Below are 144,179 nucleotides of genomic sequence, written 5' to 3'. Positions count from 1 at the left end.
GAAGTTAGAGAGAGAGAGAGAGAAGGAATTTGCATGCCATTTTCTCCTTTCAAATCCAGGTTTAGCATATTTATAAAGTGCAGACTTGTCGACGAGGGCAAAAAGGAGGTTTGTCGATGAGCACTTACTCCTTGTCGACGAATTTCAAGCCCTGAAACACCTCTCTTGGTAATCTCTCATCGACGAGACATATGTACCTATCGACGTGCCCCAAAAAACTCCTTGTCGACGAGGCCTACTGAACACCTTTAGAAAACTTATTTTCTCCCCTCTCTTTTAATACTTAATTTGGTAAAATTCTTCAGATCTCTACATTCTCCCCTCCTTATAAAAATTTCGTCCTCGAAATTTACTATCTGTATTGTCACATCCTTTTAAAGAAAATGGGCTACTTATTTTTTTACTTACCCTCACTTGTGGCGGAGGAATACCATGGTTACATTCAGGAACCTGGTAGATTACAATACATAAACAAAAATTCTACCAAAACTAAAATACTACTAATTCTATAACCTACAATACTACCCACATATATATCATCTTGCTTTTCATAAAATTAAACCATACTACATTTACTTTACTCGCATACCTAGTGCTGATTTCCACTGAATAAGTGCGGGTATTTCTGTCGTATCTGCTCCTCAAGCTCCCATGAGGCTTCCTCTACCACATGATTTCTCCACAGGACTTTCACTAAAGGAATCTTCTTATTGCGCACTTCCTGTTCCTTCATGTTCAGAATCTGCACTAGAGTTTCTTCATAAGCTAAAGTATCACTGAGTTCTAACTCGGCATAACTGATGACATGGAAGGGATCTGGGATGTATTTCCTTAACATGGAAACACGAAATACGTCGTGAATTCTAAATAGAGCTGGTGGTATAGCCATCCAGTAGGCAACTGACCCTACTCTTTCAAGAATCTCAAAAGGGCCAATGAACCTAGGGCTAAACTTACCCTTCATCCCAAACCTCATAATTCCCTTCAATGGTGTTATCTTCAAAAACACATGTTTCCAACTTCAAATTCCAACTGCCGGTGGCGCGTATCGACATAAATTTTCTGCCGACTCTGAGCTGCACTAATTCTTTCTTTAATAAGCTGGACTTTGTCGTAGGCTTGCTGCGCTATTTTTGGTCCCAACACTCGTCTCTCACCCATCTCATCCTAGTATAAAGGTGAACGACACCTCCTACCATAGAGCGCCTCATAAGGTACCACGCCAATTCTGGCCTACTAGCTGTTATTATATGCAAACTCTACCAGCGGCATATACTGGGTCCAACTACCCCCAAAATCCAACACGCAAGCCCGCAGCATATCTTTTAATATCTGAATCACCCTCTCAGTCTGGTTGCCCGTCTAAGGATGCAATGTTGTGCTGAAAGATAACTGATACACCAAAGCCTCCTACAAGCTCCTCCAAAATCGTGACGTGAAACGTGGGTCTCGGTTTGATACTATAGACACTCACACACTATGTGATCGTACTATCTCCTGAATATATAATTCTTCCAGTCTGTCCATGGAGTAGTTGACTTTAATAGGGATGAAGTGAGCGGTCTTCGTCAATTTATCAACAACCACCCAAATAGCATTCTGACCACACGGTGTAGGTGGTAAACTAGTCACGAAATCCATAGATACATAATCCCACTTCCACTCTGGGATGTAAAGAGGCTGCAACTGGCCTACTGGCCTCTAGTGCTTAGCCTTTACCTACTGGCACGTTAGACACTGCTGCACAAACTCGGCAATTTCCCTTTTCATGCCGCTCCACCAATAAGACTCCTGTAAATCCCTATACATTTTAGTACTACTTGAATTAACCGTGTACAGGGAACTGTGAGCCTCTTCTAAAATCCTCCTTCTGATATCAGCATCTGCAGGTACGCATAATCTGGTATGGAACGCTGAACTTCATCATCTAAAATACTGAACTCCTCCCACTGTCCATCCTGCACCTTAGTTATTAGCTCCACTAATTCTGTGTCATCCCTCTGAGTGGTCTTAATCCTTTCTTGTAGAGTAGGCTGCACTACTAGGTTGGCAATAAATGTCTGAGGATCACTCTCTACCAACTCTACTCCAAGTCTCTCTAAATCCATTTGGATCGGATGCTGAACCACCTTAGCTGCCAATGTTGGTCCCACTGATTTCCTACTCAAAGCATCAGCTACCACGTTTGCTTTCCCTAAGTGGTAACTGATAGTGCAGTCATAGTCTTTAATAAGTTCCAACCACCTCCTCTGCCTCATGTTTAGCTCCTTTTGAGTGAAAAAGTATTTCAAACTTTTGTGATCGAAGAATATCTTGCATCTCTCACCGTACAAATAATGCCTCCAAATCTTTAGCGCGTGTACCACTGCAGCCAATTCTAGATTGTAGGTAAGGTAGTTCTTTTTATACTCTTTTAACTATCGGGAGGCATAAGTTACAACCCTACCATGCTGCATCAAGACATAGCTAAGCCCTTTCAAAGATGCGTCACTATAAATTACATAACCATCACCCCCTTACGGGATGATCAACACTAGTGCAGTGACAAGCCTCTGTTTCAATTCCTAAAAGCTCTGCTCACAACTGTCATCCCATTGAAACTTGACATTTTTCCTAATCAAATGCGTTATAGGCCTTGACAATGCTGAGAATCCCTTAACAAACCGACGGTAATAACCTACCAACCCTAAGAAACTCCTGATTTCCTAAACATTCTACGACCTGGCCCAATTCATTATTGCTTCAATCTTGCTAGGATCCATAGAAATTCCATCCTCTGATATAACATGCCCCTGAAATGCCACTTTCTCCAACAAAAATTCACATTTACTGAACTTGGCATACAATCTCTTTTCCCTAAGCATCTGAAGTACCAGCCGTAAGTGTGCCTCATGCTCCTCAAAACTCCTCAAATAGACCAGTATATCATCAATGAAAACCACAACAAACCAGTCTAAATATTGATGAAAGATTCTATTCATCAAATCCATGAATACAGTAGGAGCATTCGTCAGACCAAAAGGCATAACGAGGAATTCATAATGCCCATATCTGGTTTTGAAGGCTATCTTTGAGACTTCTTATGCTTTTACTTTCACTTGGTGGTAACCTGATCTGAGGTTAATCTTGGAATAGACCCATTTACCCTGAAGCTGGTCAAATAGATCGTCTATACGGGGTAGAGGATACTTGTTCTTGATTGTCACCTTATTAATTTCCCTACAATCTATACACATCCTCATAGACTCGTACTTCTTCTTTACAAATAACACTGGAGCTCCCCATAGTGATACACTGGGTTGAATAAATCCTTTATTCAATAGATCTTGCAGTTGGTCTTTTAATTCCCCTAATTCTGCTGAAGCCAGCCGGTAAGGAGCTTTAGAGATCGGTAGTGTCTTGAGAAATAAATCGATAGTGAAATCTACCTCGCGGTCTGGAGGCAATCCTGGCAATTCTTCTGGTGTATTGTCAAGCTTCAATTCATTTCCTGACACCTCATTTACAAAAGTCATAAACCCCTAACAACCATCCAGGATTAGCCTTCTCACTTGCATAGCCGACACTAACTGAGGTGGAGAACACACCTGCGACCCCACAAATCTGAATTCTTACTTGCTTGGTGGTTTGAAGATCACCTCTTTCAAATGATAGTCAATATTAGCATAGTTAGTTGCCAGCCAGTCCATACCCAATATTACATCGAATCCATGCATGTCAAGTACAATTAGATCAGCAAGTAGTACTCTCCACTAAATTTTTACGGGATAACCTCTGAGCACCCTACGACACTTTATGTAAAAACCCCCAAAAAGAGATATAAAAGATTAGTGGAATGATTTCTAAAAAAAAAAAAATTAATTAACTAATTAATTAAATGGATTTATAAAAAAAGAAAGAAAAAAATTAATTCAAATAAAATTTTATTTTATTAGTAAAATATAATATTATTAATATTAATTATTATTATTATTATTATTATTATTATTATTACTATTATTATTATTATTATTATATTTATCCTCCTGAAGCTTGCTGAAGCTTCAGGAGATTCAAAAGTTAAATTTATTATTATTCTTCTTCTTCTTCTTCTTCTTTACTTTTTCTTTTCTTTATTTTTATTCTCTGCAACTCTCTGAACTCTCTCTCTCTCTCTCTCCTCATGTTCTCTCTCCTCGATTTCATGACGGATTTTTTCCTGATCAAAAATCTAAAGATATCACTGGACTCCATTCACCGCTACCGTCATTTCTACCGGAGCGGATCGGTGGTAGGAGCGGCGTAAGCGTATTCCCTAGGGTAAGCCATTTTTCCTTTTTTCTTTAATTTCTTACAAAATATAAGTCCAATTGACCAATGGACACCACCACGAGAATCTAGGGATGATTCTCTACAAGTCTAGTGGGACGGAATTCTCGTAGGGGTGTCGAGCCAAAACCCCAAATTTGCGTGTAGGTGTTATTAAGGGGCTTATTTTTAATTAATTAGAATTAATTTAGAAATGTTAAAATATTAAGCATCTAGGACTGAAGTAGGATTTCTGGAATTTAGGGCCTAGGTGAGTGCCGCGGGTGTAATTTTGGGACCCGCAGGCAAAATTTGGAAAATTAAGTAGAGATGTTAAATAATAGTTTAAATATTAATTTGAGGTATATGGAGCCTAAGGAAGGTTAGATGAGTATTATTTTAGAGAAATAGATTAATTAATCTGGGGAAAATGTAAATTGCAGGAGTTAAATTTCGGGCGCCAAGGGCGTGAAATTTTGGGTCCTAACGAATTTCTCAGTAGCCAGGTAAGGGAATAAACTAAAGCAGTTATTTTTCATGCAAATTATTATTAATTATGAGTAAATTTATTGAAAAGCATTTGCTATATTGTTTATTATGAATGAAAGGTGCGATTGGGAAAATATTGTTATGATGATTAAAATATATATGTATGTATGAGATGCCGGAAAATCACGATTTTAAAATATGAAGTATGACTTTTAACAGCATATGCGTGGCATGAATTTTATTTTATGTGAAATGTATTATGATGTGAAAGATTTTACGAACAAAGCATGATTTCAGGTATTATGAAAAGATGAGTTATGTTGTGATGAATTTGACGAATATATGATAAATGATTTATTTTCAGTATATATATATATATATATATATATATATATATACCTGATACGATTTTGGCGCGAGGCCATGTATTTATGTTATCGGCACGAGGCCGTATCTATGTTATCGGCACGAAGCCGTATTTATGTTATCGGCACGAGGCCGTATTTATGTTATCGGCACGAGGCCGTAATGATGTTATATATATGATCATGTATTATATGTTATCACAACCAGGATGTTAGTTTAGTTCAGTTCAGGGGCTCGGTACCGTAGCTATATTGTAGATCAGATATCTACGTCAGATTAGTGCTAACCATCCCACGAGGGGATGGGAGATGGATAGTCGATGTGGCTTTCAGTAGAGTGTGGACGTCCACCTAGCAGTCCGGACCAGGGTGTGGCGGGTTCATCGTACTTACAGACATATTTGACTCGGCAGTAGTCGGCCAGCCATTGTCGGGTCCCGCCTTCGGATTGCACAACCCGTCATGGGGGGTAATACATGACACCATCTAGCTATTCATCCTGGGTTTGTTTTCAGTATTACCCGCATAATAGATGTTTTATGTATGATATGACTTATTAGAAAATATGAAAGCATGTGATTATTCAGTATGATATGATGAACGTTTATGAAATCTGAAATGTACTGTATACGTATAATTGCATTAAATATTCATGTTGTCACACAGCTGTATTTAGTTTATCTTCCCTCACCGAGAAGTGTCTCACCCCCAAACTTAATTAATTTTTCAGGAGCCCCTAAGAGACCGGCAGGTCAAGGCCGCCGTTGAGCTAGTGAAATTACCCTGTGAGAAGGGTAAGATTTTGTAATAGGGTCAGAGTTATTTTGTGTTTGACCCTAAAGATATTTTGATGTATATGAGGATGTATAGAAGTACAGTTTTATAATGTTATAGAAAGCTCTGGTATTATGTTTTATGATTGCATGTTTGAGATTTTATGTTTACTGCTGCTAGGTTTTCTGCTGCGTTTGACAGGTGTCCCCTCTACCCACGGGTTCGGGTTGACCATTTGATCTATTATGTGACATTTTATATTAAGAAATTGAGGGACGTTACACTTTACCACTGAACTAGCCGATGAAGCTATTGAAATTTCTACATCTAATAACTGGGTCTCACCTCCAAACAATTTAATGAAATTCGTAGACACAAAAGAATGAGTAGCACTTGAATCAAATAAAACAACAGCATGACATGAAAAAATAGTAAGGGCACCTGTCACGATGTCTGCGGCTGTCTCAGTGTCTCCTGGCGTCAGAGCATAAACCCTCGCTGGGGCTACATTCCTCTGCTGACCACCACGAGGCATTTGGTAACCTCCCCTCAACTACCTGGGAGCAGGAGCAGTACCAATTGGTGTAGGACAATCTTATGTCAGATGCCCCAATCCTCCACAATGATAGCAAACACCTCTCCCTGCTCGACACTCCCCAGATGCCTCTTTCCACATATCTAACAAACAGGGTAGGTCTGAGCACCCTAAACCTCATAGCCCCTGGTCTCCTGCCTCTGACCTCTGCCATAGTGACCTCTGCCATAGTGACCTCTGCCATAGTTTCCTCTCCTCCATTGAACCTAACCAAAGCCTTATTGAAATCCTAAAGGTGTGGACCTTTTCTTGTATCCCTGCTCCTCTGCACCCAACCGCTCACCAGCCTCAGCCAAAGCTGCTCTATCAACTAACTCAGCAAAGTCTTGTATTTTCAACACCATAACTTGCCTTTAGATCTCATGCCTCAAACCCCTTTCAAACTGTCTTGCTTTATGTGCTTTGTCAGGTATGATAAATGAGGCAAAGTGAGACAACTCGATAAACCTCGTCGCGTACAGCTAGACCGACTATTGTCCCTGCTTCAAATTCAAGAACTCTTCCATTTTAACTTCCCTGACAATGGCTAGGAAATATCTGTCAAAGAATAATTCTTTAAATCGGTCTCATGTCATAACTATCAGCGTCATCCTCTGTTGCTCCAGAAGTTTCACTGCAATCTACCACTCGATCTCCTGCATCCATTTCTCGACAACTGCAGGATCAACTCCTCCTGCAAATGCCGGAGGATTCAACTTGGTAAATTTCTCTATCGTGCACCCATGGCCTATAGACGGGCCTCTCTGCTTGCTGGAGCTCCTAGCGATCTCAGTCATAACCTGCTGAGCCACACTGTGTAATACCACGTCAGAATCAGCCCCGCCTACACTCGAGGGCCCTGCACCATCACAACCACTCGCATGGGCACTACTCCTCTAGGGTCTATCTTGAAAAGACAATAAACATGAATTAGGGACTGTATCCCTATAAATTACACATCTAACCAAAATCCCTTAACATCCTTATTTTATTTCAAGATTCAGTCCTACACTTTAGAAACACAACCTGACAATAGTTTACTATGACTTTCTTGAAATCGTCACCCCAGGAAAGACATAGAAACCACCACAGAAGTCTTGTCTCTAACCCGTAGAACAAAACCTCTTCCTATACTCTGGTATTGTTTCCACTACACTCTAGAGTCTACAGATATTAGCAACTTAGGCTCTGATACCAAACTGTAACGACCTACCTATTTTACCATAATTTTTTTCCATAATATCATTTAATATAATAATCATGTTATCATGTTCAACTGTTAAAATATAATCAACCTAGACCCATGCGTACCAGGGATATACCTGAAATACAACTCTGATACCTAAGCAGCAGGAAACGTAATTTACAAACATGTCATCCAACGAACCACAATACCAAAGTCCTACCAAAATCTATTATTTATATATACAATCATCCACAAAATACCAAAAGTAACCTAGGGTCACTTCCCAAAAATAAAGCCAACCCTAGCTCTACAACTCACCCTTCTAACAAGGTAGCTCGGTCGAACTCTACTGTCGCGGAGCTCTATCTGCTCCTCTACTTGGATTTCCCAAAATGTTTGAAATGCTAGGGTGAGACACCTCTCAATAAGGGAAATAAACTAACATTAGTGTGTGGCGCTATGAGCATTTTTGTGTTGTACATATAAACAGTATAATAAGCATATTTGGTAAAGTCTACCTGTACCAGAACTAAGTAAAACATGATTTGTCATATCATAATAAAGCATACTAGATTTCTATACATGAAAATCATCTTATATAACTGTACAATACTAAAATAACACCTAGGATGGATAACTAGCTGATGTCATGTCTTACCCCCACATGACTAGGTTGTGCAACCCAAAGGCGGGACCTAGCAATGGCTAGCTGACCATGCTAGATCAATCATAAGTTTGTAAGTACAATGAGCCCGTTCCACCTGGTCCTAGACTACTAGGGGAACAACTCCACTCTACACTAAAGCCACATCGACTGCCATATCCCACACTACTGGTCCTGTGGTAGCACTATAATAATTTTGAACATCTAACTATGGTACCGTGCTCCTGAAAATTGAACTAAACCATACCATCCGAGTTCTGATAACATATACTATATTTCATATACTGAACATAACTGTTTCATATTTTATAATAATATCTAACATGATAATACTTCATGAATTTTATCTTATCATACATGATTATGGCATCTGCGCCAACATAAATCTCGGCATCTGCGCCGGCATAACATAACATGAACCATGACATCTGTGCTGACATATTATAATATACTGAACATAATTTTTCTGTACTTTTAATCAGTATATTCATAAAATTATGATTCTTGTATTATTTTATAATTGTCTTGAAAACTATCATATCATGCTTGATCTAGGAAAAACATATTATTTTGATAAACATGATTATATGGAAATTTGAACTCATGCCACACAGAAATGGGTAACCTCCTGAATGTAAAAATCTGTTCCAAAACCATAATTTCTGATAAAACACGTTTAAATCATATTCTTGTTCATAACAGTATTTCCCAAACATAATTATATAATATACATATTTTCGTGAAATTTAATGTTGTAGAATAATAAATAATTTCATGAAAAATTCTGACTTAGTTTATCCCTTTACCTGGCTTACTGAGAAGCCCCCAAAACACCTAATCCTACACCTGCAGTGATCTCAACACAACACCCTGAAATTAACATTTTCCCCTACAAAACTTTAGTATCATCTTCCCTAACATATTCTACTCAGTGCAAAAACACCAAATACCCAATAAAACTAAGATTAGATAACTTACCCAAATTTTGGGATAATGCCCAAGTTGGCCCAACGAACGATCCACTCTTGTAGAAATGGAGAGAAACTTCCAGGAGTAGCGCGGCGGCTTTCAATCGTTGATCCAGCGAAGAACGAGACCAAAAGCTAGAGAGAAGGTGAGGAGGGCGAAGTTAGAGAGAGAGAAGGAATTTGCATGCCATTTTCTCGCTTCAAATCCGGGTTTAGCATATTTATAAAGTGTAGACTCGTCGATGAGCCATGTTATCTCATTGACGAGCATAAGAAGGAGGCTCGTCGACGAGCACTTACTCCTCTTCGATGAATTTCAGGCCTTGAAACACCTCTCTCGGTAATCCCTCATCGATGAGACACATGTCCCTGTCGACATGCCCTAGAAGACTCCTCGTCGACAAACGACCTGGCCTCGTCAACGAGGCTTGCTGAACACCCTTAGAAAACTTATTTTCTCCCCTCTCTTTTAATACTAAATTGGTAAAATTCTTCGGGTCTCTACAATTCCAGTATTAATTAGCTCAGACGACTGAACAGATCGTAGGCCAGAAAGTCAAAAGTTTGACTAAGCCTCGGTCGATCGACCGATTTGCGTTATAAAGGCTTCGATTAACCGAACAGGTCAGAAGTCAACATGTTGACTTCACTTAATCGACCATACTAAATTGAACACACCGTCCTCAGTTGACCAAACCATAAAGTGTTTGAAACCCCAACTACTTGGTTAATCAAACCTTATAGTTTAAATTAGCCATGGTCGACCAAATCCATATGAATGGTCAACCAACCTTTGCCTTGGTCGACCGAACCCACGAAGGGTTCAGAATCGCTTAGATATTGTCGACCAAATCTATAGTTCAAATTTGCTCTAGTCGACCAAACTTATAAAAGTGGTCGACCAAACCTTGTCCTTGGTCGACCGAACCTCTCAAGTTGGTTAATTTTTTACTGCAAGTAAATGAGGTTATTTTTAACTAAACATGATTAAAATTTTTCCAAAATACCTCATATATCCCCAACGGTTATATTTTTAGCAATATGTATATGAACCCCTTTATTTGTCTTAATTAGTATAAGATTAGCAAAAAATCATTGGGAAAAAGTCTCTGAAATTTTTTATACTCATACTTCTCTTATTGCTCAAATTCTTTCAATCTTTCAAAGCATACTACTCATTCTCCTTACACATTGATTTTTCATTATAGGCATAATACTCTCACTCATATTTATTTATTGAAAATCCTTTTTGAGAGTATTGTTAGAGGTTACCCCATATATTTTACTTGATAAATATCTTTGGGGTGATTGTGTTCTCATTGCAAAATTATATTTGAGCAAGAATCCTAGTTCCCATAAGCTTTGTTTGAAAAACTAGTTTTTGGGAAAATTCTTGGCATATTGAAAAGAGTACCTTGAGCATATTCTTATTTTAATATCTTTACTTGGAAGGTCTCTTACCCTTTGTTAGTAAGAAAATTATTTTTCACACTCCGTCTTTATTGAGAAATATTTTTGAGTGAAAAATACACATACTCACATTGAGCTTTAATTCATATCATCTATGAGTGCATTGAGTTGTATGGTTGTATTGGTACATATTAGCTTAGAGTAAGAAGCATTTGTTTGTACACAAAAATTATTTAATTATATATTGTATTCCCAACATGTGGTCGGAAGAGGGAGACTAATCCTGTGAATAGTCCCGAATTGCTCAAACTTGGTTAGGAAAGCACTAGACTGGTTCAAATCTGGTTAAGAGAACTAAGTGCACCATCCTGTTAAGGTGCTGTAAAGGTTGGGGTCAGACCTGTTAATCTAACCTGAGGTATTCCCTTGCCCAGTAAGGAGAGGGAGATTGTAAATGATGTCACTCCACCCGCAAGTTTTAGTGAATCCTCTTATTTGTGAGCTTGAGGCGGGGAACGTACGCATTGTTGGCCAAACACCGATAACATTTCTTGTGCCTGATTTTAATTTCTACAATTTAAATTCCTACACTTGAATGTTTATGTTTTATTATTGTGTATGATTGTGAATTACTATGCCTACTATCTATGCTTTGAATATTTGCTTAGTTAATTACTTGGGGAATTGATGCTTTTTTAGAAAGACCTTAGGTTGTGTACTACTGACTGTGATTTAAACCAAACCTAGGAAGGATAATTTTTAAATACCAAATTCACCCCCCTCTTGGAAATACACCAATTCCAACGTTATTATTTTTTAATTAATTTTTTTTATCTAAATAGACATGCAATAGTCAACAATGTGTAAATACTAAGATTCACAAAAAGTTTGATAAATTCCTATTTTCAAATTATTATTAAGAGGTTAAATCAAAACCAAAATAAGAAACTCAAACTTTCACTTTGTTGGATTTCCTTCTCTATTTTTGGTTTTGAATTTTATAATTTGTTTGTTGGACTTAAACCTTATGCAATAGCGTATTGAGTCGGTCCAATTTTAAAAATAATTTGCTTAGTCCATACTAAATGTATGTAGACCTGCCAAATAACACATAGAACTTGTTAAGATGGTAAGAAGTGGTAGGGGTGAGCATAATTCGGTTAAAACCGAATTAATCGAGTAAATTCGGTCGGTTCAATTCAGTTTAAAATTTATTCAGTTCAGTTTGGTTTTTATTTTTGTTGAATTTCGATTTTTTGTTTTTGGCTTGGTTAATTCGGTTAACTGAATTAACCAAATAGTATAAATTAATAATAAATAATTGCATATATTATATATTAAAACATTTTTTATATTATATATATATATATACTAAAATTTTATTTATATATATATATTGTATATTAAAATTATATATTATATATATTTTATATATATTAAAAATATATATTTTATATATACTCAGTTAGGTTTGGTGCAATCCCAAGAGGGGGGTGAATTGGAGATTTAAAAAATTTATCCCTTGATCAACTAGTCTAGTAGCAGTATTACGCAACCTAGGGGCAGTCTAAGCAGTTTCAAACCCAAGAATATATTTAACCAATAAGTATACAGGTGTAGAAAATAAAGTGTGGAAAATAAACTGACACCAGATATGTTATCAGGGTTCGTCCAAAATGCCTACGTCCCCACCTTGGCTCACCAGCACAAGTATGGGTATGTTAGATGGTCGACCTGTGAGGAGTTCGTAAGCTACTGGTAAAAATAAACCAAGGGGCGGTCGGACTATAAAAGATGCTCGGCTTTGTCTGCACGAACAGGACACTATCAGAGGCAATCTATGCACAACTCGTGCCATGGGGTAAATAGGCAAATTGTTATATCAAGCTAGAGGTGTTCTAATAATCATATGCATGATTTAAATACTTGATGTGCAAATAAATGTTATATGTTACAGTATTATAAGCAAATGTTTCAAACGTATGAGGTTGTATGAAAATATGCATATATGCAGTCACACACTATTGTAACACTTTCTTTCTTACTGAGAGGTGTCTCACCCTATCATACAGCCTTTGTTTTCAGGTCCATCAGTATGTCGGTCCTAGTAGTTAAAGGGACTGGGGAGATTGTATTTTTCATTTAGCTTACGTAAGTATTCAAATCATGTATTAAACTTAGATGAAGGTCCTTTATGGAGGATTGTAATAATAGGATTTATTCTATGTCTGGATTTATGTACCTGTGGATGTATTAGTAAGCTCTGGTATAAGTCTAGCAGAAATTCCAATGAATGTTTATGTTTTTCCGCAACATTTACATTGTAATTATGTATGGCTTACACTTGTAGGTCCCTATTTAGAGCGGGTTGTCTATGTATCTTGAATAGGTACAGGAAATTTGTATGAGTGAGTGACACCTGGGTCCGTATTAAAGGTCGGGATGCTGCAGGTTCGATTTGCTGAATCAAGGCGATTTCCACACTGTCCAAGATTCGGGTGCCTAATCTAAAGTTCGGTCGCCCAAGGATGATTTGAACAATGAGGTTTGGGTTGCCGAATTGTTGGGAAAGGTCAGATCAGAGGTCCGATCGACCGTGGACGGTATGTGTATTTTAGTTCGATTTGCCGAACTTAGGTAAACATGTTGATTGGTCCACGATTTGGGTGCCCGAGGTGTTTTGAACGCCACAGGTTCGGTCACCCGACCTCTCACAGATTTTTCCTATTAAGTCCAATTTATTTCAATTGATTCCCTTGATAATGTAAGTGATTTTGGGGACATCTTATGAGCTTGTGCTGGGACCTAAGGTCTTTCTAGGGTCATTTTGAAATGGTCCCAAAAATTCGACATCGGTCGACCGAAAGGTGATCCCTAAGGTCTTTCTAAGGTCTTGAGCTTACAATTACCTATATGCATGACATGTAGAGATTATTACAAACATTTTCCTATATTTTCTATTACAGACCCGAATTGAGCAATAATATAAACTACAACAAAAAAAAATTTCATGGTCTTTATACTTTGAGTCTTTATGTGCCATCAATTGATTTGCTAATATATATCTGCACACAAACTCGATAACCACCAAATACTTGAGTATTTGTTATTATCAAAATCGGGTATAACCTATGAGATCAACATTCTCCCCATTTTTTATGATGACAAATATACCATGCAAAGAGTGGGTATAGCCTTGAAAGGCTCCCCCTGACACTATGCATAATGTTAAAGATTTGTCAATGCAAACATTTTTCAAGTACCCAATTTTTGCCTCTTCTCCCCCTTTTGGCAACAACAAAAAAGGTTATGAAATATATGAACCATGTAGCCATAGACATTGGGTATGATACATTTAGATACAAGATAGGTTTGGGAAAGTTTTTAAAAATTTTAGCAGCATGTCATTTGAAAAGAGGACATTTTCCCAAAAATACCTATATAAAATTACCTGATTTTGTTTTTAAAATTAACAGTTTATCCATAACTACTTAACTCAAACATTCCAGTATTCTCAAAACATAAGTATGACTATCAACATGCAAGAGATATGATAGTTGTACGTTTCATACCACAAACAATTTCATAACATATAAAGCAATAACAGGTTTAGCAATTAAGCACACAAACTATATAACTGGTCATTTAAAGATTTAAATGACATGAAAACAGAATTAGACCATAAATATGCACAAATCATTGCAATTGAAACATATCATAAGACCCATGAAAAATATGAGTTTAAAGCACGTGGCATATGATAGCAAATAGTTGGTTTGAACACAAACATAGTCTAACAAGTTCGCATACATTTACATGTGAAGTTATTGAACCAGTTATGCAATTTTTAAAAAATATATATGTATATAATAAATATATATTCCCCTTATGATTTTTTCAAAAAGGTATTGAGGGTTGGTTGTTGAAAAGAGATCTTTTAAAATAAGGCACAAGCAAGCATCAATGTTCTGGTTTAGCATTTAGGCATAATTTCATAAGATAACCAGAATATGACAACCATATAGATCCTAAAAATTTCAGACAATTTAAATGCAGGTCACTGGCAAACACAAAGAACGTGTGGCAAAGTATTATACTTTTCAATTAAGATATTCAATAAGGTCATCACAATTGAGCACGTGCCACGGAGAATAATAAACTGATCTAAGCTAAAAAAAATTGGTAAGCATAACAAGATAGGAATTTAATTTCAGATGCTCCCCCTATCAATTTGAGTACGTGCTTAGATTCTTTAACTACTTATACTATCCAAAGATTAATTTCATTTTGCTCAGTAGTATAAGTCATTCATTTTGAAACTTTAAAATCAACTATAATGAATATTAATCAACTCTATTTACCCATATCAGTATAGTTGTCCCTATAGACCATAGATGCATCAGAAAGTGTATATTAAGGCATGCAGTAAAGAGCCTCAAAATTTTAGTGGACGAAAGTGATGCATATGGGTCATTTATGCGCTTCCTATAGGGATGGAGTTCAGCTCCCCGAAATATTCTCGATGATTATGCTAGGATGAAATTTGATATTCAATTAGTTTTCACTCGTCCTTTCAAAAATATTTTAACTTTCATTTTATTATAATCATCTTTAGACAAGGTTTTACTTGGGAAAATTCTAACGAAAATTCGGTAGCATGCCGTCTATAAATTGAACATTTTTTCATAAAACATGTACCTGATAGGTTCAAATAAGCAAAATATAATTCAATTTAAGCATGCAAGAACCTATAACCCACTATCAGCATGCAATTCACATCAACTACATCCGCCATGCAGGAGGCATTCTAGATTAGCATGCATTCCAGTAGTATAATCAATAGTCCATATAAAAATGTAAACCATTCAACTAGATACCATGAACAATAGATAACCATGAATAGCTAGGAATTCAGATTAGTACTCATATGGTCATTTAGGCATAAAATAAAAATATGAGAGCATTTTAATTTATATAACCATGAAAGAATATATGCTCCCCCTAAGTTACGCGCTCAACTCATTTTATGCCATTTTTTTTTTTTCAGGTTCTTTAACCAAGTGTTTTAAGATTTTCAATGATTCAGACTTGGCTTTACATGATTAGGCTTAGAGGACCAAAAGGTCACAATGAATATTTCTTTCAAAGTCATAAGCCTACAATGCCTCTTCTCTTATGAATTTCAATATGTAAGAGGTCCCAAGTTGGAATGGCTTTTGATTTAAATTGCATGTGCATAGGTCTACTTGAATTTTATACATTCATTTAGATTGAGACCTAGGCAATCATATTAGTCATTGAACTCATCTCTAAGTATATAAACCTCTAATGGGTTTGACTTAAAGTTTGAGAGCTTTGCGTGAGAAGTGGATTAAATACTCTTAAGGATTTAAAGTTTCTGTTAAGTTCGAAGGGTATTCAATATTAGTGGACATGATTCAAGATATTTGCATGGAATAGAATGACTAAAAATTTATCAAGCTTTTAAGGCTCCACGATGAGTTTAAGATCAAACGATACTTAATATATGTGATTCATTTCCTAAAGCTCAGTCTTATGCAATGGACACCAATTGCTAAACTTAGGATGTTGATCTTTAAGCATGAGTTAAGCATTTAGAATTATTTAGCTGCCAAAGATGTCATGTCCATTTCGAAGTGGATTTTCATTCAAGTATGCTATAGCCAATGTTTTCATATTTTATCCAATCATTATGATATATATATATATATATGTGTGTGTGTGTGTTAAGTTTAAATTGGATATTTTATCAGAGATTTCATAATGGCTAGATTTTCTAATGTTCTTAGCATATAGTGAAAGTGTATAATGAATGCACATACTAAGATTTAACATTTTAAGCATAGACCACTTCGTAGGCCAATAGACATCACTCCCCCAAAACCTAGAACCTAAGAAAAGCATTTATGCAACTCCAAATGGAATTCGTTCCTCCTTAAGTTCTAATGAGTTTCTTTTCTTTACAACTCATACCATTTTTCTATCTTTGAGTCTTGATGGGTTAGGACTAGGTGATACTTTGACTCGCCAGACCTGTTTGCATTTCACACCTTTCCTTTTAAACGGGCAATCAAATTTTATGTGCCCCTTCTTTTTACACAATGCGCAAAAGGTGTGAGTATAACGGCTGGAGGAGTTACTAGCATAGTATTTTGATGCTCTTACAAAGTACCTCATGTATAGGTTCTTTCTTTTCTTATTTTCAATCCCATTATAACATATAACTTCCTTATCTAAGGTCATCTTTTGTGAACCTAACAACTTAATAAAGTTGTCCTTGCCTCTAGTGAATGTATAGATGATCTTCACTTGGTCTTCTATTTTCTTTTCTAGATCTTGCATTTTTTAATCTTTCAAGTCTTTACAAACACTTTGTAATTTTATGAATTCATTGGACATTGTGTTTGCTTTATACTCAAGTTCTAAGATGAGAAGATCCTTTTTTATTATCACTTAAAATTTGAGATCTTACAACATTCAAATATTTTTTCTAATTTTTCATTCTTGTTTACTAACTGTTTGATTTTTAAATCATTTTCCCTTTCAACAAGAACTTTTGATTCACATTCTTTCAAAGATGTCTCATACTTATTTTTCAAAGCAGTATATCTTTTTTTAGCTTTAACAAGTGACTTATGAATTCTAATATATTCAATTTGCAATTCTTCATAAGTAGGCATGCTCTCACTATCAGAACTATCACATGATTCAGTATCAGATGCATCATTCAAATCATCACATGAATCATTACAAGTATTACCTAATAACATAGGAGGAGATGGGTTTGCCTCATCATCTATTAGAGTTATGAAGCACAATTTACCTCCTTCAAGATTCGTAGAGCTTGAATCACAAAGAGTGATCGCCTTTTCCTACGTAGTTGCTCCATATCTCCTTTCAAGTTCCTCCCATATCTCCTTAGCACTGTTACATGCCATAACCTCATAAAGAACATTAGAATCTAAAGCATGCAGTAAGGTGTTCAAGGCATCAAAATTTATTTGCACTAAGTTCCTATTATTATCATTCAGCTCAAATTTAGATTTAGGAACATCAACACCATCAATGATTTTTACTGGAATACTATCTCCTTGTGCAATAACCTCCCAAAACCTCCAATTTAAAGCTTTAAAAAATACGATCATCCTAAATTTCCATATAGCGAAATTTTCACCACTAAATACTGGAGGGTTCGTGACTAACCTTCCTTCACATGAAGGGCATGCACCAACACAGGCCATCATGATCTTTTTACTAATTAACTGTTAAGTCTAACTAACGTGGCTATAATACCAATTGTTAGGTTTGGTGCAATCCCAAGAAGGGGGTGAATTGGAGATTTAAAAAATTTATCCCTAGGTCAACTAGTCTAGCAATAGTATTACGCAACCTAGGGGCAGTCTAAGCAGTTTCAAACCCAAGCAGATATTTAACCAATAAACATACAGGTGCAGAAAATAAAGTGCGAAAAATAAACTGGCACCAGATATGTTATTGGAGTTCGGCCAAAGTGCTTACGTCCTCGTCTTGGCTCACTAGCACAAGGATTCCACTATAAGCTCACTTCACGGGTAGAGTGGCACCGGTTACAAATAGGTCAATTAGCGGGGCTGACCTCAACCTACACCTTACTAGGATGATGCACCTAACTTTCCTAACCGGGTCTAACCCAATCTGGGACTATTCCACAGGGCTACTCTCCCTCTTCAGGCCCACGCCTAGAATACAACAAATGTATATAAATTTTGTGTACAAGGAAATATGCTTTTCAACAAGTTGATATGTACCAATGATAATCAATCAACCACACATCAACAATATAGGAATTGTAAGCTCGGTGATGTGATTTTGTGCAAGCAAACACTCAGCAATGTATAATCTCAAATATGCTTAAGAGTGTATAAACAAACTATTTTTTTGAAACAAGATGTAACAAATCTCAATACTAGATTATGGTTTCAAAGATGCTGATCAAATATTCAAACCAACTCAAAAATATTTTTCTCAATGAAATAAGCACAAGAGTTGTTTGAAAAATATAGCTTATAAAATACTTTGCATACAAATATTATTGCTTTAAGATTCTTACAATAACAATGCTAAGATCCTCAAGCTAATAAGCTTTCCCAATACAAGATTTATCAAGTTAAATTTGTGGGAAACACTCTTGCTAAACTCTCAAAAATCAAACAATCAACAACCACAAAGATGAGAGTTTTAAGCAATGTACAATAAAGCAATAATACAATAGAAACTCTCAAAATAGGATTGATCAAAGGAAGGAGTATATGAGAGTATTTGAAGTAGTATAGGAAAAATCAGCTTTTTGAGTATGAGAGGATTTTTCACTAATGATCTTGCTAATCTTTTTATAATTTTCACAAATAAGCCCCTATATACAAAAGTGGGTCAAATTATGACCGTTAAGGACATGGGGGGAATTATTAATATTGTTTTAAAACCATTAAGAAATATTAACCACATTTAACCATGCTTAACTGTGGTAAAAATAAAACAACCTGAGAGTTTTCGGGTGGCTGAACCATGGTTTGGTCGCCCGAATAGAGACAATGAGAAAAGTCAGTTTTTGAAGTTCGGTTGCCTAAGCATGGGTTCAGTTTGCTGACTCAAGACGATTTCTACACTGTTCGAGATTCAGGTGTCTGGTCTGAAGTTTGGGTAACCATACTCATGTGTTTGGTCGCCCGAGGATGATTTGAACGCTGAGGTTCGGGTTGCTGAGTTGTTGGGAAAGGTCAGATCAACGGTTGGGTCGACCGTAAACAATACGTGTATTTTAGTTTGGTTTGCCGAACTCAAGTCAACATGTTGACTGATCCACGGTTCGGGCGCCCAAGGTGTTTTGACCACCATGGGTTCGATCGCCCGACCTCTCATAGATTTTGCCTTTTAAGTCCAATTCATTTCAATTGATTCCCTTGATAATGTAAGTGATTTTGGGGACATCTTATGAGCTTGTGTTGGGACCTAAGTTATTTTTATGGTCATTTTGAAATGGTCCCAAAAATCCGACGTCAATCGATCGAAGGGTGATCCCTAAGGTCTTAAGTTTACAATTACCTACATGCATGACATGCAAAGATTATTACAGACCTTTTCCTATATTTACTATTACAGACCCAAATTGAGCAATAATATAAATTAAAACAGAAGAAAACTTCAGGGTCTTTATACTTTGAGTCTTTATGTGTCATCAATTGATCTGCTAATATATACCTGCACACAAACTCGACAACCATCAAATACTTGAGTATATGTCATTATCAAAACAAGGTATGACCTATGAGGTCAATATATTAAAATATTAAATTGGTTAAAATCGATTAACCGATTTAACTGAGACTCTATTTGGTCGGTTTTGAGTTTGATTAAATATGGAATTTCGCTGGGTCTAGTTAATGATTTTTTTTAACCAAAATTTTTCGGTTAATTCAGTTCGAACTGACCAAATGCTTACTCCTAAGTGGTGGAAATAATGCCTTTATAGTGAGAATTTTTTAGAAAAATGAAAAATAAAGTGGTATTTTTGTAATTATAAAAAAATTATAAATAAAAAAAGAACAATTTTCACAAGAAAATAATGCCAAACCTTCAATTAATGTTTTTTTCTCAATATAAATGTTATAAAACTAAAAAATAGTTAACTTTTTTTTTGGTGTAATTATTTGAAAAACTAAATGTCGCGACCTGACTATCCATCTTTTATATATATATAATAAATCTGTTCTGATATCAATATGTAATGACCCTGTGAATTCTGCTACAAATATGCTCTGATACCAATAATAATAATATCTACAATGTCAACCCGGACCCAAAGTGGGGTACCGAGGTATACCTATTCTTAAATACATACTGTTCATGCAGGGAAAAACATAATGTACCTGAACCTCACATACAATACTAGAGTTCTACTGTCTCCATAAATATACATGCACGTCCCCAAAAATTCATAAAATATCCCAGTGTTTACACAAAACATATTCCCCAACTCTAGTACCAAGGCCTCTTCTACCTTGAAGCTCACTCCACACGACTATCTGGGTTTCCTAAAATGTTTAAATTTTTGGGTGAGACACCTTTCAGTAAGACGGGATAAATTATCATTAGTGTGTGGCAACATGAGTTCTAGCGTGTTATAAACATATCCCACAAATAATTAACTATAATTGATAAATCATGTAAATTTGTACTCATACTTATATAAAACTGGTAAAATCATATTTTTTAACATAAACTTACTCTAGCATAGTAAATTTCTATATACATGTAAATCATCTGTCATATCTGTATAATACTGAAATTTTCCCCTCGATGGATAGCTAGTTGATATCATGTATTACCCCCACATGATTGGGTTGTGCAGCCCATAGGCAGGACTTAGCAATGGCTGGCCTACCACACTAAACCAAAACTGACTCATATGTAAGCACGATTGGCCACCCCAACCTAGTCTGGACTGTCAGAAGGGATATACTATTCTTCAATGGCGCAATCATGTACCATACACCAACACTTTATCTAACACATGTGGTGGCACTAATCTAAAATAATAGCTACGGTACGGTGCTCTAAATCTAAACTAATCCATCAGGGTTCTGCTACCATATAATACATAATATAACTATAACATATCTTGTTTTCATATTTATGCGCAAAAACTATCATATCATAATTTATGAATAAATTGTTATATCATAACTAATCACGACATAAAATCGGCTGAACTGTCACAGCACTAGGCCGGCTGAACTATCATGGCACTGGGTCGGCTGAACTGTCACAGCACTAGGCCGACTAAACTGTCACAGCACTAGGCTGGCTGGACTTTCATATTATACTGAACAATATCATAATTTCTATAATGTTTATAGCATTTTCTAAAAATCATTATCCAACTGTACTTATTCTGTGTAATCATAAAATAATCTAGCCAGCTTATATATATATACTGTAAAATATTCATACTCATGCCACACAAGTGAGTATTACTCTATAATATTCCAACTATCTGGGAAGAACATATTTTGCTGAAAAATAATATTAAATCAACTTATAGGGTTTACTCAACTTTAACACTTCGTTTTCCAAAAATTCACATTAAATTATAAACACTATTTCCGTATACTTGATTATCCAAAAAAATCATAAATATAATTTCTGTAATCAAATACTGCATTTTAACTGGAAAATTTCTTTTAAAAATACCTGACATAATCTATCCCCTTACCTGATTACTGAGAATGCGCCTGCAAGGATCCTAAACCGATGCTTGAGGCGTTCGGAGTACAAAATCCTGTAATCATATATTTTAGTTTAATCAGCTAAATCCTAAAATAATTACTATCCTAACATCTCTAGGCTCTCATGCTCCCGTTAATCGGTTAAATTCTAAAACGACAAACAAAATTCATTTTTCTTACTTTAACTTTGGAGTGGTGCTTAGGATCCCCAAACCACGAATCTGCTTCAATTAAAATGACAAAGATCGAAGCTAGGATCCTGTGATGGTATTCATTTTTCAATTTGTCTTACGGATGGAGAAAAATTTTAGAGAGAGAGAGTGAGTGTTTGAGGAGAGAGAGAGAGAGAGAATAAGGGGGGCTCTCTATATCAATTTAAAATCAATCGAGGTTTGTTTATATATATATATAATATTATATTATACTATATTATAATATTATTATATTATATTATATTAATATATTAATATATTATATTATTTAATTAATATAATTATTAATTAATTAATTAATTAAAATTTTTTTTTGGAATCACTACATTCTTCCCTCCTTATAAAAATTTCATATTCGAAATTTGTTAACCATTATTTATTGCAATCTCCTCTGAAAATCATTGAATTGTTTACCCGATACTAAAAAGAGCCGGCGGCCACCCACATAGCAGCTCCATCCCATATTTATTAATTACCTCACTTATGGCGGAGGAATACCGTGGTTACATAAACGGCCTTTGGGAGATTACAATTAATAAAACAAAACTCCCCCATAACCAATCATAACTTAAAACTAGAAACAACTGAGTTATAACTATTTATCCTACACTATACAAATCAATAACTAAAATAGTTATCTACCAGAACTATCACCTTTATCCGGCTAATGCTGAGCCTCGCTAATTAAGTATGGATATCTCTTATGCATTTTCTCCTCTAGTTCCCATGAAGATTCCTCAACCGCATGGTGACGTTAGAGTACTTTTATTAACGAGATCTTTTTGGTGTGTAGTTCCTGTTCCTTCCGACCCAGAATCTAAACTAGCACTTCTTCATATGACACGGTACCTTTAAGCTCTAGTGACTCATGACTAATTACGTGTGAAGGATCTAAGACGTACTTTCTCAACATAAACGCGTGAAATACGTCATGAATCCTAGATAGAGCCGGAGGTAATGCCAATTGGTAGGCAATTGGACCAATTCTTTCCAATATCTTAAATGGCCCAATATACCTAGGGCTTAGCTTACCCTTCTTTCCAAATCTTATCACTCCTTTCATTGGCGCCATTCTCAAGAATACATGATCCCCCACACCAAACTCTAGTTCTTGTCGACGGGTGTCAGCATAACTTTTTTGTCGACTTGGAGTTGTTTTAATTCTTCTCAAATGAGTCTAATTTTCTCAGAAGTCTACTGCACAATCTCTGGCCCCAAAATATGCCTTTCACCAATATCATCCCAGTATAACGGAGATCAGCACCTCCGAACATACAATGTTTCATATGGTGCCATCCCAATACTGGCCCGGCAGCTGTTGTTATAAGCAAATTTGACTAGTGGCAAATATTTGATCCAGCTACCACCAAAGTCTAATACACAGGCCTGCAACATGTCTTCCAATATTTGTATGGTCCTCTCTGTCTGTCCATCGGTTTGAGGATGAACTACTATATTGAATGTCAGTTAAGAACCCAAAGCTCCTTGTAAACTCTTTCAGAATTGAGATGTGAACCGTGAGTTTCGGTCAAAAACGATGGACACTAGCATGTCATGCAGTCTAACTATATCTTGTATATATAATTCTACCAATCTACTCATGGAGTAGTTAACTCTGATTGGAAGAAAATGGCTAGTCTTCGTCAGACGGTCAACGACTACCCATATGGTGTTTCGCCCATACAGGTGGCAATCCTATGACAAAATCCATGGAGATATGCTCCCACTTCAATTCTGGAATATGAAGTGGTTGCAATGGTCCGACTGGCCTTTGATGCTCAGCCTTCACTTGTTGATATATCAAACATTACTCTACGTATCGACCAATTTCTCTCTTCATATTACTCCACTAGTAGGATTTTCGTAGATCTCTGTACATTTTAGTGCTTCCTAGATGCACCATATATAGGGAACGATGCACTTTTCCTAAAATAATTCTTTTAATCTCAGCGTCATCAGGTACACATAGCCTGGTACGAAATCTCAAAGCTTCATCATCTGAGATATTAAAATCTGCTCCTAGTCCACTATGCACTTTATCCATAATCTTTACTAATTCTACATCCTTCATCTAAGTAGTCTTAATCCTTTCTAGTAAAGTTGGCTGCAGTACTAAATTAGCAATAAATGCCTGATGATTTTCTTCCACCAGCTCCACACCAAGCCTTTCTAGATCCATTCCGATCTAGTGTTGAGCTATTACTACTGATATTGAGGCACTCCTTGACTTTCGACTCAAGGCAACAACTACCATAGTAGCCTTCCCTAAGTGGTAACTGATGGTGCAGTCGTAATCTTTGATCAATTCCAGCCACCTCCTCTGTCTTATATTTAACTCCTTCTGCATGAAGAAATACTTCAAACTCTTATGGTCCGTAAAGATTTCACATTTTTCGTCGTACAAATAATTTCTCCAAAATTTTAATGCAAAAACCACCGCTGCTAACTCTAAGTCGTGCGTAGGATAATTCTTCTCATACTTCTTGAGCTGCTGAGAAGCATAAGCTACAACTTTCCCCTATTGCATCAGCACGCATTCGAGCCCTTTCTAAGACGCATCACTGGTGCTGTGATGAGTCGCTGCTTTAATTCCTGAAAACTTCGTTCACATTCATCTGTCTAATCAAACTTTATATTTTTTCTTGTCAATCATGTCAGAGGACCTGACAGTTTGGAAAATCCTTCCACAAACCAGCGATAGTACCCTGCCAATTCAATAAAACTTCTGACCTCCTGAAAATTCTTCAGTTTTTCCCAATCCACTATTGCCTCTATATTACCCAGATCTACAAAAACACCATCCTCGGATACCACGTGTTCGAGGAATACAACCTTCTCCAGCCAGAATCCACATTTTCTGAATTTAGCATATAACTTCTTTTCCTTTAGCAATTAAAGTACCAACCTTAAATGATTTTTGTGCACCTCAGGATTCTTTGAGTAAACCAAAATATCATCGATAAATACTATTAAAAATTGGTCCAAATATTCATGGAAAACCTCATTCATCAAGTCCATAAATACCGTAGGAGCGTTAGTCAATCCAAAAGGCATAACTAGGAACTCATTATGGCCTTACCTGGTTCGGAAAGCTGTCTTTGGAACATCCTCTGATTTAATTCTCACCTGATGGTACCCAGATCAATGATCAATCTTAGAGAAAACTCGTGTTCCTTGGAGTTGGTCAAACAAATCATCAATATGGGGTAGCGGGTACTTATTCTTAATCGTCACTTTATTTATCTCCCTCTAGTCAATACACATCCTCATCGACCCGTCTTTCTTTTTTTCACAAAAAGCACTGGTGCTCCCAAGGGTGACACATTGGACCCGATAAATCCTCTATCCAGCAACTCTTCTAACTATTCTTTTAATTCTTTCAACTCCGCCAGAGTCATTCTATATAGAGCCTTAGAGATCAACGTTGTCCCTGGAGGTAGATCAATAGAAAATTCGACTTCACGATCAGGAGGCAACCCTGGAAAATATTTTGGAAACACATCAGGAAAATCTCTCACTATCGAGATATCTTCCAACTTTAATTCCCTCTCTGTCACTTCCTTCACACAGGCCAAGTACCTCTAGCATCCCTTCAGAAGCAATCTCCTCGCTTGAATAGCTGATAACATTTGTAGTGAGGAGCGCACGCATATCCCAACATATCTGTACTCCTACTCCCCTAGAGGTTTGAAAACTACCTCTTTCTTGTAACAATCAATAATGGCTTAGTTGGCAGCTAACCAATTCATCCCCAAGATCACCTCAAACCCATGCATGTCAAGGACCACCAAATTAGCAGACAATTACCTCCCCTGAATACTGATTGGACAATCCCTAAGTATTCTCCTACACACCACTATGACTCATATCGGTGTAGCTACTGATAAACCGACATCCATTGGCTGAGCTTCTATTTCACATAACTTAATAAATTTTCGAGCTATAAATGAATGAGTCACCCTTGAATTAAACAAAATAACAGCTTTAATTAAAAACATATAAATAGTACCTTTCACCACATCGTCGGCCGCCTCTGCGTCTCCTAGTGTCAAGACTTAAACCCGCGCCTGCACGATATTCCTCTGCTGGCTGCCTCAGGGTGCCTGGTTATTCCCCCAAAATTTTCTAGGAACAGGAGCATTGCTCAGCTGCACACGACAATCTTGTGCCATATGACTAGGTCTACCGCATTAATAGCATATATTTCTTCCCGTTCAACACTCTCCCACGTGCCTCCTGCTACATCTAGGGCAAATAGGATAGGTTTGATCACCCTAATACCCACAGCTCCCCATTTCCTATCTCTAACCCCCGCCTTTTTTGTCTCTCCTTCATAGGCCCCGACTGGTACCTACTCGAAATTCAGGAGGCGCGTGCCTCTTCCTCTGACTCGGCATCCCAGCACCTCTCTACAGGTTGGTCTCTATCACTGTGGCTTTATCTACTAACTCTGAGAAGGTCTGGACTTGGAATGCCACCACTTGCTTATAGATATTCTGTCTCAGGCCTTTCTCAAATCTCCTCGCCTTCTTTTCCTCATATGGCACCATATGCGGGGCAAAACGGGAAAGCTCAATGAATCTAGCTACGTACTGCTGGACCATCAGGTGCCCCTAGGTCAAATTCAGAAATTCTGCCCCTTTAGCATTCCTGGTAGTAGCGGGGAAGTACCATTCAAAGAATATTTCCTTGAAGCGACTCCAGGTCAAAGCTATAGGTACTGGCCTCTATTCCTCCAATAACTTCATTGATCTCCACTAGCTTTTGGCCTCCTCTATCATCTCAAAAGTAGCAAACGACACTTTTTGCTCCTCAATGCAAAGGAGAATTGCCAATGTATCCTCAATTTCCTGGGCCCATTCTCTGCCACGAATGGGTCGACTCCTCCTGACAATGATGGGGGATTCATACAAGTTAATTGCTTAATCGTGCAACCCTATTCCCGTGAATTTCTTGCTATCTCTGCCATAACTTGCTAGACGATACTATGCAATACTGCATCAGAATCATTGCCACCCATATTGGAAGGCCTCGCATCGTTACCACCACCAATGTGTGCATTGCTACTCCCAGGGTCCATCCTAAAAATAGAATAAAATAGCTTAAGATTCCTAACTTCATAGCACAACTAATACATTTATCTAACTAAGAACCATAAGATATCCTCATACAACCAATCAACTTAACGATCCTATTCCCCAATTTAAGGTTTAGTATTACCGCTTAGAAACAAAAACCGACGATAGTTTAGCATAACTTTCTTGAAACTGTTGTTTCAGGAAAATCACAGAAACCACTACGGAGTTCCTACCTCTAGCCTGCGAGACAAGACCCTAAATTCCAATCTTATCCTCCAGTAATGACTTACTAAAATCCTAATCTACCCATTTCCTACCTTCACCATGATCCATTGCTATACTCTGGTATTGTTTTCAGCTGTACACCAAAATCTACAGAACCTGGCAATCTTGGCTCTAATACCAAACTGTCGCGACCCGACTATCCATCTATTATATATATATATATATATATATATATATATATATATATATATAAAATAAATCTATTCTGATATTAAAATGTAACAACCCTATGAATTCTGCTACAAATATGCTTCGATATTAATAATAATAACATGTACAATGTCAACATAGACCCAAAGTGGGGTATTGGGGTATACCTGTTCTTAAATACATACTATTCATGCAGCGAAAAATATAATGTACCTAAACCTCACATATAATACTAGAGTTCTACTGTCTCTATAAATATACATGCACGTCCAAAAAAATCCATAAAATATCCTAGGGTTTACACAAAACATATTCCCCAACTCAAAGCACTTACCCTGATACTATAGTACCAAGGCCTTGTCTACCTTGGAGCTCGCTTCACCCGGTTGTCTGGGTTTCCTAAAATGTTTAAATTCTTGGATGAGACACCTCTTAGTAAGATGAGATAGATTATCATCAGTGTGTGGCAACATGAGTTCTAACGTGTTATAAACACATCCTGTAAATAATTAATTGTAACATAATTAACTGTAACTGATAAATCATGTAAATCTGTACTCATACTTATATAAGACTGGTAAAATCATATTTTTCAACATAAACTTACTCTGGCATAGTAAATTTCTATATACATGTAAATCGTCTGCTATATCTGTATAATACTGAAATTTTCCCCTCGATGGATAACTAGCTGATATCATGTATTACCCTCACATGATTGGGTTGTGTAACCCATAGGCGGGACTTAGCAATGGCTGGCCTACCACGCTAAGCCAAAACTGACTCGTCTGTATGCACAATTGGCCACCCTAACCTAGTCCGAACTGCCAGAAGGGATATACTACTCTTCAATGGCCCAATCATCTACTATATACCAACACTCTATCTGAGATGTGTGATGACACTAATATGAAATAATAGCTACGGTACCGTGCTCTGAATCGAAACTAATCCATTAGGGTTCTGCTACCATAAAATACATAATATAACTGTGACATATCTTATTTTCATATTTCTGCGTAAAAACTATCATATCATAATTTCTGAATAAATTGTTATATCATAACTGATCACGACATAAAGCTGGCTGAACTGTCACGACATTGGGCCGGCTAAACTGTCACTGCACTGGGTCGGCTAAATTGTCATGGCACTAGGGCGGCTGAACTGTTATATTATACTGAACAATATCATAATTTCTGTAATGTTTATAGCATTTTCTAAAAATCATTATCAAATTGTACTTGTTCTGTGTAATCATAAAATAATCTGACTAGCTTATATATATACTATAAAATATTCATACTCATGTCATACAAGTGAGTATTACTCTATAATATTCTAATTGCCCGAGAAGAACATATGTTGCTAAAAAAATAAAATTAAATCAACTTCTAGGATTTACTCAACTCTAACACCTGGTTTCCCAAAAATACACATTAAATTATAAACACTATTTTCGTATACCTGATTATCCAGAAAAATCATACATATAATTTCTGTAATCAAATACTGCATTTTAACGGGTAAATTTAATTTAAAAATATTTGACATAATCTATCCCCTTACCTGATTACTGAGAATGTGTCTGCAAGGATCCTAAATCGATGCCTGCGGCGTTCAGAACACAAAATCTTGTAATCATATATTTTAGTTTAATCAATTAAATCTTCAAATAATTACTATCCTAACATCCCTAGACTCTCACACTCCTATTAACCAGTTAAATTCTAAAACAACAGACATAATTCAATTTTTCTCACCTTAACTTTGGAGTGGTGCATAGGATCCCTAATAGAGAGAGAGAGAGAGAGAGAGCGAGTGTTTGAGGAGAGAGAGAGAGAGAGAGAGAGAGAGAGATACGGCAAGAATAAGGGGGGCTCTCTCTATCAATTTAAAATCAATCCAAGATTGTTTATATATATTTAATATTATAATATTATAATATATTATTATATTAATATATTATATTACTTAATTAATTAATTAAAATTTTTTTTTGAATCACTACACTAAATTCGAAAATAAAATTATTATCCATGGCTAAATGAGTCATTAGCTTCTTTAGCAATTTGAAAAAATAAAATCTCTCTCAAACCCTCTTTAATACTAATACTCTTAGGTTAGATTTAGTATTTTATATTTTCTTTCATGTATATAGAATTTTCATATAAAGTAAAAGTATATATTCGGAGCTTGAGAGGATGTACCTTCATTAAAATAACCTAGCAATTTTCATAATCTTAAATCTCAATTAAAACCAAGTCAACGTTCATGTCATTTTATTAATATGTGTGATATCTAATATTTTTTAGGATTGCAAGTTTTTGTCTCATTACGAATAACCTAAATTAGACCACTCAATAAATTTAATTTTTGCAAAATTACAAAAATACTAAATTCATAAAAATCCATTATGAAGAAAAATCTAATTTATAAGAGCTCTTTTTCAAAAAGAATACACAAGTTTTATCATGTTGCAATAAATAAAAAAGATAAAAGGCTACTTAGTTTTAATTACTCCTCAAACTACAAAATTATAGAAACATTAATAATATTAGTGATTAACGATCTAAATAGGCGAGCCTAGAGGTGTAAGTGAATCAAATTTCATCGCGAGCTATTCAGACTCAGTCCGTCCCCTAACTAGACTTAACTCGGTTATATAGTTTGAATTGAGTATGAACTATTTAAGTAGAATTTGAGTTCAATAATAGTATCCGAGTCGAGTTTCGAACCTAATCAAGTTTTTGAATTTTTTATTTTTATATTATATATCATATAATATATATTTATAAAATATATTTGACATTATATTACATTGTATGTATTTATATGTGTATTTAATATTAATTTATAATTGAATCAAGTTTGAGTTTTATGTTAATCTTGTAGTCGAGTTGATGTCGAATTTAACAATTATGATATTGATCGAATTTGAGTCGAATTTCGAACTTAACATTTTTGAGCCAAGTTGAGTTAGAATATTTTATTGTGTTGACTTGACTCGATTCAAATACAACCCTAGTCGAGCCCCACTTTTTTCTTTTATAAAAATTACATTCATGAAAATTTAAATTTGCAAAAAAATTATAAGAGAACAAATGAATTTTTGGAAAATAAACAAAAATGGTGTCTCATTTTCAAAAATTTTTTAAAATATAAAGAAAGTAAAATTTTTTAGTTTTAAATTTTAATAAATATTAAAATAAAATAAAATGATTTTTTTGACTATTTAAAAACCTAAAATATATATTCTTTATTATTTTCCATGAAAGTTGCAAAATTTTCACGGTGCCGTGACGACGGCGCAAAGAACCTGTCAATGGTCCAAAGTCCGAGGCGACGCAGAAACTTAACCCAGAAAATTCAAAATTTTGAATAAGTTCGAACTCCAAACGTAAGAAATACTGCTATGTGGGATTATCATATATCATATTTCAACGGTCAGGATTGATCCCGACCGTTCGATGAACCCCCATCCAGGTGGTTTGTAAACTACGTCATGGGGAGTGATCCAGTGCGGGCTTCGCCTTTGAAGCAACGGTGCGCCCGAAGCGACACCTGAACAATATTCACCTAATATCGATTATCGAAGAACTGTCTGCTTCCGCCCGCACTATTCTTTTTACTTCTTCCCAGTTCGCAGAAACTACAGAATAGATCAATCGATTCGCGGTATGTTTGAGTTCCAGATCGATTTGTTGTCTTTGTTTTTCTGAATTATGAATTTGTTAGTTTATTTTTGAGATTTTTGTTCATCTGGTTTCCTTGCAGTAAACTGAGTTAAGGTTTAAGGCTTCTTCAGTGAATTTATGGTGCTTTCTGGCTAGAATTTTGGATTTATTTTCGTGTAATTTTTTTATTTGAAAAGCGAAAAAGGTATTTCTAACATGCTAAAGTAGCGATGGCTTAGGGTTTCTGATCTTGACGAACTCGTATATTTTGAGATTTATCTATCTCATCTGAATTTTGATTTTATTTTCCTTCCATTTTTTAAAAATTGAATGTAAGTGAAGCTCCTCAGTGCAATGATATTGTGTTTGAATTTCCATTTCTGAAACTATGAAGTCTGTGTTTAGCAGAACACCTTCGAAGCTGTGGGCCTTATATCTATTGCTGAAATTTTGGCTTGCTTTCTCTCCTTTTTTTCTTTTTTTTTTTTGGGGGCCTTTCTCTTCCCCCACTCTCCTTTTGAGTGATTTATGAGGCTGTATGGTTGCGGCTCCCCTCGACCCACCCTAGGAAAAGAGTCGTGTGTCATCTGGATAATCATCAAGTTGGCATAAATTAAATCTACACGCTACTGTTGAGCTCCATGTTACACTAATGACTGAACTGGTTTTTGATGTTTTTGAAGATCATCTATTTTTTTTTTTTTCAAAAGTATAGAAAGAGGTGAATCATGATATGTTCTGTTTTCCCATTACTCAATTCCTTTTTTGGTGGCTTTCTGAATACAAACTATTTTCTTGTAACTTATATAAAAATATATTAATTTTTTTCTTGGTAATATGAGGACTTTGAATTAGTTAAAATATTATTAGAACTGGTCTTTATATCGTTGGATTAGCATATTTGAAGTTTTGCTGGCTTTGATATGCATTTATTGCTTGAGTATTGATTATGATTTGTACCCTGCAGGTTTGGTCAACAAAAAGTGAATCTGCATAAGTTGTAGTCAACGTTTTCCTCCATGGCTAGGATAAAACCTCAGACTCTACTGCTTCAAAGCAAAAAGAAGAAGGGGCCTACTCGTATTAGTGTCAGTACTATTATTTTGTGCAACTTGGTTGTCGTGTTGATTGTATTGTCCTTGGTTACTACCTATCGACACTGGTCTCAAAGGTATGTTGCTTATCTCTTGCTCATATTGGTAATTGGTGCCTTGCTATTTTGATGATTTAGTGTTCTATAAAATTTGTTTGGAAATTGAAATTTTACTCTTTTGTCAAGAAATTAATTTTTAATAAGAAATTATTCTATTTTGTTAAAATCTGAGACATGTTTGTATGCTCACAGGTCGAGGGACCAAGCAGGGGTTAGGCTATCAGCTCTCGAGGTACTTCTTGGAAATTCACATTTTATAACTCTTCTCAAACAGCAGGAATTTGTTTTCTTCCTCATCCTTTTCATTACCCCATCAAGTAGCATGATTACACATCAAGGCATAAGTTGTATTTGGTATTTTCTACTTTAGGAACAGTTGTAAATAATAAATATATTAAATATTGTTGAGTGTGTTTCATTTTGTGAAACAGGACAATGATGTGTTTGTGGACTCAAAAAAGTATGAGCTTCCAAGTTATGCTGTAAGTTTCTTGACGCATGCATTTCAGTAGCCTATTTTTATATTTTATTGTGCCAACTGTGAAAGCGCACATTTTTAATGCTGATTGCTGCATACTGTTGCTGGCTGTCATGGTGCCTGGTGGTGTTATTGTTGTTTGAAAAGCCATCAACTTAAATACTTGATGACATTATGTGTACTATGTGGAAATGTTGTTGATTGTGCATGATGTACAACATCTTTCGTGTTCAAACACAAAAGCAACCATTTCTCATCTTTAATGTACAAATAATGAAATAATGTATGACCAGATAAATATTGGAATCTGCATGTTGCCCTTGTGTTGTTGAATGATGGTTCTTCTCATTGCTGCAAAAACTCTGTTTGACTACCTGCGTGTATATCTTTAAAATTTTTTTTGGTTTCTGGTTTTTCTTGGGTGAAGCTTTTAAACAAAGTGATGTTCAATAGTAAGAAACAGAAAAGAGAGAGAATTGAGAGAGAGAAATAGAGAGGATAGAAGAAGAAAGAAGAAGTGAGAAGAACTGAAGAAGAGAGAAACTTCCCCGGGGGGGGGGGGGGGAAGGGACAGAAAATCAGAAAGAGTATAGAGGGAGAAACGGGAGGAGGAGATGGGAAGGAGAGAGAGGGAGACGGAGAGAGATAGGGAAACAGAAATCGGTTCTGAGTTCAAATGTGATAACTGTCTAACACACAAACAAAGTACTTGTACACCCAATGTTACGACTAAAACAAATAATTACAGAGTAAATCTTAATTAAATAAATTTCTAAAATAATGAAAAATTTCCAAACTAAAATAAAAATCCTAATTTTTAAAGCTGTGGCTGCAATAGCACCTAACTTCTCCATTGATAGTCCTCCATCAAACTCCCTTGTTTGAGAAAACTCAACCTCGATTTTTACAATAGCGCATCAAGAGTAGGGAATATGTATCCACGAGCCATTAAACTCAATTCATATTGTCCAATTTCAACTTACATTCAGGTATTGCTGGAAAATGAATAATATTCTCCTCAAGATCCCTAATCCCAATAAAGTTGATAAGTGGAGAATTGTCACATGTTGGAAGATGATTCTAGGCTTAGGGTCATCACGAGATTCAACAACTTCATCCTCTAAAAAACTCTTGCTTTGAATTCAATTCCCAATTTTAACGTTGAATTTTGCTGCCTACTCCCTGGTCTCTTCTACAGCTTGAACACTTTGTTTCATTGCATTTGCTTGCTCTTCAAGGATGCATAATTTGGTCTACTATCTACACAATCAATGGAGTTTTCATTTCATAATCCATGACAACCATAAATTCAGGTACATTTGTAATTTCCTCTTTTATTTGTTCATATGTTCAGCCCATAATAACATGTTAACAATTACTTCTGTTTCATCTTGAATATGTTGTCTAAAATATGAACTTGTTCATCTCTTGATATGGAAAAAGATCTTGTCATAACAGTTGGGGAAAAGTTCCTGTATTTTATAAAGGAACTTTTCATTCTAGACCAAAAGAAGGTTTGAGTTTTACCTTGTTGCCTTCTGTAATATTGTATTCCATCCCACCATTTAGTGGCATAGCCCCCAAGACTGTAATATGCAAATCTTGTCCTTCTTGTCTCCAGTATCTCATTGCATTCAAAATAGAGATTTAGTTAAAAACGACCAATCTATGAATTCTCATTTGGAAAAATTACCTTTGAAACAAGCAATATCCTCAAGACAAAGCATAGAAGCCTACGTAAAATTTCTGAAGTTCATATCTTGCAAAATATTAAAAGTGTTCTCCAATTTCTCAACTATTGTTCTTAATATCTTGCGTAAATTCCAAAAATTTTCAGAATTAAACTTGACATTGGGTGTTGACGATGCTGAATTTTCCTTGAAAAATATCAAACACTCAAAGTTGAATTTCTTCAGACTAGTGTTTAAATTGCAGGGAGGAATACCAATTTGTCGTAGTAAAAATATCAAAATATCTCTGCTGAGTCTCAATCTGAATGCAGCATATTTAATTCATCCTCCAAAACACTGCAATTTCCATTGACAATTCAAGATCTTATAGGTCAAAATGTTGTGCCTAAAATCAATTTCTCATGATTTTGGAAGTTGCAGAGGCCAGAAGGCACAGGTAGTTTTTCACATGCGTGTTGCTGGCTCATGGTGCACATGAACTGCCGGTGAAGGATCTCCGGAAATTGTATTCTGGTTGGTGGTAGATTGAGGGGTGGTGATTTCAGTGAGGGCGGCGGGTTGAAGAGACAAGACCAGGAAGTTTTGGATTTTGAAGGGGTGTCAACTGGAAAAACTTCATGTGGCATGTGAGGCCACATGCCTTGTTGGATGGAAATGAAATTTGGGGGAAGGGGCTTTTTGGAGGTGTTTGTATTTTATGGTTATGCTGGTGAAAAAAAATCTGCTGGCAAAGTGATGTTTGAAAAGTGTGGTACGACTGTAATTTTCTGGTAAACCCTGATTTTTGCAATTTTCCTTGATTACATCGTGAAGCGTGTTGAAATTCTCTGTTTTGCAACAATGTTGCTGGCTATGGAAGTGAATTGAAGTGGCTATAATTTTCAAGAATGATGGAAATCTTTTCTTTTTCTATCAAAAAAGAATGTTGATGGTGGATCAGTTACAAATGGTACCAGAGGAAGATTGATTGGGATTTGCTCATATACGAAATTTATTTAGGATAGTAAGAGAGAGAGAGAGAGAGAGCTGAGGGAGAGACAGAGAAGAAGAAAGAAGGGAGAAGAAGAGAGGAACTGTTGCACAGAACAGAAAAAAGTGAGAAACAGAAAGACGAGAAGGATGAAGAGGAGAAAAAGGAGATAAGACTGCATGAGAGAGACAGAAACAGGAAAACAGTTCTGAATTCAATTGTTTTAACTGTCCAATACAATATCACAAACTATGTATACGCCCAACATTACAACTAAAACAAATAATTTCAAAATAACCCAAAATACTTAAAATACACAAATAATCCTAAACTAACCACGAAAATTTAAAAATTATAATAGTTACAATATAAGCCATCTAAAGTTCCCCATTGATGGTCCTTCATCACAGAGTTCCTATTTATAAAGAAGGAAATATAATTAATTTAAATTTCTTACCGTGGGGGAGGAGGGGGAGTGTTGGGTGGAATACGGAGCTATGTAGCTCCACCCCTGTTTAGTGCTTAGTCATTGCATGACCTCAGGCCTTTCTTTACTTTGTTCTTGTTGTAGATTCTAAATACATCAAAAGGTTATATAACGGTGGAGCTTTACAAGGAAGGTTCTCCGGAGATCGTGGACAAATTTCTTGACTTGTGGTGAGTATTAATATAATCTCCTGTCAGCTACATCTGTTAGTTGACATGCTTGTAAGCTTGATATGTGCAGCTATTATTTGTTGAATCTATAAAATTACATGAAAGAAAGTGCATTTGGTCCTCTCCTTTGTCTCTCCAATAATTTTATTTTTTTTTATTTTTTTAATCCAATTGATTTTTCCATGTTAAATTGTGCTCAGAAATAAATGGTTTAAGTGGGAAAAATATTAAATAATTCCCAGCAACATAAAACCACCCGTCCCACTTTTCATGTTTACTCTATTCTGGCCTTCTGGGATTTTTTTTTTATCATATTTTTCCTTCACTTGCTGATGTAGTACCAAAAGTGGGTATTTGAATGGATCATTTTGACCCAATTTGGAGACCAATTTCAAAGAATGGGGTCAAGGGATTGTTGGGTCCCAAACCCAATTGTATTTAGTTAATAGTTTATTATGTTTGTTTAGCTTGCTCAGGCTTATGTGTATTTTGGGGTTTGTTTGTAATATTTGTGTACTTTAGGGGTTTGTTTGTAATTTCACGTATCTTTAGGTTACGTTTGGTTTGTGGAATAGCTATTCCTTGGAATAAGATGGAATTTAGTGAAAAATTTTGGAATAAAGGGAATAGTTAATTCTTGTATATTCCTTACTATTTTATCCAACATGTAAGAAGAAAAGAATGTACATTCCTGCGGTGAAATTTGGGAATAGTTATTACTTGTTATAGATATATAAAAAATTTCACATTGTTATTTGCTTTATGGTAACAATTTTTTTATACATAACTAAAAACTATAACTAATTGTAATTAATCTATTATAACTAATCTGTTTCTAAGATTAGGTATTCCATGAATCAGACATAACCTTTGGGGTGTATGTGTAATTTCTTGTATAATAGGCTTTCTCTCATAAATAGTGTGTGAAAGCCATGACAGGTGGTTTTTGTTGAATTTGGATGGAAAGTAAACATGTGATTTTCCCCCTCATATCTCCTTCCTTTTCTTCTTCCTTCTCCTTCCCCTCTCTTCTCCTCTATCTCTCTCAAATTATATGTTGGCTGTAATTCCTTGATGCTGTCCTGCCTCACATGATTATCATCATCAATTGGAATTTGGAACTGCTCTCTTGGAATCATGAAACTACAACTAAGTGGGAAAAAACAAATCGAAGAATGAGGTTTGATAAAGGATTTTGGAATTGTTAAGCATCTAGTGGAAACTTCAGCAACCCAGCAGTAGCAGGATAGCTTGAAAACTGAAGGGGTTGAAAGATAAGCTCAAGGTGTGGAATAAAAGTCCCTTTGGGAATATTCAAGCAAAAAATACGACTATTCTTAATGACATTAAGGTTCTTGATGAGCAGGAGCTAAGCAAGGGCTCAGTGTTGATGAAAGGGCCAAAAGATTTTTGCTGGAGGAGTTGACTGAGGCTATTAGCCTTGAAGAGATCTTCTGGAGGCAGAAATCTAAAGCCTTATGGCTCAAGGAGGGAGATCAGAACACCAAATTTTTCCACTGAACAGTGAATGCTCACTGCAGACTGAACACCATTTTCGGCATTGATATCGAAGAGAACACCTTAATGGAGGAAGAAGAAATTAAAAGGAGCATCCTCAACTTCTACAAAGCCCTCTACTCTGAATTCGAAAGCTGGGGGCCTATAGTGGATGGCATCATTTTTAAATCTCTCAGCCCCTCCACCGCAAAGTGGCTAGAGAGACCTTTCAAGGAGGCGGAAATCCTCCATGCCATCAGGGTATGCAATTTAGTCAAATTGGGGCGTGCTCAAGTAGGACTTTATCAACACCTTCGAGGAATTATTTAGATAAGGTAGATTTGTGAGAAGCATCAATGCCACTTTTCTTACTCTGATTCCAAAGAAATATGGGGCATTCTACATAAAGGACTTCTTCCCAATCACCTTGGTGCGAAGTATTTATAAGATGTTTGCCAAAGTTCTTGCAACGAGGACCAAAAGAGCCATAGAGAAAGTCATTGGAAAACATCAACACGCCTTTGTGGCTGGAAGACAGATCGTGGATGCAATCCTCATAGCTACGAAATGGTGGATACTTATTGGAGGGAAAAGAAAAATGGGGTGGTGTGCAAGCTTGACATGGAGAAAGCCTTTGATCATGTCAACTGGAATGTTCTTTATTTTCTAAGAAAAATGGGCTTTGGGGAGCGTTGGTGTAAATGGATCACTCATTGCATCAATGCACCAAGTTTATTAGTGTTAATCAATGGGTGCCCTACTGATTTCTTTTGTTCCTCCGAAGGATTGAGACAAGGGGACCTCTTATCCCTTTCTTGAGCCTCATGTTGGAAAAAGATACTGACGAAGGGCTAATCAATGGCCTAAGAGTTGGCAGGAATGGAAGGTCCCTGATGGTCACGCATCTCTTGTTCCCAAATGACACCATTTTTTTGCGAGGATGACCCCCTCCACATTCTGAATTTGAGATGTATCGTGTCAGCGTTTGAGGCAGCATTGGATTTGAAAGTCAACCTTGAAAAAAGTAAAATCATTTCGACTGGCGGAACTATAGACGTGTCTCTCCTTGCTGGCCTTTTGGGCTGCAAGATGGGAACTTTCCTTATTGATTGCCTTGGGCTACCTCTTGGCACCAAATTCAAAGATAAAGGAGTGTGGGATCCCATCATCATAAAATTTGAAAAGAGGTTGGTAGGATGGAAAAGGAATTTTTTGTTAGAAGGTGGTAGACTCACTCACTTTAAAAGTACCTTGACAATGTTTGTTTCATGTCTCTCCTACCCTTTCCATCTTGTATTACCAAGAGACTTGAAGAAATTCAAAGGAGGTTTCTTTGGGGGAGCTTGGGGGCAGAATTCAAGTTCCACCTTGTCAAATGGGGCATGGTGAAGCAACCCATCCATTCCGGAAGAGAAGAGAAAGGCCGCCTTGTCTCTCATTCCTCTCGCAATTTTCTGGTGCATTTGGAAAGAAGGGTAGCGTTTAATAACTCAACCTCAGCACTTCATATCAGCAAAAAGCAGTGGTAAATTCCTAGAATACAAGGGGGGAAATCACATGTTTGCTTTCAATCAAATTCAACAATAACCACCTCTTACATGACTTTTGCACACTATTTATAAGGAAGATTATAATATAGGAAATGACACATATACCCCTAAAGATGCATGAAATTACGAAATCCTACAATACCCAAATATTACAAAAAAGCCCCCAAAATTCATAACCCTACTACAAGCAAAGTAAACACACATAATGAACTACTAATTAACTAAGTACTTTGGGTTTGGGTCCCAACAATCCATTGACCCTATTTCCTGAAATTGGCCTTCCAAATTGGATAAAAAATGATCCATCCAAATACCTTCTTCCTGTCCTATGATTTTTTACATGAAAAAGTTGTGACTCTACTTTTGATTGAGGGTCAATTTTAGCTATGCAAAAATGTGATCGTTGTACCTCTCTTAAGTGGCCTTTGACCTTTGTCTCTTGGAAATCCCAATGCATGATATGCCTGTCAGAGATGGTAACGGGATTCTTAAAATCCCTTCCATCAAATCACGGCAAAGTCTTGGATTTGGGACATCCTTTTGCGACTTCATCATGGGATCATAACACCCTTGTTGCATCTTTTCCCAACCCTATAAAAGATCCTCTCGTGATTTCAACATAGAATTTTCAAAAAACCAGAATTACAACAATGCCTAAAATGGTTTTGACACAGAATAGGGACAGTTTGCTGTGCGCATGTGATGAACAAGAAGGCTACCATTTGATTCTTGTTTTCTATTGTAGCGTGTATTTCTGCTTTTCAATACATTTAACATTAGAGCCTGGCATTTTTTTCTTTTTGGTGAAAAGCTAAAGGTATGTTTAGTTACAAAAAAGGAAAAAAACAATTTCATTTTCTCTTCTCTTCTCTAGTTTTAATCTCTTTCCAGTTTTCATTTTCAGTGGAAAAACTAGAAGATGTGTTCATTTGTTAAATAGAAATATAACTTTCAAGTCAAAAAATTTGAAATGTGTTCGAATCATGATTGTTTTCTACTTACTAACAATCTGAAAATTTATAAAAAAAATATTAAAACGTTGATTTAATCTATATTTTTTTACTGCCATTTAATCAGCTAGCAAGACAGGAGGTTTTTATTTTATTTTATTTTATTTTTTACCATGTATGAAATTGATTCTACTTGTACGCATAAAATATTTTGGCACAATATAGTCTCATAAAGATCAAAATGTATCATTTTCCCACACCTTATAACAAAAGTCTACAGTCTCATAAAAGTAATCATAACTGTGCAATATATAGTAAAATAACCAAATCCAAACTTCCTATTGTATCATTTAAACAGTTTATCCTAAACATTCTCAATAATAACACCAAGAACTAATAGTTAACTTGTCATAATACAGCACTTATATTTTCCTTTCCTTCAGCACACAAGTCCATCTATCAAAATAGAAGAACAAATTAATTAAATGTTGAGTTAATTAGTATATTATGTTTAAGTTAAATAAACTTATAAAAATGAATTTGTACATAACTATTTGCTTTCCTAACACAGATTACCTACCCTTAATAGGAGCTATGCCCTTCAATGATTATTATAAGGCTTCCCCAATTTATTTGCAAAGGCTTCCCTAGCCATACACAAGTCCATCTACCAAAATAGTAGAACAAATTAATTAAATGTTTTGAGTTAATTAGTATATTATGTTAAGTTAAATAAACTTGTAAAAATGATCTTGTTGATACCTATATACTTAACACAAATTACGTATCCTTAGTAGGAGTTATGCCCTTTGATGACTATTATAAGGCTCCCACAATTGATTTGCAATTACTTCCCTAGCCATACCCATCTCTGCCTCAAAGGTCACACCAAGGCAATCTCATCATGAAATTCCAATCTTTTTACACTGCATGCCATGCACAAATTGTCATTATCTTACATTTTAATGAAGTCGTGCAAAGTATTACAAGCTATATATATCATTTTTTTTTTTTTTTGCGTATTAAAGGTTAATTTGGTATTGATTTGAGAAACAGTGAATTTGGCTTTTAACACACGTAGTGCTCTTTCTATTACATTGCACAATGCACAATGATGAATGCCAATGCTTTATACTTCTCTGTTTTAGCACAGGAGGAAGATGACCACATTTGCAAACGGAAAACAATTTTTCAAAATTTGGTTCTTTCTTGACCTCAATACAACCTGTAATGTATTTATTTGTAGTATGCTTCCCAACCAGCAATAGCATCACAAGAAGACTTTTCACCATTATCTTTAGAAAACTCAACACCACAAGAAGATTTTTACCCTCACTTACATGAACACCTCTATTATAAATTCTTCCTCATTTTGGACACAACTTGGCTGAGTTAAAGGGGTAACTCAGGTGGAAGCATAGTGATGATGTCTTCTAGTAATAGACTTATAAAAGACTTGGTCAAGCCATTTCCTCTTAAATGCCTTGAATTTTTTTTATTCTTCAGCAATTTTTAACATTGTGTGTGCTATAAAAAAAAAACATCGTGTTAATTGATTGGAAGAGTCAAATGACTGTTTGATCTTAAAAGCAAAAAAAATCTAAATTAAATTAATGATGTTGTTATCTTATAAAAATTTGTCACACTTTTCTGCAGCAAATTAGAGTGTTTGAATTCGAATCATAGGTAACATTATGAGCTCCAACAATTCAAAAAATTGAATGTTTGTGTACAAAGTTGATTGTACTTACCCTTCAACCTATCTACACACCATCTGTCTCTAGTTGCAAAGAAAGAATCTTCATCCATTTTTTGCTCATTAGATGGCATAAACTAGGGGCTTTGTTTGGGTCTTCTTTAACTCTTTCCTACAAGATTTCTAAAGGCTTTCTGGCATTCTCACTCTTTTCAGCCCAATAAATTGCATCGTCACAATCTCCAGAGTTCTCTCCCCACTCTAAATACCAATAAAAAACATTTTTACCATAACCAATACATTGTATAAAATTATAAAGTGAAATATTATGACATTATACAGTTAACATATTAAACTGTCACATTCCTGAAATTATTCTATGAGATTGAAAAGGCAATGCCAATAAAAAATAGTACAAAAGCAATGCATTTTTTTGGCAGAGAGTTGAACGATACAATATGGACGAGATACCAACGTTTTTTGGGCTGGAACAAAATTGCTGCTGAGAAAAAAAGAAAGAAAGAAAATGAAAACACAGGAAAGCATTTGAGAAAGCTACTCTCATTTGAAACAAGATCCAAAAAAAAGAGCAAAACAGTAGCAAAATAGTACCAAGCACCCAAAAAAACAGCAACGAAGAAACACGACAGCAGCAAATTTATTCGCAGAAAAAACAAAACAGGACCAAACAAAGGCACCAAAATAACAGAAATCAGCACCTAAATAGTACCAAAAAGCAACAGGATAGAAACCAAGTGTTTATATATATAGAGAGAGCAATAAAAAAAAAGACATGAGAAACACATGAAAGTACTGGAATAAAAGAAGGTACCCCTGTGCCAGAAATCAGCTCCTAAAAAAAGACAGCACATGATAACAGCATGAAAAAAAAAAACCCAGAAACTCAATTAAATAAGGAAAAAAAAAAAAAAATAAGAGTAGAAATCTCAAAGAATTCAGCACTGAAACTGTAGATTCTTACTATAACAGCCCCAAAAAACCAGAAACTCAACAGAAAATAAAATTAGTCAAAAATTTAAAAAATATAGCTCAAAAACAGTTTCCGTTTTTGCATCTCTAAGTGCTTATTCATGATCTTTGTGTTTTGTGCTGCTCTGGCTCTAATGACTTATTACATTTTGAGATTTGATTTTAGTTCTAGAGTTCTGCATTCTAGCTGCTATCTGTTACACTTTAATAACATTTATTCTCAAGAGTATAAACTTACGCAAATACAAGCTTAGTAAAAAATTCTGTCTCACTTGTTAAACCATGTGCATGAGAGAGAGAGAGAGAGAGAGAGAGAGAGAGAGAGAGAGAGAGAGATGGAAAAATAATTTTCCATGAAGAAATTTTCTAGAAAACAGGCTTGTCTTCAACAACTGAACAGGTAGTAATATTCTTGTAATTGAAAATAAAATCTTCCGAGTGTTAAGTTTTAGAAGATGCAATTTCTAGAAAGATAAAAGGATGTTTAATGCATATGATGGAATAGAAAGTGTTTTAACAAGAACTGTGGATGCATAAGAGTGGCTTGCCTTTGGAGGTAGATTAAAGAAATAGATATGTCTGATGGAGACCTAGTACTTGCACTTTTCTCGTTCTCAATATTGGACGACCTTATGACTTGCTATTGTTTGCTTGCTCTCTATTTGTTGATGTAGTATTGTGTTGTGCTATAAAGGAACCTGAAAAGGTTACTGGTTTTGCAGTCAAAAGGGGCACTTCAAAGGAATGCTTTTTCAAAATGTAATAAAGCATTATGTCATTCAAGCCGGAGATGTGCATGGACTTGGAGCTGCTGAAGATTGGACATCAAAATGGAAACCCAACGGTCACTTGGCTATAAGGTCTTGGTTGGATCTATTTCATACCAGTTAATAGCATTTGTCATTTGTCGATTTTGTTCTATATATTGACAACTAAATTCTTGCGTGTGAACATATAGTCCAAAACATGAGGCATTTATGCTTGGAACTTCGAGGACCAAACAACATAATGGAGGGTTTGAGCTGTTTATCACAACCGCACCAATACCAGATTTGAATGAGAAGCTTTTTGTGTTTGGACGGGTGATCAGGGGGCAGGACGTCGTGCAGGTTAGAAAAATTGGGTTTTGTTGCAACTTAGATTATATTTCTTAGCTTTCACTTATTAGAAGCCTTTTGCCCATGTTCTAAGCTTCTAGTTAAACTCCAGTTATTTCATTAATTGAAAATGGTCACTGGAAGTTCAGGACTTTTATGTGGTTTATAATTATGGTGGTTGACCTTTTGAAATAGGGTGACGCCACCACCTTGCACATGCATTTACCTGCAAAGAAACTTTGTTTGCTATTTAATTGTTACTATTTTTCCATTTCATGCAATTTAGGAAATTGAAGAGGTGGATACGAATGAGCACTACCGACCTAAATCTCCAATAGTGATTTTCAATGTTGCACTAAAACGTGAAATTTGAAGGCTACTCTGCTGGTGTACAAATTAATCTCCATGATTGCCGCGGTGCCCCCATCAGAAACCTCAGCCTGGGACATTTGTGAACATGCTTGCCAAAGTTATGTTTTCCAAAATTTTGTCATGTGGGTTGGGTGGGGGAAGGAATTGAAACACGAGCTTGAATTGTTTGTAGAAAATGGAGGTTTTGTATCTGGTTTTGCAAGACACAGCATCTGCTTCATTTCATAGGGCTTATCTGCCTGCTGAAATGTATGCTCATCATTTTGTTTACATTTGAGCTGATTTTAGTTCCTCTTGATTTATTTAGCCTTACTTTTTTTTTCTTCCCCGGGTTATTCATAATATGTTTACGCATCATTTGCTTGATTTTGTATGTGCATCTGTTGAAATGTATGATTATCATTTTAGAATTTTATTTTCATTTAAGTTTCATTCTTCTTAATCCGTTACCCTTTTTTTTTATATTAAATATTGGGACTATGCTTATCCATTTGACAGTGATGAAAATGTTGATAATGACCTCGGATGAAACCTCGGATGAAACAGAAATTTTTTATGGAAGCGCTTGATGCACGTAGCAAATTCATGTGGTTTAGGATCTCTCTGATGGTTCTATAACTGGTCAAATGAATTGCGCAGCTCTAGTACTCTGGGACGAGCTCTGGCTCTCTGGGAGCATTTCCTTTCATGAAGGAGATTACCCCATTGGCTCTGAAGCCCTAACCTCAAAAGTTGAATTTTCCAAGATGGTATGATAACGAAAAGATTCAGATAGATCTGGATGAAGGACAGTGACTTTTTTTTTTTTTGGATTACACGGGTATCCACGTGTCCGTTTTACGGTCTATGTGATTAATCCCTCGCCCCTTGAAGTTGATCCCACAATTTCAAAAGGAGGGTAAATTTAGGAGTTCAGGAATGGAAATGAATTCGGGAGAATTTGAACACCTGACCTCATGAAAGACACTCTTGCAGTCTGCACTATCACCTGAACCACACACTGGGGGTAACAGTGACTCTCTTTAGGTTTAGAGAAATGGCACATGCTTTTTGGGGGGTTTTAAAAATTTTATGGACCTCTTAAGGGGTATAACTTTCCTGAAAAATGACATCAGGGGAAGTCCATGAGAATCTTAAAGTCTCAGGAAAAGTTCATGGGTTTTTTCTTTTTTTAAATGTTAGTTTGTGTCTTTTTTGTCAAATCTTTACTACATATTTGAGAGAGGCCTTGAATTTGAATTTGTGTAAGATCTATGCTCCCTAACGCTGAGGTCTTTTGGTACCGATCCCATTTAATGGGACTTAAGACTTCTTGTTGTTTTTGTGTTGTGTGATTTCGACAATATCCCTCAAAACTATTATAAAGAGGATTCTTCTATTTGGTGTTATTTTTCTAAAATCCAAAATTAAACTCATGTAAATTTTTTTTATTTGTTAAAAAATGAAAACTAAGGATATAAGTATAAAAAATACATTAAAATTCATGTTTAACCATTCTTAAAAAATTGGGAAGTAATTTTCCTTTTCCTTTAACCTCTTTGTTCAGTTTCCAAAATATCCTTATACTAATTAATTATGTATTATTTTCTATAATTTTTTACAATTTTCTTTTAAAATTACATAAAATAGAGAATCATGAAGCACGTACATAGTGCATGCCTATGGCTACTTAGAATTGAGGTGATAGAATTTCTTTAGTTCTTATCCTGTGTTTGGGTGCATAGTATTCTGGTCTTGAATTTTTTTTTTGATAAGTAATAATTCTATTGATATAAAAAATGAACACCAACTACACAAGGAGTGTACATGGGGTAAACAAATCAAAAACTAAAATTACAAGAATCTAGTAAATCAAAAACAGAAGAAAATGATTGGTTTCACAAAGCAGCCAACCAATCCATCAAAGTTGTAAAGAAAAATAGCTTCAAGTCCGAAATGGATCTTTCCTTATCTTAGAAACACCTACTATTTCTCTCCCTCCAAAGACACCACAATAAACAATGAGGAACTATCAACCAAATAAACCCATTTTGATAATGACCAAATCTGCCTTATCAACATGCTAGAAGTTCCACTACATATTGTAGCATAACCCAACTCACTCCAAACAAACCCAATACCATAACCCACAAGTCCATTGCAACAAGACAATGAATAAAAAGATGATCAACCATCTCATTATTACTCTTGCAAATGTAGCACCAATCCAAATCCAAACCTTTCTTTTTTGTAAATTGTCAATCATTAAGCATTTCCCTAAAGCAGCAATCCAAACGAAAAAAGTTACTCTAGATAGAATTTTCTGTTTCCAAATACTTTTCCAAGGAAAGCCACAATCTTTGGAGCCCATTAAAATACCATAATAACCTTTAACCAAGAAGCCCTTCTCTCTTTCAAATTTCCAACACATCTTATACTCACCGAACCCCTTCACCGATGCACCATATATGGTATCCATAAAACCAGTCAAGGCCTCTAATTCCCGAAGATGCATACCCCTAAAGAAACTTAAATCCCAAAACAAGACTCCATTATCAAACTTCATAAGCTCAGCCACGCTAGCTTCTTTGTCTCGGCAAAATCTATACAAATTAGGATAGATGTCTCACCACACCAATGGTCTTGCCAAAATTTCACCTTAGACCCATTTCCAATATCATACAGAACGTGGCAAGAAAAAGAAGGCCATCCCCGACTAATATTTTTCCACAAGCCAACACCATGTGGACCATTAACAGGGCTAGTACACCAACCACCCCATTCACAGCCGTATTTCACCTCTTATCACTTGCCTCCAAAGAGCAGCCTTCTCCATCCCAAATCTCCATAACCACTTCCCAAGCAAAGCTTCACTAAACTGTCTTACCTTCCTTATCGCCAAACCACCCGAAGAAATGGGAGAGCAAACAGTATCCCATTTAACCAAATGGAATTTTGGTTCATCACTTATGCCACCCCATAAAAAATTCCTTTTAAGTTTCTCAATACGGTTAACCACAGCAGTAGGAATAGGAAATAACGATAGAAAGTAAGTGGGTAAATTAGATAAAGTGCTTCTAATTAACGTGACTCTACCTCCCTTGGATAAGTACAAACATTTCTACCCTGCTAACCTTGGTATAAAATTTGGACAAAATATAGTATAAAATTGTTTTGAGTCTCTTTTAAATCCAAACAAATCCAAATCTATATCTTGAAATTCATGCTTTCAAATACTATCATAATCTTTCATTTTTTTTTTTTTTTAAAATTCCAATCACATCGTCTGTTTTCAATTTTTTTTGAAGAATTAGAAAGGGCATATGCTCAGGTTGAGAAATTGGAAAATTGTGAATCAATTGTCTCCTCTTTTTGGATTGTAAGTGCTAGAACCATAATTATTTTCATTTTTACATCTCAAAATGAATTATAATCATGCTTTCAAGAAAAATCTTTATTTAATTAAAATTCTGTGTGTGCATGTACACATACTCATCACAACTTTGTCATAGATTCATGTAGGCTGCTCATCATTTATCAAGTGGAAAGAACAGACGGCGCCGTTTTCGAGAAATAATAAAACGACGCCGTTACAAGCTCAGCCCTTTGGATTGCATTTCGCGCCAAAACGCCGGACTGGTTCAAACTAAACCCGCCATTTAAAGTGCGAAAATGCTATTTGTTAACGGAAGCATTGGGTCCGTCTAGGGTTTCTAGTTTTCTCAATTGCATCACTGACATCTCGATCGATTGAATCATCGATCACCGTTAGGTTTCCAAACCTCATCGATCTCTCTGGAAATGAACTCTGCTTCGAGTCAAATGTCCGTCGAAGGAGATTCGACGGTGGAAGTGGAACGAGTAGCAGAAGCAGGAGAAGAAGAGGATGCGTTCATCGCTTTCATCGATTACGCTAGGTCAGTTTTGGCGCCCGAAGGAGAAGAACAAGGAGGAGGAGATCACGATTCGAATGGTAACGGGGGAGAGCTGAATGGGCCCGGATGGAACTGGATCGCCTCTAGGATCCTCAGGACTTGCATTTCTTATTCAAGCGGAGTCACGTCTGCGATTTTGCTCTCGGAACTGTCTCAGGTGATCTATGTTTAAATGTCTGATTGAAGTTTGAACTGAACTCGAGCTCAGGAGTGTACTATAGTTGACTCAACTCGAACCAGTGAGTTATTTGACCTTAACTATAGTATTTTTTTTTTTTAATAAAATTGATCTCGATGAGTTCAATCATACAATTTTTGAGAATTTGGATTCGTATACAATTTTTTAGAACTTAGGGTTGAACCCATTAAACGAGATGTAGTTGCAAAATAATTATAGTATTAACTATAATTAAACTACTTTTAAAACACTTGAGGCAAAAATTTCTTAGTCCTGATGTTCATAAAAATCATAATGACAGTTTTATCCTTCATTATGTATTCATGAAAATTAAAATTCAATGTGTTCTAGACCCCAAAATTTAACGTCCAACCCATCCAACTGTTTAAATTTCCTCTCCTCTTTGATTCCCTAAATACCTACTATTTATTATTCCCTGCTTTTGTTCCATCCTCTAACTAAATGGGTCTTTTCATCGCCCATGAGCCTGTCCATCTTCTCATTCCTATATAACGCTCCCCACCCTAGTATCCCTTCTCAGTCCCCATCTCTTTCTTGCATGTCTGATGTGACTCTCTCTCTCTCTCCTGGATAGAAAGAATTAAAAATCCTAGCTCTTAATGATTTGCATCTCCACCATTTCATAATGCTGTTATCATCAAAATGATAGCAACATCGACCACGAATTTTGTGCTTTGGAGCCAATATAGCAATGGCAAGTGCAAGTAACACAGGATGTTGCTCTGGATGATGTGGGCATGCAACCTGACAGTTCTAGCGGTGTCATGAGTGTCTGTGCAATCGTCAAAGGGAGAGACATAGAAATTTTTGGGTATATGAAAGCAAAGGCCGTCCATCAAGTGCGAGATGTCTGAGCACTCAATGGAATCAATTCAGTAGCTCACAAGAAGAAAAAGAATTGCAAAAATTAACACACACATCTAAAGAGGAATGAAAGAAACAAGAGAATTAGTGTGAAGGAAAAAACAGTTATTCCAGGCAATTAAAATGACAACGCCATAATTCTCTTTCTAAAGATGGTCGGATAATTTGTAAAGCAGAAAAAAAACCTGATAACAATAAAAACACCTTATGTTCATTGGCTATCTATGTATCAAAATGTAAATAAAGTAGTCCATGTCTCTGCTTGCTGAAAGAACCATTGCATATCAACATCAAGTACATTTTTTTGGAATAATCATGATGATGATATGTGATTTTAATTTCATCAAAATTTTAACCAAGAAAACAACATGAATTTTCAACTTATGTGGTATGAGGATTGATGTAAGTAATAAGGGCAGGATTGCTAACTTTCAAGAGAAGTTAACAATAGGCCCCATCTACTTTTGATTTTTGAAACTTAAATATGTTAAAAATGATGAATGTTTAAAGAACCCCTCTATCACAAAACAACCCAAAAATTCTTGCAATTTGTGCTAGTTATTACCACTCGCTACCAAGTGTGGAATTCATTAATTTAATTGTTTGTTTGTTGTTTCATGGTTTGTGTATAATGCTTTTGGGTTCTTTGAGTTCACAAAGCTAGAGATTGAAATAGGTAATATTAGAAGGAAAAACATTTACAACAATGTGTCTATCTATCAATCTTTTAGCTTCCATTATGATGCTTGATTCCTTTTCTATGTGAGCTTTCAATTATATGAGTGTTATCTTTGCTTGTTAATTTTTCCATTTAAGTGAAAAAACATGTTTTCTACTTGGAAGATTTGTTTGTCATATCGTGAGTGTTTGACCATTGTTAATTTTTGTATTTAATAGAAAAATATCTTTTTTACTGGAGAGATTTAATTGTGGAATGTTGGATATTCTGCTTTAGTTTTGTGGTTCTAAGTGACGTTAATATAATTCTTTGTTTCCACATTTTAATCTTCTACATGCTTGAGCTGATAAATAATTTTCGATTATGTTCAAAGCAAATGGAGATTGTATATTGCTTTCATAAGCGTATTTCCCAAAAAGGTTAAGGAGTTGTCAATGATTCTAATCCTACTTGGTATTCTCTTATTTGGCTTACTTTTTATTAATTTGACTGAACTTGCGATGTTTGTTTCTGTCACTTGTATTCTTATAGGTATTATCTTATCAAAATAATTTTATGTGACGGTCGCTTGTTGCAACCAATCATTGTCTTCTTTTTATTAACTTTTTTGGGAAAAAGAAAATTATGAATTTTTTACATGTGTTTGAATTGATTTTGCATGCATATATCTAATCAGAATAACACTCTATGCAGAAGGAGAGAATCTAAGATGTATCAAACAAACATGGCTCCACGTGCAATGAACGTGCCCTGCACTAGGAAGACTAAATGTATAATATTAAATATATGTATAAATGTATAATTTATCACTTATAAAACATAAAAAATAACAAAACAATAAAAGCTCATTTAGGCTCAAACTCAATTCATCAAGCTACTTGAATAGTCAATTTGAGCTGTGGATTGTGTACTTGAGCTTGAATCAATTGCAAGTTCTTAAAACTCAAGTTCGACTTGAGGCAGCTTGATTTCATTACTAAATAATGTAATGTTAACACAAAAAATTACAGTATATACATCATGTATAAATGACATAAATATCATTCACAACATACAAAAATAAAGTATATTAAATAATATGCTCAATTAAGTTTGATTAGCCTCATGAATGGTATTGCGAAATTAGAACTCAGCTCATCAAGCTACTCAAGTAGTTTGAATTCAACTTGTACTTGAATAGAGTCAATCTAAGCAGCAAGTTGAGCACGAGTAGCTTGCAAGCTGGTTTAACTCATTTTAATCTTAATCCCTAATATATCTTTGTCACAGGATCATCTTTCCTTTCTTGAGTTTGACTTGAACTTTAATAGAGCTGATTTGAGCTGACCCAAGCTGTGGAGTGAGTCGATCTTGAATAGCTTGCGAGCTGGTTTGACTTGCTTGCATACCTAGAATAGCTTCATCATATGATTGTACTTGCTTCTCAGGCCTGGAACGAACAACACAGGTCTGGTGCTCTAAAGAGAAGGCCAGAGTTCATTGATCAGTTAAAAAAGAACCATCGCAGAGTAAAGCTTCCGAACACAGTTACCATTGATTCAATCTATGAGAAGAATTTCTTATCCTTGAGTGGCGTTCTAGAAGCTCTTATAATAGATGCTTTAGTTCTTCCAGGTACTGTAAACTTGAGAGTTATGCTCTAGCAATTCTTTGTTCTCCTATGAAATGCTATCATTCTTGGGGTTAATGTTGTTTTGTTCTTTCAGGTACAAATATCTACATGCTTACTTTGGGGGACTTTTGGAGTTCCAATACCATAGACCTCTATTTACACCGCAGGTAAGCAAGCAATTTTATGTCACACTGCATCACAATGCTCCTTCTGGAATATATTGACTTCACCATAAAACCTGCAAGACATTTAATGATGATATTAGTAATTGCCAGTATTCAGGTTGTTATGAAATCACTTCTATTAGCACCTCTGGATTTCCCCAGGCTTTTCCATGTGAGGTTTCTGTTTTCCACATTATGCAATTAATTTCTGTTGCTGCTGCTGCTGCTCTCTCTCTCTCTCTCTCTCTCTCTGCATGTTCATGTGTGTGTGTTTGTGCCATCAGTGGCTAAGTAGAAGGCCCCCTGCACTGGTTTTCGTTAGTGCACAAATTTCATATGGGTCTAGATATGCAGGCATGGCCTCTCTTTTTCATTTTTATTTTGAATAAAAGTTGGTATTGTGTTCAAATGATTGCTTATTTTTCAAATGACTATGTATGTAAAAATGTTCTTGTTGAGTTTCATTCATATCCTATGAGGATTGAGGCTTTTCTATTGGATGCATTTTGCTGAACTTTGGTCTTAATTCGGCAGTTTGCTTGTACTTTTCTAGGGTAATTTATCATCCACAGACGCATTGATTTGGCAGTTTCTGGTTACTTTATATGGTTTGTAGCTATAATTTTTGTTACGTACAAGTACTGGATTTTCATGGTTTAAATTACCATATTTATGGCAAAACATGTTGCTGGCAATGAGAATTACTGCCAAGGGACGAGTTGGAAGAGAGATAGATAATAGGAGAGGGGAAGAAGAAGCGTAAGATGAGGAGAGAAAAAAGGCAGACATTCAATTCTTAATTCAAATTCACAAAAAACTAACCTCCACATGGCTTTCACTCTAATTATAATAATGTCTAAGTTACAAGAAATTACAAATAAGCTCTTAAAGATACATGAGATTACAAAAGAACCCCTAAAAGGAGACATCTATTACAAACAAACCCCAAATATGCATGAGCCTACTACTAACTATACACACAACAACTACTAATTAATTGAACACATTTGGTTTTTGGACCCAGCAATCCATTAACTTTGTTCTTAGAAATTGATTTGAACCATCCAATCATTTTATATGTTCTTTGAAAGAATCCGAATACTGAACATCTTGTCTCTTGCAGATGTCCAGTTAAATCTTGCTGTCTCCCTCGTCTTTTTAATGCCATCAGTCTTTTTGGCTTTTAGATACCTTGGATTTGTTATGCAAGCTGAAGGAGAAAATTGAAGATTTTATACATAAGAGTTTAAAGTAGGGTGGGCAAAATGGAGGAGTGCTTCTGGCATGTTGTGTGATTGTAGAATACCCTTAAAATTAAAAGGAAAGTTTTATAGGATGGGTATAAGACCATCTATATTATATGGATCAGAATGTTAAGCAATAAAGAAACTACATGCCTAAGAAGTAGAAGTTGCCAAAGTGAGAATGCTAAGTTAGATTACTGGTATAATGTTAAAAGATAAATTATAAAATGAAAATATTCGCTGTTAGGCACAGCACCTATGGAAGATAAGGGAGGGTTGGCTTAGATGGTTTGAGCATTCGCAATGTAGTCCAAATAGTACACTAGTGAGGAGGAACAAGCTAGTTATTGATAGTGGCAGTTAAAGGAGTAGGGGTATACATAAAATAAGTTGGAATGAGATAGTAAGGATTTAATAGTGCTGAAGTTGTTGGAGGAAATTGCCCATGATCGTATAAATTGCCAGAAAAGGATTCATATAACTTACCCAGCCTAGTGGGACTTGAGGCTTGGTCTGTTGTTTTTGTTGTTGTTGTTATCTTTTAGGCTTTTGCTTCCTTTGTGTGTGCGTTCTGTGTCTGTTCAATGAACGTGTGCATATCTTTGAACTTTGTTTTATGTTCAGTGGTCCATCTATTTTCTTGATTGGCAGATTCTACAACTTAGTAGATCCTGTCAATGGAATTCTGAAGAAAGGGAGAGAAGTTTTCCTCACTGGATGCTATCTTCGAACTGCCACTGAAGGCTCTGGCTATCCACGACTCTTACCAACAGAATACCTTGTAATACTATTAGATGAGGTACCTGTCAAAATTTATTTTGTTCTACTTTCATCATCATATGTGCAGCAACTAAAAATTGGTTCTAGTAGAAATTTCTATATGGAAGTCCAATTTGGGACATTCTTTCCATGACCAAAAAACATCCTTCTTTTGATGCACCAGTCTAAGAAGAAAATTAGCAAGAAAGTATATGTTTTCATTTATTTTTGGAAAAAAGTGCAGGGTATGCTCTGTTACCATTTTAGCCAGTGATTACATTCTCATTTCGTTACTTCAGGATCAAGATGATGATGCAATGCTGCTAGGAGCTCAGTTTTGTTCAGATTCTTTCTCATCCATTTCGCTTGATGCAGTTGCCCAAGGGGTTTCCTATTCATTATATGCTAGGTAAGATTCAGTCAGTTCCAGCTTGTATATTTAATTGTCTCATGACGCATAAAAGCTATTTGGAATTTGATTTTGAGTTTGTACTCCCTTTCTTACCTGGGATCGTCTTCTATTTTTCTAGACTGCTTTTTACATTTTCTTTGTCATGTTCTATGGGCAGGATTGAATCAATTGGGTTACTAGAAATTCAGGGAAATTTTCGTAGTTTACAGAGGAAACAAATCACTCTTGTTGATAATGATGGTGTCAAGCTAAAATTTCTATTGTGGGGCGAGCAAATTCTCCTTGCTAATCTTTTCAGGTAGACATCTGAATGGGAGCATTTCTTTAATATTTATTTTATCCCATCAATATCTCTAATGTAGTTTCTTACCAGTGTAGGAAGTATGCTTGCACTGGATAGACCATTTATTGCAAGTTCAATGGATAGTGCTATTGGAACATGTGAGGAACTTTGTCTTGAATATGGTAGTGCAACGCAATTATATCTGGTGCCATTTATCCAACATGAGGAACAAGTAAGTTGAGAACTCTCTGCATGTCACAAAGTTCTGTAATGTAAGTGCTGACCTCAGTGTTACTCAGGTGTGTGTAGCGCTGACTCAAAATCGGTACCAAGGATCAAGGCTATTTAGTGCATTAGATCCAACTCAGGGTCCTAAAGTTTCTCAAGTGACTTTGCTGCGTGATTCTCAGGGGTCAATTGATTTCAGTAATTATCCTTTTCGAGTGAGTTTTTAAACTTTAAAACAAGGTCAAATTTATTTATTTATTTTTTTGTGCATGGATTTTCATTACACAAGTTGCAATCATTAGCATGTCTTTCTCATTTTGCCTGGAATGTATCCAGAGATATTTCTACTATTTATTGCAGAAGTTCCACCTCTCGGTTTCTGTTGTCAGAATCAGTTAAGATAATGTTTTTGTCTGCCATGCATTGCATTCCTTGTTAAATTATTTATGTCATGCATTATTGCTCCATTGACATTATCAGCAATATAATTCACTTATGTTGTTATGTTTCAACTGTCGTTAATTTTCCTTACGTGTTCAAAGTCCTGCAGTCATTTGTGATGGATCTTTGTGACAAGATGACTGGCATTGGCCTCTATGGTGTTGTTACAGACGTATTTCGAGAAAGAAATACAACTGAAGCTATTTTCTCTTTAAGAATTGAAGATCAAACTGGAGTAATTTGGGCAAAGCTGCATTTTGCAAAGTCCTGGTATTGATAATTATTCTTTGTATTTTTATGGATTTAAGCCCTAAAAAACTACAAAATTTTCACATGCTTTTGGAAATATTGTTGTTTGAATATGTTTCTCAGGTCATTGGGAAGATTAGGCCTTGGTCACACGATTTACATTTCTGGCTTGACATGTGCAATGACAAAACAAAAAATGTGAGTGTACTCAAACTTTTGTTGGCTCTTTTTGGCTCATTAATGCATTTCTATAGTGTGTTCAACACAAAATTAGTTCCATCTCGTCAAAATCATCATCTACTGTTATTTTAGGAACTTGATTCATAGCTCTTCTTCTTGAAATTTCTTTGGGGGAGCATGCAAATATTTGGTATTTGTATTTCAGTTTTGCCACTACCCATTCCATTAGAACACTTGTCATTGGATGAATCTTTGCTTGACAGACTTGAAGTATTATGGTTCGAGAATGATGGTGGAGCTTCTATCATCAATATTAGTAGCTTGCCAGCATTGCTGAACTCATCTTGTCTCCATAAGCTATCATTCCTCTCCAATCTATCCAACCAGACTAGAAGTATACATGTATGGGATTCTTTCAACTTTTGGATTTGGTTTGCAAGTCATAATAAACTTCTAAATTGTTCTTCTTAATGTATTTTTTGTGCCCTTTCGTCCTTAGATTTTGTTAGTACTATCATGATTTTACTTCTATGGGCTAATCATGACAATTCACCAGGTTCATGAGACCTCGTAAATTATATCACGAGTAACGTATTAGAATGACCGATGAATAGAGTAATTTAAAACCAGGATATGTTCTAATGATCTGTTAAGTCTCCTAGACTTTTTGGTTACTGAATGCATTTAAAAATTCTCAAACCTTTATATTCATCTATTTTGTGTATGGAAGGCTCAAATCTGACTGCTTAAGATGAATGCAACAGATGGATGTTGAAATGTAAAAATGAGTACAAGGGTAAAAGAAAACGCACAGGAAAAAGAATTGATTCAGTTGCCATAATTAATGTGCAGATGCATGCCTGTTGGATATTTTCTTTCACCTTTATCTATTTGCTTCCTAACTGATTATTAGAATTTAGATCAGTGATCATAAATTAGCTATTCTGGTTGTTAGTGCTGTTTGAAGGACTTAGTTTTGTATTTTTACGTTATTGACTCAGTTTTGAAGCATTTGTTGGACATTCTGTCTTGACTTTAAATAATGCTATTTTGGTGCATCTAGTCTTGGCTGCTAATCTTCTCTATTTCTCTTTCTTGATCCTTTTTTTCTTTGGGATACATGTCTGCAGGTATGTCGAGTTTGGCTTGATCAGATTGAACATTGTCATGTGAACACGAGATTTTCACATGCTCTCTGTGGTCGTTTTGTTAAAAAGCCACCTTGCGGGTTCGTTGAATGCAATTTCTGTCATTACAGTTGTGATACCGAAATTGTGCGTACTTTCCATTTGAAAATAACCCTTGCAGACGAGAGTGCAAAGGTTTTTGCATGGTGTACTGGTCCAACTGCTACAGAGTTGCTGCAAATATCTCCTGATGAATTCTACGAACTACCTGAGGTAATGTTAGAAGAAAATGTCTTTTTGCGCCACCGACCATTATCACCACCCATTTCTGTTGTACAGGATCTTCACACATGACCTAGGAACATAAGCATTGCAGTTTACAAGTTGCTAGTGCCACGACCATGTTTCCCTCTGGAGCCGCTAACTGGTTCAATATGACCCATTTGTGGTGCATCAACAATTCAGTTCACCAAAAGTTAGTTGCAAACTGAAAATTTTATGTACATGGTCAGTTGTTTTAGGTTTTATCAGTGGGTTCAATTTGAATTTCTTCTTTAGCATCTATTAGACACGTTTCTTTGGGGCATGGTTGTTTGTTTTGAATATAGAATCTTGGGTTTAAAATATGCTTTAATACTAGACTTGTTAGCAGTCATTTTTTTACATGCCATCTCTTTAAAAATTTTAATTTGAGTTTTTTCAAAAAAAATTAAGCCTTCCCCATCTAGTGACATGATTAAGCCTACACCCATTGTACCAGGCATTGGGCAAAAGTATTGTATCCATCTCCATACCCCATACCCCTACGATTGTATGGCAAAGCCACAATGCACCAAGAGCTTGGTAACACATGTCTTACATCTACTATCGTCCATCAATCCTTGGAAAGTAATGGCCTTCCATGCAGTCTTGCTACCCTAACGTGTATATTTGGAGCATACTAATGGTTTTGCAATGACAGATGTATGCAAAACTGCTTGTTACGTATTAAAAGCTGGATTTCCTACTGGCAACAATAGGAGCAGTCTGCTTTTAGAAGGGCAAGTACACGTGCAGATTATTAATGTACATTTTTATTTTCTTTTTGACACAGGAGGAGCAAGTAATGTACCCTTCTTCGCTTGAGAGTGAAAAGTTCATGGTTGCAATGGTGAACTGCAGGAGGCAGGGGCATGGGCATGGACTCAGTGAGGGTGTTACCACAGGAGATGGTGCAATTGTATGGGAAATAACTCGTGCCTTAAAGTGTGAATAGCCATGTTTTTGTGATGGAAAATATTTTGGTGTGTCCGTATTCAGGCACAATGAAATTGAAAATGGCCATATTTATAGAATAATTGATGGATCATGATTGTGAGTATCTTCCAAGGACATTTATACGCATGCAGTTTTGGGCCATAGGTTCAAGGGAGATGAATTGTGAGCTTTTGGCTCTGGCAGTTCTTCAGGAAAATGCATTTATTCTGTGGCATTCCAGAAAGACTGGGAAAGGGATTTAAGGCCCTCGAATTTTTTGTTTTTGTTTTTCTTTGTTTTTTAGTTTTTGTTTTTTTGGTTTTTATTGAGGGGAAATCTCAAGCTGTTGCTATCAGAAGATTGAAGTGTACACATGCTGCCGCACACACTGAATTCCATTCTGATAGCTGGCCCAAAGGATTCTATGAAACAATTCCCACACTACAGTATATCTCAAAGCTTAAAAGTCTTCTTGCCCTCCACTCCAACCACCTTGAGAATAAAGTTCTTCAGTCCATTTTTTCTTTGTTCAATGCAGTATTTGGAAGTCCAAACAATAAAGGACTTGGATTGATAAAGTGTTATGTTATCCTTACTGTCGTGCTTTATTTGTCTGCCATGCTGCCTTTCTCTTCCCTAGAAATGCACTCTACTTATTCACAACTCAAAAATGTAGAGGTTATATTCAAATTTGGAATGTACAGCATTTAGTAACTGTTCCATAATTATTCACACCTTTCCAGAAAGGATTTCAATCCGGTGAGCTTAAGAGGTAAAAATGAGCGTTCACCAACTCCCAATCTCAACAATTGAAAACAAATGAATGTAACAATGTGCTAACTATATATATATATATATATATATATATATATATATATATATATATATATATAAAAGACTAGAAGAAGACTGCGTTAAGCCAGGAATGTGTGAGAACAATTGTGTTGAACAGCAAATATTATTGGTCAATATTTCTGATTATGGAATAAAGCATCACCTACTGCAGGTTGTTTGATGTATACGAGGACAAAAACTATTTTTTTCACCTAAAAGAAAAAAAAAAAGAACTCATGGGAAAATCTCTGTTTAGCAACAGAAGAAAAGAATGAAAATGGAAACATTGTCAATAAGGATGCACAGCGAGATACAGTGAGGGGTGTTTGAGAGCAATCCCAAAAAAGAGGCTACAATATATTCTCCTGAAAAGAAAACAGTGAAAATGTATGACAACAAACTACCACGCCTAGTCAGCTCTTTTAATGCTGGCAGGAGAATTATAATCGGTAAGGATCTTTAAAATGTTGGCAAATGCTCGCAAGCGATCCCACACATTCAACCCATAGAGTGCTTCTACTAGTAACTCCTGAAACTCGAAGCTGTTTTCCGAGACAGGATACTGCAGCAGAGCAAAACCAATCAGTGAAAATGCGAACTTGATAATTGCAGTAAATAAGTTTTCGAAGCTCACCTGGATAGGCTTTGGTATCATGGTTTTGATGTACGGCCACCATCTATCCTCCACAACTGATTTCACAAGGCAGCAAGCGCGCAAGCCTTCTACTCCAGCAAATCTTCCAAATCCACTGTGTTTTACACCACCAAATGGCAGGGACTGGATAAACAAAAAGGCATCTCAAGTCCAACGACATTGACTGGGCTTTACCAGGAATGGTTGAGAAACTAGTAAGCCCATGGTACAAAAGGAACTGGAAGTGTAGGTCTTAATAAAGTTAAAATCAAACATACAATTGCAAATGAATGCTTTGCCCACCAAGTTGGCCAAAAACTTGATTATCTATAAATCAATGCACTGAATTTTTATGAAGGATGCCCAAATGTGCTCCAATCAATAAGATACTGATTTAAAAGCCAAAAATTTTAATGGCCTGCTTAATTATAGAAAATAGAAATGCTTTAAAAGGCTCAATCAAGGCTTGCTTTGAGGCTTGCCCCCAAGGCAAGGCAAGCCTAAAATGCCTTGAGGTTCAATCCAAAATGCCAAATCCCAAAAAAGGCCGATGCATTTCATACCAAGGCTGGCATGCCTTCTGTTTTTTTTAACTGTGTATACATAAAAGGAATGCAATATAGCATAAGTTAATTTCTAAAGCTCTTAAACGTGAACCCCTTTCCAAAATAATTGAGTGCAACTTAGATCCTGAAAATAATTTGAACTTGGTAATGTTATAGCTATCTCTTGTGATGATTTATGTAATGAATTCAAGTCAGCAATTTTTGAAGGCCCAACACTGAGTTTGCAAATTATATATTTGATTATTTTTTAAAGTTTATATTTGTGATTTTCTTAATTTTTCCTTTTTTGTAAACTATATGTAATTTATTTACATATTTTTATCTAAAACTCCCATAAGGCTTATGCCCTAATGCCTTAAGGCTTAGGCCTCACCTCTTAAGGGTTAGAAATGCCTTGCCTCCTGCCTTGGCTTTCTAAAACATTGGAAAATAGTTTTTATTTTTCATTTTCAGTTTTCCACAGAATTACAAAAATGAAAGCTTATTTTTTAGTTTCCAGGATTTGTATTTAAAAGGTATAAAATAAAGGGCTTGTTTCGTCGCAGAAAACACCTTTCATCTTTCGTTTCTAGATTTCAGATAATGACAAAAATGATACCTTGTTTTCCAATTTCCAAAAAATTATATAAGAATTAGAAATCTAGGAAAACAATAAAAGATATTTTCCAACTTTCCTATACAAATTTAGAAAATTGAAAAACAAGGTGGCATTTTTAAAATTATTTGAAATATTGGAAATGAAAAAGAATATTTTTTATAGGAAATAATGCCAAAACTCTATCGTTTTCCATTTTTTGATCTAAATGTGGCAGAACTGAAAAATAAGCTGATTTTTTGTAATTCTTTGAAAAATTAAAAATAAAAAATGAAAATTATTTTCCACAACCAAACAAGCCCTAAGCCTTTTTACCCTTTCCTTCAGAAAAACAAAAATTGGTGAGGTGGATTATCCAACCAATGATACGTGTAAGGGTTTCAGAAAATTGCTTGTTTGACAATAAGCTATGTGTTAGGGGGTGACAATGTAATGGGGATTTAATGGGGGAGAGAGATGGCTTTACATGTATTCTCTAGGGATTTGTAAATGAATATCAACTTACTTGTGTTATGCTTGTATAGTGTTCTCTCACTTGAATAAAATAAGTAGTCTCTATTTTATCATTGAGCATGAATGTCTCTTACCTTCCTGATCCATTGATGTCTATATTAATATTTCATGATTATGAGTGGTTGCCGAGACTTATGTGATGCTCACGTTTGTAGGTTTGAACAGGTGATTATTGGCCGACTCTGTTGGGGAGAGCCTAGACGAGTGTCGCGCGGCCCCTTAGTTGAGTCTAATCTGGGGGTCCGTGATAGTTGGTATCAGAGCACGATGTGCGTGAGCACCATAAATGGTAAAATGAAAACTTCAAAATCCATTAAGATAGAGCGCATTGAGGCGCTAGAGGCAAGAGTGGCAAACCTTGAAACCTTGGAGACGAAGTTCTTCGAACTCCAAGCGTTTGTGATAGAATTGTCAAAAGAGAGAGGCGGGCCAATAGAGCTTGAGGTAGCTTGAGAGAACATTAAAGGAACCCTCTATAGTGTATCTGAGCTTGAGATGAGAATTGTGAACTTGAGAAATTCATTCCACGTATCAAATCCTTGGAGAAAAGACCAATAGAGCTTGAGGTCTTCCAAAGGAACATTGAGCAATTGGAAGTCTTCGAGAATAGGCTGAAACAAATTGAGGGCATAATGCCATTTCTTACATCCCAAGGGGGAGAGCCAATAGAGCTTGAGGCCTCCCTACAGGAATTAACTGATGATTTTTATGCGCTTGCAGATAATGTCAAAGAATCTATTAGCACCATGAAAGAGGATTTGAAGGAGGTTAGTAATCTTCAAAACATAACGGATCAGTTTCAAGATGACTTACAAGCAGTGAGTACTAAGCTAAATGCAGTGGCTCAGATGTCTCGAAGGCCAATCCTTGATACTTGTGGGGGAACTCGGATTAAGGTGCCAAAACCTAAATGTTTTGGGGGTGCTCGAGATGCACAGGAGTTAGACAACTTTGTCTTCGATCTGGAACACTACTTTAAGTGCTCAAGGATAGACCTAGAGGAGGACCGAGTTAACATTGCAATAGTATATCTTATTGAGGAAGTTAAGTTACAGTGGAGAACCAAATGTCAAGACATGCAAAACAACCGGTATACCATCAATACTTGGGAAGAGTTGAAACATGCCTCGAAAGAACAATTTTACCCAGGAAATACAGAGTACATGGCGCGTTGCAAGGTATATGAGTTACAACAGACAGACTCGATAGGGAGTTATATACAAGAGTTCCAAGCCCTATTGCTCGACATTAAGGATATGATGGATTTTGATAGACTCTTCCATTTCCTTCGAGGACTCAAAACATGGCCGAAGAATGAGCTGCGAAGACAAGGGATTCGTGACCTTCCCTCAACTGTCGCAGCAGCTGAACGGTTGGAGGATTTCTCAAACTGGACCCTTGCAACAAGTGGACAGTTAAATGACTACCCAAATGGTTCTCAGAAAAGGAAATACTCAACATTTGACAATCATGAACAAAGATCTTCCCGAGTGTATAGATCTACAGGCAAGGGGAGCAACAAAGGATCTAATAGCTTCTTGAGCGATAGGGGACCCAAAACAACGAGAGAGTGGAATGACAAAGATGAAAGGAACGGGGTGCATCGACTGCCACTTGCTTGTTTTCTGTGGATGGGGCCCCATTGTGTAGCAGAATGACCTGAGTGGAAGGCCTTGAATGCCTTGAAAACAATCCAAGAGGGAACATAAATCTTGAACAACAATATGGGGGAAAAGAAGTGTATGGTGGGCGCCCTAAGGCTTTTAGAGGGTCCTCAAGAGCCTAACTAGCGGGTGGAATGGGGGAAAAATACTTGCAACTTTTTGTGGACTTATGTTTCATATTAGATGTATTACTTCTGTAGTAATCTTTTTGAAATATCTTGCAACTAATAGTGTCTTGTTGAGGTGGTTACAGATGAATAGCCTACATGACCATGACAGTTTGATGCTGGAGACCTGGTTCTTGGAGAGCTCCATGTCTATGAAGAAGATTAGTACAGATAGAAATGCAGCAGATCAACCCTTCCGTAAATGAAGATAGTAGCCAGAGACGTAGTGAAGATCCTTACAGATAGAGTCAGCAACGATAAAGGTCGTCAACAACAACAATTGGTTAGGAGAAGAATGGTGGTGACACGATAGAAGACTTTCAGCATCCCACACAGAAGATCCAAGAACTCATGAACTTTAAGACAACAACAACAGGACCTGAAGATTGAAGACTCCTTACAATAGATTGACGAGGTTGAATGTTAAGGGGTGACTGTAATGGGGATTTAATGGGGGAGAGAGATGACTTTACATGTATTATCTAGGGATTTGTAAATGAATATCAACTTACTTGTGTTATGGCTTGTATAGTGATTTGTAAATGAATATCAACTTACTTGTGTTATGGCTTGTATAGTGTTCTCTCACTTGAATAAAATAAGTAGTATCTATTTTATCATTAAGCATGAATGTCTCTTGCCTTCCTGACCCATCGATGTCTATATTGATATTTTATGATTATGAGTGGTTGCCGAGACTTATGTGATGCTCACGTTTGCAAGTTTGAACAGGTAATTATTGGCTGACCCTGTTGGGGAGAGCCTCGACGAGTGCCGCGCGGCCCCTTAATTGAGTCTAATCTGGGGGTCCATGACACTATGCGGTGAAGTGACTCATCATTTTCTTTTCTAAAGGTGCAAAGTTTTGCTGGTGAGATCAAGCAAATCAAAGCACTTGAATTTACTGTCTTTTTTCTTTATAGATACCTGACACATGTAATTTGATGCGAAGTCATTGATAGCAGCAACTCCAATATGTAACTGGGAAGCAATCTCTTTGGCACGGCGCTTACTGCCAGAAAAAACAGCACAGCCAAGCCCATACTTAGAGTCATTAGCAAGCTTAACAGCCTCTTCATCAGAGCTGAATTTCATTATTGGCATGATTGGTCCAAAAGCCTGCATGTCATTCAGGACCACAAAATTTATCAAAGCATAGGAAACCACTACAGAGAAAAAAAAAAATGAGAGACAAGCATATTGCATTCCTTAGAAATGGAATTACTCAATTTTTTTGTCTTCTATAACATATGACAGAGACTATAGACAATGCAGAAACTAAAGCCTCACTATGAAGAATAGTTTATTTAAAAAATCAAAGAGAAAAAGAAAAAAAAAAAAAACCCTGGGTTTGAATAGGGACCTTAGTTTTGGATTTGTGTGAATTTGGATAAAACATAGTACAAAATTGTATTAACTTTCTTCCAAATTCATACAAATCCAAATCTAAGCCCCGAAATCCATACTCCCATGCACTACCTAAAAGGAAATTGGAATAATTTCAATTCATAAATTTTTAAAAGTAAAACTCCATGCACATGAGGCAAAATCCTCATTTCAATGGTGCTATAAAAATCATTACTTCAAATGCCACACAAAATGAAAACAGAACATCTTCATTCCTATGGAATTCCAAAACTCAGTAATTAGATGGATAATTAGAATACCTCCTCTTGCATCAACTTCATTGAGTGGTTTACATTTACAATTACGGTAGGAGGAAAGAACTGATCAACGGCACCTTCACTTAAATTGCCAAAACTACCACGAGCAACAATTTGAGCCCCTTTGTCTAAGGCATCAATTACAAGGCTTTGGAGCTTCTCAGAATGCTCTATTAAACATAATGCTCCCATATCATATCTTCCAGAAAGAGGAGGGCCCTGCAAAATATTATCAATCAAGTAAATCTCAGTTTCCTTCCAAGGAAAGTGAACTAGTGAGGAGAAAGTAAACTATTTATAAGTTCAAATAATTTGGACCCCTCATCATGTTCTATTTATTGCAAATGTCCAAATACAAAGAGTCAATAATTTATTTTTTAAAGCATGGACATGACCTGCAAAGAGGAAAAGGCAATAAAGCAACATATTTATGTATAAAAAGGTAAAGCATCACTGTAAATATGCTGCTCGGTAAGCCGAAAAGCATATCAATGGAAACATTTCTAACTGCACCACTGGAAGAACTACAAAGTACAAACTAGTACAATGCAGGAGGCTAAGGCTACATTGGTCCTGTGATAATGGTTTTTGGGTTCACTTTTTAGAGTATTTATTCTAGGAACAAAACTCGGGGCATGAATAATTTTGGGGTTTTTGGGGTTCACTTTTTAAGGCATATTAAAAGCTTTGGGGGTTTTTAGGTTCACTTTAGGATATACCAACAGTTTTGGGGTATATTAAAAATTGGATCATGAAAATTGAGATAATTGAAAATCTATGAAAGCTGCACAGTTTCTTCAACAGATTTTTGGCTAGTTGATGCAAATCACATCACTAATGTTATCGGGTTGGCAATCTGCCTTAAGAGCTGCCAATGCACCCAAAGAAAAATAGTTAGGTGATAGGTTGTTATGGCCACAAGCCGATCAGGTTGGACAGAGGATTTATATCAAGGACACCAGGCTATGATTTTATTTATTTATTTTGAACAAGGTAAGGATCAGTTTATTAATGATATGGGGAAAATACAAGAGATAAGAAAAGCAATAGATAGGTACAAAATTAACAGGTTACCAAAAAGTACTTTTAGCTATTTGGAGTCCTGGCATTTTGCTTTTATTCAAGAAACACTTTGCTGGCTGTGTTCTTAGGATGGCAGTGGATACTCTCAAATATCAAACTGTTCCTTGTCTTTCAGGTGTAATGGATGGTAGCTGTCCATGCTATTTTGCGTAGTTCTCCATGGGGGGCATTCCCGAGTAGTGTTAAGCCTCTTCAAGTTTTCCTTCCAATCTGCAGGAAGACTTTGGATTTTCAGCAGCTGGGCAGTGATAGAATGAATTTGGTAACTTAAGACAGCAGCTAAAGAAGAGGTCTCTGGTTTCAGGATGCTGCCCACAAAATTTGCAAGTAGCCTCCGTTGTTGTACCCCAATAGAAAGGCCTATCTGAGGTGGTTTGTCTGTTTTGGATGGCCAGCCCAGCAATGAATGAATGTATTGGAATGGAGTTCTTGGTCCAGATAAATTCTGCTCAGTTCACTCTATCAAAGGGGTTTAGGTCCCAGAGGACTTGGATCATCCTTAGTGCTATCAGGCATGATTGTGGTGGCATTTTTCAATTGAAGCTCATTGGGAGCTTCCCCTCTTTTCCAAGCCCAGCTGTGGTCTTTAAGACGCTCAGCAACTGTTGCATTTTCAAAGATGCCAAGCTCAGTGTGTAGGTGGGGACATAAGGGTCGATGAGTGGGCTTTGGGATTGCCGATTGTCATATAACAAGGAGAGGATTTCCCATTCCCTAGGCAATATTTGATCATCCCATATGCTTTGTTCCTGGCTTTCAATATTTTATTCCATGTCCACGTGTTTTGTGGGGATGATGTCTTGAGGGCCCATAGGCTCTTTCTGAAGCATGCAGGTGCAAACCCATATGTCACGAGTCAAGTTTGTCAAGGCATTATGCTTTCCTATGATCCCTTGTTTTGTGTACGTGGTATGGGAAAAAATCATGTAAATAATAGTGTAGGTTTTATTCTTTGAGTAGGACAATGCCTTAGTGTAAAATGAGACATGACTCTTCAGTTAGTTCAATGTCTCCAAGTGCCAAATCTAGACTAGCAAAGAAATTTCACAGGGAGGGTGAGTGTTCATCAATCATTTTGTAAAACTCACTAGCTTTTGTAAACGTGTTTAGCGTACTCACCTCTCTTGCTAAACACACGTCGCCCTACAGAGGTGTGAATAATGACTTGCATTGCTTTACAATTTACCATGACTCTCATTTTCTTTTTCATGATTGCTTATTGCTTCCACTTACTCCGCACACGATAGTTATGAATGTGTTCTCATGGTGAAACTGTGGTATACTTTCGACAAACTAGTTAAGCAAGAGTGCTATAACTGGTGTCATGTGGCCTTCATTAGGTGTAAAGTGTTCAACCCTTGTGTGCCAAGAAGCCTTTGACAACTTGAAAGAAGCCATGATGCAAGATCCGGTACGCATCATTGAGGTACAAACAAATACATTAGACTATGCCCTTGGTGGAATCTTGTTATAGGATGGGCATCCTGTTGTGTACAAAGGCCACAAGCTTAGTGAAGCTGAGTAGAAGTACACAATTCAAGCGTAGGAGAGGTTACAATGATTCATTGTCCTTGCCTGTGGCAGCATTATCTACTTAAGTAGAAATTTGTTGTGAAAAACAATAACTTGGTTGTTAGTCATCTCTTTACATAGTTTAAATCCTAAGCAGACCCATTAGCAAGAATTCTTTTGTGGAGTTTGATTTCTCTTTCAAGCATAAGGTGGGGCGGATGAATTAAGTCGCAGATGCATTGAGAAGGAAGGCCAAGCTTGCAGCCTTAGAACTAGTAATGCATTTGATAGTAAGTAAGGTTACCATGACAATACAGCAGCACATTAAGGAGAACCTTGTCAAAGATCCTGTTGTCCAAAACCTCACAAAGTTGGTAGGAGAGGGTAAAGCGTGCAAGTTTTGGTTAGAGAATGGATTGTTGTTGACACATGGTAACCGGCTCTCTATGCCACAAGCCCATGACATGAGGATGACATTATTGCAAGTGTTATGACGCCATGTGGACAAACCACCTAGGATGGCATCGTACTTTGACATTGTTGAAGCAAAGGCACTACTAGTCACACATACATGATGAGGTGGTTGAGTATACCCAAACTTGTATCACCTGCCAACAAGACAAGGTCGAGCAAATGAAGATCGCAAGGCTATTTCAAGTACCGACAAGACCATGGGAAAGTCACTTATGGATATAAGGTCTATACTCATGGTTAAAGACTAGTTTTTGAAGTACAATACTTCCATACCCATACTAAAATATTATTTGGGCAAAGTAGACAACACACTCGGTTTTCAAACATGCTGTGAAGCATTTGGGTATTCCCCATGACATTTTTAGTGACCAAGACACAAAATTCATAGGGAACTTGCTAGACAAAACTTTTTAGAATCCTCTGTTCACAACTTGATGTCTCTTTCAACTACCACATGTAGACAAATAGACAAATGGAGAGATTCAATGGGCTACTAGAGGAGTACCAGCGCCATTTCATCATCGCCAACTAGACGAATTGGGAATAGCTACTCCACGTGGACTTAATTTGTTTCAAGCCCAAAAGAACTCAACAACCAATAAAAGTCCTTTTTAGCTTGTAACAAGCTAGCAACTGCTTTTACCTCACACAATGGATGAACCATATAGAGGAAAGAGAAAGAGTCCAAGAGCATACATATTTACAAAGAATGGAGATAGAATGTAGAGATCGCCCAAGTTTACATGGAGAAAGCTTCCAAGCGAATGAAGAGTGGGCAGATCAAGGGAGAAGACAGTTATGCTTCAAGTGACTTGGTGCTTATTAAGCCCTATCTAGAACAAATCAAGTCACTGTGAGGTCAACGTAGGAGAGTACCTTGCACATATGGAGGATGGCCCCCATCTTGGCCAAAGTCACGAAGGTCTCTACAAGGTTGATCCTTTGCCTTGGATGAAGGTGCATCTTGTGTTTCACGTCAGTTGCCTCAAGCCATTCATCACCGACACTTAAGATCCAAGTAGAAGTCATCAACCAGAGCACTACCAAGGACATTGCAACCTGATAAATGTGGAGTTGAAATATCCTTGAAAACAAAGAGTTCATATAATCAAGGAAGAGACAACAAGAGTTCTTAGTGAAGTGAAAGAACCTATGAAAAAAATCAGCTAGATGTCAGCGGAAGACATGGATCGTTTGTGAACAAAGTTGAACAATACTTGGCATCAAAGTCTACAAGGATGCCGATCATATAAGTGAGGGAGAATGCTAGGAGCCAAGCTTTTTCAAGGCAATATGCTTGCCTGTGGCCGCTTGTCTTGTATACATGGGATGGTTAATCATCAGGTAAATAATTGTGTTAAGTTTTATTCTTTGAGAAGGATGATGCCTTCAGTGTAAAATAGGACCGTCTCCTCGGTCAATTTGATGCTTCCTAATGCCAAAGTTAGGATAGCATAGAAAGTTGTATAGGAGAGGGTGAGTGTTCATTAATCATTGTAAAACTCACTAACTTTTGTGAATGTACTTAGTCTACTTGCTTCCTTCGCTAAACACACATTGCCTATGGAGGTGTGAATAACAAATTGCATTGCTTATGGTCTACCATATGACTCTCATTTTCTTTTATGATTGCTTATTGCTTACGCTTACTTAGCAATCAATGGTTATGAATGTGTTCTTGTGGTGAAACCGCAATATTCTTCATAAGGTGTAAAATGTTCAACCCATGACAGCCATATAACCCCCAAAGAAGAACCTTAGAGGAGCATATGTGTCAAATAAGCCTAATGGATAAGGTTTCACTCCACTCTAAGAGGAATAGGTTGGTCCTCCTCCACCATAAGGTTTACAAACATTTTGTCATCCATTCCACATTGCATCCATAAGTGTTTCGATCATTACCTTTCCATAGGAATGCCTTCTATCATTTTTCAATCTTTTTGAAGAAAGAGAGCTGCTGCCCAATATCCACTATTGATTTGATGGATGGTTTTGACCATTTGTAGCCTCCTAGCATATGAGAGGTATTTGTCCGTTCAAGAAGAGAGGATTCTGCGTATGATTCTCTCAATGAGTGCTTCACAGTTCTTTTCCCCAACCTATTTGATGTCAAGGGGTGTTCCAAGTACTTGACTGGGAGTTTCCTAAATTGAAATACTAGAATCTTTGCAATCTTTTTTGTTGTCTTTTGAGACTCTAGAGATAAATAATGCTGCTTTGTTAGTGTTTCATCTGAGACCTGTGAGATATAGAAGGTAGAGAGTGTGTGCTTGATGTTCTCTATTGAATCAAAACACCCATGAGCAAGAATTAACAAATCATCCACAAAGCATAAGATTAGCAGGTTGAGCTTCTTGCATTTGTGTGATAAGCTAGCTTCCCTTTTTCTACAGCCAATTATACGAGTCTTGAGAGTACCTCCATTACCATTATAAAGTAAGCATGGGGAGATAGTAATTCCCTGTCTCAATCCTCTCTTTCCTATGAAAAAACCCTTCACTAAGCCATTGATCACTATTGAAATATTGAGTAAAATGAAAGATTTCACAATGATAGGTCTCTCCCTCCATTCATAAAATATGTCAAGTACATACCAACGACCATAATACCCCTACTAATTCACACTTATCAACATGACACTAACACATACTAACAATGCTAAATGACCAAAATAATCATTAATACTCCCCCTCAAGTTAGAGCGTAGATATCATATGCTCCTAGCTTGTTACAAATGAATTTAACACGAGCACCCCCAAAAAGATTTAGTGAACAAGCTAGCAAGTTGCAGATCAAACTTCACATAAGTGGTTGTAACAAGCATTTGAACAAGTTTCTTTCGAACAAAGTGGCAATCAAATTCAATCTATTTTGTCCGCTCATGGAAGACCAAGTTGGATGCAGTATGAATAGAAACTTGGTTATCACACATCAACTCCATAGGCCAAGAATGTGGAAAACCCAATTCTTCCATATGTTCTTCAACCAAACAAGTTTACTTGAAGTGTGAGCCATGACCTTACAATTTGACTCATAATTGACTTAGCCACCATAGTTTGTCTCTTACTCTTCCAATAAACCAAACTACCCCTAACAAAGATTGAGTACTTGGTTGTGGATCTTTGTTGGAAGGTGATTGGGCCTAATCTGTATCCGTTTATCCTTGAATGTAAGTGCAACCCCAATCCTCAAATAAGAGACCTCTCCTAAGTGCACCTTTGAGATATCTTAAGATGTGAATTACTACATCCCAATGACGTGTTCTTGGAGAAGCAGTGGCTAAGGAGATGACAAAAATATATTGAGACAAGTTTGGCAACTAGAGAGAATGTGTCTAAATAATCCAAACCATACATCTAAGGTATATCCTTGACGACGAGCTACGGAGCCATCCAAATTGACTTTCACATTATACACCCAACAACAACTAACCACAGACTTATCAGAGAAAGAGGTACTATTTCCCAAGTATCACTTTCCTATAATGCACTCATTTTTCAACCATTGTATTACTCCATCTAGAGTAGGCTAAGGCTTTAGAAATAGATTTAGGAATAGCAACAAAGGATAGAGTAGTAGTAACAAAACAATAGTTGTAGGGCGACAAAAAGTTACAAAAATAAGTTGGAGATGGGATGTTGGGTACATGTGCTTTTACCTTTCTAGACAACAATGGGGGGATCAATGTCACAGGAAATAGGATCATCACACAAGGAAACCAAAGCCATCGTTGGATGGGACTCTCTTCCCTTGAGCCATCGTTGTGAATACACCTACAAATTAAAATGATCAATACGTGAGAAGGATTCAAACTACATAGAGACATAGGTTGATGATTGGATAGAGACAACAAACTAGAATCTGGAAGATTAGGCAAAGGAAGGGACTCATTGAGGTTAGAAGCACTCAAGAATTGAGAATAGTATGGTGTAGATTTAAAGAAGGAAACATCAGCAGAGACAAAAAATTGATACAAAGTAAGACTGTAACAATGATAACCCTTTTAAGTACATGAGTAAACCAAAAAGACACATTTTATAGCATTGGGATACAACTTATCCACCCCAAGGGTTAGACAATGAACAAAGGACACACACCTGAATATATGAGGATGTAAAGAGAACATAGGAGTATATGCGGAGAGAACGGAGTACGAAATATTACCACCAAGATAAAGGACAGCATCTTGTTGATAAGGAGGCAGTGAGTACAAAATCACTTCAAAACACTTTGGGAACATGCATTTGATGAAGGCACGAGTGACTTCAAGGATATGTCTATTTTTCCTACGTTGAGGAGAATACCAAACTAAGTCTTATAAGTAATAAATAGGGTACTAAAGTACTCTTAGCATTATCACTCTAAAGTATCTGAACAGACAAACCAAATTAAGTATTTATTTCAGATTAAAAGACAAAAGATATGAAATAACTTGAAATGATCTTTTACTAAATAGAGTCTAAGTCATCCTTGAATAATCATCAACAATGGTTACAAAGTATTGGAAACCCAACTTGGCCACAACCCAACTAGGACCCCAAACATCAGAATGGACTAACATAAAAGGATTTAGTGTCCATTTCTTGACTCAATAAGCAAAAGAAACACAATGATGCTTTCCCAATTAACAAGATTCACACTCAAGACTAGACGGACTCAAAGTAGGAATCAGTAGTTTTAACTTTTCCAACAACTGATGACCCAAGTGACAATAGATTTGGAGTGATGTGACAGCAGCAATATAGGCAAAAGAAGATTTCGGCTCAAAGTGGTAAAGTCCACTAGCTTCACTACCTCTACCAATCGTCTTCCTCATCTTCAAATCCTAAATGATAACAAAATTGGGGAAGAATGTTACTAAACAATACATGGATTTGGCAATCATGCTAACATAAGATTAAACGGGAACTTGGGAATATACAACACTGAAGGAAGACAAATAGAGGAAGTGGGATTCACAATAACGACAGTGGTGGACCAATCAGCAAGAATAACACAAGGTAAGTTTGGAAAATACTCAAGAGCGAAGAAGAAATCAGGTATACCTATTATATAATCAGTGGCAACTAAATCCATAAACTAAGATCAGGATGAGAAGTACTAGACCTACTGGATGATAGGCAAGCTGCAGGGCTACCTGTCTAAGCAAGAGATGCAATGGGAAGGATGGCTTGATAGGATGCTTGATATTGCTAGAATACAAAATACTCTTCCTCTGACATAGATAGTACATCGCTCACACTTGGGCCCAAAAGTGTGGAATTTGTGGTGGTTTCTTTGCGACATGAGGAGGTTTACCATGGAGATCCCAACATTGCTCAATAGCATAATCTCCTTGTCCATAATGAGTGTACTTGCGACATGAGGAGGTTTACCATAGGGCCCCAACACTATTCAATAGTACAACCTCCTAGTCCATAATGAGTGCACTTGCTTGATACTATTGGAATTTGGAATACTCTTCCTCTAACATAGATATATTACACTACTCCCTACTTGGGCCTGGAAGTTCAAAATCTATGGTGGCTATAGTGGCGACATGCATGGTCTTAAATTTCCACAAAATTGTCGAAATTTCCGATTTCCGTCACCCTCGAAATCGAAATGGCAGTTGATTTCCATCACCCTCGAAATCGAAATGGCAGTTGATTTCCGTCTTGCATAATTTCCATCGAAAGCTCAACGAATCATCCCGAAATTTATCGAAATCTCGAAATTTCAGCAAAACTTGTCAAAATTTTAACCATACAATGAAATTTCCTTGAAATTCAAATAATAGATTTAGGAGTGAAGTGAAATTTCTCTCTTAATTTATTTAATTTATTTTTATTGAAACAAAATATTACTACAAATAATTTTAAAATTATATGAAAAAATAAACTTACAACAACATTTTATTTAACCATTTATGACTAAAATATCATTATTTGTATAATAAATAATATTTAAATGATTTATGAATTTCATTTGTATTAGCTGAATATGTTTACTGTATATTATCTTACAAATATGTTGATACACATACTATATTACAACTTTTTCACCTCATACACAATATAGATGTATTTAACTAGTAATATATTAGTCCTAAAACTTACATTATTATGTTTGTTAACCATTTCTAAAGTTTTACAAAGAATTCCATGCTTTACTACTGATTTTCGTTAGTTTTTCAAATCGAAATAGAATCAAAATTTCCATCGAAATTTCCGTACTTTTGGAGTTTCGAAATTTGAGTCGAAATCGAAATTTAAGACCTAGGCCACATAAGGTTTACTATAGATAACCCAACACTACACAATATGACCTTTTCATCCACAATGAGTGCACTTGCAAGGACGGCCTCTACCACATCCATGTCTTCCACAACGGCTACTTGAACCACCTCAAGAACTTCTACAACTGCTTGGTTGAAAACCAAAATCACTATGTGCAACGAACGCAATCCTCTCAAAGCAGGGCGTTGAAACACTAGATGCAAGGGTTGGGGAATGTGTGCTGGAAGAAGCACAAAGTACATAGGGAAAAACATTGACAAAGGATGAGAACTCTATAGGACCAAGAATTTGGGACCAAGTTGCCACTAACTCGAGTTTCAAACCCACTAGAAACCAAAGAATCGTCATTTGCTCCATCTGCTTTTGTGTCTCACGAACATTGGCGATTATTGGTTTCACAATGTTAGGCTCCTCATGGATACGCTCCATCTCTACAAAATACTCTATCACCCCTATCTACCTATGGTAAATATAGGTGCTCTAGGGATCGGTAGTAGACGCGTGTAATATTACAGGAATACAAAATCTTGAAATAGTCCCAGATATCGTTGCATACATCCAGATGCATGCACATCCGTGCAATTTGAGGTTCTATCAAGTTCCAAAAGAGAGAAACAATAAGTGCATCTTCCTGAATCCACACTTCTTTCCTTCTTTCATCAATGGGCACAAGTTGGAACAAGCGTTCGGATTTAACTAAATCAGTCAAATAGATCTTAACAACCTCATACCAATTAACATAATTCTTTTTATTTAACTTCTCAGTTGTTATCTGTGGCAGCGATAAAGTGAACATACTTTTGGGATTCATAGACTCCATCCCAACACTCACAAATAAAACCAACGACAAACAAGATGAACTTCCAAAACAACTGGAACAACCACAAATAAGGTTAACCACTGACTCAACCACAAATGAGTCACCAATAGCCGAACATAGCACTGCCATAGCCCCCAAAATTAGCCTACACACACTACCACTGCCACAAGGAACCAACTGATCACTTTAATAGTAACGAACAACAACTAATGAATTGACATGGGCAAACAATCGAAATGTTGGATCTTTGACCAAAATACAAGACCAATTAACTTGATATTATGGTCTATGGAAGGATTTAGATCATTTTGGAGGAAATCAAAGGCCAACTTGGCCAAAAAGTACTCTCACATCCAGTGCAGGGGGACAGACCTGCCGGCAGTTGGCCAGCACGTGGGGATGCATGGCTGATCCTATGGCAATGAAACTTCATCCACTCACAGATCAGAAGGTTCTGTGACTGGAAATGGGTTGTTTTGTGAAACATGTTTGAGATTCTAAAGAAGGCAGCACTGTCAAGGAAGTTTTCACCGACTGCTGTTTTTCTCCGGTGACCTCTAGACTTGTTTCTACTCTCTAGAGGTACAGCAGATCCTCCTATAACATCAGATTTGCATAGGACGATCAAGTTTAGGGTTTGGTTCGGCGGTAGGGTGTAGATCGGATCTTGCTTTGATACCATGTTGAAGTATTGAATAAAAAAATAGACCAAATCACAATGATTCGTCTCTCCCCTCAACTTATAATATATGTAAAATACATACAATGACCATAATACCCTTACTAACACTTAATATTTATAATATATGTCAAATACATACAAGCACCATAATATCCTTACTAACACTTATTAACATAACACTAACACATACTAATAGTGCTAAATGACCAAAACAACCATTAGCATCACAATGGAGAAGGTAGGGGTAGTGGCATTCTTTATCCAGCTTGTGAAATTCTCTAGGGTGCCAATGGGATTTATTAATTGGATGATGAACTGCCAGCTTATTGAGTCAAGAATTTTCATAAGGTCAACCTTCATTGCCAATCTTGTGGGCTTTCAGATTCTGGTGGTATCTGTGAAGCAATTCTTGAGCCAATAACATGTTGTCATGAATGCTCCATCATTTGACAAAAAATGTTTGGTTCAGAGAAACAAATGAGTACAAGCAAGTTTGGAGTCTATTTGCCGGGATCTTGGTTGTGCATTTGTAGACAAAGCAACAAGCAATTGACCTAAAGCCCTGTTCAAGACTGGGGATTTTTATTTTGGAAACCAGGACCAGCTGGGTGGTATTGAGTTGTTTTTAAGGATTTTTAAGTCTTTAAAAAAGGAACACCATGCCTTTCAGCACATGAGAAGCGGTGGCTGTCAAGGGAGCTTAAAACCTTAATTCAAGAACAGCAAATCCATGGGTGAAAGTCATTAGAGCTCTGAACCATTTTATCATGCTCCAATCGAAAGCAAACGCTTCTGGATGTTTTATTTCTGTATAAAAGATCCCAACAAATGGTATGATGCAAATGGTGCACGTACTGGGTAGAAAAGATCCGTCAGGGTGGAAGAAATTCTGGGAGGTAGTAACTGGAGAACAAGTTGATTGAGGAGATTCGCATTCAACCAGATTTTGAATTGTCGTGATTGTGGTTCATATAATGTTTGTAATGCAAATGACCAGCAGCAACAGCCTAGACTGAAATCCAGACCTTCAGTATTCTCAAGATTGCAAATGCCCATTCCCAGGAACTGGAGGAACTCAAGTGAGGAGGAGAAAGGAAATTTTGACTTGGGGTATTGAATCGATAAGAATGAAAGGAAGATATCTCATTATCTGGGCACCTTTTCAAAATCTTTCCCAATTTTTTAAAATTACCGTGCTGGCACCGAACATATTAAGGAAATGGGATAATCAGAATAATAAAGCCCATGCTTTTAGAGCCAAACACTGGTCCGGATCAGAGAGAGGATCTTCATCACTCTTGGCCTAAGAAAATTCTGGCTGCCAATTATACCAAAGGGAAGGAAAGGGCCTACCAGAAGTCATTCTAAAAGCCAGGGAAATCTAGATTAAATGCAAAAATAATATGGAGGTTTTTGGGCTTCTGCTGCAAGAGCAGAACCTCCTTGGGCCCAAGTTGTTTCAAGGGACATGAGGGAAATAGTAGAAAACAAGTCAAAGGAGTTATGCGCTGAAAATAAGAAAGAAATACAGCATCCAGAGTTATGAAGACTCTTGGAGGCATACCAGGAGATTAAAACAAAGATGGGAATGGAGAATTCTGTTTTGGGGAATAAAGGAAAAAAGGTAATTGAAGCTGGTGGCGTAGATTATTGAGTCAAAAATCCTGATGAAGATGAATTTGATTCTCTTTCCTCGCATAGCCCTGAAAACAAGGACTTGCTGATCGAACATTTGCTAAAAACAGGAGTTACTGAAGATCAGAATGGCCACTCCCAATCAGTGGTTATTAGTGTTTCTCAACAAGAGGAAAGGGAGAATCTGAAAATAGGGAATTCTAATCGAGGCAATCAGGGTATACAAGACAAGAGTGTATTCGATGCCCAGGCGAAGCTCTGTTTTTGGAGGAACCTAGCCAGAACATCCCCTATCATCTCGTCTTCAGAAATTCCAAACTCAGTTCCTGATCCTATACTAGGTACCACTTTTTGCAACTCTAGGATTGACCCTCTTGGGACTCCAATGTGTAGTGCAGCTAATCCAAAAGGCATTATTCCCAATCCAAAGCAGTTCATTTCTTCATATAATACACTTTTGTGCCAAAAGGGGTTAACTGAAAAGGGGGGCTTGCAAATAGTGGACCTTCTAGGAGATGGGAGGGACAATCGTGATGCCCAAAACAACTTGATGAATTAGGTCTTAGTCTTGTTAATCATGAAAGGAAAGTGGTTAGCATTGGTGGTGGGGTGAGGAGGGAGAAAAAAAAAATCTTCCCAAGTTGAGTATAGAACTGGGTAGGCTTGCCTCCTTAGTCAATTATGAAAAGGAAAGGAGTTTGAGGGGTGATAAAAGTTATCCATGAAAATTCTCTCTCGGAACATTAGGGGATTTGGAAGTAGAAGGAAGCAATTGCATAAATTAGCGGAAGAATTCATGTAGCCGACCCCACCTAGTGGGACTTAAGGCTTGGTTTGTTGCTGTATGTAGTAGGAAGCAAGTGGGAGTGATTGAGTTAATTAGTAGGGTTTCGATATCTTATTCATCCAAGAGTCTTAGACTAACTCTGTAGATGCTTTTTCCATGAGAAGTCTTTAGGACTTTAGGTTTAGAGATTGGGTGTTCTTTCCCTCTCCAGGTGCTTCGGGAGGCCAAATCATTGTTTGGGACACTAGGGTGGCTTCTTTTAGGGATTGTGTTGGTGAGTTCTCTCTTTTGGGTTATTGGATGTCAAGGGTTTTGGGAATTGGTGGTTTTCATTAGTTTATGGACCAGCACTATCCCATTTGCAGATTTCATTTTTTTGAAGAGATGGCTAGTCTTTTTGGCCTCTACAACCCACGTTGGGTAGCGGGTGGGGATTTCAATACCATCTTGCTTACAAAGGAGAGGTTGGAGGGGTTCTAGAGTGACTAGTAGCATGAGAATTTTTCAATCCATTACTAGAGAGTGTGGATTTAAGGATTTAGCACTGCGTAATGGCCACTTTACTTGGGTAGCTTTGGGAGACAAGATTGCTAATTCTCATATTGGTTGCTTTCGGTTCACTAATGAATGGGAGGAAACTTTTTCGAATGTTGCCTAGGAGGTTCCAGTTAGACCAATGTCGGATCATTGCCCAATTCTCTTGGATTCCAACCCGGTTTGTTGGGGCTCTACTACTATCCATTTTGAGAATATGTGGTTGACGCACCCTTCTTTTAGGGAGTGCATTAAGTCTTGGTGGAGAGAGAGCAATGTTTAAGGTTGAGAGGGTTTTATATTTATGAGAAAGTTGAAGGATGTAAAAAGTAGATTGAAAATCTAGAATAGGGAATTTTTTTTATGAGTTGAGAGGAAATAAATTTTGATTTTAAATGAGATCGAGTGTTTGGATAGATGGGAAGAGTGTGGCTTGGCTAGTGAAGAGGATAGGGTTAGGAGGGGGCTACCTAGCAATGCGTTGAAGTTATTCTCTTTAGGGAGAGTATAAGATGGAAACAAAAATCTAGGTGGAAGTGGGTTAGAGAAGAGTACTGAATACCCAACTTTTCCATAACGTGGCCAACGAGAGGGTGAGGAAGACTTTGATTCAGAAATTGGAAATAGATGACGGAGACATGGTGAGGGATTCAAGACAAACTAGGGAAGTGATAACTGATTTCTATAAGAAGTTGCACACGGAGGGGTACTTGAATGGGTTGATGAATGAAAGAATAAATGGAGTCCTATTGATGAAAACCTCATTACTTAACTGGAATGGCCTTTTGACATTGAGGAGATTAGGAGGACAGTCTTTAAGATGGATAGGGGCAAGGCCCTAAGCCTTGATGGGTTTACCGTGGCTTTTTTCCAAGATAGCAGGAAAGTCATTCAGGAAGATCTTATGGACTTCTCTTTTATCGTGAATTTCATAGAAATGGGGTGGTGGGTTAGAATGTGAATGCTATGTTTATAGCTTGTCCCTAAGAAGGAGCTTTCTAAGAGGGTGAGAGACTTTCAAATGATAAGCCTAGTAACTAGCCTTTATAAAATTCTTGCCAAGGTCTTATCTAAGAGGCTTTGGGAGGTGTTTGGGGGAACAATTACTCGCAAAAAATTTGCCTTTATTAAGGATAGACATATTTTAGATGATGTTTTGGTGGCCAATAAGGTGGTGGAGGATGTTAGGAGAAGGGAAGGGAGGGCTGTTTTACTCAAGTTAGATTTTGGAAAAGCCTATGATATGGTTAGTTGGAGCTTCTTGGATCATGTATTGGCCTTGAAGGGGTTTGGAGGAAGTGGATTAAAGGATGCCTCCACAATAACAATGTTGGTTATTGTGAATGGCCAACCTAGGGAGTGGTTTTAGTCTTCACATGGTCTGAGGCAAGGGGAACCCCTCTCCTTGTTTCTCTTTACCTTATTTGTGGATGCGATGAGTAGGGTGATAAACCATGTCTAGGGTCCTAATGTCAATCAAGGTCTCAAGGTAGGTAGGGAGAAGGTCATTTTTTCCCATCTCCAATTTGCTAATGATACCCTCCTTTTCCTTGAGGATAGTGCTTAAATTTTTGCAAGACTCCTACTCTTTTGGAAATCTTTGAGAATATTGCAGGCCTAAAAAATTAACATGTCTAAGAGTGGGATAGCAGGTATCAAATTAGGTTTGACAGAGTTGGATGGCTTGGCTAACCTAGTAGGTTTTCCAATTCTGGAGTAGCCTCTGACTTGTTTGGGTCTTCCACTTGGTAGTAATCCTAACTATACCTTGATTTAGGACCCTGTGGTGGACAGAGTGGGAAATAGATTAGGAGGGGTGGAAGAGGGCTTACCTATCATTAGGAGGCTGCATTACTCTTATTAATGTTGCTTTCTCTAATATACCTATTTATTTCCTTTCCATTTTCAAAGTTCCTACTGGGGTGACAGAGGCCTTGGAGAGGATTAGGAGGGAATTTTTATGGTCAGGAGTTGGGGAGGGTAAAAGAGATTACCTAGTTAGTTGGGATAGGATTAGAAGACCTAAGTCTAAAGGGGTTTGGGCCTTGGGAACGTGGCATCTAAAAACATCTCACTAGTTGGAAAATGGCTTTGGCGATTTCCTTTGGAGGTTGACTCCCTTTGGCACATGGTGATTAGAAGTACATATAGTTTGTAACGGAATGGGAGGGATACTAGAGGAAGTGGATGTGCTTCTTATGTAAGCCCTTCGAAATTCCTTAGGTAGGAGAGAGAGTTACTATTGCACATAAAGACTTAGAAATTCGACGAGTCTCCTCGCACAAGTTCAGATGGCTTTATGATTTTTATGTAATACCACTTAAGGGCGGATAGACCGTCGACCCAATGCCACTACCCCTACTAAGGTCCAGATAGCTCATTTGTTCCTATCTCTCACTCGTTTCCAAGTTGGGAACGGAAATAGCATACATTTTCGGGAAGACAACTAGGTGGGTGAGGTTCCTTTGGAGTCTTTAGTCCCTTACCTCTTTAGATTGTCTAGGTTACATAATTCTCTGATTATTGATTTCTACACTTTGGAAGGGGGGCTCTCTCTTGGTTTTCATTTTTTCAGGAATCTTAAGAGAGAGAGAGAGAGATTGATGATTTAACCATTTTATTGAGCATGTTGGAATTTTTTTCTCCCACAGTAAGAGATGACTTGAGGATTTGGGTAGGGGATTCCTCTAGTTCTTTTTCCACCAAATATATTTTCTCTCAAATTATCAAATCCTCGAGTCCTTGTATTTTACCTTTGAATTACTTCACATGGAAGGCTAAGGTTCCTTTCAAAATAAAGGCTTTCATCAGCTCATGTCGACCTAAAATGATCTATTGCAAACAAGGAGGCCTCACAAAGCTATAAGCCCAGATATTTGTTTAATGTGCTATGATTTTGATGAAACTATCATCCATTTGTTCCTTCATTGGCAGTTGGCTAAGGAGATTTGGGTTAGGTTGTTTTTAGTATTTTGTGAGGATGTGGTTTTCCCACGAACAGTTGAAGCCTTCTTAAAAGTGCATCATAGAGGCTTTGGGAGAAGGAAGGATTGTTCTTTGGAGATGTGCTATATTTGTCATCCTTTGGACTCGTTGGACGGAATGGAATGCAACGATTTTTCATGGCAAGGCAACTCAACCTTGCATAAACCTTGTATCCTATGGGACAGAGTGGCTTACTTTGCATCTTTTTGGGTTTATTCTTTTGGTTCTTAGTCCGCTAATAAAAAATTTGATTCCTAGTTCCCTGTTTATACAATGAAATTTGATGAAGGTGCTTGGCTCATAAAATTAGTTCTCAGAGAAACCGGGGGAGCCTATATGACACATCTTTTGGTTCTTTTGTTCCTTTGGTTTTGTAGAAGGATCTATTATCCTCCACCCCTTGTAAAAAAAGAGGAACACCAGGCCATGATTGTTATTTACTTAATCTTTTAAATTCTGATTGGGTGGAGAGATTGACCTAATGTTGAATGGATCCACTTGAGTTTGTATTTTTCAGATCACTACTAATTGGGCCACCAAACTCGGCCTGAAGGTCATCCATTACCACTCCTAGCCATTTGAAAGTTTGGTATTTGATTATAAAAGGTGCTGAAACTCCTTCCCAATTTGCTTCCCTTACTTAATCCCCAATGCCTTTTGCTTCCTTGGTACAAGCTCCATTTTCATTTCATTCTCCGTGCATCGTTTCTCAGTCAGCTGGGTATAAAATTTGATTCCTAGTTTCCCATTTAGACAATGAAATTCAAGAGCATGGTGCCTGGCTCATAAAATTAGGTCTTAGAGAAACCGGGGGAGCTTATATGACACATAAATTCTGGTAATAAGCTACTTCTAAAAAATAGTTAATGGGGGACGTGATTGTAAATTGATTGACTACTCCGGCGCATCATGATTCATAATACCATACGTATGGCACGGTTTGGCACCAGGTAAAGCTGGTTATAATTATCACAATAGACCAAGAGGCTTGCACAAGTATTTGGTCAGAACATTGAATCTTATTATTAAAATTAATACATCATATTTGTGGCCTAGTGTGCTATCCTGTGTGAACAATTTTCACCTTTTGAATTCCTTTGCACAGACATGTACGCACATCGAAAATTTGGAATTTTATCAAACATATGACAATGAAAACCATCAAAGTCATCCCTATAAGTAATTCTGTAGATCTACATAATTTTACATGCTCATAGTATTACCAAGAATTCATGGTTTGAAGCCCCCTAGCTGGTTTCACAAGGAACATGTCCAGCAATTAGAGTTGGACAAGCTCTAAATTAAGAGTTTAAAACCTGTAGTGCTATTTCACTGAATCAATTATTTGTGCCTGCCTAGCTTTCTTAACATCAAAAGATCACTATATCCTAACCAAAGATGCTCCACCTAGACAGCACCAAGGGGCAACATTCTTATTAGGCACTGAGCAGGCACCTTCATCAACCCATCAGTTTATGCACATATGCTACTTTGCCTAATTTACTTCTTCATTAACTGCTCATGTGCTTCATCTCTACCCCAATTTGAATCAAACAAGATCTCAACTGATCAATATAATTCAGGAAATATTTACAGAGCTCCAGCAGCCTAATTTCATCTTCCCTCCTTTCTACAACTGTCGATTTCAGTAAATTATTAAGGGCCTTGAAAAAACAGATATTTATAGGACACACAACATAAAAGCTAAATACATCAATAAATTCTTGCAGTTCAAAACATATTGAAACTTGACTTTCAAAATATTCAAACTTGATTTTCATGAGAACCCATCAAAATAAAGCAGCAAAACTACATATATACGTAATACAAACACACACCCACCACACATACATTATATAGACATGCATGTAAAGTGTTGGAAAGTGCTGTACTTACAACAGAAACTGATTTCACAATTTTGACCACTTCAGCGACAAATGAAGAATAAATGCCTCGATGAACATAAAACCTCTCAGCACCGGCACAATTCTGTCCACTTGATTGAAGAGCAGCCCTAACAGCAACTTGTGCAACCTATAACCAATGAAACAATTTCTTGTCAACAAGTTAAAAAATATGATCTCCATCCAAGATTCGAGAATTTCATGACTCAAGTCACTCAACAGTCAACGAGAATGCTGAAGGCTATATTAGCACCAGATGAAGTTCTTACATGATGCACATCTACATCTTCACACACAATAAATGCATCCTTGCCACCAAGCTCAAGCGTAACCGGTGTCAAGGTTTCAGCAGCATTTCTCATTATCTGAAGTACAAGCAAACATCACAATCTATTAGCAAAGCAGAAAATGAGTAAACTGCAATGACTTCTCTAATATTTCCCAAGGGACAAGCCCAACATTATTTATTTATTTTCCATTGGAAAACAACATCATTTCAAAAATCAGTCATTATAAGGAGGTGAAACAGAATTCTTTCACATTCCCAATTAAGTTCAATTTAAAAAGAAAGCACATCTTTTGGATAAGACATGTACACTTCCAACTTCTGTAAAATGTTCATAGCTAAAAGTATGAAAAAAAAATGCAAAAATAGAACCAATCTGCCCAAGTAACTGGAAAAAATCACTACTTTGTGGTTTCTACTTTACTAGAGATCTTAAAGTAAGAAAAGCATGGAGCTATTACAGTCATATTAAAGAACTTGTTTTCCCATTGAGAGATCAAAGGAAAAAAAATAGCAACTAAATAAGTTCATTCTATAAAATTTGAGATCATACCATCCTACCGATACCAGGTGACCCAACAAATATGATTTTGTCAGCTGAAGATACTAAGGCTTCGCCTGTTTCAGCAAATCTGGAAAAAGAAATTTGGCAACAGTTAGGCAAATCAAGAAAACCATAGGGGATTAGAGAAGAAAATAAGCTAACTCAAAAATCCACACCCTGTTATTATGTCGACCAGATTTTCAGGAGCTCCCACAACATTAAGGGCAGCTTGGATAATTCGGAAGTAGAAACAGCCTGACCAACTTGCATGTTCAGAAACCTATACTTACAAGCATAAAAGTTGTCATACGACATGTCAAACAGTGATTTATCAAACACTAAAACTATAAACTAACATCAACCTCAATAAATGTCAGTGTGCGAACAAAAGGGCAGTGTATCCCGCCATGGTGAAAATGCATCTACATCCCTAAATGTGGGGACGTCCACAGTTGAAGATTACAGTGCAAAATGCAAAAATAGCGTGACAACATTTTCTTTGAACTTGAAACAAAAAGCAGTCAACGACATGATCAAGTCTTAAGGAGACATCTAGCAAGTATAGCGTGTAATTATGAGGGCAAAACACAAATAATAATAGTCACAACTTTGGAAGCACTACCTTCGGCATTCAAACATGGCATAAACAAAAGGGGGAATTTTCTTGTACGTCATACACTCATACTTGGTTATCTGACTTGAGGTTCTAATGGTGTTCATTTCCCCTAGCACTCTCTTATTTGGAAAGCTCAAAATTAGGGCTTTCACCTGGTCTGCAATCCTTAATAGCCCGCTATCTGCTATAGAAAGGAATACAGTACAAAGCTTCATTTCCAAATCTGCATGTTCTTTGTTTTGAAAGTGCTGAAGAATGCTAATAATTTTTGCATTGATCTTTCTAGCAGTACATTTGGAATTTGGAGTTTTTGGGCACCATTGGATGTGTCCTCCTTTGAAAATTTTTTTTTCTTCAAAATTTTATGGCTTTTGGTTGTGGAAGGTAGGAAACATTCTTTAGAACAGTGCAATTTTTTTTGTTGTTTGGTATTTATGGTTGGATAACTCTAGAATCTTCAATAGGCAATTGGTGTCCCCTAACCTTGTTTGGAATAAAAGTTACTCAATCTGATGCTTTTTGCTAGGGTCTTTAAAGTTCTGCAACCCTAACACATGGTTTTGGTATTTGATTATTGACTTGGAGGTATGAACGGTTAACCTGGATGGGATTGTGTGGTTGTCACAGGGATGGTTTCAGTCGGTCACTGTGACATTGTGGTTAGTCCAAATAGTTCTAATTGTATGATCATTAGATCCCTACTAGTTACTCGTATGTAATCGAGAATACTTCTAAGAATGACTTTTGGGGGTACACCAGGTAAGTGTCCTACCTCCCCTATATCTTGATGGATACTAAGTGAGCAATCCTACAGAGAGCTCAAGGGCTCAAGGGTGGGCTCTTGACATTCTCGATGGTTGTCTTGGGCTTCCGTGTGGGATTGGAAACCCCATGAACAATCCACCTTGGAATGAGATCGCACAAGTCTCTTTGGTCTGGAGGTTTAGGTGGATGTCTTTCTTAGTTGTCGGCCATACTATTAGGCCATATCATCTAAGACCCTGGTTGTGCTGAGGGGATGAAAGTTACCCACAGTTCTAGTGAAATATGAGTTATTTCCCTTACTATTCATGCCCGAGTTCCTTATTGATGACCTTAGTCAATTCAAGGGTTGTTCATCCACAAGACTTGACGACTAGATTAACCACTTCAAGGCCATGCAGGAGGCAACGATGTGCATGTACTAAGCAACGATGACAATTCGAATGTCAACAATGGTCAGAGCATGTCAGTGCATGGACATGCAAGGCTATGCAGTGGGCAGCAATGGGCATGCACTAGGCCATGCAACAACCGTGCACTAAGCCATGCAGGAGGTATGGTGGTAACGGGTGACAAAGAATTAGGATTTGATTTCGGAGAGTGAGCCTGAGAAACAGGTACCACATCCAAGGACGGCAGCAGGCGCGCAAATTACCCAATCTTGACACGGGGAGGTTGTAACAATAAATAACAATACTGGGCTCTATGAGTCTAGTAATTGGAATGAGTACAATCTAAATCCCTTAACAAGGATTCATTGGAGGGCAAGTCTAGTGCCAGCTGCTGCGGTAATTCCAGCTTCAATAGCGTATATTTAAGTTGTTGCAGTTAAAAAGCTCATAATTGGACCTTAGGTTGGGTTGACCGGTCCGCCTTTTGGTGTGCACCGGTCATCCCATCCCTTCTATCGGCAATGTGCTCCTAGCCTTAATTGGCCAAGTCGTGCCTCCGATGTTGTTACTTTGAAGAAATTAGAGTGCTCAAAGCAAGCCTACACTCTAAATACATTAGCATGGGATAACATCATAAGATTTTCGGTCCTATTCTATTGGCCTTTGGGATCGAAACAATGATTAACAGGGACAGTTGTTTCCTTAGATAAGGACGAGTACGGCTAGGCTGGACTTGGTGTAGTCTTGCCACTGCATAGGCATGACTCCTTGACAATTTAGGAGGATTTTGCCAAGGGTGATTTCTTTTGGCCATTGAGAACTCCACATCTGCGACAATTGGTATCATAGCCAAGTTCTCTAGATCTTGAATGAGAATAAGATTGAAACCGTTGGCATCGACTAGATAGTGGGTATTCGGTTTGTGACATTAAGTGGGGGAAAGATCAAGTTATCTTTGAGTAGGTTCTTGTCTCATGCTCCCTCTTGTCATGTACCCTGTGATGGATAAATGAAATAAAAGTTGCCCTTTAATGGATATCTCGTGAATGTCAAGTTACTTGATGGTGCCTTGTACCCTTGATAAGGGATGAGGGTTGATGGAGGGGAACAAGGATGAGAATACCTTGTGCCCTTGAGGGGGGACTTGTTGCTACACTTTGGGAGTTGTCCTATTGTGGTTTGCATTAGAGCTTAGATGGTTTATCCGTTGAGATTTTGTGTTGCCCTTGTTCCACAGGTGGAGGTGATACTTTTAGATCTAGTAGAAGTGGAGGGTGAAGGAGTTTGTCCAAGGGTGTCCTTACGAAACTTAAGAAGTTTGTACCCATAGAAATAGGTGAAATTCTTAGATCTATGGGGAAATGAGTTTTGTGCGCCTTGGGCAGATGTCTCTGTGTTGGTCACAGTGGTGACATTTACCCAGTGGGGTATGGAATTGAAGGGAACCATGAATGTTGCTCATTGGACTTCATTGGAACCCAATTGCTCGTATGATATGTTCCAATGGGAATGAATGCAATTGGAGGCTACTATTGTGGAATTTACAGAAGTGCGTTGCGAGGTTTACATTTGTTGTCGCATCGATGACCCATATCAGAGGGCATTCGAATGTGTTTGCCAAAGGGAATTATAATAAGTTTTGCTAGAGGGCATTTAAGCCATGTCACCAGCGGACATGTGTCGTGGTAGCTAGAGGGTCTTTCATGTTTGTTGTTGTTCTGTAGGTTTATGCAGCACGATTGAGCCATAGGACCGCCTTTCAGATGAATGTTTGAGTCCGAGCCAAAGGGCAAAGATAGAACAGTAACCACAACGGACTATGGTTGAGATTGGTTTTGGGCAAAGATATCAGAATGGTAAGGTTGGTAACCATGACGAACTATGATTAAGATGGTCTTTATCAGAGGACAAGAGATTGTGAATCGTTGAGCTTTGATTTGGGTTTTGAGATTTGGATGTTTGAGGACTTGGAAGATTGGTTTTGATATTGAAGTTTGTCACTTGAGTTATGACCTAAGCTTGAGACTTGAGGACTCGAGGAAGTCCTCGTATTGATCCCATGGTTGGATTTGAGTTGGATGGTTAACTTTAGAATGGTGGTATTCAAGGTTGTGATAGTTATCTCATGAGGAATGGGGTTGTGTACCCTTGTTGAGATTGATTATTCGTGTTTTGGGAATTTCCTTTGGTGGGGATTCATCCTTAGAGTTGTGTTCGAGAGACTCCTTGGGTAGGGACTCGCCTTTGGAACGGTTTGCCTGCTTCGAGTTTGGTTGGCTTGCTGGACAAAGTAACCCCATGGTTTTGAGATCAGTTGGTTTGTAAAGAGACTCTAGGGTGTGGATACATCCTTAGAGTTGTGTCTTGTAAGAATCCTAGGTGGAGACTCACTTTGGAAGCAGTTTGTTGGTTTTGAACTTTGATGTTTACTCGGTTGGTTAAGTACCAAGTTTTCTGATGGTCGGACTGGGAGAACCTTCGAGATGGGACCTATTCTTGGATGGAACCTTTGGGATTGTATTGATCATCAAAAGATGGTTTCAATATAGAGGATCAGATTGGGTTATGATAGAACCTTTGATCAAACGAGATCTTGGGTTGGTTGCGTCTTGGGTTGAATTGAGATGAGTCTCACCTGGTATCAGATTGAGTTTGGCTTTTGGGAAGTGGTTTGCCTACATGAATCAATGGGCGAACACTCTTTGGAACTCTAGTAAGAGTTTGGTCTTGAGAGACAAGGTTGTAAATATAGATCCATATCAAGGATTGAGAGTTTGAGTTTTGTATATGTTAATCTTCAAAATTGTTGGTATGTTGGTTGGCAATTAGCATGCGTTGACTTGTGACCTTGGACATGAGACGTCTTGGGTAGGATCGAAGATCTGAGTGTGGTTCGGAGGAAGCTGCATTTGAGTTTGACTTTAAGCTTTGGTTTAAGACCTTGTGTTTAGAAATGTGTGTGCCACGAGCGACTTTGGATCGGAATGGGGTCAAGTCTATCGTGGGATCTGAGACAAGGGTGGCGACTCTATAGAGTTTCGGTTTGTGACTGGTTGAAGCCTCCAGTGTGGGGATTTAGAAAGTATTACTAAAACTTGGTTCGTGTATGTTTATCAACAAGGACATTGATAGACCTTGTGAAAATGTTAGGGTCTTAAAAATTCTACAATCCTAACACAGGGTTTTGGTATTTGATTATTGACTTGTAGGTATGGACAGTTAACCTAGATGCGGCTATACGGTTGTCACGGAGATGGTTTTGGCATGTCACTATCACATTGTGGTTGGTCCCGATACTTCTGATTGTGGTGCTTTCAAATCTAAGATGTATGATCATTAGATCCCCAGTGGTTACTAGTATGCAAACAAGAATATTTCAAAGAATGACTTTTGGGGTACACAAGGTGAGCATCCTACCTTGCCCTATATCCTGATGGGCACTAAGTGAGCAACCCTAATGAGCACTCAAGGGCAAGCGCTTGATATCCTCGAGGGGTGTCCTAGGCTTTCATGTGGGATTGAGAGCCCCATGGACGATCCATTTGGGAATGGGATCATGCGGGTCTCTCTAGTCCGGAGGTTTGGGTGTGCGTCCTTCTTAGCTGTTGGCTATACTATTGGGTTGTATCATCTAAAATCCCAATTATACTGAGGGAATGAGAGTTACCCTCACTACTAGTGAAATATGAGTTATTTCCCTTACCATTAGTGTCCGGGTCCTTAGAGATGACCTTAGTTTATTTAAAAGTTGTTCAGCTGCGAGACTTGATCACTGGGTTAGACATTTGAGTGTTTCCTTGGATAAGAACGAGTACAATTAGGCTGGACTTAGTGTAGTCTTGCCACTGCATGAGCGTGATTCCTTGATGCTTTAGGAGGATTATGGCAAGGGTGAATCCTTTTAGCCATTGAGAACTCCACGTCTATGACACTTAGCTTGTTGATGATTAAAGGAGTGCGGTTGGTTGATATGTTTTGCTTAGGTTCCCAAAGAGATCTTTGCTCTACCAAAACAAATTAGCAATTTTTTATTTAAAAAAAAAATCATTTGGTTCTTATAGTGTTATAAAAAAATAAGAGGGAAAATAAACAAACAGGATGTCTTTCTAATCTCACCTTCCTTTCAAAAAATAAATAAATAAAAATCTGTACAAAAATATCAAAGATTTGAAAGGATGTTGCTTGATAAAGCAAAAAGTAGGGCAACCTCATTGCCATTCTATTCCCAAAGTTGAGAACACTTCCACCCACTAGTAGATAAATGCAACCATGGTCAACACTTCAACCACCAGTACCTTCAACATCACCAGCATTATGACCCACCACTTCTTCCTTCATGATTTTAAATAGCAGCTTGCCAGTTACATAACAGCACCAAACATCGTTACATAACAGATTTTTAGTGTTCTAGCACTGTTACACACCACTATAGTGATGCAAGCAGGTGCAGCCACTAAGGACCCGAACCACTATGTAACAGCCGCTATGTTATAGGACTGCTGCATCCATTACAATACTGTTAGCCTTGGTGGCTACATGTTCTTTATTGTTATGTTTTGATGATAACAATCCATTAGTGGTTTTTGGTGAACTTATGCATATTAAGCCATGGTAAGTACAAACTCAAATGTAAAGATTAAGTAAAATCCTAATAGGTTAGACATCATCAAAAAGGGGAAGATTGTTAGCCTTGGTGGCTTCATTATCATATTTATTGTGTTTTGATGATATTAACCTATTTGTTGTTCCTAGTGAATTCCTATCTTTGCAGATCATGTTAAGTACAAGTACAAGTAACAAATACATGAAGTACTGGATCAAAGGCAAAGATTGGACCGAGTAGGCGTCAAGTAGGAAAGATCAAAAGGACACTTACTCGGAAGAACCCAAACACATCCAAAGGACGCTCAATGTAGAATTATATGTAATGGGGAGTGTTTGAGGTAGGAATCATTGTAACTCTTGCGGTTTTGTTTCATGCATGATTTCTGAGCAAGAGTTAAGCAAAATGCATATGCATACTAGGACACAAGAGTATATAGGATTTCACTAAGTCACAAACTCAATACTCATGGTTTTCAAAGATAAACAAATAGTTTGACAAAAATATCATATACTCAAATATGTTTTCATAAGGGACAAGTTTTCAACATCTTAGCATTGCAAACAAATGCTTGGTCCCGGTTGTGTCAAAATGAGTTTTATGTCCTAAAGACTCAAGAAAGTCAAGTATATTTTTATAAAGGGCATACTAGCATATAAGATATCAAAATAAGCTTTCAAATGCGTTTTCATACGCAAGATATCTTATGTTCAAATGAAACTTCATAAGGACAAGTTTTAAATCAGATTAGTGTTATAATCTTTTACAAACTTGGTCCTGATTAGATTTAAAACCTCAGTTATGCACCTCTCAAATTTCCTGAACACCCTTTAGTATTTAGTGCATAACTTTTGCTAGAAAACTCCAAAAAAGGGCGATCTTGGTGTCTATGGAAAGTTAAGAAAAAATCTCACAACTTTCATGTTGAAGACCTTCAGGGAAAAACAATCGACGGTTTCAAAAAACCGTTGTCGGTTTGGGACAGAAACAGAACACCAATGGGCAAAAAACAGCTAGTTTTCAATATGGCTTTTTAAATTAAATGCCCAATGGCCATAAAATGGCTAGTTCGCCCCTTTGCCTTTAAATACTAGTCCATAGACTTGATTAAACATGGTTTTGGTGATTTAACAAGTTCTTATAGAAAAACATCTCAAATACCAACCCTAAGCACTTTGCATTTTAGTTTTTCATATCAAGTGCTCAATTTCTCTCTTGCTCTCCAATCTGGTTTGATTCATTACTTGAGAGAATAGTGTGAGGAGGGTATTGTGTTTGATATCAACTCAATCAAGGAGCATTTCTTTGTATTCATCTTCTTGTTGTAAAGGCATTGGTTCCCATATTGAAGGTTCTTGGTGAACCGTTGTTGAAGGTTCTTGGTGGACCGAATTGCAATACTTCTTGGTGAACCTTGCGGCTCTTGGTGAGCATTGAGGGATTTGTTCCCGTGTTGTAAGGCTTTCTAGTCGGTGAAGGAGTTTGATAGTGGATTGTGGAATCCTTGAGTTGGTCTCAAGGCGTGGACGTAGGCTTGGTGCCAAATCACATTAAAACATCGGTGTTAAGCTTCTCAACCCTATACTCTTTATTTTGTATCTTGTGCCTAATTTACATTTGATATATTGCGATATAATTGCTTGTATCTTGTCAAGAATTTTATTTTGTAGAGAAAGCCCAAAATACGCGAAAGAGTCCATTCACCCCCCCCCCCCTAGACTCTACTCCTGAGTTGACAAATACCATTATATATATAAAAATAATAAAAAAATTATTTTCTACTTTTCCTTCCATTTTCTTTTGTAACCATGTTCACAATCCTTTTCAAGAGGCCCTCATGTAAAGAGGCCCTTGCATATAAGCATGTTAAGATTTATTTACAATCAACTTAGAGATATCAATAACTTAGACATCCTTCATCTGCCAATTGCTTATGAAGGAATGATTCTCAGGTCTTATGACAGGTCTATGCCTCACAAGGCATCCAAAGTGAAATTTCACCCCACTAGCGTGATTGGGGTTATTGTCTCATGGAATCGTCCATTCTGCAATATTTTGAATCAATGCTTGCTGCAGACATATCGAGAAACAATGTTGTGAGGAAGTCGAGGAGGAGAAGATTATAAGCAAGATGGCAATTATTTATGTTTTTGTAGTATTCACAAAAGATGCCTTAACTAATAGTTTTTATGTTTGTTGAGGCTTTGATATAAATTGTTGGCCACAACCTAAAAGCTTAAGCTTCTAGGTAAAGTCATATACTAACATGGTATCAAAGCCATGGTTGCCTTGACGTACTAGGTAGTCTTATTGCCTGCATTTAATGTAAGTCAAAAAATTACTGTGTTCCCAATATGGGGGTTATTCGTTGTGTGTTTTATCTCTCCATGAGCAATGGGTTGCATGAGCAGGGAAGTGTTGAGGCATGATATACACTGTTGGCCCACAACCTAAAAGCTTAAGCTTTTAGATAAAGTGGTTTTCTAACAATGTTAAACAAATGCTATTTTATTTTGGTCATATTAGTAACTTAGCATAATCTTTTTCTTTTTTTTTTTATATATATTTCTCAACTTTAGTCTTCTTTTCTTTTCTTTTCTAGTTTTTGTTTTGTTCAAATTATTAATGATAAGTTTTATGATGATAAACTTATAATGTTGTAATTTTATAGCCTAATTTATATATTATAGCTTGTTGGTCTAAATTTATTATATTTTTAATGCTTTAACTAATAAAATAATTAAACTTTTTAAATTTATAGTATGTTTTATATGCCTAATAGATTACTAGTGCATATCATATTACAAGCCAAATCTATTTTGTTCCATTAGTGTATTTTTAATAAATGATCCATTTCTATTAATGGTCACAAAATTGAAAAGAAATATATTTTTTATAAAGAGTATTTAAAAACAAATATTAAATTTATCATCCTTACTAAACATTGTTAGTACAATCATTTTAGGAGGAATATTGAAGAAAAGATAAATTTGATCATCAAGAAATTAGAAGCACTAATAGATTTTAATAACTTGGATATACTATGCACGTTGAAAGAGAGATTGAAGACATAATGAGTTAAAACTGCATAAAATAAGATGGAAAAGTGCTTCAAGTGTGTAATGTGATTGTAGAATACCCTAAAAATTAAAAGAAAAGTTCTATAAGATAGACTATAAGAGCAGCTATGTTATCTGGCAACTAGGAAACAACATATTAAAAAAATAAAAGTTTTTCAAAATGAGAATGCTGAGGTGAATGAACACATCGGCTATAAGTTATGCATAGTGTCACTGACATGTAGAATTCCCAGACTATGAGGAACCATCCTTGCCTTGATCTGCCTAAAGTGTAACGGAGTCACACCCATGCGGCATAGACGACAAGTCTTGTCCAACTATACTCATCCTCATCCATGGAACACTCTAATGTCCAACCCTGTGGTTAAGTCTCACGGCTTGAATGCCCTTGCCCCAACTAAGGTTGTCATTAAGAAACCATGATTTGAACAAGAAGGAAGTTACTCACATTCCACCAACTCTTAGGGCAACTACCATCCCTATAGCACAATCCTCATGTCAAAGTATCTATAGCTTATTACCCAAAAGATGGTGCCGAGGGAAGTGACACTAAACACTACTTGAGTAAGAAATATAAAGGATCAACATCCCTAGAGTCCATTTGAGTCAATGATGACACTATTTGAGTCAATGATGACACTACTCAAGAGTATAGCCAAGGGCCAACATGGGCGAACAACGCAACCTCCAAGTTGAGAGTGATGTGTGACTTTATCCTGAAATGAGTTGTCTATGGGGCTTCCAATCTCACATGAAAGCCCAGGATAGTAGGACACTCCTCGAGGATGTCAAGAGCCCACACTTGTACTCTCCTCAAGGAGCTCATTCCCTCAATAGGATATCGGGGCAAGTAAATTGCTCACCTGGTGTTCCACCAAGAGTAATGTCACCAAAGCATTCATGTTATTATACGAGTAACTAACCATGGATCCAATGATCATACATCTTAGCCCAAGAACACTAGCATAAAAGTTGTAGGATCCACCAGGACCACCACAATGTCACAACATTTAGAAATCCATTTGATGACATTTCCACAATCAAATCCAAGTTAACTAAAGTTCATTACATAACCCAAACGATGAGAACACTATAACTAACCTAGGTTGCCCAACAAGCCATTTGGCATGTTACAAAAATGTACGAACGTGTGATTAAGATGGTTTAGGCACTTACAATATAGTTTAAATAATGCACCAATGATGAGGAGTGATCTAGTTAATGCTAGTGGCAATTGAAGGGACAGGGGTAGACCTAGAATAACTCAAACTGAGACAATAAGGATTTGGCGTAGATTTTGTGGCACGGAGGAAGAGGATTCAGGTCGCTAATCCCACCTACTAGGACTTAAGGCATGGTAGTTGTTGGTGTTGTACTATATTTTGTTAGTAGGTTGAAATAAAGGATCCAATAAAGAGTAATAATCTTATTAAGAAAAAATCAAATCTATCAACATATACAAAGTGGCGCATGCTTGAAAAAATTCACAACCATTACACCTGTTTTCGTTCATGTCGAATTTGCTACTCCTACTATCAGCCACACACATTAAATTTACACTATGCTACTTGTGACCACTATTTAACAACCATGTAACAGTCATTATGGATTGTTATGTGCCATTAAAGGTTGTCACACTATTTGACCATGAATCATAGTTTTAAAAATCATTATGTAACAGCCATTAAGGAAACTACATAACAATATCAGTGGCTTCTAAGACTATTACGGGGCAACATCTCGAGGGTGCTCCAATTCAAAACCGTATTATGGTCAACTTCAATACCATAATGCCCACTACGAAACATTATGAGCCGTTACAGATTGCTACTAGCCAATTCAGTGCCAAACTAGCTATGAATGGGTAAAACTAGTTTTTGCCTCCTTCTTTAGCATTTTTCCCTTTCTTTTCCCTTAATTGAAGATTAAAAATTTAATCTTAAGTTGGTATGTTGGTGATTTTTTTATTAAAAAAATCATTTTCAAGTTTACTTTCCTTCATAGTTGAGTATGCATTTTTTCAATAACTACTATTAAAATAAGCCCAACTTTTTCTCTCACTTAATTTCATATGATAGTAGTCTAAGTTATTTCATTTTATTTTACTTTTTTTTTCTCTTTTTCTTACACCTAGTTTGGAGACTAAAATTGTATGCATTTTTGTTCTTGTTTAACATATGAACATCCTATATCTTATTTTTTGGATAACGAAAATTCCATCAAAGACTAAAAGATGCAAAAGATGGCATTCTACATTTTATATTTCTCTATATTTATGATTTCTTAGTTCGAATTTCATTTATAGTCAATAAAGTAGTGAAAAAATTAGCAAATGCATGCTTCTTCTCGCCAATAACAACTAGAGCAACCAACACAATATCTAATACTTGTAGTATATGTTAATTTAAATTGATTAAAATTTCCTAAAAATCATTTAAAGCATTAGTATAAGGATTCTAGGATCATAATATGTGAATTTATATGTTTTTAAGAAGTTTGCTAATGCAAAAAATGAATTCACAAACGCAGTGACCATTACCCATTACGTAACGTCACGACAGTGGCAACTGTTACACCATGACCATTACTATTACGTGGACCATTACTATTATTTAAAACCATGCTATAAACAACTAAAATGGGTTTCTAAGTTCTTTTGTTTTTCTTTGCATTTTTCCTATTTTCCTTTATTGAAGCTTAGAAACCCAAATTTAAGTTGGTTTATTTTAGTTAGCAATTTAAAAAAAAAAATTTACTTCTAGGTTTAATTTTTATTTGACATTTTGTATGTATTTTTGTTAATAACTAGCATTCAAATAAACTAAACTTTCCTTCTCATTAACATTACATATTTTCAAATTCTGAGTTCTTTAGTGTGTGTGTGTGTGTGTTTCTTATACAAGACAAAAAATGTGTTCTAATGCTATGCATTTTTGTTCTTGTTTTAAACATGAACATTCTATATTTTATTTTGTAGATAACAAAAGTTCCATTAAATACTAAAAAAGTACAAAACATGGGATTCAATATTATTTTTCTTTATATTTATGATTTCTTAGTTTAAACTTCACTTATAATCAATAACGCAGTGAAAAGTAGAAAATGCATGCTTCTTCTCAACAACGTGTTCCTTAGGGTATGTCTAGGCAATGTTCTAAAGGCATCTCATTTTACAACATATGCTTCAAGTTCAGACAATGTGGATGGGTATAGTCAACATATAATACAAATGAATTAATTCACTAGAAATTCGCAAATTAGACATATTATGCTCTACTTATATTCAAAAAAATATAGGAATGAGTATACTAGCGAAAGAACAATAATAATAAGCACATGTGGTCAAAATATTAAATACCTTTATCACAACACTATTTCCTGAAAAGACTGCAGCAAGCATTGGATTAAAAATATTGTGGAATGGATAGTTCCATGAGACAATGGCTCCAATCACACCAAGGGGATGAAATTCCACTTTGGATGTCTTGTGAAGCATTGACCTTCCAGAAGATCTGACAATTACATTTCAATAAGAAATTGGCAGATAAATGATGTCCAAGTCATTGATGTTTCTTAGTTGATTGTAAAAATGTTCATGTGCACATAGGGTCCTCTCTATGAGCATGCCATGTTATGGTAAGAATGTAATTTATATCTGAAAATTTTAAAGAATATCCAATGCTGATTAATTTCAAAAAATAACTACTCAATCAAGATGAAACACTTTTGGTATAATCAAGCGGGCTTAAATTATTTCCTTCATGTCCATTGTCCCTCACAGTGGATAGAGCAATAGGAAGAGTGTTTTAACTCTCTATAGATGGGAGGCTTGGACTCCTTTAGTTGGAGCATGAGCATGTTGGCCAATATCCTCGCCCAAGTAATACTCCATGTACAACCAATTGTCTGCTGCACATGCAGCTGTAAAAACGTTGATCATTTAAAATAGAAAACATAACTTTAGAACAGGAAGTAACTTTGGACTGAGGAATTTTTGGCTAAATCCCATTCTACCTCTTATCTTGCAATAGAAGCATCATTTTTAGAGTTGTACCAGAATTCGAGGATTAATCCCTTGATCAAAGGAGGTTGAAAGAGGGCTGCTCCCTCCCATTACCATACAATTATCATCCTATTAGCATCGGGGGAGTCCTCGCATGGGCTTGATATAGATGGGTGAGCACCAACTTGACCCAAAAGCTCAAGCCTATTAGGTCTTAGGCCCCAACCATGTATATAAGCACACATCCTCCACTCAATCTTTTCAACATAAACTCACAAGAGGAAGTCTCAACACATCCCAACTTGGGCAATAGCACCATACAAACAGAAAAAGCAAGCATACTGGTATATGAGTATATCAATCGCACAGATGATCATGCAAAATACAATCCAGTGCACAAAGATTGCGAAGGATACCGATACTCAGGCTTTAGCCACCGCTCGCCCTCTGAAAGAAGCCAAGTGATCTTTTCACAAGTTGTCATTATTTCTCCCAAAGAGGCATCAACCATTGTTTTTCCAGTATCACGAGAAGAAAGTCTTTGAAAGAAAGAAAAATAAAAGAAAATCAGGGCTCAAACTAATTCTTAAGCATGTATAAAACAAAACGAATATGATCCACAAATATAAAACAACAATTATATTCTCCGGGGCGGGGAGGGGGGGGGGGGGAGAGAGAGAGAGAGAGAGAATGCCTCATATACTTCTACAACCAAATTATGTTGTTAGAATATGTCTAAATGTTTTACAGTTCTAAATCAACAATTACAATTGGTCCCTTCAGCAGTGCAAACAATAGAATCCATACTCGCATATAAGCTCTTGATGTTCAATAATATACTTTAGAAGTATCCGCAAAAATTGACGCCTTTGCCTAAAGCTACTCTTTGCCCATATTTTTTGTGCCTTCCTTGCCTGTTCCACACGCTCCTTAACCTGACATATTTATCAAGTCAGATGAAAAAAAAAATGTGCACATAATACCCATGCATGGGAATTACAGGGATTATGAGATAATCATTGAATATTGGCTATCATCAACACTTCAAGAAAATGGTTCCAAGAAGGGCTAAGATCAACCAAGCAAGAAAATGCACAATGTTATATGAACAACTACATCTACTTTATCACTGCAGCAATGACTAATGGTGATCACTGAATGTCAGAAATGGAACTTGAATAACTCTGAAAACAGCAATTAACAACTTCAATAGAAAGAGCTAAAATCATACAAATTAGAGATGAAAAATTACGTAAACTAAAATACTAATAACATTAATAACAACAGGATACCTGAATAAAAACACTCACTCACTTAAAATTTAAAAAGATTTTGTAAAAGAGACTGAGAATAGCCACTGAAATTTGGTAACAAACAATTCAATCCCAAAAGCTAATGGACTGAATATATAGATCAAAATCATACAAAAATATTACAAATGGGCAAAATAAGAATGCCAAAGCGACTACTCATGTACTAGACAGGTGCTGAACCAGCAGTATAGAATCAACGCATGGTAACAGAAATCTTAGCCGCCAAGAATTGATTAAAATCAGAAGTGATTGTTAAAGGCATAAAAAACTTGGCAAAATAAATAGAAACTAACAGACTCAGCATCACCAACCTCAACAGGCTCCAAAGCTGGGAAAAATCCCATGTATTTCATTGTTGCAGGCTCGTAGCATTGGACTTTATCTGGTGTTCTTCCCCTTGAAGGTATCTGAATCAAATCCCCCAGTGAGAAGTAAGCAACTAATCATCAATCAATAACTCAGCACACACTCACACAAAGGATGCATGCACTGGAGCGCAAACATCATGGCGACAACACACTAAGCAGAATAACACTACATCAACTATCTTTATTATAATAATATAAAAAAAAAATAATGAAGACTACGGTCCACAGCGCTAGAAAAATCATTCGAAATATAATTTACCATTGAAATCGAGAATTTAATTTTAAAAAATCCGTTCATTTTCTTCTCAATTCTCTTCGCACAAAATAAATAGAAATGTAAGTGAGGCTCGTCCTGCCTTTTCCATTGTTTAGGTCAAAATTCAAATCTACTTATTTCTCTATAATGAGCGAGAGATTAATAATACGTAGATGGAGAAAACAAAAAAGCAGAAATGTTATAAGATTGTACAATCAGGTATATTCAAAATCAAAACAAGCAGCTTTCAAAAACTCACATAGATGAAGCTGTTCTCCTTGGTCTGATTCCCATCATCCACCACTACGATCATTCAAAACAGAGTAAAACCATTACCAAAATTAGGACGATGACACACGCACATTACGAGAGAGAGAGAGAGAGAGAGAGAGAGAGAGAGAGAGAGAGAGAGAGAGAGAGAGGAGTACTATCGGAAGTATCAACGTCGATGGAAGGCACATTGGGAGGAATCAGCATGAGCAGGAATCTGCATATCGCGAAAGCGAATCCGAGGACGAGCAGAGGCCACCAGAACGCCATTAGATTCGCAGCGCAAAAAGCAACGCAGAAGCTTCTCTAGGGTTTCGAAGGATCGCAGCTCATCCTGGGAGTCACTGGACTAGTGGAGTTCGCTTTGGGTTGCTTTCTGCTTTTGATTCTATGTTTTGGCGAGGGAAGGTGGTTTTCCGTTGTTTATTTTAGAGAACAGAGAGACCACTGACCAGAGTCTCCAACCCCGATGGCATTTTCTAAGGGGAGGATGTAAATTAGAACCAAAGACTAGGGGTATTTTCGGTACCAAATTTTCTAGTAGCCATCAATCGCCACACTCGGATTACGAACGGCACGGACCGACGTCAACTAATGAGCGCTGAGTCCGCTGACGCATTGCCGAAGGAATTGCTGCACAATCATTTGGCCGCTAAAAATGAAATTGCCTTTGTTCTCACTCTAAATTACTAAAAATGCCATCATCAACAAAAAATAAATTAAAAAAATCATAAATATAACATTTACAATGAGCAGTAAAATTGAAACAATATCCATCCTATTTTACTTCTTAAACAGCTCTATTCTCAATTTTTTCAACCAATGACTTTGATTTTAATGAGTTGAAGTGATTTTTTAGGAATAAATTTGACATTTGCTTCAAATTTGTATCATAGTTTGAATAAAAGATATCTACTTTTCTTGAGATTTAATAAAAAATAATAAATAAAAGACACTAACCTCCTATGAGTTTTAACAAAAAGGCAATGACATTTCATAAAGTTTTAAAAATTCTAAAAACCTCTTATGAGGTTCAAGAATTCCAATAACTTTGCCTGAAATTTGTCAAAAAGACGCAAATGTTTCCTTCTATTTTACAAAAAACAAGGTTTTTGAGAAAATATTTTTATCTTTTTAGCAAACCGCATGAAAATTTTTTAACATTTTTAAAATTTCAAAGGAAGTACATGACATTTTTGAAATCTTATAAGAGACTTCTGAAAGTACGGTGTAGTCCCGAGAGGGGGTGAATTGGTTATTTTAAATTTTATTACGCGGAAGCTTGATTTATTTTAAACCTTTTACATAATCTCGATCACCACAAATCAACTAATCAGCGAATGGCTATACCAATAAACAATTCTAAGTATGTATGTAATTTGAAACGCAAGTTATATTTTATTTTCAGTAGATTCAAATATCAATTCTGAATTTAAACAGTGAACAAGTATATATTTTAAACAATATTCAACAATATTAATCAAGCAAGTATCCTTCTTATACTTGAACAATCAATTAACTAAAATAACATAACCTCAGCCAATTAAATTTAATTCAGAATTTCAACAATCCTCTTATTTTCAATAAGAAAATTAAATTATCCAAATCATTCACATATCGATTTAATCATTCAAAGGAATCCCAACTCAATCTCAGCATTCAACAAATTTCCCAATCAATTTAAAACATACATAGCAGTTAATAAACAATTTTTAAGTGCAAAAAATTAAAGAGATTTAGGGAAAGAAAAAGAACACAAGGATTTTTTACAAGGTTCGGCATCCAGCCTACGTCCTTGGCCTAAGCAACTTGTTGTGAGGATTTTCCTTACTCTCTCCGTTTAATAGGTGGAGTTCCCTCTCGCCGTTGGAAGGTGGAGACCCCTCGCTAGGCAACGATTCTATCCCCGAATTATCAGTTTGTAAAACAGCGATATAAACTTTGCGTAGAAGCGATTACTCTCACGGTAGAGCGATTTTGTACAACAATAAAATCACTGTAAACTCTTAACAGTAAATTTGTAATGAAGCTCAACAATAAATCAAGGGTTTTCTAATTTGAAGAATGAGAAAATTAGAAGAATGAATTGGAAATCAGTTTAGGGCATAGGATTGTGCACAACAACTTTTCAAAGAGTGAATCAAAGTATAATCTATGTATTTCAGTGCCCTAATGCACATATAATAAGCCTTATATAGGTAGGGAGAAATTCTTACCGTTTTTCCCAAGTTTGGAAACCATATCTTGTAAAATAGGAAAGAAATCGCGCAGTTCGTAAGTTTAATACACGAACTTAAGTCGCATGAACCATGAGTTCAATTGCCTGAACCAATTAAAATATGCGTTCAAGAACTGACAGTAGCGATTCAATCGCTTAAACTTGTAAGTTCAATCGCTTGACCCTATTCGGGTGACTAGAATTACATTCGGTCACCTGAACTAATGTTGTTCTAATTTCTTTACACTGGCAGTAACAATTCAATCGACTGAGCATATTTTTCAGTGTTCAAGCGCCTGAACACTTTGTAATTCAATGTTTTTCATATTTTTGATTGCAAAACTTATTTGTATGACTTTGAAAAAAAAAATTGGACTTTGTAAAAATATTTTTCAAGTTTTTAAACAGGTCTCTAAGTCCACTATTTAACCCTATGAACTTCATAAATAAATTTAAAGTTGAAGAGTACTTACATGAGATTCTTAAAATATTTAGATACAAATAAATCCTAAGTCTTCATGTAATGAAGCTTTAGACTTCATCCCAGCTTTTTCAATCCTCTTTAAGCTTATTTTCTTCATAACTTGTGAATTTAATTTGAGCTTTATCCATTCTTCATTGAGTTTAACCATTTTGCTTGAAATAAATATAATGCCTGAAATTTCACTTGAAAACACAATTGAAATCCTTAATTTGTTATCATCAAAAAGAGATTAAACTGTGTTAGATCAACAGTCTTTATCTTTTTAGCAAACCTCGAGAAAGGTGAATGTATTTTGCCCAAAATAATTTTTTTTCAAGAAATTTCAAAAATTTTAAAGATCTCTTCACTAATTTCAAAATTTTAATGTACTTAAAACAGGGAGTTTCTCAATAAAACTTGTTAAGCCATTAAAAGTTGAACAAATTATACATCACATTAAGAATTTCATCTATCAAGCAAAAGGAAATATTATTTGATTGAAAAGGCAAATAAAATATATGTTATATGACAAGAAATCATGTAGCAAAAGTGTATGACTACAACACGAAAATAAGAAAGCAATCCATACATGTATATATGTGTACTTTTCTTTTTACTTTTTGCTACATTGCATATGTGTGTACTTGCTTTGGGATACATAGTCCCTAAATCTATATTTCTTTCTATCCCATCTCGAGGCTTGAATATAAACCTTTTACGACCAATAACAAAAATATCCTTCTAAATTAAGTACATTATTTTCTTCATGTAGTTAGTTATTAATAAAATAGGAGGTAATTTTTCTTAGTGTCTGTATATAATAAAACTACATATTCTAACCCTTAATTCATGCTTGAGTTTCAAATAATTAAATTTTTTGAATGTTAGGAAGACATCAATCATACTTTATTTAAGGTGTTTAGCATAGATATCTCCTAATTCACACAAGGTAGCTAAATATACCACATAATTTTTAAGCTTCATCACTCATTCAATCACTCAGGTCACAACAATTACTTTGCTCCTTATGTCTTATTGCGCTTTATCCAAAGCCCAAGATCATCTATCTCAACATTAACAAATTATTGAAATGAAAGATAAACTAAATGACGAAAAAAATTACATTTAGAACTTGTTTGTGCAATCTTTGTGCACTTCCTCAAAAGGTCACAAATAAGCAAAGTCCCAAAAGAGCCCAAGGACAATGAAGGTTAGCCATCTTCTGGATGAATATCGACTCACCAATAAGCTACATCCCTACTCAAAAGAAAACCTTATGCATAGTCAAAAGAAACATATTCTTAGTCAAACGAGCTACACGAACAAGCAAGACAGTTGAACTAGGCATGTCTCGCCTCAAGTACAAAATGAAAATGCCTCATCCACTAGCCAGATTAGCCATAAAGTTAACTACAAAGACATTCCAAATAAAGCTTGTTTGGTAAGAAGGAAAGAAGTAAAAGTCAAGTGTGGATTCCAATAATTAGAGTGATTTCATTTATGTGAACAACACCAATAAACAAGTTAGCCTATTAAAGGACTTATTTGGGGGATCTCTTGTAACTCCAAGTTTGACTTGAAGAGGAGGATATAATATGAGTATGATCTATCTTGTAAAGGGCTTTTAACCAATTGAAGTTATCAATATAATTAACCTAGTACTAAATGGCTCAATACCACTTATTCATTTATCTCATTTGCTTTTTACCTTTCTTCTAACTTTGATTTGCTCTTTTCTATTTCTTTCTTCTCCCTTCTAATTTAAGTTTGTTCACCGCCTTCATCTTCTCCCTTCTTCCTACAATAATTTACGAATTCTACAATTCCTTTTTTACCATCCTTGTTCCATAAATAATCCCTCGTGAAATAAGACACAATTGTGAAACCTTTGTGGGGGTTAGAATAAGGATTCCATTCCATCATCACATCCATAACCAATCTCGCATATCTACATCACCAAAAGGTGTTCGACATGCACATGCCATAAAATAGTTTTAAATAGATTTTTATTGATTTACAAATTTAAAAAATGATTTAAAACTGATATATAAAGAGATAGAAGACATATGAGATGCAAAAATAATTTTAAGAACATAATTCAAAAATATAGATGTTTTACCAATTTCGTATACAACAAAGAAATATATAGGGTCAGTTTGAATTTAGGATTTTATCCGGGAAAATGAAGGGAAAGGAAAATAAAGAGGAAACTCATTTTTCCTTACACTTTCCTTCTCTATTAGATACTATAAAAAATGAAACTTTATTTTAATATCACTAAAAGTTATGGAAAAACTAAATATTAGTGATGTTTAAAACCAAATTTTTGTTTACAAATTTGATATGCTTTCAATTTTCTTCCTCATTTTCCCTCATAACCAAACATGAAAATGAGGATTTCTTGATATTTTCCTTCCCTTTCCTTTTTTTTTTTTAGTTCCAAATGGGGTCGTAAAGACAAATATAATTGTTACTCATCATTTTTCATTATTAAAGTAAATGATAATTTATCCTACGTAAATCTCTTTTACATCATATGATATGATAGCTCAAGCAAGATTCCAAGGAAAGGCATAATGCATAATTACATTCAATATATATATATATATATATATATATATATATATATATATATATATTGTTAGGACTGGAGGAGCCCATGGGTGGGCTTGATAGACATTGGTGAACACCAACTTGACCCAAAAGCTTAAGCCTATTGGGTCTTAGGCTCAACCATGTATATAAGCACCTATCATCCACTCAAATTTTTCAATGTGAGACAAACTCACAAGTGGAATTCTCAACAATCTCCCCCTCACTTGTGAGTTCCAACTGTTCTCCCTTGAAAAGAAATCGTCTTCCTTATGGGAGCAAGCACAATTCTCAAATAGTTGTTCAAGTGAGTCTTACAATTGGTGCCTTACGTGCGTCGAATTGCATTTCACTTACCTCCGAACCAATCCTACCTCTCACGTCTTGACCCTATTCGGATCCATCCCTAACCTAGATGATCCTTATTGGCCTCGGCCACACACTTGGTCCTCCAACTGTTAGGACGTTAGGAGAATTTGTTTCATGTCTTGACTTTTATGATGTTGCTCACCCAGAGTTACGAACCATCGTCTCTTATACCACTTGTTAGGACCGGAGGAGCCCATTGATGGGCTTGATACACATGGGTGAACGCCAACTTGACCCAAAAGTTTAAGCCTATTGGGTCTTGGGCCCAACCATGTATATAAGCACCCATCATCCACTCAAATTTTTCAATGTGAGACAAACTCACAAGTGGAATTCTCAACACATATATATATATACAATTTTGCTAATAAAATGTAAGAAAAATATTTTTTGATGTACTGATATCATCAATTCTAACTATCCTTTGTGATGTCATCTTTTCAAAATCATAACATATAACCTGTTAAATTAAATTTTCAAGAAATGACAATAGACAAATAACATTCAAACTAAGATTAATGCATGCATGCATGTGTGCATGTGCAATTAACATAGACACTCACACACACACACACACACACGCACTAAACCACCAAAAAGTTAAGGGACCTTTGGTTGGCAGTATTCTAGGAGATTCAAGTAATATGATCCCAAAGATATTATATGATCTCATGTTCAAAATTTTAGGACAATATTGTGTGGTGTATAAAAATTAGTGAAGATATCTCCTTTCTTTAGGGTGTCATGTGTGCACATCTTTCCTTTATTTCACACATTGCAATAAAAGTGCATAGCCTTCTAGCTTATATCATCACTTAATTAGTTACTTTGCAATTATTTTGTCCTTTGCATATATACTATTGTTGATAGTCATTTTTTCATCAAATATATTACAATCTAGTTGAAACATTTAATTCAAAACAAAAATAAAATAGAGAAAATTTTCGAAGGGTGGTCAATCGGCCAGTTATAGGCGATCAACCAGTCCCATTCTTCTCTTTTATTCACTCATGAGCAAAGGATTTGGCGCCATTCATAGACAATACACCGATCTAGAGTAATTTTGAATTTTATATACTTTTCTTCTCATTGATTGATTATTTTTGTTGTGCCACTTGCTCTATTGATAGTTATTTTGATTTGAATTTGATTTTTTAAATTTCAAAAAATTGTTTCCTCCATTTTGCGTAGACTATAAATAGATCATTCAAAGGTCATTTTGAGACATGCTGTGACAACCCAAAAATTTTTGTTTAAAATTTCTCTGATATCACCTGAAATGACTTGGATATTTCATACATCGGAAGACCTCCATAATAATTACCAGAGTACTAAATTATCATAATACAACAACAATATCATTTCCAACATCACAATTTACATATCCCTAAAAGAATAGTCTAAATACATCAAAAACATAATTTAATTAAATATATATTCTAAATAGAACCTTCTATCCCACCCACGCTTCCGCTACGCTACTCTGACTTTGGCTAATCTTCTCATGACATCTGAAAAATGTTATATAATCATGGGGTGAGACATCTTTTAATAAGAAAGGATAAAGTATTGTTAGTATGTGGTAACATGAGTTTTAATGTATCATAACACATTCATTTAATAATTAATTTAACTGAGAAATCATGAAAACTGTACTCATAACCATCCATATATATATATATATATATATATATATATATATATATACATACATATATATATAATAATAATTAATTTAACTGAGAAATTATGAAAACTGTATTCATAACCATATATATAATGCTCGTGCTCAATAAGTTTCTTTATGTACGAAACACAACATGTCTGTTAATGTATAATCATAATGTCTGTAATGAGAAACCAACCTGAGTGGACATTCTTATATCTCCGTCACGTAATAACCCCACATGACCAGGTTGTGCGATCCGAATGTAGGACTTAACCATGACTAGCCTACCAGGCTAAGTCAAACTGTATGCGTCTGTAGTACGATTGGCCTACCGTAGCCTGGTTCGGACCCAAGGGCAGTCAACATCTCTCCACAGGCCCAATTGACTTCCAATACCAACACTCTCCCCGAGTAGTGTGGTTGCACTAACTCATTCACTAACAATGGTAATGTGCTCTCATGTACATCACTGGTCCATCAGGGTTCTCATTTCCACATCTTAGTATAAAAACTGTCATTTCTATTATTTCATTTCCCACTATGGTACCGTCATCATATATCTCAGTATAAAAAATATCATGTCTGTATTTTGGTATAAAACCGTAATCACATATTCTGATATAAAATCATATTTCATCATTTCACAATATCTATCGTATTTTCAATATTTTTCATAAACTAGTATAAATCACATTTCATCATAAAATATTCCCAAATGTCTATTGCACAATAACAAAATCATTTCTCATGACACACAAATTTTAAGTAATATTTCATAATATAATAATTACCTAGAAAAATATATGATAATCCAAAACTACTATTTTCATATGTCTGATAAGTCAGAAAATCATATACAATATTTTCATATTCTCATGCTTTAAATTAATCAGTTAATTCCAAAATGCCTAGAAAGTACATACATTTTACTAAAAATAAAATGGATCATCATCCTCTAGGGTATAATCAACTCAATATACTCATTTTTCCAAAAATACGCTTATAGCAATTATAATCCAAAAACCCTATTTCCATACACCAGAATATCCAAAAAAACATATAAATAATTTCCGTAACCACATTTTATAATTTAATCGATTAAATTCCTGAAAATATATGACATAATCTATTCCCTTACCTTATCCCAGGAGTGGTGCCTACGATGCTCAAACCACGAAATCTCCCCAATTAAAACGTTGGTGGCCGAATTTGAAACTTGGGGATTTTTTTCGTTCTTTAATCAGCACACGTTTTATCGAAAAATTGAGGGGGGAGAGAGAGAGAGAGAGAGTATCGGCTATTAGAGAGAAATAAGGAAGGAAAACGGGGGGGTTAAAGGAGACTGATTTCTCCCGAAGGATCTTCCTGATCCTTTAGGAAGATATATATATATATATATATATATATATATATATATACTAATATATTATAATATTATATTATTAAATTATATTATTTAATTAATTTTAATTATAATTTTAATTTTAATTTTTTTTAGGATCACACTTACACACATATTATTTTTGGGGTCGTTACATTCTCCCCTCATAAAAATTTCGTCCTCGAAATTTGCTGAATATAACTCTGCCTCAACAAACAGTCTCATTTACATAATAAATAGAAAAATGATTTCCTCATTTCCTGGGTCATGTTTACACATAAAACAATATAACAACCTCCTCATTTTCTGCCAACGTTATATTGCAACCCTTTTTAACACTTCTAGAAAACTAGTCTATCATAATAATTTTCACAATCTCTACATTATTCACATTATCTCGAGTACCCAGTATAAAATTCATACTCAGTATATAACCACATCTTTAATTACAATCATAACTCAGTATAAAAATCAGAACTTTGTATGTATATTCATAACTCAGTATAAAATCATAATTTCACTGTATTATCATAAAAGAGATTCCAACTGAATTAATTTTGCAATTATAACAAATTATCCTCATTTTCAGTTTTCCAAAGATCTAACACCAACATAATCCTTCTCTCTCAACAGATAATATATAGATGTAAGAACCTGAACCGTGATATATGGATTTAAATAAATAAGAGAGGGGAAAATTGGGTATTTAGCAGGATTCATCGACGAAGCCAGAGTTTGTCGACGAAGGCCATGTATCTTTCGTCGATGAAGTTCAGAGGCTCGTCGATGAGGAGAAGCTGAGGAGTTTCGGGAAACCGGTGATATCAGGATTCGTCGACGAATCCACCGTCTCATCGATGAGAAGACTATAGAGCCTCGTCGATGAGAGTCGACGAGGACACCATCTCATCGATGAGTTTGCCTGAGTCAAAGGGCTATAAATATCATTTTTCATTGCTTAACAACTAAGAAAACTAAATCCTATCTCTCTCTAGAACTCTCCCTACTCTCTATCTCTATAGATTTCTTCGATGTTCATTGTTAGAATCGTGAATCTGAAGTTACCACGAGGATCGTGGAAGGATTCTCTACAAGTTCTACGGATCAAAATCCCGTTTCGAAGATTTTTGGGTTTCGGCTAAAAATTGAGGTAAGGCTTGGTTTTCAATTATGATCCGGTAGTTTAGTAGAGAACCATGTTATGAGTATATTCTATACTGTTGATTGTAGGTTTTGGAACTCAGTTCGCTGTTTAGAGGTCTTAGAGTTCAGGATTTGCTATTCGGGGAAAAGGTAAGGGAATTGTGTTTATATCGGTTATTTTTTAAATCGGTCTCGATAGAACTGTGGTTCACAGTCCTGTATGTGTTTGACTACTCATTTGTGGGGGATCTAACGGGGAAAACTATGGATTTTTCATGATTACAGTTATGGAAAAAAGGGGGGCGACGGGCTGCATCCTTGGTTTTGTTGAAAACCTATGTATATGTTGATTTATACTGTGTTATAGGGATGGTCGTGCCTTGACTTGTTTTAAACTGTATATGTTTGGAAAACCATGATTTAGATTACCAAATGGGTGTGGTTTGTTTGGTTATATGAGCATACATGTGTGTGTGATATGTTGAAATGCTAGTAAGAACGCGGTTCTGAAATTGTTCCAGGTGCTGAGAGTGTCTGGCTCTATATCTGAGGGCGTATGAAATTGCTAGCCATAGATTGGCAGAGGTCCAGCTCTATATCCAAGGGCGTGAAACTATTCCGGCAGATCAGGTTGAAGGGTGTGGATCCACCATTTTAGCACTGGTACAATGCCATGGGAGTCGGGGACTAGCCATGTGCCGGTGGCGCCGTGTTATGCGGGTTGGCTATGGGCCAACGCCGTATGTCACGGGCCGGCTTCGGGTCGATGGGTGTGACGACATCGGGATTGCTGATCATGTGTGTGTGTGCTTGTAGGCACTATTGTGAAATTAGTATTGGACTGCATTTAACTGCGTGTATGTTGCATCATGATAACACTCAAATGCCACACACCGATATAACTTGTATTCTTCCTTACTGAGAGGTGTCTCACCCCTGCTATACGTACATTTTTACAGGTCCTTCGAGTAACTGGAACTAGCGTCCTGGTGTAGGGAGCGTAGTGGCCGGTGTACTGTAGGTAGCGCTTAGGTAAGTGCTAGGACTTGTATTTTGTGGGTTGCCATTTTGGGCTATGTTGGGCACTCGGTTGTACATTGTTTGATGGAACCTTGATTCTGTCCTTGTATAGACTCTAGTATGGTACTGCATATATATATATAGAATGACCTTTTCCGCTGTGTATATTTTGTCGTGTTTGGATGCGTTTAGGGTGCTTGGGAACCCCACGGGGTCAGACCCCCATCCTTTGTACTGTATCTTGGATGTTTTATTGGATAAAAGGAGAGGTTAGATTACATTTTCACCCCTGGGTCCCATTTCCGAGTTCAGGGCGTGACAACTTATTATCAGAGTTAGTCAGGTTGTTAGGTCTTATAGACTTGGTTAGGCTTAACTTTGAGTACATACCAGAGTATAGGATATTGGTTATAGGTAGAGTTGGTTGAGGGTTGTTTGGTTGCTAGACCGGGATTTGTCAACTATATGCCGTGTTTTTCCTAGGATGATGATTCCAGTAAAAGCAGGGCAGATCATTGATAACTTTCGTGCTGGTGCGATAGGACAGACCTAGACCTGGCAGGGAGTAGTTAACACGATTAGTGTAGATCATTGTGTTAACTGTACGTGTTGTAGGGATACTGATGGATTCCTATTGTGATGCAGAATGGAGCCCAAGGATAATGACCTAAGAAGTGGCTCCGAGGAGACTGTGAGCGATGAGTCTCCTTCTATACCTCGAGGTTTGATGAGGCAGGTGTTACGGGAGATCGGGCGGAGTGTGGGGAGACGCGAGCACTCTCCTATTGCTACGTGGTGCACCATTGAAAGCTTCACACGCGTGCATCCTCCGACGTTCTCTGGAGGACCTGATCCAACGATAGCAGAGGATTGGGTGGAGAAGACTGATAGTATCTTGGAGGTCCTGCATTGCACGGATAGGTAGCGAGCCCCCTATGCTACCTTCCGCTATCTAGGGAGGCGGGTCGATGGTGGACTGCAGTGAATCTACAGGAGAAGCAGAGGGGTGGTTTGGAGATGACATGGAGCCGTTTCAAGGAGGTGTTCTTCGACAGATACTTCCCAGCTTCTATATGTAATGCAAAGGTAGATGAGTTTTTTGCTTTGATTCAAGGGAGTATGATGGTGCAGAGGTATGCGGCTCTGTATATAGAGCGATCCAAGTTTGCGCCGTGTTTGATCTCGAGCAAGTATGAAAAGACTCGGAGGTTTAAGAAGGGCTTGAGGAAGGATATCCGCAGATTGGTGGGTATGCTTCAGATCCACGAGTTCTCGGTTTTGGTGGATAAAGCCACGGTGATTGAGACCAGTATCTGAGAGGACGAGGTGTTATCTATTACTACGCCATCTGGGAGTGTATCTTTTTGTAGGAAGATGTTGGAAGACTGCCTAGTGATAATTCAAAGGAAGCTGCTACTGGCGAATTTTGTGATATACGACATGTCGGGGTTCGATATCATTCTGGGGATGGATTGGTTGTTCTCCAGTTACGCAGTGATCGACTTTCGTAGGAAGGTAGTAGTTTTCAGATCTCCTGAAGAGCAGGAGTATGAATTTGTGGGATCATGTGTACGTCCAGCGCCACAAATTCTATCAGCATTGCAGGCGAGGAGGCTACTCTTAGACGGATGTCAAGGGTACCTAGCTTGTGTGGAGGAACCACCGTAGGATGAGTTGAGAATCAAGAATATTCGTGTAGTTAGCGAGTTTTTGGATGTGTATCCAGATGATTTACTCGGTTTACCTCCAGATCATGAGGTGGAGTTTGCGATAGAGTTGCTGCCTGGCAAGGCACCAATCTCTAAAGCTCCGTACCAGATGGCTCTAGCAGAACTTCGAGAGTTGAAGGAGCAGTTGCAGGAATTACTGGACAGGGGTTTCATTCGATCTAGTGTTTCGCCCTGGGGAGCTCCAATATTGTTTTTAAGGAAGAATGATGGCGATGCGGATGTGCATTGATTACCGTGAGATTAACAAGGTAACGGTGAAGAATCACTATCTTTTACCTCATATCGATGATCTTTTTGACCAGTTACAGGGGACACGGGTCTTTTCGAAGATCGACTTGCGGTCAGGATATCATGAGGTGAGGGTGAGAGCTGAGGATGTAGCGAAGATGACTTTTTGAACTAGATATGGCCACTACGAGTTTTTGGTCACGCCTTTTAGGTTGATGAATGCTCCGGCAGTGTTCATGGATATGATTAACAGGGTTTTCCATGAGTACCTGGATCGATTCGTGGTGGTATTCATTGATGATATTTTGGTATACTCGAGGAGTTCGGAAGAGCATGAGGACCATTTGAGGTTAGTATTAAAGATTCTGCGGGAAAAGAAGTTGTATGTTAAACCGTAGGAGTTGAATATAAGGCAAAGATGGTGGCTTGAGTTAATTAAGGACTACGATTGCTCGATTAGTTATCACTTGGGAAAGACTAATGTGGTAGCTGATGCATTGAGTTGGAAGTCAGGGCCTGCGGCTGTATCTGCAGTTGTAACTCAGTGTCACATCAGACAGGATCTAGGAAGCCTTGGCATGGAGTTGGTGGTAGGTGATCATCAGGCTGATCTTGCTAGTTTGGTGGTCCAACCGACTTTGTTTGAACGTATTAAGGCCGCGCAGGCTAATGATGCATAGTTGGCAGAGGTTATGGAAAAGGTACAGCAGGGACTAGCTACAGACTTTAACATCTCTGACAGAGGTATGTTGAGGTTTGGGATCAGGCTATGTGTTCTGAACGATGATAAGATCAGAAGGATGATTCTGGAAGAGACGCAACGTTCTTTGTATACGGTACATCCAGGTAGTACAAAGATGTATCGGGATTTGCGAGAGTCCTTTTGGTGGACTAGTATGAAGAGGCAGATTGCTCAGTTCGTGGAGCAATGTCTGACGTGTCAGTAGGTAAAAACTGAATATTAGAGGCCGGTAGGGCCGTTGCAGCCTTTGCCTATTCCAGTGTGGAAATGGGAGCATATTTCCATGGATTTTGTAATCGGTTTGCCACCAGCGCTTCACTGGAATAATGCTATCTGGGTGATCGTGGATACAAAATCTGCTCATTTCATACCGATAAAGGTTGGCTACCCTTTGAGTAGGCTAGCAGATATGTACATGCATAAGATTGTGAGAATGCACAGAGTACCGGTGTCCATTGTATCAGATCAGGATTCGAGGTTTACTTCTCGATTTTGGATGAGCTTACAGGAGGCATTAGGGACAAAGCTTACTTTTAGTACAGCGTTCCACCCCCAGACAGATGGACAATCGGAGAGGACGATACAGATCTTGGAAGATATGTTGTGAGCTTGTGTGTTAGAGCTGGATACAGTTTATGCCACTAGTAAAGTTCGCTTATTATAACAACTTTCAGTCTAGTATCAGAATGGCACCGTTCGAGGCTTTGTATGGTCGGAGGTGTCGATCGTCTTTGTGTTGAGATGAGGTTGGTGAACGTCAGGTGTTAGGACTTGAACTTGTGCAGCAAGCGTCTGAGAAGGTGGGTTTGATCCGGGAGAGGATTAGATCAGCTCAGAGTCAGCAAAATAGTTATGTAGATGTTCGCCGCCATGATTTAGAGTTCGAGGTAGGGGGTAAGGTATTCTACATATCACTCCAATGAAAGGGGTGATTAGATTTGGGAGGAAGGGCAAGTTGAGCCTGAGGTATATCAGACCATTCGAGGTTCTTGAGCGAGTGGATTTGGTAGCCTACAAGATTGCATTACCCCCAGCACTCTCAAGGGTCCACGATGTGTTTCACATATTCATGCTGAGAAGGTACGTGTTGGATCCATCACATGTTATCAATTACGATGAGTTGGAAATTGAGGATACCTTAGCATATGAGAAGATACCTGTTCAGGTTCTGGACTGTAAAGTCCAGAAGCTTCGTACCAAAGATATACCGTTAGTGAAGGTATTATGGCAGAACCACGAGGTTGAGGAAACTTCTTGGGAACTGGAATCGGAAATACGTCGGAAGTATCCACAGTTGTTTTGAGCACTTGTATGTGATCCTACTTTGGGTTGGGATAGGTGGTTAGTCGTCGGGAGTGTGTGTATTGTGAACTCCTAAGATAGTTGTATATGTAACCACGATATTCCTCCGCCATAAGTGAGGGTGTGTATATATCTGTACGATGAGGCTACGCGGTAGTAGTCGTTAGTTTCTTTCTAGAGTTGTGTATATGTGTTCGATTGTATGAATGAGTTGCGAACGAGAGATGGCAAATTTCAAGGACGAAATTTTTGTAAAGAGGGGAGATTGTAAAAACCCGAACCATGATATATGGGTTTAAATAAATAAGAGAGGGGCAAATTGGGGATTTAGCAGGATTCGTCGACGAAGCCAAAGTTCGTCGACGAAGGCCATGTATCTCTTTTCGACGAAGTTCAGAGGCTCGTCGACGAGGAGAAGCCAAGGAGTTTCGGGAAATCGGTGATATTAGGATTCGTCGACGAATCCACCGTCTTGTCGACGAGAAGACTATAGAGCCTCGTCGATGAGGACACCATCTCGTCGACGAGTTTGCCCAAGTCAAAGGGCTATAAATATCATTTTTCATTGCTTAACAACTAAGAAAACTAAATCCTATCTCTCTCCCTCTCTAGAACTCTCCCTACTCTATATCTCCTTAGATTTCTTCATTGTTCGTCGTTATAATCATGAATCTAAAGTTACCACGAGGATCGTGGAAGGATTCTCTACAAGTTCTACGAATCAGAATCCCGTTTTGGAGATTTTTGGGTTTCGGCTAAAAATCGAGTTAAGGCTCGGTTTTCAATTCTGATCTGGTAGTTTAGTAGAGAACAGTGTTGTGAGTATATTCTATACTAATGATTGTAGGTTTTGGAACTCGATTCGCTGCTTATGGGCCTTAGAGTTTGGGATTTGCTATTCGGGGAAAAGGTAAGAGGAATTGTGTTTATATTGGTTATTTTTGAAATTAGACTCAGTAGAACTGTGGTTCACGGTCGTGTGTGTGTTTTGGCTACTCATTTGGGGGGATCTAACAGGGAAAACTATAGGTTTTTCATGATTATAGTTGTGGGAAAAATGGGGGCGACGAGCTGCATCCCTGGTTTTGTTGAAAACCTATGTATATGTTAATTTATACTGTGTTATAAGGATGACCGTGCCTTGACTTGTTTTAAACTGTATATGTTTGGAAAACCGTGACTTAGATTACCAAATGGGTGTGGTTTGTTTGGTTATATGAGCATACATGTGTGTGTGATATGTTGAAATGCTAGTAGGAACACGGTTTCGAAATTGTTCCAGGTACTGAGAGTGTCCGGCTCTATATCTGAGGGTGTATGAAATCGCTGGCCATAAATTGGCAGAGGTTCGGCTTTATATCCGAGGGCGTGAGCCTATTCCGACAAATCATGCCGAAGGGTGTGGATCCACCAATTTAGCGCTAGTACGATGCCATGGGAGTCGGGGACTAGCCATATGCCGGTGGCACCGTGTTACGAGGGTTGGCTACGGGCCAACGCCGTATGTCGCGGGCCGGCTTCAGGCCGATGGGTGTGATGACTCTGGGATTGCTGATCATGTGTGTGTGTGCTTGTAGGCATTGTTGTGAAATTAGTACTAGACTGCATTTAACTGCGTGTATGTTGTATCATGATAACACTTAAATGTCACACACCGATATAACCTGTGTTCTTCCTTACTGAGAGGTGTCTCACCCCTGTTGTACATACATTTTTATAGGTCCTTCAAGTAACCGGAACTAGCGTCCTGGTGTAGGGAGTGTAGTGGCCGGTTTACTGCGGGTAGCGCTTGGGTAAGTGCTAGGACTTGTATTTTGTGGGTTGCCATTTTGGGCTGTGTTGGGCACCCGGTTGTACGTTATTTGATGGAACCTTGATTCTATCCTTGTATAGACTCTGGTATGGTACTGCATATATATATAGAATGACCTTTTCCGCTGCATATATTCTGTCATGTTTGGATGCGTTTAGGGTGCCTGGGAACCCCACGGGGTCAGACCCTTACCCTTTGTACTGTATCTTGGATGTTTTATTGGATACAGGGACATGTTAGATTACATTTTCACCCCTGGGTCTCATTTCCGGGTTCGAGGCGTGACATCCTAGATCTTCCTTTAAAAACAAGAATGGTACCTACAATGTTTAGTAACCAAATTGCAATACGGTTAGGATCCCTAGTAACCACTCCCTTATCATCTTTTGGCTCCAAAATAAAATTCCTTCTGAATAAAGAGGTATTTAAGGCTTTAAGTGTCATGATCCATAGGCAACCACCTTTTCCTTTTTCATCAATACACATCCCAATCCATTCAAGGAGCATCTATAAATACAACATAACGATCCTCTTTATTTGGAAAAGTTACTTTTGGCACTATTGTTAATTGGTGTTTTAATTACTAAAACTCTCATTCACATTCTTCGCTCCATAGAAATTTCTTTCCTTTCCTTGTAAAAAAGATCTTCTAGTTGCACCCTAGGTTGCCTTAGTTTAGTTAATGTCATCCTATATGAAGCCGCCAACATAGGCTCCATTCCTAACACCAAATCAATATTAAATTCAATCTCCTTTTTGATGCAGCCCTAATAAATCATCTAAAAAAACATCTAAAAATTCATCACCTATGGGTAAAGAAGTTTGGGTTTCAGTAACTTGTGTATTTCCTTTCATTGCTCTTACAAACCCCAGCCATGTGGCCAAATTCCATCCTTCCACAAATATTCAAGATATTAAACATGAGAGCTTGTTAGTTGGGAAGAAACCGTCACTCCATTTGGATCTTCAAGTACTATTTTCTTTTGGAAACAATCAACTAAGTGTATGATAAATAGATAAGCACTCCATTTATAGGATTACATCATAATCCACAATATATATGTTAATAAGTCAACTGGAGAGTCATTCCCATCAATATTTAAATGCATGTCTGTATATTTTGTCCACATTTATAGTCTTCTCCACAGGTGAAGCAACTCACAAGACAATACTCTAAATGTTCAAATTATGAACACAACATATTAGCAAAGGATGCAACAATGTAGGAGTGGGTAGAACAAAAATCAAATAAAACTCTTGCCCAAGTGTTGCATAAAAGAATCATACCTTCAATTCCTCAGTGTTGACTAGTTCTTGGCAAAACCGCGATAATTCAACAAATTTGCTTTTATATTATTAGCTAATAAACAAATTCTTTTGACTCAACTACATATATTCCTGCAATTGGGCTTCTTGGAGTGCTTTTTGAAAATATTTCCCATTGAAAACTATTTTAAAGTCAGTCCTAGCTCAAAGTCTCAACCCTCAACATCTCTTACCCGTTGCATAGATTCCCACGAATGGTTAGCCTCACTTTTAAACAAAGAACTTACAATAATGACTTTATACTCATCAAGTACCATACCTGCTAGGATATCTCAGACTAACATGTATAATCATTTGCTTGTTAGATCAAATGTATAAAAGGCGCTTCAAAACTCTCATCATAGCTTTGTAATTCATTTGAACAAAAAATTATATGGGTTTCTGAGCATTCCCTAGAATTCTAATTTCCCAATTCCTTTCTAATGCCAAATTGATGCACATGCTTACACTTTCCAATCAACATATTTGGATTCCTACTATCATATAAAGGACAAGCAGGAATACAAGCATGAACATGTCTAACAGCTTCAGAATACAAAATGGTCTTATTTTAGATGCCACATAATAGAATACAATGTCTAAAGAATTTTGGGAGGCACCGCTTCAACACTGTCCCTCGAAAAAGGCTACAACAATACACTAGCTCAAAATTCAAAGACTTGGCAAAAGGTATTCTCAAGACATTTTACAATGTAACTGATCACACCTGCGAACACGTTTCCTAGTTTCTTCTTAACCGTTAAACCATGTCATGTCTATCCTAGTAAGTTGAATTGCAGTCTTCATATTCATTCATTGGAGATAAATTTTCAATCATATTTTAACAATTGGAAGAACAATATTCCTTTTAAAATATCTACCAATTCTATAGGCTTACCATTCTAATTTTCTTTTGTCCCTATCCAAGTCTTTATCTTACTAACCTTTTGTAATGAGTACTTTTCTTCAATTTTCAAAAGCGAAGGCAAACATTCCCAAATCCATCTAACCACCAAATTAGGGAATCTAACTCCATTAGCTGCAAATCTAGGTTTTCTCCTCCAAGCAAACAAAAAATCCTATCCAAACTTTTCCACTTGCAAATTGAAGGGTTCTCTTTCAATTTGACACCATTCTGTGGAAGTTTCGCTTCCATACTATATATGTGTACTCGTTTATTTGAATTCTAATTCTATATATTAAAGAACTTTGATAGTTTCCAACTAAATTTTTCCTTAGCTCATCAACTTAATATACTAGATTATATTATTACAAAGATGCAAGAATTGTAACTTCCAACTTGTTCACTTCTCTCATCATACCTTGGCTAAAGGTCAAGTCCATTACTGGATGCTTGTGCTACTAATCATTCCACCAAAAAACACTAAAAATATCAGGTATCTGGAACATCTAAACACCATAATGTCTATGTTCCTAGTTGTTATGGATAAGCAGTTATGCTTCCTCAGAATCTGTAGATCTTAGTACTACCAGGATGGATAATTTGTCTAGAACAAAGTGCTTCCAGTAAGACTTCCTCTTCCAAATCATGTCGAACACAAAACCTCCCCAAATCACAAAGTTTCCCATGAAAGATTTTGTCCACCCTTCAAAGTGTGTACCCACTTCAATAACTCTCAACAAAACTAGGGGTCCTACTCTTGTCCTTTAGTAACTCACTCCAATAAAGTTGGTTGTGCCTTTAAGTTATATATATATATAAACTTTATCTCCTTTACAGGTCATCTGAAAGTTAAAAGAATCTATTGTCTCTTACATTTTCCACCTATTTAATTTAAATTTATTCCATTATCGTTGCTTCATTTTCTTTAACCATTTTAAAAAGATCCTTGTTTCAAAATCTTATAAGTTTCAGTTGAACAAAACCTGTGAAAATCAGCTTAATATCCAAACCTATAACAGGTCAGGCGACTAACCTCAAAGAGGTCGGTCGATTGCCCTTTAACAGTTCTCGGTAGTTTGCCTGAAATCTCAGTCAGTCGACTGAAGTCCCTTTGTCAGTCGACTGCCCTTGCACTGACACCCCAAAATCTTGAGTTATAATTCATCAGGCAACTGAGGACTCTGTCTTAGTCAACATACAAGCCATTGTCTCTCTGAAAATATGTTCTCAAGACCCATGGTTGACTTATAAGAATATAGAAAATTGAATACTTTCTTTGAGCACAAGAAATACGAGGGAGAATAATATACACCAAAGAACCATAACTTTTCATGAAACCTTAGGATAATCAATATCCACAAGGACTTCACCATTAAAGAACCCTTGGATTTCTAAGCATATAAATCTGAGGATAGCCATTAACATTCTTTCAATTGCTCTCAGATCCACGCACACTAAACCATAAGGGAACCATAGAGAGTTAGGAGTGTACTCTAATGTGCAAAGGTGCGCACATTCCAAAAATGCACAAAATTTTATTTTAGATATTCTAGTACTATAAATGGTAGCTCATTCCTTGCAGTGACTATTTACACAAGACAAGGTCATAGTGCAGCATTCCGGGAGAAAAACGTCAATGGTTTGTCGTAACTATTCCGGAATTGCTGGCTATTCCAAAAGAATCATAGAAAACCCTCGATGAATTTCTGCTTTCAGCTGCGAGACAAAACACTAAAATTCCAGTTCACTTGTTGTACTTTACTTCGCTATGCATCCTATATTCGATCGCTCCTACAACACTCAACCTACCCATTCCTATCCTCATCCTACTTCATACTTATACTCTGGTAATAATTATTTATAAAGTCTACAGAATCTGTATCTTAAGCTTTGATACCAATTGTGACAACTCGAAAAATTTTGTTTAAAATTTCTCTGATACCATCTGAAATGACCTGGATATTTCATACATCAAAAGACCTCCATAATAATTACCAGCGTACTAAATTATCACAATACAACAACAATATCATTTCCAACATCACAGTTTACATATCCCTAAAAGAATAGTCTAAATACATCAAAAACATAATTTAAGTAAATATATTTTCTAAATAGAACCTTCTATCCCACCCACGCTTTCGCTACGCTACCCTGACTTCGGCTAATCTTCTCATGACATTTGAAAAATGTTATATATCATGGGTTGAGACACCTTTCAGTAAGAAGGAATAAATTATTGTCAGTGTGTGACAACATGAGTTTTAATGTATCATAACACATTCATTTAATAATTAATTTAACTAAGAAATCATGAAAATTGTACTCAACCATATATATATATATATATATATATATATACACACACACACACACACACACACACACATTTGCAATTATATATTTTTCTCAAAAAAATGCTCATGCTCAATAAGTTTCTCTGTGTACGAACCACAACATGTCTATTAATGTAGAATCATCATGTCTGTAATGAGGAACCAACTTGAGTGGAAATTCTTATATCACTGCCATGTAATAACCTCACATGATCGGATTGTGCGGCTCAAAGGTGGGACTTAACCATGATTGACCTACCAGGTTAAGTCAAACTGTAAGCGTCTGTAGTATGATTGGCCTACTGCAGCCTGGTTCGAACCCAGGGGCGGTCAACATCTCTTTGCAGGCCTAATCGACTTCCAATACCAACACTCTCCCCGAGTAGTGTGGCTGCACTAACTCATTCATTAGCAACGGTACTGTGCTCTCATGTACATCACTGGTCCATTAAGGTTTTCATTTCCACATCTTAGTATAAAAACTGTCATTTCTGTCATTTCATTTCCCGGTATAATGCCGTCATCACATATCTCAGTATAAAAAATATCATGTCTGTATTTCGGTATAAAACCATCATCACATATTCTAATATAAAATCATATTTCATCATTTCACAATATTTTTCGTATTTTCAATATTTCCTATAAACCAATATAAATCACATTTCATCATAAAATATTCCCACATGTTTATTGTACAATAACAAAACCATTTCTCATACCACACAAATTTTATGTAATACTTCATAATATAATAATTGCCTAGAAAAATATATGATAATCCAAAACCACTATTTTCGTATGCCTGATAAGTGAGAAAATCATATACAATATTTTCATATTCTCATACTTTAAATTAATTCGTTAATTTCCAAAATGCCTGGAAAGTACATAAATTTTACTAAAAATAAAATGGATCATCATCCTCTAGGGTTTAATCAACTCAATATACTCATTTTCCCAAAAATATACTTATAACAATTATAATCCAAAATCCCATTTCCATATACCAAAATATCCAAAAAAACGTATAAATAATTTCTGTAACCACATTTTATAATTTAATCGATTAAATTCTTGAATATATCTGACATAATCTATTCCCTTACCTTATCCTAGGAGTGGTGCCTATGACGCCTAAACCACGAAATCTTCTCGATTAAAACATTGATGGCTAAATTTGGAACTTAGAGATATTTTTCGTTCTTTAATCGACACACGTTTCGTCGAAAAATTGAGGAGAGAAAGAGAGTTGGACGAAGGAGAGAGAGAGAGAGAGAGTCTCGGCCATAAGAGAGAAATAAGGAAGGAAAAAGGGGGGGGGTTAAATGAGATTGATTTCTCCTGATCCTTCAGGAAGATATCTATATAATATTATGATATTATATTATATTGATATATAATTATATTAGATTATTAACTTATATTATTTAATTAATATTTTGTTATTTATTTAATTAATTAATTTTATTATTATTATTTTTAAGATCACACTTACACACATATTATTTTTGGGATTGTTACACATGTCTACAGAGGAAAAAGAGAGGAGAATTTTAAAGACTTTAGAGTATTTTCATGTATGCTTGGAGGAGATCTCTTATTTTTAATTTTCCATTATTTTCCTCATATTTTCATACTTTCATTCATTTTATCCTTTCATAGTCCTCTTGAGTGAAAGCCCTTCTCCTCTGATCTGCATGGAAAAGTAATCTTCACGTTAACCTATATTTTTCATTTTGTGTTTATTAACATGTCATTTATACCTTATTATGTATTTGAGAATGTGAGTTGACATGATTAATTTTGCATGTTTTATACATATGCATATTAACTTTGACTAATAGCATGTCATCTAGGATTAGTTTGGAGTACGTTTGTAATCTTAATTTAATAAAAATTGCATGAAAATTTGAATGTAGTACAACATGCATGTAGGCTATCAACCGCCTTTCTAAGGACGGTCAATCGACCTGGCTAGAATTTGGAAAACGCATATGTCCATTGGGAGTGGATTTTACTTAAGCATGTTATAGCCAATATTTTTATAAACAATCATAATAACATATATTTATTAAGACATAGTATTGGAAATATTACTTTAATTTTCATATTGGCTTGCTTTTCTAATAATCTTAGTATAACAATAGTGTATACTAAAATTTAAAATTTTGAGCACAAAATACTATTTAAGCATTTAAAGCATTATAATCCCTTTTTAAAATAAATTCAAACATCTTATGAGCATTAATAAAGTTTCTCTTGAAGATTCCTTATAAGATATCATGCAATCATAATATGATTCATATAAAAAGATTTAACATAATATACATCATATGAATCATTTCATGAAACATCCAATAAAGTAGAAGGAGGATAGATATACCTTTACATTTTACTTCTTCTTAGTCGTTTAAGCTCGAAATGCTTGGAAATGACGATCTCCTCTCTTTCGGTCCTCTTATTATTCCTAAAAATTCCTTAGTACTACTACAAGATATAATTCTTCTCAAAAGCGTTAGTAACTAAGGCACAATATTAAATGCATGACACTCAAAGATATGCATTGAATTCATGTCACGATTATTCAAATCATTTTCAAGTATGGAAAAATTTGCATTTCAAAAACATTTTCCTTGAGATATAAAATTCTTTATCAATCACTTTCCAAATCCTCCAATCAATTAATTTTTTCAAAAAAAAAACTCATTTTCAATATCCAAATAGTAAAATCTACATAATAAAAACAGTGGAGGATATGCAAAGGAATAACCATCAAAACATGGATACACCAAAAACAAGCCCTTGCAATCTTTATGCAAAAATGGTTAAGCTTATTGCAACTGGACTCTGATACCAATTGAGAGATATGGTGTGATCCCAAGAGCGGGGTGAATTGGGATTTAAAAAGTATTTTGTTAATTTAAACTTCACCGATTCATCACATTAAATCTCATTTAAGAATTAAAACGTGTGTGAAAAATAAGAATGACAATAAATAAGCATTCATACACATGCGAAAATTAAAGTGCAAAATTTAAATGAGAGAGAGAGAGAGAGAGAGAGAGAGAGAGAGACACACACACACACACACACACAAGATTTGTTATTGAGATTTGGCCAATCCTGCCTACTTCCCCGCCTCAAGGCAAACCAGCTTAGAGGATTCCACTACCTTTGCTCACTTACCGGATGGAGTGACACCGTTACACCCACTCCTTATGAGGCGAGGTAAATCCCAACTCAAATTTTGGAGCTAAGTCACAACCAATAACTACACCTTACAAGACGGTGCTCCTAGTTCTCCTAACGGGATCTGAACCAATCTGTTGCACGTTACAGGCTAGTGCAATCCTCTTTCGACTACACACCGGGAATACAACAATAATAAAAATTTTCGTACAAAGAGAATGCTTCTCAGATAAGTAGAAACGTATATAATGAAAGCTATAATATGCACTCTCAAATGATTTCAAAATGAAGCTTAATAGAATTATGATTTTTCTCTCAAAAATATTTTTCAATAAAATGTGAGAGTATGAAAAATAATTTCTTTTTAAAATGACATTTTTAAACACTTTCAAAAACTAAAAGACCTCCAAGCAAAATATATTGAATTGAATATGTGCTCTAACCTTTTCTCAAGAAGCTTATTAAGAGAAATGTATATCAATTAATACATGCTCAAAGTTTACTTGAATACCTCAAAGAATTGCTCCAAAAAAATATTTTTCAAATAAAAGAATAGGAGAAACAAGAAATTTCTTTCCTAAATGATTGACCTTCAAAAATAAGGATTTCAAGCTATATATATATATATATATATATATATATATATATATATGAATGATGATATAAGCTTGAATCTTTTCAAATAAAGTCCCAAGAATATTTTTTCCCGAAAAGATATTCAAGAAGAGTAGGAGAAATATAAAGTTTGATTTTCAAAATAATAAGGAGACTTTCAAGCTATATATTATGAAAGTGAATATAAGTTTAGGACCTCCAATAAACCCTTAAAAGGTTTTCCCCTAAAAATAATTGTTCAAATAAAAGGAGTATGCATGGGAGAAATTTAAACTTTGAAAATTATACAAAGGCTATCAAGCAATATATACATATATAAACTTGAATATATATGCTCAAGCCTTTTTAAAACAAAACCCCCAAAATATTTTTGTCCAAACTTATTTTCAAATGAAGAGTAGAGGGGAAACTTTGATCTTTGGAAAACATGAAAATAAAAGGGCTATTAAGCACAATATATATATATATATATATATATATATATATATATATATATATAAAAGATAATATATGTTTAAGCCTTTTAAAATAAAATTACCTCAAGAAAAAAGAAGTCTTTGAAGTAAGAATATATGAGTTGATATGTGCTCCAAGCTTTCTTCAATAACCCACAATATTTTTTCCCAAGAAGAATTTTCAAAATGAAATAGTAGGAGAAATATGAAATTTAAAGCACAAAGGGGTATAAAAAATGAGGGAGAAACAAATAATAAGCAAGTATACTCTTAAGGGGGTTTTCTCACCTTTTACAGGTGCTTGAGGTTGATATTTATAAGCTAAAACCAATTAACCGTTTTATGACCGTTGGGGGAAGATATAATATAATATTTTGAAAAACTAGCCGTTTTTGCTCGTTGGGGCACTTTCTACGCGAACACCCTTCAGTTTTTTGGACATAACGTTTACTATAGAACTCCAAATTGAAAGTTCTTGATATCAACAAAAAGTTAAGAGAAAATCCCACAACTTTTATATTGAACACTTTTTAAGATAAAAATTTATGGACTGAAAAAAAATGCCCATCAATGAGATAGAAGAAACATGAAGAGAATTTTTCTACTATGTACACCTTTCAGTGTTTTGACCATAACTTTTTCTATACGACTCCAAATTAGACGTTCTTAGTATCAACAGAAAGATAAGAGAAAATATCATAACTTTCATGTTGAATACTTGTTAAGATAAGAAGTTATAAATTGATAAAAATGCTCATTTATACTGTCTAGTCGGCTGGTCAGTCCATTGACTCTTTTGTAAAAATTAGTTTTTGCCTTGTTTTAACTTCAAAACCATTTTTATAAATTAGGCATTTTATGAAAAAGGTTTTTCATGTTACTTGGAGGTCCTATAGTCAATCTAAGGTCATATTTGAGCTTCAATTAAATCATATGTAATGCATGCATAATTAATCCCTAATTACTATTACAATCCAAAAATTAAACAAGTCTTCACACTTTTGCTCCTCGAATACATCATGGAATACACCGGGGTCTGCTCGTTTAGGTGCTCTTACTGCTTCCATTAGGCATCCATTACTTGTGCTTCCCGAGTTGTAAACTTGTTCACACTCAATGTACAAATGAGATGTTTGTTGTTTGTCATAATCAAAATAGAGATCAGACTCAAAAAGTCAACATACCATAATTTTGAATAAATTGTAATACCATGATTCTATATAAATCTGTAATATCATGATTCTGTAAAAATATGTAATATCATAGTTCGGTATAAAACTGCAATACTATGAATCTGTATATAACTGTAATACTATGAATCTGTACAAACTGTAATACTATGAATCTGTATAAACTGTATATGTTCTGAATAAACTGTAATTTCATGATTCTGTAAAATACTATATATAAATTCTGTATTTAAAACTATCATTTCTCATGCCACACAATTTGAGTGATATTCATAATATAATAATCTGTATGAAAAACGGTATTTCCCTATTGTATGGGATAAACTATAATTCTTTGCTGTAAAATAAAAATATACTCATCTCTAGGATTTATCTGAATCCAAAATACTAGGCTTTTTTCCAAAATACATATATATATGTAAGACTATAATTTCCATACCCATAACTTTTATACACTGTATCATCTAGACAATCATACTCTATAATCCTATAATCGCATGCTATATTTTAATCGGTACAATTTTCTAAATAACTGACATAACTTATTCCCCTTACCCTATCCTTAGAGCTATGCTTGTAGGGATCCCACAACTATGCCTGCGGCGTTCACACAAACCCTTTATCCACATATCTTAATTTAATCAACTCAACCCCAGAATAACAGTTATTTTAACATTCCTAAGCTTACCGATTCCAAATAACTGATTAAACTTTTAAAAACATCATCCTTACCCTGGTTTTGGAGTGGTGCCTAAAATACTCAACCAGCTAATCCACCCTGATTAAAACTGCAGAGAACATCTCCAAGTTCTTGAAATGACTTTCCTCCTTCAATTCGGGCTTAAATTGGGCCAGAAATCGAAGAGAGAGAGTAGAGAGGCCGTAGCCCTAGGTGAGAGAGGGAGAGAGTGAGAGAGAAAATGAGCTCCAGGATCCTTATATATAAGCTACTGTCAGACGAAACCATTGATAGTTTAGTTTTTAACCAAACCCCTTTTCACTGTTTTACCCTTACTTGGCCGCAGTAACTCAAAACCGTCAACAGTTTGGCCTGTGCCAAACCAAATTTTTTTTTTTATTATTTCATTACGTACTATTTTCTAGGTCTCTACAGTTTTGAAGCTCATAGGATAATCACTTGGACTTAGATACCTTTCAATTCTTGGAAAATATTTTTACAAAGTCCAAATGTTATTTCAAAAAGTTAAAAATCATTTTTGAATTTCAAGGTGTTCGGGCGCCTGGACAAGTGCTCAGTTGATCGAAGGCAAAAGTCTGAACAAATTGGTATGGCACTAGAGAGTTCACGTGACCGAACCATTGGTTCAATCGACTGAATGGCTACCGCCATTATATAGTTCCAGATAGTGTTGGTTCGGGCAACCGAATGTAGAGTTCAATCGACTGAATGACTACTACTAGTTTTGAAATTTAGATTTTAATTGATTTGGGTGACCAAACTTCCAATTCCGTTGATTGAAGCGAGCAATAAGTTTCGTGAATGACTGAAAATCTTTCTAACTTTCACCTCATAGAAGTCTCTAATTGCTTATGTGTCAAGGGGTGCAGTTTATAGTCTAGCTAGTTTGTTCCAATTATCACCCATGCATGGTTTATTAAGTTGTTCATATTTTTTTTTTATATTTTGGTTAATTAATTTTTAAAAATTAAATAAAATGTTACAATTATTTATTCAAAAATTAAATTCCGTCTAACAATTATTCGAGGGAATTAATACACATAAATATTACTTTCCAAAAAGGGATGATGCAGCGATTGAACTTATTCCTCATCTCTTAAATAACATTTTACCAAGTATTTCATCTTTTGATGATTGGATTGCCTCATTGTCGAATTTTTTAAAAAAAAAAAACACTTTCCCATAAAGAATTTCTAAGCTAAAATAGCAATAGCGTGATAATAATTATTCCATATAAATAGAATAATAGAATGATGCTATGACTATTAGATAACTTATCAATCAAAATTTATTTTCTTACAAATGAAATAGCTACAAAAACTTGCTCTTCGTTCATTGATCAAGTACCTCTTTAGAATATTTAAAAACTTAAAAAGAGCATAGAAAAGGAAAGGAGGACCTCTTGTAGATTTCGACTATGGTTTAGTATTTCTGCATGTACTTCTAATCATTCGGTTACAACTTTGGTTTAGTGTCATAAGTCCATGTTATCATGAGCCCATGTGACAATAGTAGAACGAGTATAGTTGGTGGGCCCCACTCTATCTCATCTTCTATATTACTACCTGCAACACCAAACTTTTTACTTTTTTGTAGGCTTCAACTTTAGTTCGACATTTCTGAACTACCAAATTTGCTCCTAAATGAATTTAGACCAGGTATCTATCAACCCTGATTCATTTACGACGCATTTGCTACTTGAGAATAGAGTATAATCAAATTTATCACTTGATTTCATTTTGGGCAGAGGGGAGTAACTTCTTTAATTTGGCAGAAGTTGCTACTTAAGAATAGAGTAGAATCAAACTTGTCACTTGATTTCATTTTGGGCATAGAGGAGTAGCTTCTTTAATTTGGCAGAAGAGTGATTCTATATACTGCCAAACTAATGCCCAATGTTTTGCAGCAAAATGGCAACGATAGACTAATATTGAAAGAGGCCTATATGTAGGAGAGACCAGAACGGAGGCAATTTTTTCTTAATCTTTGCTTGCAAGGAAAATCTGTTATTCCAAATCTTAATAGTCCCTTACTTAGTTCATATTGATTTTACCATTGACAATTCATAAATTGTCACTTTAGCGAAAAATTGTAGCTTTGCATCTACAAAGCAATGCCTTCTTCAAGAAACACGTTCGGAAAATTCTTTCTCCACAAATGTAGGATTATAGTTGTGCAAAGCAAAGTTTAATTCTTTACCTTAAAAGTTATTAACGAGTTTCTTCTTTTACATTCTTGCCAAGTCACCTTGGATTCCTATATCTCCTCTTGATTTAAGTGACTAGTGTCAAGATATACAAACTGTTCTTGAGTTCCTCGTGGCCTCACTAGTGACAGACTATATGTTGTGCCTCCTGCTGCATTTGTTGTAAGTGGGTGCTTACTATCTTCTGTTTTAGTTGATGATTTCGAACGTCTTTTGGGTAAGTTCGCCAGTCCTCGTCTCCATTACTCATGCTATTTTCTTTGCATCGATATATTCATGTCTTAAAATTGCTCATAAGTAAAAAAAAATCTTGATTTATGCCAATGTTCATCTTCTTGGGGATTTTTTGAATCAACATAAAGTGAGAATTACGCAGTATTTTCATTATGTTTGTGGAAACTCGAGTGCAATATGGAAATATAGGCAAACACACATCGTTAGATTTTCGCAAGAAATCGCCTTCTCTTACTCATATTTTTCTCCATTTTTTTTTTAATCCTAGAGAAGTGACAACAGATGCCTTGCTATTGAGAATTATAATGAGAAATGACGCCATTGCAGGGTCTGCTAGCTAGCTAGTTTTCACTAGGCAATGAGGAAATAAAGCTTGTTTTGATAAACAGATGCCGTAAACAATTTAAGCATGGGAAACAATCTTGATTCAGCGCCACAAACCGGAGACCACATATCAGTCAATATCACAAAAATTGTATCTGAAATAAAAAACAAGATAGAGACCATTCCCCTATCTCATTGCATCTGTAAAGTCCCCGAGAAACGGCGTGTAGGAAACGAAGATGCTTACTCTCCTAAACTAGTCTCCATCGGTCCTTTCCACCACGGAAAGAGCACCTTGGAAGAGATGGAGCACCACAAATGGCGCTATCTCAATACAATCCTCACCAGAAAACCGAACCTCGAGGCAACCTTGGACAGTTGCGTGAAAGCGCTTAAGGAGTTGGAGGGCAGAGCTCGAAACAGCTATGGAGAAGAAATCCGCATAGGAAGTGATGAATTTGTCAGAATGATGTTAGTCGATGGCTGTTTCATCATCGAGCTACTCTTGAGGACTACGACCAAGAGTTCGAGGCGTAGAGATGACCCATTACTGATCTCAAACGAGAAGCTAAACCATTTGAGGCGCGACATACTGCTCCTAGAAAACCAGATTCCTTTCTTTGTTCTGCAGCATTTGTTTTACACTGTACCCATCCCCCAGCAATGCAAACAAACTCTCACCGAGCTCGCGCTGCGTTTCTTCAGAATTATGATTCCAGGGCAAATAGAAGATCTTCAGGAGAAGTTCAGCTGGGAAGTCCGCCATTTGCTCGACTTAGTCCGGACTGGTTATCTCCCAACATACTCTAAACTGCATTCTACAGGTGATGCGAACTCTTTTCTGCATTTCTAACGCTCTTATAAAGTGTCTAACATCATTCAGACTGACAGCAAACTTAACTTCTGATTCATAAATAACAAAATCTCAAGCTTGGAAGCACCCTATAGAGGGTACAGGCCTAATTGTTTAAAATTGAAGGAAACCCACTAAAGTGAAATCTGCAGGCAACGCACAGAAGGAGTTTTCTGGTTTGAAGAAGCTTCAAAGAGACGGAATCAGGATCAGGAGGTTTTTCGATGCTGAAAGCTTGTTGAACATAAGGTTTGTGAAAGGATCTCTATGGATTCCACCTCTGAGAATTCTGAATCACACAGAAATTCTCATGAGGAACCTCATTGCACTGGAGGCGTGCTGCTGTGACTCAAAGCCCATCACCTCCTATGCATTCCTTCTGAAAAGCCTCATTCAAACCACGGAAGACGCGAAATTCCTCTGCCGGCGAGGGGTTCTCAGCAGCTCATTGGACAAGAAGGAAGAGGTTCGTGCATTGTTTGATGAACTGTGCAGTGAGGTGGACTTGCAGGAGTCCAGTTACAGTGGGATTTTCCAGAAAGTGGATGAGTATACCCATAAAAATCGGCGTCGATGGCGAATTCAACCGACAGTTGCAGGATTTGTTCTGGCAGTACTGTTCATTGTTCTCACCATCATTGGGACTATATTTTCTGTGCTCGCATTTTGTTTCCACCGTTCTTAAAAACAGAGTAATTTTGAGTCTTAGATTTGAATTCTTGTAAATTTGAAATACACCCAATATATAAATATATTGTTAAATTTGTACAAATTCAAATTTAAGATCCCAAACCTTATTGAATTGCTTTGCTTGGTGTGTAATGAGAGTGATTAACGTTAGTGGTTTCTGATTCTATTATCAACACCAAAAAGACAGTATTCATGAAGGAGTTTTAGGCTTTTGGGAGGTTTATTGCCAAAAAAATATTACCACGCCAAATCCAATTTTGAATTAGGAAGTATTATTAAACATTGCATAACTGAGCCTTATATCATAAAGTTGTAATAGTCAAAAATATTATAATGCCAAATCCCATAGTCTCACATTGACAGCTATTTTGGAATTTCATGAATGGGCGTAGTTCCTTTTTAAAACTCGGGTTAAATTTTATACTATTACAATTTTTTGATATAAGAGTCGGTTATGTAATGTTTAATAATATTTTCTAATTCAAAATTCATGACTAGTATGGGATTTGACATGATAATAAAACTCGGGTTAAATTTGTGTATCGAATCCGGAGTATAAATTTAGAAAGTAGTAATGGGCTTTTATGCACCTAGGGAATTTAGGTTAGTATAAGTTTTATGTGTAGGCGGTCCATGTCGACCACGGTTTGCTTAGAACTTTATATAAACGTATGAAAGAACTTTACCCTCATCCTTATGTTTTTTTGGTTTTCCTTTACCACGCTCTCCACATATATGCACAAAATCTCAAACTCCGAGAAATAGTTTTGGAATTCAATAGTGTGAAGTAAGCATTATTTAACCATTTGAAGTACACTTTGTAATACAAAATAGAAATAGTGGTATTAAGAGAAAAAATAAAATGTCTGCAAAATATAAAAAAAAAGTACACATACACACAAAAAGGAACATACATAAAATCTCCATACCACTAGTTTGAGCTTTTTTTAATTTTAATTTTATTTTTTAATAAAATATTGTATAATAATTTGATTGGAAAAACATTTATTATTTTGATACTTACGTAATCTCGATAAATGGTCCAGCAACATTTAAACAAGTCTCGCTAGACCATCTAGCAAGATTTCCTTGAAAAAGATCATTCGTGTGCTGACGTGTGACAAGCAAATCTCGTTAGATGATACAACAAGATTTGTATGACACATATTTTGCCAATCTTGCTAGACATTCAACCAAATTTGCATGGCACGTATTTTGGTGGATTCATTCTATACCCTCCTCCCTACTCCGTCCTTCTAATTCTCGGCGTGATCTCAATTTTTCTGGGCATCTAGTGGTTTTCCGACTACGAGTCCATTTTGGAAACCATCGAGGAGCAGACCAGTTGGGTACTCCTAGCCACGCCGGTGGTGTTAATCCTCCTTGTAGTAACCCGAATAATTATAGGAATTAAATAATTAAGAAAAGAGAGAGAAGATAAATTTTTTAAGGGGATTCAGCAGGGCCTCGTCGATGAATGCAGAGAGCTCGTAGACGAGTAGCTTCTTGGTAACGTCGACGGGGACCCGTGTCTCGTTGACGAGGCCACGTGGACAACACTCTATATATAGCCCCAAAACCGATTTTCAGTGAGAAATTCATTTCAACACTCTTCTTTCTCCCTCTAACTCGGTTTCTCTCACTTTTGTCTACGAATCTGACTCCGTATCTCCTCGTTTCGACGATCAAAAGCTATTACAGTGATCATGGGGAAATTCTCTACAACCTAGTCGGAGCTGAAATTCGATTTGGAAAGTTTGAGAACAATCACAAAATCAGGGTAAGTGGATTTTTATGTATTTCCAGTATTACCAATTTTATCTGAGCTCAGATTTTGTGTTGTAAGGGCATATACTGATATTTTGTGAAATAAAATTAGGGTGTTATATTTTCAGGGTTAGGGTGTTTTTGGGACCCTACATGCATTGGTTAAGGACCTCAGCAGGTATTTTTCTAGGAACTCAGGTATATTAAGTTTAAGAAATTGTGAATAGACAGGTTCAGGAAATATGAGTGGATAATTTTTTTGGGGAAATTCAGTGATTCACTAAGGAATTTGTATAAATGTATTATTGTAGGATTTAGAGATTGGTACGCCGAGGGCGTGAGGGTAGAGTTGGAGGCGAGCCTTCTAGTCAGTTAGGTAAGGGAAATATGCTATGCTAGGAATTTTAAAATTTTTATCTGTAATATATATGTGTGTATGTGTGTGTGTTTTGGGGTAAATTTTATGGAGTATAAATTATCTTCATTATCAGAAAATTCAAATTTCAATATAGGGGCTTCTATTTATTTAGTTATGTGGCATGAATTAATCTTAAAACAGTTTAGAATTTATAACAGTCTTTTAGAATATCATGATGTACATTATTTTTGCACAAGAATATGCTTTACCAGATTTTACAGAATTATGAATTACAATATATTTTTCATCAGATATTTTGCAGACAAATATTTCACAAGACAGATATTTTACAAACAGATGTTTTACAGTATTTGTAAAATACGATGATTTTCCAGAATTTCAAAACCATAACACGCAGATATTTCAGTTTATTCAGACAGATATCTCAATTTATTCAGTCAGATTTTTCAGTTTATTTTAGTAAGATATTTCAGTATTTTCAGAACAGATTTTCAGTGTTATGGTTATTTTGGAATCATGATGAAAGAGCAAGATAATTATATATTAGTGTAATATAGTAGCAGACCCTGATGGACCAATTCAGTTTTCAGAGCACGGTACTGTAACTATTTCAGTTCAAAGTGCAACCACACATCTTGGATAGTATGTGGATTTTCAATAGTCGATCGTGCCTTGGTTGTGGACAGGTTCCTCATCAGTTAGGGTTGAGGCGACCGATCTGACTATCGGAGTTTAGTTGACTTATCCTAGTCGACCAACTAGGGTAAGTCTTGCCTATAGGCTGCACAAACCTATCATAAGGGCTTAAATCATGACTTTCAGTTATCCATCCAGGTAAGTTTTCTCATATATATATAACTGAGAAAACTTCCCTGGATGGATAATTGAAAGTTATATATAGATTTACAAAAATCGTAGACATACCTATAAATATTAGAAGTATTATGAATAGAATATTCAAAAAATAGTTTATGTTAAGCAACATAGGTGTGAGCTATATTGTATATTATTTATACGTGTTATCTTAGATTCATTTGTTTACAGTACTTTTAAAATCAAATTTTGCAATTATGTAAACTTATATGCCACACACTAGTAATAACATATTTTGTCTTACTAAGAGTTGTCTCATCCGAGTAATCTATTATTTTTCAGGTGAACTAGATAGATGAGCAAATCAAACTCGCAGGTAGAGGAGACTGTAGTACTGCCCTAATTGTAGGGTGAGTCTTTTTAGAAATATGTATTTCGAGTAGTCTCTAAGAGATCAATTAGAAGGTTTTTGGGGATGTTCAAGTTATATGTATGTATTTTGGGAATACTGGATTCTGGTATTGTATATATAGATGTATGACTTTATGTTTTCCGTTGCATATGTATGTTATTTTGTGAACATGAATTTCAAAATGCCCACCTGGGGCCTGAGATGTTATAGCAATCATCATCAGGGGTTTCAAGGTATCTTATTCTATAATATATATATATAAATGGCATGAAAAATTGGGTTGTTACACTCCTCGTCCAATGGTTGTCTTCAATAGAGGATCCCTCCAACTTCTTCAGGTACTCTCCCGTACGACCGCCGCCGCCGTGCCCTCCACTACTAGTGTAACGACCTGCCTATTTTTCCATATATTTATTTTTTCCCTTTCTTTCCTTCATATATAACAACATACATAATAATCCTGATATCATTCTAAACTGATATAGTCATGCTCAACTCGGACCCATGGATGCAGAGGATAAATCTGTCATACATCTCTAATACCTAAGTAGCGGAAAAGATAAATTACATACATGCCACACAACACCAGAAACAATACCAAAACTCTATTGAATCTGTCATATATATACAAACGTCCACAAATGACCTAAAAAGTATCCTAGGGTTATAACCCAAAAACCAATCTGACCCTAACTCAACTACTCATCCTTCTGACAGGTTAGCTCGGTTAACCTCTACTGCTGTGGAGCTTTATCCACCCTTCTACCTGGATTTCCTAAAATGTTTGTAATGCTTTGGTGAGACACCTCTCAATAAGGGAGATAAACTAATATCAGTGTGTGGCAACATGAGTATTATCTTTCTTAAACATGAACTGTACATAATACGTATATAATTAATAAATTTGGCTGTATAAATTTTAAGTAAAACATGAGTCATCATTTCATAATAAATATCATAATAAACATTGTACTAATTTCTGTAATCATGTAAAACATCTTCTATAACTGTACAATACTAAAATAATACTCAGGATAGATAGCTAGCTGGTGTCATGTCTTACCCCCCACATGACAAGGTTGTGCGGCCTGAAGGCAAGACCTAGCAATGGCTGACCGTCCACGCTAAGTCAAACAAAAGTCTATGAGTATGATGGACTTGTCCCACCAAGTCTAGACTGCCAGGGGAACATCTACACTACACTGAAACCACATCGACTGCCATCTCCCACACTCTATCTAAGATGTGTGATAGCACTAACATAATCTTGAACTTATACATATAGCTATGGTACCATACTCTGAAAGACTAAACTAAGCCATCGTGGTTCTGATAACATATAGTACATTCCATAATATTGATACATAACTATTTCGTATTTTTGAGTAATATCTGACATGATCATATTTTCATAAATTCTAACATAACATACATAATTACGGCATCTGCGCCGACTATAAATCATGGCATCTACGCTGGCCATATCATAACATATAAATCATGACATCTACGCCGAACATATCATATAATTCATGTCATCTACGCCGGCGATATCATATCATACTAAACATAAATTTTCTGCACTGTTTAACATAATATTCAAAACCATAGTTTCTATATTGTTTTTATGGTTTTTCTGAAAATTGTCATAACATGCTTATTCTGGGAAATCATAATATTTTGGTATAACATAATTTTCATGGAAATTCATACTCATGCCACACAAATATGAGTAATGTTCTAAACATAAAATCTAATTTGAAAATCATATTTCCTAGTAAAAATATACTGAATCTATTTTCTTGTTCAACAACAATATTTTCAAACACTATACATATATATAATTTCTGCAAATAAATGTTGTATATTTATAGATAATTTCATGAAATTACTGACTTAATTTATCCCCTTGCCTGACTTACTGAGAAGCCCACAAATCTAACCAAACCTATTCCTGTGTGTGTTCCCAGCTCAACACTTTGAAATTTACAGTTTCCCAACAAATCAACAATCACCAGTATAATACCTTTCTACACATTCCCCTCAGTCTAGAAATACCCAATAACTTATAAAATTTTAAAATAACCAACTTACCCAAATTTTGGGATGGTGCCCAAATACTCCAAATCAAAATTCTGATCTGACTTTATTATAGAGAATCCTCCTAGAAGTAACGCGGTGGCTTCCGATCGTCAAACCGACGAGAATTGAAGCCATAATTCTAGAGAGAAGGATAGAGAGACGGATTCTAAAGAGAAAGAGAGAGAGAGAGAGAGAGAGAGAGAGAGAGAGAGAGAGAGAGAGAGAGAGAGTTTTGCATATAGTTTCTTGTTGAAAACCCGAGTTTGGCATATTTATAAAGTGCGCCTCATCGACGAGACACATCACCTCGTCAACGAGTCCAAAAAGGAAGTTCGTCGTTGAACTCATAACCCTCGTCGACAAACTTCAGGCTTTGCTATAACCCCTCTCGGTATTTTTCCATCGATGAGACACGTGGTGCTCGACGAACCTAATAGGGAGTTCGTCAACGAGACCAGTGGGTTTGTCGACAAATCCAGCTTAATTCCCTTTTTGAAATTCCTTTTCCTTCCACCTATTTTCCTTACTTTTACTATTCAATGGCTAATATTTTTTGGATCTCTACAACCAGCCGGAGGGAAGCTCACAGTGGGGAGTGGCCGCCCTCATTCTCCTCCTCCTCATCTTGGTACAGTACCAATCTGCATTTCATGATAGCTGGTTTTTTTTATTTTTTTTATGTATAAAAATTAATACATAAATATATAATTACATATGTATGAATTTTTGGGAGTTTCATGAAATTAACATTTAAAGGTCTTGTGCATTCATGACTAAAAATTCCATGCATGTGTAATGCCCCGACCATCTAAGTGGGCCCGGAGTACTACTAGTCCATTTATTTACTTGCTAATTGACATTCTAATATCATGTACACAACGGAAAACATAAATATAATCTCCACACAGAATTCTATTTTACTCATGCCACACTATTTAGCAGTAAAATTCATATATATATATATATATATATATATATATATATATTTCCTGTAAAATAAGTCAACCTATATTTAACATTTATATGATGAAAATATACCTTTCCTTTTTACATAGTTATCTTGAAAATATCATTCACTTACATCAGTTCATTTTCACATATACGTATCTAAATAAACAGCCCTGGGCTCAGAAAACGTAATTTAAACGGTTGGCATTTTAAACTTATACCGAAACATATACACGTATATATAACACAATTCATTTTCCATTAAATTCATAAAAATTCTAGTTTAATATATATTTTTTCCCTTACCTGGTTTCTTGAACTACCCGAATAGGGACCTCGATAAGATACCTGCGGCACTCACTCGAGTCTTGAAATAAAAATCTTAGTTCCATTAAATTAACCCTAAATAAATCACTATTTTAATATTTCCCAAGCTCATAAATTCCAAATAAATAATTAAACCCTCAAATACAACCAATTTACTTATTTTTCTAAATTCCACTCTCGTTTTAGAGTGGTGCTTAGGAAGCCCAAATTGAAAATTTACTTCATTCAAAATGACGACGATCACGACTAGGACCCCATGGTGGTGCCCAATCGTCGATTTAACAATAGATTTAAGGAGAAATTGAAGAAATAGGGAAAAGTTATCTTACCTCAAGAATGGTGCCTACACCGCTCCCACGACAAATCCGTTCTAGTAGAAATGTCGATGACAGAATTAGGAACCCAATGATACCTTTCATTTCCCGATCGGCCAAATATCCATCGAGAAATGAGGGGGAGAGAGAGACGGAGATGGAGAAAGGCGATGAGGAGACGTTGTAGGGGGGCTTCTTTTCTGTCTGTAGTTATAGATTTAAGGAGAAATTGAAGAAATAGGGAAAAGTTATCTTACCCCAAGAATGGTGCCTACACCGCTCCCACGACAAATCCGCTCTAGTAGAATGTCGGTGACAGAGTTAGGAACCCAATGATACCTTTCGTTTCCCGATCGGCCAAATATCCGTCGAGAAATGAGAGGGAGAGAGAGACGGAGACGGAGAAAGGCGCTGAGGAGACGTTGTAGGGGGGCTTCTTTTCTGTCTGTAGTTCCCTCAGGAAGCTTCAAGCTTTTTTTTTTTTTTACTTTATTATATATTATAATAATATTATATTATATACTTATATATATATCACCAATCCTTATACATTTAGGCATATATATATATATATATATTATATATATATATATATATATATATAACCTTCACATAACTTAATTTAATTAATTCAATTAAATAATAAATAAATAATTAATTAATTAAAATTTTTTTTGGATCACTACATTCTCCTTGCCTAAAAAGAATTTTGTCCTCGAATTTTGTTACCTAATCTTTCATTTCCATAATTTTACAATTTGCTATACCTCATACAATTTAGTAAATATATCTCCCAAATAAATTTTTGCATCATCCATAATTAAATAAAATCATCATTATCTTAAATATAAATTTATACCCGTCCCTTTGACTTCATTTGCCTCATCCAAGACCATCATATAAACACGTGCTGATCCACCTCTGCCTAGTGGTATTTTCTGTTTCCCCGGTCCTGGGTCTGTGCAGGTACTATAGGCAATGGTTCCCGACAATCCTTCTTAACATGCCCTGGTTTACCAAACCTGAAACAGGTAGGAGTTTGAAACCAGCACTCACCCCTATGCCTCTATACATGTCTGACATATGGGGTAAGATTGACTATCCTGATAATCGGAACCCAATGCATCTTTCCCTTTCTTCCTTGACCCCTAATTGACCTTAGCCTGAAAATTAGATGGTGCAGGCCTCTTCTTATGCTCTATAGGTTCTGTGCTACTCTGGATACTCTTTTCCAACACCAAAGCCTTATCAACCAAGTCGGATAAATTCTGGACCCGACACTCAACTACCAATTCATAAATTCTTTGCCTGAGGCTCTTTTCAAACTTCCTGGCCTTCCTTGCCTCATTTGGGATCAAGAATGGAGCAAAACGTGATGACTCCACGAATTTAACCGCATACTTTGCAACTGTTAGGAAGCATACTTTGCAACTGTTATATTCCTAACAACACAATTATATAATTTAAATCCAATATATATCCAAGTTCCCCATATAAGGACTAGTCTCATAGCTCCGAAACGAAATTGTCTAGGGTTTACCGTGGCTTTTTTGAGGCCGTTGACTGCTTCAGAAAAATCATAGGAAATCATTGATGTATTTTCGCCTCTAAACTACAAAATAAAATCCTATACTTCTCAACACCCAACCTAACCTATCCATCTAGCATCCTAATCCTAACTGTTACCTATATTCTGGTATAAATCATCTCTAACATAATACTCTTACATTTCCATATCTAGGCGATGTGAAATTAATCACACTTCTGGCTAGAAACCGACTTTGATACCATCTGTAATGCCCCGACCCTCTAAGTGGGCCCGGAGTGCTACTAATCCATTCATTTACCTGCTAACCGACATTCTAATATTATGTATGTAGTGGAAAACATAAACATAATCTCCACACGGAAATCTATTTTACTCATGTCACACTATTTAGCAGTAAAAAAAAGTCAACCTACATTTAACATTTATATGCTGAAAATATACCTTTCCTTTTTACATAGTTATCATGAAAATATCATTCACTTACATCAGTTCATTTTCACATATACGTATCTAAATAAACAACCCTAGGCTCAGAAAACGTAATTTAAATGGTTGGCATTTTAAACTCATACCTAAACATATACACGTATATATAACACAATTCATTTTCCATTGAATTCATAAAAATTATGGTTTAATATATATTTTTTCCCTTACCTGGTTTCTTAAACTATGCCAATAGGGATCTCGAAAAGATACCTGCGACACTCACTCAAACCCTGAAATAAAAATTTTAGTTCCATTAAATCAACCCTAAATAAAATGCTATTTTAACATATTCTAAGCTTATAAATTCCAAATAAATAATTATACCCTCAAATATAACCAATTTACTTATTTTTCCAAATCCCACTCTTGCTTTGGGGTGGTACCTAGGAAACCCAAATTGAAAATTCACTCCATTCAAAATGACGATGATCACGACTAGGACCCCGTGGTGGTGCCCGATCATCGATTTAACAGTAGATTTAAGGAGAAATTGAAGAAATAGGGAAAATTTACCTTACCCCAAGAATGGTGCCTACACCGCTCCCACAACAAATTTGCTCCAGTAGAAATGTCGGTGACAAAGTTAGGAACCCAATGGTACCTTTCGTTTCCCGATCGGCCAAATATCCGTCGAGAAATGACGGGTGAGAGAGACGGAGACGAAGAGAGGCGACAAGGAGAAGTGAGAGACATTTTAGGGGGAGGGGGCTTCTTTTTTGTCTGTAGTTCCCTCAGGAAGCTTCAAGCTTTTTTTTTTTTTACTTTATTATATATTATAATAATATTATATTATATACTTATATATATATATATATATATATATATAACCTTCACATAACTTAATTTAATTAATTCAATTAAATAATAATTAGTTAATTAATTAATTAATAATTTTTTTGGATCACTACAGTATGCATCTCTCTCTCTCTCTCTCTTCGAGGATGGACCACAGGCAAGCAGTGCAGCAGCACACAGCTTGAACTAAACTTGGTTTAGTCTCCGTTGTTTGTTGAGAAACTAGATGAGAGCGAAGTCAGTTGGCGTAGATCTTTGGAGCCGTCGCCAACATTGCTGCATCATAGCCACTACAATCAACCTCTATGACCTCTTTGCATTTGATTTGAACGACATGACTCTATTTTTGAAGAACAGATCCTTAACTTTCGATTCTCCAAAACATCGTTGTTTGCTTCATCTATGTCACCTCAGGCGCCGTCGTATTTTCCAAAGAAGAAGGAAGCAGGGGGAATATTCTGGCGGGACTTTGAGTGGTGTGTAAGTAGGTGAGAAATTACTATTTCTAATTTCTCCAAATTAAGGATAACTTTGGTTTGAGAAACCAACAAACTAACACATTCTCACCAATTTTTTTGTTTTTTAAATTCACCTATAAAATGGAATATGGAGAAATAACTCCCCAAGGAATAATTGAGATATATTGTAAATTGCAAATTGGTTTTGAAATTCATGCATGCCTCATTGATTCTTGCTTTCAAAAGAAACAACAAAACGCAAAAGCCTGTTGATTATTGTATGAAATTTTGTGATATCAAATATGCTCAGTAGGTGTTCGCCTAAATGACAAAGAGAGAGTCTTCTTGTAGAAAAAAATGTTCTCAGTATTCGGCACCACTGCCCAGCACCTCCCTGTCACCGCCGCCCCCACCGCTGCTCACGACCATAAAAAGAAACTCACTCTCATCCCCCTTATCTTTCTCACTCTAATCCTCCTCACATGCAATAGAAATAGGGTTTATGGACGTCATCGTGAGAGTAGTGACATTCTCTCAGAAATTGAGATTAGAAAACAGTATTGAAGAACATATTACAATCTTTTTTGACTTCTTTATTGCATGTGCGGATATGGAATTTGGGGATTGCAATTAGGGACATGAGGATGAAGGAGCAGAGGGAGATGATGTCGAAGTAGACAAAGTCTTAGCCAACGATGGAGGGGTCGGTGTAGTTGAGGAAGGCAAAAAAGAGCTTGTTTCCGTAGAGAGAGAATTCTCTTCTCTTCCTTTTAATCATCATTGCACAAAAAGAGAGAGAGAGAGAGAGAGAGAGAGAGAGAGAGAGAGAGAGAGAGAGAGAGAGAGAGAGAGAGAGAGAGGAGAAGAGAGTTGCATGGGGACTGGAAGATGCCTAGTCCATTGTATTTCTATCAATCTCTTCTTCCATCGTGAAGTCCTATGTTGACTTTGGTGCAATCCCAAGAGGGGGGATGAATTGGAGATTTAAAAATTTCCTCCTATGTTAAACTAATCTAACAACAGTATAATGCAACCTAGGAGCAGTCCAAGTATATATGAAATTGTAGATACGATATAATAGACAATTTTCAGTACATGCACCAAAATTTTAGTATTTCTCAACTAGATACAATGTAGTGTCAATCAGTTATGCAGTATATTCAGCAGGGAAATTAAATCAAGTACAAAGCATAATATAATGCAGGACATGTAAAAGTGATACCAAATATAATATCGGGGTTTGGCCAATCCTGCCTACGTCCCCGCCTTGGCTCACCATCACAAGGATTACACTATGGGCTCACTTAACAGGTGGAGTGACACCTAATACAACCAGGTTAAATGGCACAGGGTTGACCTCAACCTTTACAAACAATCCTTCTGGGCTGGATTACCGCCCCCTCAGGCCACGCCTGGAATACAACAGATTTCACAATACAAGGTGCGTACAATTTTAAGCGCTTCTACACAAGTATATATGTACTACAATACAGTCCAGATAAATATGCACTCACAGATGATATGGATTTAATACTCAGGTGAGATCCAATATGTAAACTCTCTAAGATGTGTGAGTGTATGTATATGTGAGAGATCAACCTTTGATTCAAGATAAGATATTCAACACAAAAATAATCAAAGGAAGTTAAACACAATCCAAATCAAATATTTCAAAGATATTCTAAATGTAAGGCATAATAGATATTTTGGATTGAATCTTGCAAAAACAATATCAAAGATTATATGCAAGCTTTCAAGTCTTGCAATATGAGTGACAAGACTAGCAAGCAAAAATCAAGATCTTCCCAATTGAATATTTATGAAATAAAATACTATGGGAAAGATCAAATAAGCAATAACTCTCAAAATGGATTTTCAAAACCATATGTTTATAAGAGAGTATTTGCCAAGGAAATGATATGTAAGAGTGTATGCACTAACCACAATCACTTCTCTTCAATCTTGCAATTGATTTGCAAGAGATGGGAACAACTAACACTTACTCTTACTTTCAAAAAGATGTTTATAATAAAGTATGAATGAGAGATTTCAAAATATGAGCTTGGAATGAAAAGAATATAGTAAAAGAGTGAAAATTTTGAGAGAAAAAATCTTAATCACTTTTGCTAATCAGTTGCTAATTAAGTCAAATGAAGTGCTATATATAGGTGAGACTTAAAAAGTAACCGTTGGGATACAATGGGGAATATTATAAATGTTTAATTTAAATTTTAACCCTAATTATCCTTAAT

General features: G+C 36.3%; 4 protein-coding genes across 9 annotated transcripts; 3 read left to right on the top strand and 1 right to left on the bottom strand.

Annotated features, from left to right (window-relative positions):
• Positions 1 to 31,139: 31,139 nt before the first annotated feature.
• LOC131150766 (peptidyl-prolyl cis-trans isomerase CYP21-4) lies at positions 31,140 to 44,827 on the top strand. The gene is made up of 8 exons (XM_058101705.1): positions 31,140 to 31,405; positions 32,372 to 32,575; positions 32,750 to 32,789; positions 32,989 to 33,039; positions 36,268 to 36,353; positions 43,759 to 43,896; positions 43,995 to 44,145; positions 44,420 to 44,827. Exons 2-8 carry the CDS (start codon positions 32,424 to 32,426, stop codon positions 44,504 to 44,506), a joined length of 705 nt encoding a protein of 234 aa, XP_057957688.1. The 5' UTR covers positions 31,140 to 31,405; positions 32,372 to 32,423; the 3' UTR covers positions 44,507 to 44,827.
• Positions 44,828 to 48,163: 3,336 nt separating this feature from the next.
• Positions 48,164 to 58,677, top strand: LOC131151595 (uncharacterized). Of its 5 annotated transcripts, none has more exons than XR_009135731.1 (14): positions 48,194 to 48,576; positions 51,589 to 51,775; positions 51,868 to 51,940; positions 53,833 to 53,980; positions 54,240 to 54,349; positions 54,510 to 54,650; positions 54,726 to 54,867; positions 54,935 to 55,078; positions 55,414 to 55,574; positions 55,677 to 55,751; positions 55,997 to 56,135; positions 56,864 to 57,133; positions 57,200 to 57,335; positions 57,954 to 58,064. XR_009135731.1 is itself a non-coding variant. In XM_058102850.1 (14 exons), exons 1-13 carry the CDS (start codon positions 48,286 to 48,288, stop codon positions 57,109 to 57,111), a joined length of 1,779 nt encoding a protein of 592 aa, XP_057958833.1. In that variant the 5' UTR covers positions 48,194 to 48,285; the 3' UTR covers positions 57,112 to 57,133; positions 57,954 to 58,086. The 5 variants fall into 5 exon arrangements, 4 of the variants coding, with proteins under 4 accessions (XP_057958830.1, XP_057958833.1, XP_057958834.1 ...); XM_058102850.1 differs by lacking the exon at positions 57,200 to 57,335 and having other exon boundaries at positions 56,864 to 56,961; positions 57,042 to 57,133; positions 57,954 to 58,086; XM_058102851.1 differs by lacking the exon at positions 57,954 to 58,064 and having other exon boundaries at positions 56,864 to 56,961; positions 57,042 to 57,133; positions 57,200 to 57,595.
• A 361-nt stretch (positions 58,678 to 59,038) lies between these two features.
• Positions 59,039 to 100,386, bottom strand: LOC131151039 (aldehyde dehydrogenase 22A1). Of its 2 annotated transcripts, XM_058102212.1 has the most exons (14): positions 100,079 to 100,386; positions 99,910 to 99,953; positions 99,338 to 99,433; positions 98,521 to 98,648; positions 98,130 to 98,252; positions 97,069 to 97,222; positions 84,434 to 84,537; positions 84,267 to 84,345; positions 83,697 to 83,792; positions 83,420 to 83,557; positions 64,737 to 64,952; positions 63,997 to 64,188; positions 59,565 to 59,708; positions 59,039 to 59,492 (listed from the first exon to the last, which is right to left on the bottom strand). In XM_058102212.1, exons 1-14 carry the CDS (start codon positions 100,188 to 100,190, stop codon positions 59,340 to 59,342), a joined length of 1,779 nt encoding a protein of 592 aa, XP_057958195.1. In that variant the 5' UTR covers positions 100,191 to 100,386; the 3' UTR covers positions 59,039 to 59,339. The 2 variants fall into 2 exon arrangements, with proteins under 2 accessions (XP_057958195.1, XP_057958194.1); XM_058102211.1 differs by having other exon boundaries at positions 59,039 to 59,708.
• Positions 100,387 to 129,595: 29,209 nt separating this feature from the next.
• On the top strand, positions 129,596 to 131,723 carry LOC131151792 (UPF0481 protein At3g47200-like). The gene is made up of 3 exons (XM_058103208.1): positions 129,596 to 129,710; positions 130,055 to 130,875; positions 131,057 to 131,723. Exons 2-3 carry the CDS (start codon positions 130,137 to 130,139, stop codon positions 131,587 to 131,589), a joined length of 1,272 nt encoding a protein of 423 aa, XP_057959191.1. The 5' UTR covers positions 129,596 to 129,710; positions 130,055 to 130,136; the 3' UTR covers positions 131,590 to 131,723.
• Positions 131,724 to 144,179: the final 12,456 nt, after the last annotated feature.

Source organism: Malania oleifera, chromosome 3 (genome assembly GCF_029873635.1).
Source record: "Malania oleifera isolate guangnan ecotype guangnan chromosome 3, ASM2987363v1, whole genome shotgun sequence".
Classification (NCBI taxonomy): Eukaryota; Viridiplantae; Streptophyta; class Magnoliopsida; order Santalales; family Ximeniaceae; genus Malania; species Malania oleifera.
Note: the sequence above shows the minus strand (reverse complement) of the source record. Positions and strands in the feature narration are given on the sequence as shown.

What these genes read in the sequence shown, in the direction of transcription:
- LOC131150766 (XM_058101705.1), top strand. Translation starts at nt 32,424, where the DNA reads ATGGCTAGGATAAAACCTCAGACTCTACTGCTTCAAAGCAAAAAGAAG. An exon ending in TTAGGCTATCAGCTCTCGAG is followed by an intron (nt 32,790 to 32,988) that starts GTACTTCTTGGA and finishes TTTGTGAAACAG; the next exon opens with GACAATGATGTGTTTGTGGA. An exon ending in GACAAATTTCTTGACTTGTG is followed by an intron (nt 36,354 to 43,758) that starts GTGAGTATTAAT and finishes CTGGTTTTGCAG; the next exon opens with TCAAAAGGGGCACTTCAAAG.
- LOC131151595 (XM_058102847.1), top strand. Translation starts at nt 48,286, where the DNA reads ATGAACTCTGCTTCGAGTCAAATGTCCGTCGAAGGAGATTCGACGGTG. An exon ending in GACCTCTATTTACACCGCAG is followed by an intron (nt 51,941 to 53,832) that starts GTAAGCAAGCAA and finishes CTTGATTGGCAG; the next exon opens with ATTCTACAACTTAGTAGATC. An exon ending in AATTCTACGAACTACCTGAG is followed by an intron (nt 57,134 to 57,953) that starts GTAATGTTAGAA and finishes TTTTTGACACAG; the next exon opens with GAGGAGCAAGTAATGTACCC.
- LOC131151039 (XM_058102211.1), bottom strand. Translation starts at nt 100,190, where the DNA reads ATGGCGTTCTGGTGGCCTCTGCTCGTCCTCGGATTCGCTTTCGCGATA. An exon ending in CACCTGGTATCGGTAGGATG is followed by an intron (nt 83,793 to 84,266) that starts GTATGATCTCAA and finishes CTTGTACTTCAG; the next exon opens with ATAATGAGAAATGCTGCTGA. An exon ending in TTGTGAAATCAGTTTCTGTT is followed by an intron (nt 64,953 to 83,419) that starts GTAAGTACAGCA and finishes AATATTTTGCAG; the next exon opens with GGCCCTCCTCTTTCTGGAAG.
- LOC131151792 (XM_058103208.1), top strand. Translation starts at nt 130,137, where the DNA reads ATGGGAAACAATCTTGATTCAGCGCCACAAACCGGAGACCACATATCA. An exon ending in CTCTAAACTGCATTCTACAG is followed by an intron (nt 130,876 to 131,056) that starts GTGATGCGAACT and finishes TGAAATCTGCAG; the next exon opens with GCAACGCACAGAAGGAGTTT.